Source organism: Ips typographus, linkage group LG2 (assembly GCF_016097725.1).
Source record: "Ips typographus isolate SLU linkage group LG2, UJ_Ityp_2.0, whole genome shotgun sequence".
NCBI lineage: Eukaryota > Metazoa > Arthropoda > Insecta > Coleoptera > Curculionidae > Ips > Ips typographus.
Window position 1 is genome coordinate 6096682 of NC_138423.1, and position 116750 is coordinate 6213431.

Here is a 116750-nt window from a genome sequence, read left to right on the forward strand (position 1 = left end):
TCGGATAGGAAAACTGATGAGGATTTCAAAAATATGCTTAAAACAATCATTTTCTTACTCAAAGTGGGTTTTACAGGCGATTTTGTTCCTGACTGTTCTTATAAACTGGGTTTCTGGCAATTTAAACTTTGACACCGCTTTTCTCCCTTACTATACTAAATTTTGTAGTGTTTTTTCAGGTTATCGGATAGGAAATTTGATGAGGATTTCAAAAATATGCTTAAAATAATCATTTTCTTACTCCAATTGCGTTTTACAGGCGATTTTGTTCCTGACTGCTCTTATAAACTGTGTTTATGGCAGTTTAAACTTTGACACCGCTTTTCTCCCTGACTGTACTAAATCTTGTAGTGTTTTTTCAGGTTATCGGATAGGAAATTTGATTAGGATTTCAAAAATATGCTTAAAACAGTCATTTTCTCACTCAAAGTGGGTTTTACAGGCGATTTTGTTCCTGACTGTTCTTATAAACTGGGTTTCTGGCAATTTAAACTTTGACACCGCTTTTCTCCCTTACTATACTAAATTTTGTAGTGTTTTTTCAGGTTATCGGATAGGAAATTTGATGAGGATTTCAAAACTATGCTTAAAATAATCATTTTCTTACTCCAATTGCGTTTTACAGGCGATTTTGTTCCTGACTGCTCTTATAAACTGTGTTTATGGCAGTTTAAACTTTGACACCGCTTTTCTCCTTGACTGTACTAAATCTTGTAGTGTTTTTTCAGGTTATCGGATAGGAAATTTGATTAGGATTTCAAAAATATGCTTAAAACAGTCATTTTCTCACTCAAAGTGGGTTTTACAGGCGATTTTGTTCCTGACTGTTCTTATAAACTGGGTTTCTGGCAATTTAAACTTTGACACCGCTTTTCTCCCTTACTATACTAAATTTTGTAGTGTTTTTTCAGGTTATCGGATAGGAAATTTGATGAGGATTTCAAAAATATGCTTAAAATAATCATTTTCTTACTCCAATTGCGTTTTACAGGCGATTTTGTTCCTGACTGCTCTTATAAACTGTGTTTATGGCAGTTTAAACTTTGACACCGCTTTTCTCCCTGACTGTACTAAATCTTGTAGTGTTTTTTCAGGTTATCGGATAGGAAATTTGATTAGGATTTCAAAAATATGCTTAAAACAGTCATTTTCTTACTCAAAGTGGGTTTTACAGGCGATTTTGTTCCTGACTGTTCTTATAAACTGGGTTTCTGGCAATTTAAACTTTAACACCGCTTTTCTCCCTGACTGTACTAAATCTTGTAGTGTTTTTTCAATCGGATAGGAACTTTGATGAGGATTTTAAAAACATGCTTAAAATAGTCATTTTCTTACTCAAAGTGGGTTTTACAGGCGATTTTATTCCTGATTGTTCTTATAAACTGTGTTTCTGTCAGTTTAAACTTTGACACCCCTTTTCTCCCTGACTGTACTAAATTACTAAATTTTGTAGTGTTTTTTCAGATTGTCGGATAGGAAATTTGATCAGGATTTCAAAAATATGCTTAAAACAATCATTTTCTTATTCCAAGTAGGTTTTACAGGTGATTTTGTCACTGACTGTCCTTTAAACTGTGTTCAAAATTCAGACCACAATTTCAACTGATTTAAATACCAGGTGTCCAAGAGCACCCTGGACATAGGAAATTAACATGGGAAAACGGTTTTGATTTTTTTGCGCCTGTACGGTTGATTTGATTGAAAAATCGTATTAATGAAAGTTGTAGTACCTATCACGGACTAGTTTTCTGTATTTTTTTCAGATCTCTAACTTGAGCGCTTTTGTCGTAAAACACGAACAAAAATGCGAAAATTTTAACTTTTTACCTGCACTGTATAAGCGGTTGTCGAGCAACCGTACCAGCAACAATGACCTGTGAACCCATTGCCTATACAGTGCAGGCCAAAAGTTTAAATTTTCTCCTTTTTGTTCGTGTTTTACGACGAAAGGGTTCAGGTTAGAGATCCGAAAAAAATACAGAAAACTAGTCCGTGATAGGTACTACAACTTTTATTATTACGATTTTTCAATCAAATCAACCGTACAGGCGCAAAAAAATCAAAACTGTTTTCCCATGTTAATCTCCTATGTCCAGGGTGCTCTTGGACACCTGGTATTTGTTGCACCAAACAAGTTTTTCTTAAATAACTCGAAAACGATGAAATATTCTTAAAGAACTGCTGAACTCATTCTTTGAAGTTTCACAGTCTGTCTGTTTCAAAGTGTATTGGTTCAGAATTATGACTTTTCAAATTAATGTCAGCCACGACAGGAAAATGATATTTTTGAAGCAAATTTCAATTAGACCCATATATTTATTGGTCAAATTGGAATTTACTGAAACTCAGAAACGTTAATTTCCGTAATATAGACACTAAATTAGTACATTCAAACGGAGGAGGCCGGAGGACACCGTTCAACTGACCGTCAAAAACCCAAACAAATCGTTCTTACAAAATGGCCTAATCAACAATCATTAAGCAAAAAGTCAAAACCGACCGAACGATTAGAAACATCCGAGCAAACGAAATAAGAAATGCATATTCCAACCCCAACACTTAGGCGTTGTGCAGGCCGAATAAAGTGGCGTGTGGACATAAATAACCCATTAAGGGGTGCAGAACAACCCCCGCGGGCATGACAAAGTGTCTTCCCGAGGGATCGGTCATGCAGAAACGGCCTCGCTACCCCGACGATATCTTTTTGTCAGTCAAGATCGTAAAATAGATTTGTATCAGCGCTTCTTGTTTTGATGAATTACGTCCAGGACTTCCTCCCCTTTTTTGCTTTTCAATTGTTGATGCTTTTGATTATTCAAACGATATTATTTGATAATTTATTCAATACCTCAGCATTAGCATTAGATAGCTCATGAACGAAAAAATTTATAAATTTTAACCAAGAAAACCAGTTTCTGGTATTTTGACTTAGTTGTGACAGCAAAATGTACCTTAATTTTAACGACCATATTTTCTTCTTGATATGAATTGTAATGCTGGAAAGAAATTTACAAAAGGATTTTAACCAAAAAATGCGAGTATTAACATCAATGGTGAACATTTCAGTAATCGTTTTGCAGACGACATCGCACTCTTCGCAAACAAGCTGGAAGACAGATCAAAGGGAGTAAAACAAAAATAATGTCAAATTCAGCCAATGCTACGATAGTCAATTTGGGTAACGACAGTGTGGAGCAGGTCAATGAATCTCGAACAGAAAATATCTTCGATAAGAACATACAGCTGGCAGAAATCAACAGAAGGATACAACTCGGATGGGCAGCATATGCAAAACTCAATAACGTATCTAAGAACAAATTTCCAAAATACCGCAAAACCTAAATCTTATTAATGAACACACTAAAAACTGCACAAAGGAAGATGGAACGAAATATGCTGGGAGTGAGACTGCGTGATAGAAACACCATCGAATGGATTCGCTAGAAAACAAAGGTAACCGACTTTGCTGAACACACAGCAAGATTAAAATGGAAATGGGCAAGACATCTCATAGAAACCCAGGAAGACCAAAGACTAGGTGTAAGAACGATATCCAGAAAGTAGCGGGAGTGCGATGAGCAGAGCAGCTAACAGAACCGGATGGAGACAGCTTGGAAAGGCGTAAGTTTAAAGATGAACCGAAACACGCTGAGAATGATGATGATGATGATGGTGATACTGAATGCAAAGTACAGATATCTCATAACTACTTAGGCTCCATCAATGCTGGTGACACCAGAGAGAAACCTTTTGGAGATCAAGACTTTTTAACGAATCCCTCAACGGAGTAGAAGAAGGTATCCTTTTAAAAGGAGTCAGGCTAAACAGCATTCGTCCTCGTCTTCCAGACACAACCGACATACCGGATCCTGTGACAGACCCAGAATGTGTCTTCTCATCTGACAGTGACCCGTGAGTTCTGTCACACATCTGAGGTCCTTTCTGGATAATTCCATCAGGGACTTCGACTTGTTTCTTGGAAAGACAGTCGCGACTGCCGCATGCTTCCGGCCTCCTCCCAAGCAATATCGGATCTTTGCCAGAAGATACGGTCCACAATAGCGGATCCGACCCCGCCGGTTAGTCCTACAATAGGTTCGGGCCCTACGGGTCTCTCTTTGGAGCCACGAAGGGTCAACCTGTCCGCCTCCTCGTTTCCCCTAACACAGGAGTGCCCCGGAACCCAAGTTAGACGTACCTTGGCAATCCGCGTGAGCGACAAGAGTGTTTACTTACACTCCAGCACCAGCGCAGACGTCGTTGAATCAGCTTTTAAGGCAGCAATTGCTGCCTTGCTGTCTGTACAGATAAAAATATCCTTCCGGCGTAGCATCGGATGATCCCGAAGATCTCGGCTTGGAAGATAGTACAGTGGCAGCCTAGAGGGAAGCTTAGCCTCTTCCCCGAAGTCGTACCATACACACCTGCCCCTGCCCCCGTCACGGTTTTGGATCCATCTGTAAACCAGATGTCAGATCAGCAGAATTTTGAACTATTTCGAGCTGCTACAAAGTCATCAAAGCTTCTAATAGGGCTGACAATAAACTAGGAAAAGAAAATCAACTCACGTGGGCTACTTTCGGTAAACTTAAACACATACTGACATCCCAATGAACCTGGCACGAGAGGTTTATGATAAATGCATTCTGCCTATGACAAAGTACTGATTGGAGACAACAACCCTGACTAGACAGAGTGCTGATCGCTTAAGTGTAGCTCAGAGAGCTATGGAAGAGATTTCCCTTAATTAAAAGAAGGACCAGAGTTACAGACGGAATATGACCTGTGGCTGAGTTAAAGTGGAGCTGGGTAGGATATGATGCACGACAGAACAGTGAAAAATGGACCATCAGGTTCGTATTTTGGCGGGAGAAACAACGAGAAGTAGAGGTAGGCCACAAAGGCGTTCGATAGATGATATCAAGGAAGAAGTAGGTGACAGACACGGAGAGGCCTATGTCCTAAAACAGATGGAAGAAGGCTGAAAAAGAAGACAAAGTGGTCATTGCCAATATGATTGCCAACATCCAAAACGGATAGATACGTAGAAGACGATTAGTAGTTTGTAGATTGCTAGAAATATTCCGCTGTCCAAGGAACTTTGCAGTTGAACTATATGTAAGATGTCAGGGAATGGAAAAGACATTTCTTTCTTTGTCTCACTTCTGTCTTGTTTAAATCTCTATCAGGTTACATAAGAGACCTTGCGGATAAATACGGTGCAGAGCAAACAGTGCTGATAAACCGTCAAGGTGACAAAGTTGTAGTCCACTGCATTTGATGGTATCCCTGCACTTCTATTCAGACTGTTACATAGTTGACATACACCCAAAAGTGTTTGAAGGTATGCAATATGCAATGTTCTATAAAAGTAAAACTCGGTCCACTTTTACTATTACATACACGTTATGATTGTAGGAACAAGAATCCCACACACTCATAATTTTTACTACTACTACTAACGCTACCATGCATAAAGCAGGTATCGAGGTATTTCAAGGTGACTTCATTCATCAGATCGTTCAGTGTGTGGTGTAGTGCACAGCTTCTTGACATTCCATCACCTTTTAAGGTATCGGAAGACGTGTTCCGTTATTAGAGGAGCAGCACTTTAGGACTATTCGAAATAAGCATTGCAAAAATTCCCTCAGCTCGTAGATTTCCAATATGGAAATCCTAAAGTCTACCCACTATTTATTTATCGGCTGTATTTCCACATAAACGTGACACGATTTCTAATTCAGCATTTGGAGTACAGGTGGTTTAAATTACATTAAAATTGGTGTCTATATAAGGTTGCTTACATGTGAAAGCTATGACTTATTCCGTTTAAGTTTATATTTAAGTACTAAAATTTGGCTTAAGTTAACCTAACTCATGTTACTGATTTGATACTGACAGTAGGAACAAACTTAAATCTTGCTTGTTTAACTGGGATTGGCGGTAAATCTCCTTAAAAAGAATTGCTGTCAAAGTGGACATTTTTAGATTAAACGGAGTTTTAAAATAAACCGCTAATCTACAACCGGATCTAAGAACTATTAGAAGCAAACGCAAAAAGTAACGAGTACGTAACGTAAAAGTAAAAAGTAACGTAACAAATGTCAAATATCTCAATTTTTTGATTTTTCTTATTGGCACAATGTGTCCATCATATCACATGTGTCCATCTGGATATGGAAATCTTGAAAACGGTAGAGATACAGATTTGGTTAAATGGGAGAAAATTTTTACAATACTAACTTAATAAAATGATATTTCGAAAAAGTAAACTTTTTTTTTGGTTTTTGAAATATATAGAAAAAAGTGAATTTTTTGATTTTTACATTTTATTTTTTTGTGACTTTAATATAAGACACAGACTTATTACAAACTAATTACATTTATCCATAGCAACTTTTAAAGCTTTTTAAAGCATTTTAACAGGTTTTTTATTCCGACATTTCGCCTTTGCAAAACCATCATTTTTTACCTTTATTTTACTCTGTCTTTTGACCTTATTAATAAAGAAATCCTCTTACGAATATGAAAACTTTTTTTTTAAATCAAACCGTCCATCCAAAGATATTTGCCTGGTCAAAGTGAAACAATTTTTTTTTAACGTTTTTTTTCTTTAAAAATTTGTCAAGAATGATGGATTAGAGAGGAAAAGTTAGAGAATTTAAGTTTTTATTTTTTTACAGCCAAACGGTGCATTTTATAAGAAAATTTTATACATGATAAAAGTTGCGTCCTGTCGACAGACATTTATGGTAAAAATGTTAAGTTGGTCAGTTGGATAGTTTTCGAGATATTTACAGAAAATTATAAAATTAAATGACCAACTTTGACGCCATCTTGCGGCTAAACGGAACAACTTAGCTGCCCCCGCTCAACGTCACGTGATAGCCCCATTCATTGGCTATCTACGGTCTTTTAAGGTGTTTATACTGAATGTTTCAAATAAACGAGTTATTAGCAATTTTATGGTAAAGTGCACCAAAATTGTGTCAAAACTACTGTTTTTGCAGTTTTAGATTAGGCTACCTTGTAAAGCACCATATTGGTACTAACTCAATGAAATTCTTATTATAGACTAATTTGGACCTCAGAAACTCAAATCCGGTGTCAAAATGACTCTAACTAGTACCATTTTTGAGATTACATTGATTTTTGTCATTTTTAGGTATTTTTCAGGGGGCCGCTCCCATATAAAGGCTGTAATCGCCTTTTGGCACCCTACGCCACTTTTTGACTATCAAATGCAAGTTACTGCTCAGTCAAAATTGATTTTAAAATTTAAATTTTTTTTTTTTGAAAATTTGCCGATACCCAATGAAAAATTAGAAAATTTCAGTTTTTATTTTTTTACACGGTGTATTTTATAACAAAATTGTATACATGATAAAAGTTGCGTTCTATCGAGGCACATTCATGGAAAAAGTTTTAAGTTTGTCAGTTGGACAGTTTTCGAGATATTTACAAAAAAGTATAAAATTAAATGACCAACTTTGACGCCATCTTGCGGCTAAACGGAACAACTTAGCTGACACCGCTCAACGTCACGTGATAGCCCCATTCATTGGCTATCTACGGTCTTTTAAGGTGTTTATACTGAATGTTTCAAATAAGCGAGTAATTTCCGATTAACTGAAACGATGTAGGAATAATGCCTAAAAATCGACCTGTCTAGACCAAAAAAAAAATGTTTTTCTCTAATACCAAAAATAAAAGAAGTTAAGTGTCATACATTGAATTGAATTGAACACAGATTGAATTCGGAATTAAAAGGGCTTTCAGAATCAAACATCAAGACCGTATTTAAGAAAATGAAGTTGATGATGGTTCAGCAAAAACGAAACGTCGAAATTAAAAATTGTACAACGGCCAGTTTAAAGAGAAAGTGGCTGTAGAGAAGTGTTCTTAAATTTGATTTAGGCCTAACATTAACGTCAGAAAAAAATAAATTGTAAAATCAACAAATTTTCAAAATATCTGAAAAACCGAAAAAGAAAATGATGGTTTCTAAAACTTCTCCTATTTAACCAAATTTGAATCTCTAATCGTTTTCAAGATCCCCATAGTGGATTCTTACTCCATTAGATTGTGATTTATGAAAATCTGGGACAAAACATTATCTAACGAACTGAAAGAACAGAACCCACTTATTTTAAAGGCAAGAAAAGAAGAATTTGTTAGACAAGAATTTTAAAATCAATAATTTCAAACAAAATATGTATTACCAAACGTCAAAGTTTCAATTGTCAGTCAACTGTCATTCACTGAATCCAATTTGAACGTCGTTGCAGGTGGCAGGTTGTCAAATTTACTTTAAAATACAGAATGTTTGTTTTTTAGTTTCAGTTTTTCTCCAGATTAAAAACCGAGAAGTATTTAAAGATATTTTTGCAGCATCTTTTTAGGTCTGCAATCGTTCATACTCCAACAGAACATACACAAATGAACAAAATTTAATTGATTGGTACAAGACATTATTAGACAAGTGTTAATAACTTTGGCAACAATGCACTTATACGGAATTGAAGAGTCTCTAATTACGTCACGGAATTAAGTACTTCTTACTAATTTATATTAATTTGGCAAACTGTAAAACAAAATTAAAAGTCAGTATACATCCTGTATTGTTTGTTCACTTGCAGTATATAACAAACAATCGTAGGTATGGCTTTATTTCTATACATCCAAATACTTATAAGTAGGTATATGCAAATAATATAATTAACATAAAGTCGATTTTTTAATAAACTCAATTCAATGTAAAATTAAACCTACATACCAAATAAAATCATAATTTCAACATTATTTGCTTAATATTTAGGCGAGACCCCCCACGTGCGCCGTCTATGGGATCTGAAAAATTTTAGTTGCAAACACCGGGCTAGATGACGCTGTGAGCGGAAAGCAACGTTGCCGCTACTTTTCTTTCTAAAGATACTAAGGTGTTTACACATTTTATAAGTAGAAAGATTGCGAATTAGAGAGGAACTCAACTTGTAGATTTCAAAATATAATTTATGATATAATGCGATTCTGGAAATTGGTTTGATTTGAACTACGTTACTTTGATTGATGTAGATTAAAGATTACACTTAAATTCCATTTTAATCACGTGACCCAAGTGCAGTTTTTTGAACTGTCAAAATTATGGACTTGCGCGATTTGAACTGGAAAAGTTATGTGTACATTTTGTTTTGTAGTAGTTTACGTAATTTTATAGTTATCGCATCAAATTCAAAATGATCACGTGATAACTGTCAAATTTCTGATTCCTAGTTGAGCGCAAAATCCATTTCAGCCACCATTGTGAACAACTTTAAATAATAAAATTGTTTTTGTATTGAAGCTCGACAAAAGTTAATAAATTCCAAAACTACGTGAGAGCTCAATGATAGACAGAACTATCCTAAAGCAATGGTCGCGACAAAGATGGAAAAAACTTCGTAAGTGACATATCCTACAGTTACTGGTCACATGATCACTTTATCAAAAAATCTAATTGATATCTTGTGACAAAAGATGTCACATCCGCTTCAACAGACTGACTGAAAGTTGTTTTCCTTTTGTTTTTTCTTTGTCGGAAGCATTGATTTCCAAAGGGTCATCTGTCACATTTTGTATTTGCTTCTCTCCGGTTTACGCAAATGCAACATTTGAGTAAAATCAATGAACTGCAAATTTACAAAACTGGAAAAGTTACTTGATTAAAGTAGCACTTTTAGTGGTATTCAATGAATTGAAACTGAATGCCACTAGAGACGTCTTCTCAGTTTTATTATTGTTAAATTAGTTGGATTATTAAAAACTTGATTTAAAAGCAATTCTCAGCACGTCCAAATCAATCGATAATAAACTCTTAGAATGGAACTAAAAAAATACAAAAAAAATTTAAAATTCCGAAAACTTTAGTTTTGCGCGTTTCTTGCCAGCAGAACTGATCATGTTGAGTGTTGTAATCATAAAACAGACAGACATTTGACAGTTTCAAATTTAATTTTTTCAGGTTCAGTAAAACCTGACTGTTTTACTTGAACTTCAACTTTGACACTTTGACATTGACTGACTGATTGACATTTGACGTTCCGCAACATTTTCCCGTTTAAAATTGTATTTATTAGAGTGACTGTTTTATTCATTTTTAAACAATTTCTTTATCAATTTGAACTTTGACAGATCCCAGAAAACTATCAATTTCAAAACTGTGTTCATTTGGGTCACGTGACTGTTTTGACTCTATTTTTTGAAACTAGAAACCTTTTCATTTTAAAGCTAGAGAGGAGAAAACACTGTGAATATGCACCCCGAATGTGTGTACGTGCATTCAAAATTCTATCGTTACGTCAGCTGTCATGACCAATGACACTAATGACATGTTAATGACAGAATGGTCAACTAGCCCTGTTCAAACAATAAATAAATAATCAAACTGATTCATTACGTTTCCTTATTTTTATTTTTGATGTTTTACGTTTACAAACCGAATTTTAATGCATTTATAATATCAAAATAAGTTGCAGATGACAGTTGTTTTTAAAGACACGTTTACTGACGTTTGACACCTGACAGGGCTCAACTCTGTCAAACTGTCAAAGTTCAAATTGCGTTTAAAAATCATTAAAATAGTCACGACTGAATAATGCAGTTTTGACCTTGAAAATTATATCAGACGTCGAATTTTATCTGTTAAAGTTCAAATTGAAAAAAGTTTGTATAAAAGATAGTCAAAACAGTCACGTGACCCCATTGAAAACAGTTTCAAAATTGAATATTCTCTGGAATATCAAATTAAATCTATCAACGTTGAAATTGATAAAGAAATTGAGTTTTCAGTTTAAAAGTGATTAAAATTAAAACTGTCACGTGACCCTGACGACAATGACAATTTTAACGTGAAAATTTTGCAAAACGTCAAATTTAGTTTATATTCAGTAAAACAGTCAGGTGACTTTGAATAAATGAAATTTGGAATTGTCAACGTTCAAATGTCAACCGGATGAAAAAATTGGCAATTAAACAATAAACTTGTCTGGGACGTCGAATTGAAGCTGTCAAAGCTAAAATTGGAAAAAACTGAGTTTTACATTTCATTAAAGCAGTCACGTAAGAAATGCACAGGTTTTGAACTTGAAAATAATGCGAAACGTCAAATCAAAACTGTCAAAATTCAAATTAAACAGTCACGTGACCCTAAAAAACTGTTAAAGTTCAAAATGTTAACAGGATTAAACAATTGATGTTAAGAAATAGGTAAACTAGTAGCTGTAAACAAATAATACTTTATTTTGTGGTAATCGGAAGTTTCAAGTTGAGTATTATGTCATGACATATCAATAGACAGAGATTTGTCATTTGTCAATAATATTTTTTCTTAACTGAAACAATTGAAATATTCAAGGAAATTTCCATGAAACTTTCATAAACCATAGAATTTTTGAAATTTCTTAGATTTCATTGTCTTTTTATTTAAATTTCAGATATTTCATAAAATTCAGTTACTCAGAATAAGAGTGACTGTTTTAAAAATAAAGTTCAGAAATGTCATGAAACTTGTTTCAATTTGAAATTTCCAAACTAACAATCCTAGAAGTGTTTTCACGAAACCATCCCTAGTCTGGGAGCTGACCATATCACATTACTATACGACCTGATCACGTGATACTGCTAGCTTCGCAAAAGTCAGCAGTCACGTGATAGTTGTTTACATATTTACATGTCAAATAAATTTTTTTATTGGCTTATATTTGCGCATTGTCACCGCCTACTTTACTAGAAAGCCTAGAAGGTGCTTGTCAAAATTCCAATATGGCGGGAATAGTGTTGACAGTTTGTATTGTGGAAATTGAGTTTTTCGAGGATTAGATCAATTTTTACGGTTTAAAATCAAGACTTGAGGTTATTTGCGTAAGTTATTTTTGTTTGCTGCCGTTCATAAGTTTTTCAAGCCACATTGTAACAGCAATTCAGAAAAAAGCCCAACCGTGTCAGTTTTTTACTTTACAAAAAACCGGATCTAACTCAACAGTAGTTGAACACTTTGAAGTGGGATGATTTTACTTCAACACTACAATCAATGGTAGGTACAAGTGCTTTCTAGTACAGTAGACATATTAGGTACTTGTTACATGCGCAGGTATGTGAGTTTAATTTTAAAGCATCCTTCATTATGAGAGCAACAAAAATAATTTTGAATGAATGTTCTTGGTAATAACATAAGAACCATTTACCAGTTTTGCTTACCTAGTTTCAAGGATTTACAGATTTTCTTGTATTGAACAGTGTTTAAACTAATTTGCGGTATGTTGTACTTTCCAGAACAAATGTTCTCACCAATTTATTTAGGCTGGACTTGATTGTGCATAAAAAGCTCTATCTAATACATATCTGGATCAGGAATGAACCTTTCTTTGATTTTTCACTCACAACTTGCAATCAACTATACAAAATAATAAAAAAAAACATATTTCTTACTACATCTGCATACGTTTATGTATAAAACGCCGCCATTAAAAGTGACATTTTAGGCTTTCTAGTATAGAGGGCGGTGGCATTGCTCATTGGTTCACTACATATTGAGTCACGTTTGATTAGATTACTTGACAATAAATCATATCACTAATTATCTGTAAATATTTACAAAAAGTGTATCGGTAATCCATTTAGTAAGTTAAGTTTTACTATTTTACTAACATTTTATAATTTTTTTCCTAAAGCTTGTAATCCCTACACTTAAGTACACAACTTGAGCTGTGGCAACGCAGCAATTGAAACTGACATACACTCCGATAATACCAGACCGACTACGGAGATCGAACTGGGCGTGAAAAGCCCAAAAAGTAGTGAAAAAGTGTGTTTTTTCTAGATATGTAACTCTTGGATAACTAATTAAGGTAATGTACCCTTTATCTTGTCACTTTACCGAACTCCCGTTTAAATTTCACTCCGCAATCGCGACGATTTCCTGTACAAACTCCCATTTATCGATCATCTGTTTTCGCTAGGGTTATTTTTAATTTCCTCTTAAGTTTTCTGTATTCGCCTAATATTACTCAGATTTCCTCATTCATTGCGAACAAGACTGTCTTTATTATGTTGTTAAACCGTTTTGTTCGGGGTAGAAAATCAAATTTTAGGGTAAAATGTCCTTTTAAAGCAAAAGGTTATAAATCGTAATCTAAACTTGCTCAGGCATTGATTACGGTTTGTTTATGTTTGGAAAATCGTTTATTTTTAGCGATTTTCCTCATTTACCCAGGCCGATTGATTATTTTTTAAGCCCCCCGAACCAGCCCTTCTTAGGCCGAATCGATAATTCTGACATTCTCTTTTATTTATATTCGCCACAACACATCAAGGGGTGATTTAGCCCAGCGGCGGGGTTACTGCACTTCCAACGCCTTTTAAACAGCTGTGAGGGGGCGTGGGACGTTTTACTTCTTATTTCCAAGAAATATTTTCATTTCTCTTGCTTTCACAGTGGCATTGCACTGTTTATGAGTTTGTGATTGTGAAATAACATACAGAAGAGATTATATTGACTGACATACAACAACAAAAGGTCTTATTGTGGTGATTGCTTTCATGTAGTTACTTAAACTAGTCTGAGGTTTTCTATGTACAGTAGCATGTTGTTAATATTGCTATCTATCTGTAAAACACATTGGGGATCCTGAAGAAATGATGTCTAGTGCTTTCGAATGTATTTTCTGAAGTTGCAAGATGTATAACCGAACTCAAAAGACTTAGTCATGGGTAAATTACAATTACCCCTAAGTTTGGGGCAGTTCAAGTTTTGACACTGCTTTCCGAAATAGGAAATTTAATGAGGATTGCAAAAATGTGCTTAAAACTGTCATTGTCTCACTCCAAGTGGGTTTTACAGGCAATTTTGTCTCTGACTGTCATTTCAAACTGTGTTTCTGGCAGTTCAAAGTTTGACACCACTTTTTTCCCTTACAGCTTGAGTCACCTGGTTTTGACACTGACTTTCGAGGGCAGCCATATTGCCGGGGGGGCAGACAACTGAATTTAGCTGTATTGATTTTCATTGTTATTTGCAACCTCCTGGTGTTTGATAAACTGTTTGAAAGGAGGCAGAGTACATTTGGTTGATATGTAGGGAGAGACACTGTTAAAAACTAAAAACATCATCTATGCTTTTGGAAAGCCAGTAAAATATAATGTTTTTGAATCATTAGCTTTAAATGACTTTAAATGATTTTAGTTTTTCTTGCAACCTATAGATTTTTTGATTTGCAAAATTGAGATCTTCTAATAGACAATTTATATGGTTCATATCTAAATTTGTTTGAACAACAGCATTTTGTTCACTTTTCAGTTGGCTATTGTCATCAATTTGTTGAAGTGGTTCCAAGTAAGATACAGATACTTTTGTAGATGGACCTGCAGTGGGTCTCACGTTCATGCTCATGCTCCTATATAAATGTGTTAAAGTATAACTTTTGTACAAAAACTTACTATTATGAGACATTTTGTTTGACGCTTATCATTCACGTCAGCTTAAACATGCTACACTTTGTAAATTTTGGGTTTTGGTTGTACCTAATATATCCCATATTTGCAGAAGGAACCCAGTCAGGATTGTCCGTACTTCAAATTTGGCTGGTTCGCCTTAAAAAAACCAAACAAAACTGACACAATACACAAAAATTAAAACAATATTTTATTTAACCATACTTTGTTATATGCTGTACTACTGATAAATAATAGATACCTGAGACAAAGTGTTTGCACAAATTCGTGCATTATTAAGGAAGGTATGTATGCCCCCCCGGCAATATGGCTGACGTTAATCACCTCGAAATGGTCTACTGTACCAATCTTTGTAGTGTCTTTTCAGGTTATTTGATAGGAAATTTAATGGGGATTTCAAAAATGTGCTTAAAACAGTCACTCTCTCACTCCAAGTGGATTTCACAGGCAATTTTGCCCATGACTACCCTTTCCAACTGTGTTTCTGGCAGTTCAAACTTAGACACTAGTTTTCTCTCTGACTGTACCAAATATTGTAATGTTTTTTCATGTTATTGAATAGGAAATTTAATGAAGATTCCAAAAATGTGCTTAAAACTGTCATTTTCTCACTCCAAGTGAGTTTGACAAGCAATTTTGTCCCTGACTGTCCTTTCAAACCATGTTTCTGTCAGTTCAAATGTTGGCACCGCTTTTCTCCCTGACTGTACCAAATTTTGTGATGTTTTTTCATGTTATTGTATAGAAAATTTAATGAGGATTCCAAAAATGTGCTTAAAACAGTAATTTTCTCACTCCAAATGAGTTTTACGTTCCCGACTATCCTTTCAAACTGTGTTTCTGTCAGTTCAAACTTTGACACCGCTTTTCTCCCAGACTGTACTAAATTTTGTAGTGTTTTTCAGGTTATTGGATAGGAAAATTAATGAGGATTCCAGAAATGTACTTAAAACTGTCATTTTCTCACTCCAAGTGGATTTCACAGTCAATTTTGTCCACAACTGTCCTTTTAAACTGTGTTTCTGGCAGTTCAAAATTTAACACTATTTTTCTTTCTGTACCAAATTTTGCAGTGCTTTTTCAGGTTATTTGAAAGGAAATTTAATGGGGATTTCAAAAATGTGTTTAAAACAGTAATTTTCTCACTTCAAGTTGGTTTTACATGCAATTTTGTTCATGACTGTTCTTCCAAACTGTGTTTTTAGCAGTTTAAAGTTTGACATCACTTTTTTCCCTTACTGTACCAATCTTTGTAGTGATTTTCAGGTTATTTGGTAAGAAATTTAATGGAAATTCCAAAAATGTGCTTAAAACAGTCACTCTCGCACTCTAAGTGGATTTCACAGGCAATTTTGTCTATGACTGTCCTTTCAAAGTGTGTTTCTGACAATTCAAACTTTGATACTATTTTTTATCCTGACTGTACCAAATATTTTGATGTTTTTTTATGTTATTGAATAGAAATTTAATGACTATTCCAAAAATGTGCTTAAAACGGTTATTTTCTCACTCCAAGTGGATTTCACAGTCAATTTTGTCCATGACTATCCTTTCAAACTGCGTTTCTGGCTGTTCAAACTTTAACACTATTTTCTCCCTAACTGTACCAAATTTTGTAGTGCTTTTTCAGGTTATTGGATAGGAAATTTATTGAGGATTCCAAAAAAGTGCTTAAAACTGTAATTTTCTCACTCCAAGTGGGCTTTATAGGCGATTTGGTCTCTGATTATCCTTCAAACTGTGTTTCTAGCAGTTCACCACTTTTTTCTGACTGTATCAAATTTTGTAGTGTCTTTTCAGGTTATTTGATAGGAAATTTAATGGGGATTTCAAAAATGTGCTTAAAACAGTCATTTTCTCACCTCAAGTGAGTTTGACAAGCTATTTTGTCCCTGACTGTCAAACTGTGCTCAAAAGTTGCAAAAATCAGGGTTTCTTGTGACAGATGTTGACAGTGGTCACGTGGTTGCAAAACTGCTATAGATTAATTTTCATCAGCTATTTAGAGGTGTATTCTGTGAAATGATAGGAACAAATAAAATTATGCGAAATACACTACTTGATAATTCAGATTAATTTTGCAAATTTTAAAATTTAAAATCAAATACAGGGTGCAACACTTTTAAATGTATAAGTTTTTATCTGTTTTGTAATAACCGAATGAATATATTGAATATAGGATGATACAATGGTTTCTAGTGCGCAAAAATAGTGTATGTTGATACAAATTTCTACAAAGTACTTACATATTAGCAAAATGAAAAACTTTGTATTTATAGTATAGTGTATCTCCTACAGTTTCTAAAATGAGATACCTTTCCTGTGGTTTTATTATTTGTGGTAATATTGTGTTAATTCTAGACACTATAATTTAGATGATGTGAACTTTAATTAGATGATTATTATCATTTCATTTATAAGCAAACTGGAATTATTTAGGTAGGTTATTCAAATATTTTATTGTAATACTGGAAATAATTCTGCTGATACTACTAAGTAAACAACTTAAATTTTCAGAAAGTAAAGAAGAAAAAGTTTTATGCTTGAGTTAAGAAGCATTCAAACTTAAAGAATAGTTCACAAACCCTTTTAGATAGCAGTTTATGTTGATTATTGATTTTGTAAATTGCTAACTCAGAACTGCATAAATAAATACGAGTTTGAAAAGATCGTGCTTTTAGTACATTACTGATGTTGTAATGCAATCAAAAGAATTTATCCAGCTGATTAGAATCACCAACCAAGCCTGTTTGATTTGTCAGCCCATAATTATTATTATTATTAGAAGTATGTAGCAGGAATTTTAATTGAAGTTGTGTATACAAGTGCTGGTGCAGTTGCAATGCAGATTATTAAACAGGTGCAAGGATGTAATAGTTCAACTCTTGATATCTAATAATCCTTAATATCTTAATTAGAGACGGTTTTACAGAGGATTTACATACATATCCTTATTTTTTATAAATTAATTAGTTTGTTAATTATTCTCTTACATTTGATTATCATGGTATGCTATAATGATGACAGCTTAATAGTTTTGTCATGTTGAACTTTGATGAGAGCTTAATTTTTACCATTGAGTTCCTATGCTAAAGTATTTAACTGGAATTGGTATAAATATCTCTGGTACAGACCGGATTATGTCTGATGGTGCTTTATATTTAAATATTCAATAGTATATGGCCAGTTGGCTTATACTTTGCTTTTAATCCTTCCATTAATAACTTCAATGCAAACGTATCCTTTATTGAATAATACAAAAGTCGCGGATGTGTACTTGAAAACCATGCAAAACGTTACATACTAATTTTTTTTGTATATAAGCCAGACTTGAAATGACTTAAAAATGAATAATACTCATAATAATAATAATAGTCTTTATTTAGCACGAGGCTATAAGGAAAAAAAAATACATCAGTCAAAGTAAACTTAAAACTACGGTACTAAAAATTAAACAGAATAAAATATCAGTCAGGTATAGTAAAACAGATTAAAATTTTAAAGACAATACATAATTACGAATTAATATTTTAAAAACATTCAAATCTTTACAGTCCTTAAGAGCAGTAGGCAGCATATTAAAATCGAGCAAGCCTCCATACAGTACAGAATTGTGCATGTGACTTCTATTAATGCAAAATTTGAGCAATGCCTTGTACTGTAGTTGTGAATATCCCTGAAAACCTTAATCCTGTCACAAATGTAAGAAAGCAACAGATTGTTTCTTAACTTAAAAGCAAATACATGAACGCTAAACACAATTTTTTGTTTGACTGATAAAAGGTTTAAAACATTGAGTATCGTTGCAGTAGGGGTATACTTATTGCGCTTTAAAATTGTTCGCATTGCTCGATTTTGCACAACCTGAATTTGATCAATTTTAAAAGATGACAAGTTGTACAACAGAGAAGAGCAGAATTCCAGATGTGAGGCAGCTATGCTATTATACAATAATAATCTGGTACCGAGTGATAATTCACCCCCCACTCTGACAATAAAGCTTTTTTCGCAAATTTGCATGTGACACAATATGCTTTTTTACCAAATACACAAAACCTTGACTTTGAAGCATTAACACAAAGCTTATTAATACATAACCACTTGAATAACCTGCCCAGTTCACAATTTATAGTGTTCTGCATAAAGTCCAGATTCTTTCCAGCCAAATAAAGCATGGTGTCATCGGCAAATAGTTCAATTTTACATTAATTTACACAACTAACAATATCATTGACATACAATAAAAATAATAGAGGACCCAATACGGTCCCCTGTGAGGAACACCATGCAGAACCTCCAGAGATCAGATCATCAAGTCTGGTCATGATGGTGACACTCTCTGTATACGTTTCTTAATCAAACTGTTTGTGGTTAGTCAACCCCAAGATTTCCGGTATAATTTACATCATTTTTGTTTAAACAATCTAGCATTACTCACGCATTACTATAAAATATTTTGTCATCACTTATTTCTCCTTTGTCATCAATGAAATAATGGTAGTTTTAATTTCCCCTAATAAATCCAAGTGTGGCCGTTGTATTTTCAAACGAGGATCAGTTTAAGTGTCCTTGTTATAATCCATTTATCCAATAAAGTGGCCGAAGACCTAATGGAAAAGGTTTGTTAGTGGATTTATTACGGGACATAAGACGCAACAATTAGCCTTCTGCATTTCGTCGGAACCGATTGCTCGGAAATGCACTCGTTACTTGAGAAGTGAGGGCCTTAAGAGCAGCTTGATTGTCCTGGAAAGTGCATTTTTTTAAAATGAGTGAAATTTAATCCCTTTGCGAAGGGTAAGGTGAATAAACATTACGATTTAATGCAGTTTTAATTGATTTTACCAGTCATGATTCAGCTATGCCTGTTTAATGAATTTTCTAAAATCACTAATTATGTATGGATAAGTCATTTAAAAGTTATTAGGAGCAATTTTGCCTTTAATCTGTATGTAAAATACTAATACAGTCAAATGATGGTCATTTACATGTCATACGAAAGTTTGTTATTTCCAAAACTAGCATGTAAGTGAAAAATTAAACAGAAACAAAGTGTAAATGCCTTGAATATGTCAAATAAAGAAACAAAGGTTACACGAATGATGTATGTATTTGTTTTTTATGTTTATTTAAAAGTATATTGTGCAATTTTACTAATGGTCACAGAGGGCGGCACTTACAACTAAATTTTCAATATCATCGTGGTTTTCCAAGATTATTGTGTGATTTGAAACCTAAAACAGTGTTGGTTTAGTTGCGTTATTTTAATATTTGTTTTCAAGAGTATTTATCAATTTTACCACTAAATTCCAATTTGACCAGTACATTTATGTCTAATTGAAATTGGCTTGAAAGATATCATTTTCCTATTATGGCTGTCATTCAATTTATTAAAGTCAATTTCGGTCAATATTGTCAAAATAAAATCCTGAAAAATAAATACTGAATAAAAGGCTTTTATTGTTATTTATTGTTTTAGAGATTTTGGTTTGTTAACAATAAAATAAATTAGTTAAAACTTTTTTTTTTTTTTTAAATTGCATTTTCAGCTTTTTGTCACTTTTCTTTATTATTATTGAAACAATTTATAATTTACCAGTAATCTACTGACAATTATTGTCAAAACAACTGTAATAAATATCAGAAAGATGTCTTGTTTTGAAAACTGTGTTAAACTGTAATTCTTGCAAATTTTGACATTAAGGACAGATACCACTTGGTTTTTGGAGGGTAATTTAGCTAGGCAGTAACGTGACTACTGTCAAAATAACTGTCATAAATCTCAGAAACGCGTTTTGTATTGAATGCTGAAAGAAAACTTTTCTAAACCCTGATTTTTGCAACTTTTGAGCACAGTTTGACAGTCAGAGACAAAATTGCCTGTCAAACCCACTTGGAGTGAGATAATGACTGTTTTAAGCACATTTTTGGAATCCTCATTAAATTTCCTATTCAATAACACGAAAAAACATCACAAAATTTGGAACAGTCAGGGAGAAAAGCGGTGTCAAAGTTTGAATTGACAGGATCTCCGTTTGAAAGGACAATCAGGGACAAAATTGCTTGTCAAACCCAGTTGGAGTGAGAAAATGAATGCTTTAAGCACATTTTTAAAATCCTCATTAAATTTCCTGTCCAATAACCTGAAAAACACTACAAAATTTGGTACAGTCAGGGAGAAAAGCGGTGTTAAAATTTGAACCGACAGAAACACAGTTTGAAAGGATTGTCGGGAAAAATCGATTGTAAAACTCATTTGGAGTGAGAAAATGACTGTTTTAAGCACAGTTTTCGAATTTTCATTGAATTTCCTATTCAATAACATGAAAAAACATTACAAAATTTGGTACAGTCAAAAAGAAAAGTGGTGTTAAAATTTGAACCGACAGAAACACAGTTTGAAAGGATTGTCGGGAAAAATCGATTGTAAAACTCATATGGAGTGAGAAAATGACTCTTTTAAGCACATTTTTGGGATCCTCATTAAATTTCCTATTCAATAACATGCAAAAAACATTACAAAATTTGGCACAGTCAGGGAGAAAACGGTGTCAAAGTTTGAACTCACAGAAACACAGTTTGAAAGGACACTCAGGGACAAATTTGTTTGTCAAACCCACTTGGAATGAGAAAATTACAGTTTTAAGGACATTTTTGGAATCCTCATTAAATTTCCTATTCAATAACATGGAAAAACATTACAAAATTTGGTGAAGTCAGGGAGAAAAGCGGTGTCAAAGTTTGAACTCACAGAAACACAGTTTGAAAGGACAGTCAGGGACAAATTTGCTTGTCAAACCCAGTTGGAATGAGAAAATGACAGTTTTAAGCACATTTTTGGAATCCTCATTAAATTTCCTATTCAATAACATGAAAAAACATTACAAAATTTGGTACAGTCAGGGAGAAAAGCGGTGTCAAAGTTTGAACTGACAGAATCACAGTTTGAAAGGACAGTCAGGGACAAATTTGCTTGTCAAACCCACTTGGAATGAGAAAATGACACTTTTAAGCACATTTTTGGAATCCTCATGAAATTTCCTATTCAATAACATGAAAAAACATCACAAAATTTGGTACAGTCAGGGAGAAAAGCGGTGTCAAAGTTCGAATTGCCAGAAACACAGTTTGAAGAGACAGTCAGGGACAAAAGACCGTGCCAGAAACACCGTATTTGTAATTTACCAGTAAATTACTAGTCAAATTTTGCTGGTAAAGTAAAATATTTTCTTTACTGGTAATTTACCCATAGTTAGTTATAACTAATTCCGAGTATAGAAACCACCAAAAAAATTAACATAAATTTAGGCAAGTCGCGCAATTTAATGTTGTTTATTAAATTCTCGGTTAGGGTTACAGAAAATTATTTTATTTGTTTTTTTTTTATTTTTAACATTATTTGATCCAAAACATTTGACATTTTTTAATCTGCTTTATAAGTGGTCAAATATTTTTTATAAAAACTAACCTTAATTGGTCTTTAGTTCATAGGAAGTTTTTGTTTGAATGAACATTACCTGACAACACTTGTCAAACGCTATTTTCGTACGTCACTTACTAAAGAACGTTAAACTTACTTATTTGACATATGTCAAAGTTTGTCAACCTGCATATTTGGTTTATCGGAAGCTAATTAGATATGAACTTAATTTAGTGACAAAAAATTAATAAAATATAAATAAATCGCAGACTTTGACTCTCTAATTGACTGGACTCACCCTGTAGGAAAGCAGCATCAAATCTCGATCAGATTATCCTTTCACATCTTCACTTTTTAAAACCAACAAATTTTTAAAACCAGTAAATTTTAGGAAAAGAAAAAATTTAAAAAGTACTTAAATTAAGATTATTAAATGCTTCTATTCTATGAAAAACAATTAGTTACAATTTTCAACCTTAGTTTGTCAGTACTTGTTTTGTTCTAAAAAAAAAAACGAAAATTTGTGGTTAGGTCAGGTTGGATTTTGGATTTAAATAGGATTTATTTGCTAATATTGATCCTCTGAAATTAAGATTTATTAAATTAAGACTACGTCCTATCCTATTTTAATGTGGATTAGATGAGCTACATAATCATAGTAAATGTTTTAAATAAATAGAAACTAAAAACACTGTGTATCACAAATATGTTTTTTATTTATTAATTTATTTTTTAGTAATTTGAATAATCTATAATTTATCTAAATATTCATGCTTTTATTAACTTATTCCAGATAATGAAGAGGAAAAGTGACTTTTATTCCTTTAAGGCATGTTTTGGGGTTGATGTGGTATGTTTCAAATTATCACACAGTCTGATGTTATTTTTGTCAAATAGTGTAGTAATCGGTTTGCAATTCACTAATTATTCTAATTCATTTCAGACATACGGTAAAAATCATATTTTTTTCTTCCTACTATAAGCGCTACCCTGTGGGATCTGGCTAGTGAAGTTAAGTCACAATTCATGAACCTAAAAATACTAAAGGCCAATATCAATCTAATTGAGTATACTTTCGAAATACTCCCAGTGATGATTCATAGAGGTCTAAAATAAACCGCCAGGTGACAAAAATAATGTCTATTCCAGAGCAGAGCAATCATTCTCCTGAGAGCCGTGAATCGCATTCAGGATTTCCTGTTGTTTGTTGTAAACGTCTGATTAATTTTTAATTTGTCCTCGTTTTGTCCTAACTAAATTGATTTATCTCAAACTGTATGATAAACTTATATGGTCAGTCACGTGCCAGCTGCATCATAAATATTCTTCATTCGTGTTCGTAGACCTTTCCCTCGGCTTACGCCCGGATTGTCCTGCATCTCCTGCAGGATCTCTTCTCGGATGGCGGCAGCCCAACCGCCCGTCTGTCGGGCGCCGAAACTTCCTGCCGCCCCCGCAGGCGGCCTCCTGAAGGATCGCTCTGATTATCCCGATGACGGCGACGTTTTCACCAGATTTAAATAAGACCATAAAGACGAGTTTTGAGGTAGAGCTGCATTGCAAGATGCAAATTGTGAGGAACGATTCTCCTGGACCGCCGAGTCTAAAAAAAAATACATGACCCGGGAATCATAAAATTATTCGACCCCTTTTTACTTGCATCCCTCGGGGGTGACATTTCCACCCATTTGACTTGTTTTGCACCGCGAAGGAATTTGAAGAGACGCGCCAAACTGGCGCCGACTTTTCCGGCCAATCGCAAACGCCGCTCTACCCCCACCACTTGGAGTTTTACGAGTTTTCGCGGCACGCCAATGGGGTCGGTTTTCCCTCCACGAGGGGATGAGAAAATTCGTTCACCCTGGCATGTGATCAAGTTTAGGTCATTTCCCAGTCAGGCTTTGTGGTGTTCGGTTACAGCGAGCTTTTCCAAGCGGTTATCGACAACCGTACGATCTGGCCCATCATGAGCTTGTAAGTTTTCCTTTGTACTTTATAGGGGTTTGTTTAAGCTTTACCTATTTCTTACAGTTAAATTTGCTGTTTGAGTTTTCTGTATGTTGTGTAGTGGTTTGTTTTCAGTTTTGTCCTAAAGTTCTGCCTGTAAAACAAGTGTTTTGTTAAAATTAACTTTTTTTCTTAATTCTCCTATTAATTACACTGAAACTTCATTTTATTAGTAATTCAGACCAGTTTCAACATGGTAAAATTTAATATTTTATAACTAACAGCTTCAATGATTTAAGTATTTTGGCAAAAAAATAAAATAACATAACAATGTAATTAAAAAAGCAACAACACATTTATCTTTTCATTACATACATGTTACGTTATCTCAGTTTACATGGATTTTCGACATATTTGAAAGCAATCCCTTTGATTTCCATAAAGTGAATGCATGTTTTTTTATGGTAGTTGTGGCAAAAACAAGTCAAAATGTCTCCCAAAGCCGGTTAAACTAACTAATGTGACGTCATTCAACAGTCTGATTAATTAAGGGATCAGCTGTCAAATTACGTCACATTTGCTCATTTCACAAATTTGTATTGGTTCATCTGTAAATTTGTTAAATAAGGTAGTGGAATTTTGAAGCATTATTTAGTATGGATACATCAAACTAGAAATAAATCTACTAAAACTCAACTCAGATAACATAAAATTTCAGTTTTTTTACCTTTTATTCTCTATATTTTCAAAAATACTATCAAAAAGAACTTTTTTATAAAATTGTACCATTCCAATAATTTCCAGTTTACTTTTGATTGAAATAGCAACTATCTTTAATTTTCTTCAGCTAGTTTTACACTATAAGTTAGATTTGACATTATTCGTCAATAATGCTGCTCAAAGTAGAAAAAAAACTTTCCTCTCTCATATCAAGCCTCGGCCCAAAATAACAATAAAACTATAAAGAAAGTGCCATTCAGCTTATTTATACTCATTTAGTTTTCATGCATGTTTTGTAGCTTTACAGTTCTATGAACGGGATTTTTGCCAGTTGCCATATTAATGACAGATCAAGTTGCGTCCAAAATTGATAGCTACATGTCACATCTGTCAAAACTCTCTGAAACTAAAAAGAAACTCTGATATTTGATTAACTTTATAGAAAGTTTATTAAAATCATTTTATAGGTTTATAGTTGTGATTCTGACATTCATTGTCAGAGTGACTTTTTATCTGTCATTACTTTAACAACTGTGAAAATTGTATCCACAAAGCTTATTGTTATATGTTTTTTAGCTTTATAGCTCTATTAATAGCATATTTGACAGTTACATGTCACATCGTCAAAATCCATCCCAAAATAACAATAAAACTATAAAGAAACCCTGAACGTTGATCAACCCTATAGAAAGTATATTAAAATCGTTTTATATGTTTATAGTTGCGATTCTGACAGTTCTGAAGTATGGAGGTTACTTTGACATTGCCGTTTGATTTGTCTCATTACCTTAACATCTGTCAAAATTGTTTTCATAAAGTTACAAACTGTCGTTCAGCTTGCCATATTAATGACAGATCAAGTTTGACAGAATCAGTTTTGACAGATCAAAACGCAGCCCAAAATGATAGTGAAACTATAAAAAAAGTTGCTATTTGCTTAACTCTATAAAGAGTAAATTGTAATCATTTTATCGGTTTATAGTTGTGATTTTGACAGTGACAAATGATTGTTAGTTTGACATTGTTATTTGATCTGCCATTTCCTTAAAAACTATCAAAATTGTACCCATAAAACTATAAAGTGTCATTCCGCTCATTTACACTGTTTTCAAGTATGCTTTATAGGTTTATGAATGAGAAATTTTGGTTTGTCTGACTTTCGAAAAATTATTATTTCAAAAATTAAATCAGTTATTTAGATAAGAATGATTAGATCAGTTTCATGTAGATAACAAAGTTGTTTGTTTTTCGTTTGGTAAACGTACTTTAGTTCCAAATTATACTCTACAATATAAATTGTAGTTAACTTTGTTAAAACTAGAATAAAGTAAGTTTTCAACTTTTTAGTTAAGGATGATTAGAAAATAGCTGAAATAGGGGCGATAACAACATTGATTACTGTCGGTATTTGCAATAAGATTACGTTTTATGTACTAAAATTTCCAAATTTAAGTGAAACTGTCCACAAAAATTGAATATTATTCAAATTTCAACCAAAACTAACACTTACTCCCGTTTTTACGAAACTTTACGTTTCCTGATTATGATTTACGTTGCTATTGTATGTAATTAACAATTTTTACCTTTTATTTTGACATAAGATGTTGACGTTTCAATGGGCTCTCTCTCATTTGAATAGAACGCAAATATGGGATACAAATTTTGTTTTTTTTTTAAGTTGAACATCATAAATTTAATAAAAAGATTCAAATTTTATAGTATCATTTAAACTTTTTTTCATAAAAACAGTAAAAATTATGAAATTTTCCCAACACTTCCAAGGTGGGTTAAGGTTTGAATGTGACAGACCAGGTCCAAATAACACAGTCTAAACGAAACTTATCCTAGCTGTCCTTAAACTCAGCTTAGCCAATTTTGGGGAAATGGACATTAGTGCTCTAATTTGACAGTAATACTGGTAAAATTCACTGTTTTGGTGTTCAAATTTGGCAGTAAAAATGATCAAATTTACAGTTTTACTGCTCAAGATGGACAGAGGAAATGATAAAGTTAACTGTTTCGGTGTTCAAATTTGCTAGTAAAAATGATGAAATTGGCATTTTTAGTAATCAAACTTGAGAAAAAGATTTATGAAATTGGCTGGTTGCTCAAGTTGGAGAGAAAAAATAAGAAAATTAACTGATTTAGTGCTTTAATTTGACAGTAAAAATGATGAAATTGATTGTTTTTCAAATTTGGGAGAAAGAATTATGAAAATAACGGTTTTAGTGCTTCAACTAGCCAGTCAAAATTATACAATGTTTATATCTGTTTTATTATTGAAATTTGTGAAAAAAAAGTAATGAAATTTACTGTTTTAGCTATTTGACAGTAATACTGGTAATATTCACTGTTTATGTTCAAATTTGGCAGTAAAAATGATCAAATTTATAGTTTTACTGCTCAAGTTGGACAGAAGAAATGATAAAATTGTCTGATTTAATGCTCAAATTTGACAGTATTTGTAAAATTAACTGTTTTGGGGTTCAAATTTGCTAGTAAAAATGATGAAATTGGCATTTTTAGTAATCAAACTTGAGAAAAAAAATTATAAAATTGACATTTTTGTACTGCTTAAGAAAATTAACTGATTTAGTGCTTTAAAATTTGACAGCAAAAATGATGAAATTGATTGTTTTTGAAATTTGGGAGAAAGAATTATGAAATTAACGGTTTTAGTGCTTCAATTAGCCAGTAAAAATTATACAATGTTTATATCTGTTTTATTATTGAAATTTGTGAAAAAAAAAGTAATGAAATTTACTGTTTTAGCTATTTGACAGTAATACCGGTAATATTTACTGTATTGGTGTTAAAATTTGCAAGTAAAAATGATGAAATTCGTATTTTTAGTAATCAAACTTAAGAAAAAGAATTATGAAATTGACCTTTTTACTGCTCAAGTTGGAGAGAAAAAATAAGAAAATTAACTGATTTAGTGCTTTAATTTGACAGCAAAAATGATGAAATTGATTGTTTTTGAAATTTGGGAGAAAGAATTATGAAATTAACGGTTTTAGTGCTTCAATTAGCCAGTAAAAATTATACAATGTTTATATCTGTTTTATTATTGAAATTTGTGAAAAAAAAAGTAATGAAATTTACTGTTTTAGCTATTTGACAGTAATACCGGTAATATTTACTGTATTGGTGTTAAAATTTGCAAGTAAAAATGATGAAATTCGTATTTTTAGTAATCAAACTTAAGAAAAAGAATTATGAAATTGACCTTTTTACTGCTCAAGTTGGAGAGAAAAAATAAGAAAATTAACTGATTTAGTGCTTTAATTTGACAGCAAAAATGATGAAATTGATTGTTTTTCAAATTTGGGAGAAAGCATTATGAAAATAACGGTTTTAGTGCTTCAACTAGCCAGTCAAAATTATACAATGTTTATATCTGTTTTATTATTGAAATTTGTGAAAAAAAAGTAATCAAATTTACTGTTTTAGCTATTTGACAGTAATACTGGTAATATTCACTGTTTTGGTGTTCAAATTTAGCAGTAAAAATGATCAAATTTACAGTTTTACTGCTCAAATTTGACAGTATTTGTAAAATTAACTGTTTTGGGGTTCAAATTTGCTAGTAAAAATGATGAAATTGGCATTTTTAGTAATCAAACTTGAGAAAAAAAATTATGAAATTGACATTTTTGTACTGCTTAAGAAAATTAACTGATTTAGTGCTTTAAAATTTGACAGCAAAAATGATGAAATTGATTGTTTTTCAAATTTGGGAGAAAGAATTATGAAAATAACGGTTTTAGTGCTTCAACTAGCCAGTCAAAATTATACAATGTTTATATCTGTTTTATTATTGAAATTTGTGAAAAAAAAGTAATGAAATTTACTGTTTTAGCTATTTGACAGTAATACTGGTAATATTCACTGTTTATGTTCAAATTTGGCAGTAAAAATGATCAAATTTATAGTTTTACTGCTCAAGTTGGACAGAAGAAATGATAAAATTGTCTGATTTAATGCTCAAATTTGACAGTATTTGTAAAATTAACTGTTTTGGGGTTCAAATTTGCTAGTAAAAATGATGAAATTGGCATTTTTAGTAATCAAACTTGAGAAAAAAAATTATGAAATTGACATTTTTGTACTGCTTAAGAAAATTAACTGATTTAGTGCTTTAAAATTTGACAGCAAAAATGATGAAATTGATTGTTTTTGAAATTTGGGAGAAAGAATTATGAAATTAACGGTTTTAGTGCTTCAATTAGCCAGTAAAAATTATACAATGTTTATATCGGTTTTATTATTGAAATTTGTGAAAAAAAAAGTAATGAAATTTACTGTTTTAGCTATTTGACAGTAATACCGGTAATATTTACTGTATTGGTGTTAAAATTTGCAAGTAAAAATGATGAAATTCGTATTTTTAGTAATCAAACTTAAGAAAAAGAATTATGAAATTGACCTTTTTACTGCTCAAGTTGGAGAGAAAAAATAAGAAAATTAACTGATTTAGTGCTTTAATTTGACAGCAAAAATGATGAAATTGATTGTTTTTGAAATTTGGGAGAAAGAATTATGAAATTAACGGTTTTAGTGCTTCAATTAGCCAGTAAAAATTATACAATGTTTATATCTGTTTTATTATTGAAATTTGTGAAAAAAAAGTAATGAAATTTACTGTTTTAGCTATTTGACAGTAATACTGGTAATATTCACTGTTTTGGTGTTCAAATTTAGCAGTAAAAATGATCAAATTTACAGTTTTACTGCTCAAATTTGACAGTATTTGTAAAATTAACTGTTTTGGTGTTCAAATTTGCTAGTAAAAATGATGAAATTGGCATTTTTAGTAATCAAACTTGAGAAAAAGAATTATGAAATTGACTGTTTTACTGCTCAAGTTGGAGAGAAAAAATAAGAAAATTAACTGATTTAGTGCTTTAATTTGACAGCAAAAATGATGAAATTGATTGTTTTAGTGGCCAAAGTTCAAGTCAAAACCAGTAAAAATTATATAATGTTTATATCTGTTTTATTATTGTTTTTTTTAATTAATTTACTGTTTTAGCTATTTGACAGTAATACTGGTAATATTCACTGTTTTGATGTTCAAATTTGGCAGTAAAAATGATCAAATTTACAGTTTTAGTGCTCAAATTTGACAGTATTGGTAAAATTAACTGTTTTGGTGTTCAAATTTGCTAGTAAAAATGATGAAATTGGCATTTTTAGTAATCAAACTTGAGAAAAAGAATTATGAAATTGACTGTTTTACTGCTCAAGTTGGAGAGAAAAAATAAGAAAATTAACTGATTTAGTGCTTTAATTTGACAGCAAAAATGATGAAATTGATTGTTTTAGTGGCCAAAGTTCAAGTCAAAACCAGTAAAAATTATATAATGTTTATATCTGTTTTATTATTGTTTTTTTTAATTAATTTACTGTTTTAGCTATTTGACAGTAATAAGGGTAAAAATTGACTGTTTTGGTGTTCAAATTTGACAACAAAAATGATAAAATTCACGGTTTTAGCGGTCAAACTTGAGAGAAAGAAAGATGAAATTGACTGTTTTACTGCTCAAATTGGGTAGCATAAATGATGAAATTTACAGTTTTTAGACATTATTTATTTTCATTTATGCATAACTAATTTTTTTATAAACCTTTATCGATTTTATCTCATTAATCTTGGAACTTACACGGTTTTAACCAAGCGACTGCACCAAAACAAAGTTTTTATAGTTTGAACTGAAATTTTGAAAGTTTACCACAAATTCAGTTTTTAGGTTAGAAGCTTCATTTTTTTTTCACAACATAGCCCAAAGTGTCTGGATTATTATGTAGAATAAGTTTTCCTCATTAATCTGGAAAGTTACAGTTACAGAGCTGTAACCAAGTGACTGCACCAAAAGTTTCTGAAGTGAAAAATTTAGTTTCTGAAGTGGAGCAATATGTAAACAAAGTTCAATTTATACCAAAAACTCCTATAACTTGATAACAACCGGTAAATATTAAATTCGACCATGGGAGTGACGAAATCTACGCTATTTATTAAAAAGATTAGTTTTGCATAACGTGTGGGCCTTCGGCGATATAAAAGTGTCACGAAACCTTGGCGCATCGATGATCATACACGATTACTCGGTAACACATCCTGCGTAATAAGCAAACCACAGATTGCTGAACATTCCGGTTTATTTTTGAACATAGATTATTGAACAAATGCAATAAGTGCATCAACGATCCAGATAAGATAAGAAATTAAAACCATTTAACCAGATAACGACCTTTCAGAATGTCCGCACATACTTTTTTGATTGATCCTGTTAAGATCTGCCGATAAATTTAATCCCTAAATTTAAAACGGGCAGACAGCAATTAACTGATGAAGTAATCGTATAATCGGTGTAGCGGCGCGAAAAATAACGGGGGGAAACCCAGCCGTGGGTTACGTTAATAATCGTTTCGAATGTCCCCCTCGTTCCCTTCCAATTTTTATCGTTTGACCATAAATATGGAAATGAAGGGTTTTCGGATCTGTTAAGTTGACTATGCTTCCCGAGAGGTTATAAAATTTACAAGCATACGGCCCGGGAATTTAATTTGAGGCATAATGTGAGCAGTTTGAGTGATAAAATGTTCACTATAACGTTGGGTTTAGTGCTAGAGTAGATTTGTATTAAATTTTTTTGCTGGGCTTTAATGGCTTATTTAAACGCAGTATAGGTGCACTTTTTGGTGTAAAATTCTGCTTCTTCTTTTTCTCAGCTCGTATTTATCCACTCCTGGATGTAGGCCTCTTCCAAATCCCTCCACGCCTTTCTATTTCTAGCAGTCCGAGTCCAATTTCTTCCTGCAACGTCTCTCTTGCGCGCCAAACTAGTATCCGATGTGCCCACCTGTGGTCGTCCTGCCTTACCACATGACCAGCCCATCTTCATTTCAGTTAAGCCACAAGAACATCTGCCAGATTAGTTCTTCTACGAATTTCCTCGTTGCGGATTCTATCCCTTAGAGTGATTCCTATCATAGCCCTCTCCATTGCTCGTTGGGTGGTTTGCAGTTTATTGGCAAATTTGCGGTTAATTGCCATTGTCTCTAGTCCATATGTGAGAACCGGCATCACGCAGGCATCAAACCAAAGGAAATTCACTAGATTTAAGGATAAATCCTAGTCTGCCAAAGGCTGCCCAGAAGAAGCCTATTCTTCTTGTGATTTCAGAAGATTGATTTTCTTTGCCAAGTTGAATTTTGTGGCCTAAGTAAACATATTCCGAGACAACCTTCAGGGGTTGGTCGTTAACGGTCACCTGGATGTCTTCTGTACTCATGATCTTTGTTTTGTTCAAGTCCAATTTGCAGCAATGCTCGATGAAGCTCCCGAAGCATGTTTTTCGGCTCTTCACCTGAGCTGGCAACGACCACAATATCGTCGGCAAATCGTAAATGGTTTAGACGCACTGCATCGATATTAATCCTGTTCTCTTGCCAGTTAAGCTTTTTGAAGACATCCTACAGGGCAAGGGTAAAAAGTTTTGGTGAGATAGTGTCTCCTTGCCTTACTCCTCTTTCGATTGGAATACTGTCGGTTTTTAACTCATCATCTATTTTTACATCAATGGAAGCGTTATTATAGATTTGTTTGATGAGGTTTGAGTATCTAGAGTCGATTCTTGCATTGTCTAGGGATTCTAGGAGTCCTACTATCTTATTCGTCAACCGGTTGGTTATTATTTTCGTAAATAGTTTGTATAAGTGCGATAACAAGCTGATAAGTCGATAACACTGGCCGACACAATTTTTGTAACACCAGTCAGACCATTAATTTCACAATGCTTATGCCTTTCTAGTAATAGAAAAAATTCCCATAAAGTCCTAGAACGTCCACTTTTTTCAATAGCTTTATTAAACCTTTTGATGTTGGCCAGTAATAGCCGTGTTTGAGTTGAAGCCCCGCATGAAGGAGCAGAGCAAATATGACGAACCCCCATTTGCACAGTCATACTTTAAGCCAAGATTAAGTTAAGGGTGGTTCACACTGTGACAATACAGGTGAAAAAATGACAGCCTGAATCAAACTTAACTTAGGCGCGGCTTAAAATACGACGGTAGGCGTGTTCGGCAGAGTCGGCACAACGCGTTCATCTAGAATTACAAAGTCGTAACTGCCAAAATGAAACTGTACAAAAGAATTGCTTTTTTGGGATTAACACAACGGATATTACTTATTTACCAAGAGGAAATATTCGTAAATTCATATGTAGTTACTGTTTTTTTTTTTAATATTTTTAGTATTATATACAAAAGAGCGTTCTTCCAAAAGGAGTTTATATGCATATACGACTTCTTTTGCCTCCTCTTCATATAAAACTCGGACTGATAAAAAACTTTGTGAAGGCTATGAATAAAGATGGTAAAGGATTTAAGTACCTGAGACAAGTGTTTCCTCAGTTAAGTGACGCCAAATTAAAAGAAGGTATTTTTATTGGACCGCAAACTAGAAAATTGATGGGAGATGTTCATTTCACGGAAAATCTCATCTTAGAAGAATTGAGAGCGTGAAACTCATTTGTAAGATTGGTGAAGGGATTTTTAGGTAACAATAAGGATCAAAATTATGAACAAATAGTTGAGGAACTTTTGGAATCTTACAATTTGCTTGGCTGTCGAATGTCTTTAAAAATTCACTTTCTTCATTCCCGTCTATCATTTTTTCCGGAGAATTTGGGCGCTGTTAGCGACGAGCAAGGTGAAAGGTTCCATCAGGACATCAGGACAATGTAAACAAGGTACTAAGGACGATGGGATGAAGCCATGATGGGTGACTATTGCTGGTTTTTGAAGAGAGAAGACGTCACCCCACACAAAAGAAAAAAATAGAACTATTTGGTGTGTTTCAAATAACTTTTTTGAATATTTGTATTGTTATTAGATTTCAACTTATTATTAAGTAGATACAGTCGCTATAGAGATTTAAATTACTTGTAAAATATGTTTTGTGATAAATAACATATGCATTATAATACCGTTCTACGCTTGTGGTTTGTTTAACGTAACAAGAAAACCTTACGTGCTACAAGTTTTTTTTTTGCTGTTTTCAATTCATATTGGTCCATTTTACCATTCTATGCTATTCAGCTTTTTGTTACAAAAAAAAATATTTTTTTTGTCGACCAGTGTAATTATCTATGTTGTTTCTGCCTCTTTCTTGTATAATAGGATGACTTCTGCATTTTGTCACTTAGTTGGGATTTTACCTTTTGTCAAACATTCATTCAGCAACAATCTTACATGCTCCATCAGTGTCTCACCTCTTATTTTAATCATTTCGTTCGTGATTTGATCTTCACCTGGACTCTTTCTGTTTTTCATTTGATGTAATCTCCTGGTCTCCGATAGTTATTTCAGGGACCTCTTCGGATCCCACATTTTATGGGTCCTGAACTGCAGAAACTATTTCACTACGATTGCCAACAACAATACCCTCCTTGTTTCTTACTTTAGTCATTCTTGACCTTCCATTTGATAATTTGGATCTTAGAACTTTCATGCTTCTATTGTCTTCTTAATTACTTCATTATTATGGTTTCTTAAATCTTTTCGGATGTTCCTATTTATTTCTTTGTTAAGATTCTTATATCCTTGGTCCTCTCGATCCATTTTTTTTGTGTGGGCTGATTTTGCTCAAATTTCCCTTTTGTTTAGAGCATATATGGTGTAAAATAACGGGTGCAAATTATGACTGTCACTGATAGAATGTTCAATAACGCATTGAGTTGGGCAATTACAAAAAACTGAAAATGTTTAGTTTTCTACTACATTTAATAACTGACTGTTCTTTAAGTACTTTTGACCAATTTTAGTAGTAGTGTGTCAAAGTTTCACGTTTTTTCTACACCCTATAACTTATAGAGTTTTTGAGATATTGAGCTTAAATTTGAAACACAATAAATTAATGTTAATTGTTAAGTTCTGGACACTCTGTCCAGCAATAAGAATAATGTTTGCACGAAAATATTAGTAGTATAAATTAGATTTTCCTTAAATATTTAAAAACACCAAATTTTACGTTAATATTTCTATCAATCTCTAAAATGCTGTGTTGCATATTTTCTAATTTTTTTTTTAGTAAAACGGGAAAAGTTAATTCAATTTGGAAACGAGGTATGAGTTTATCATGAAATTCCCTAAAACTTCTCATAGAAAATCTCCATATACATGCTTCACCAATTTGTCCCATCCTGTATTGTATGTGTACATTCTTGAATTTTATTTTTCTGATTACAAGGATGTCATTTGTTATTGTTGCATGCAAGTGTTTCTGGCAGTTCAAACTGTGACACTGCTTTTCTCCCTGATTATACCAAATTTTGTTGTGTTTTTTAGATTATTGGATAGGAAATTTAATGAGGATTCCAAAAATGTGCTTAAAACTGTAATTTTTGAATTCCAAGTTGGTTTTACAGGCGATTTTGTCCCTGACTGTCTTTTCAAACTGTGTTTCTGGCAATTCGAACTTTGACACCGCTTTTCTCCCTGACTATACCAAATTTTGTTGTGTATTTTATATTATTGGATAGGAAATTTAATGAGGATTCCAAAAATGTGCTTAAAACTGTAATTTTTGAATTCCAAGTTGGTTTTACAGGCGATTTTGTCCCTGACTGTCTTTTCAAACTGTGTTTCTGGCAATTAGAACTTTGACACCGCTTTTCTCCCTGACTGTACCAAATTTTCTGATGCTTTTCAGGTTCTTGGATAGGACATTTAATGAAGATTCCAAAAATGAGCTTAAAACAGTCATTTTCTCACTCCAAGTGGGTTTTACAGGCGATTTTGATCCTGACTGTCTTTTTAAACTGTGTTTCTGGCAGTTTTATCTTTGACACCGCTTTTTTCATTGACTGTACCAAATTTTGAAGTATTTTTTGAGGTTGTTGGATAGAAAATGTAATGAGGAGTCCAAAAATGAGCATAAAACAGTAATTTTCTTACGTCAAGTGGGTTTTACAGGCCATTTTGACCCTGACTGTCTTTTCAAACTGTGTTTCTGGCAGTTTTAACTTTGACACCGCTTTTTTCATTGACTGTACCAAATTTTGGAGTATTTTTTGAGATTATTGGATAGAAAATTTAATAAGGATTCCAAAAATGTGCTTAAAACAGTCATTTTCTCACTCCAAGTGGGTTTTACAAGCGATTTTGTCCCTGACTGTCTTTTCAAACTGTGTTTTTGGTAGATTAAACTTTGACACCGCTTTTCTTCCTGACTGTACCAAATTTGGTGGTGTTTTTCAGGTTATTGGGTAGGAAATTTAATGAGGATTCCAAAAAGTTGTTTAAAACAGTCATTTTATCACTGCTAGTGGGTTTTACAGGCAATTTTGTCCCTCTGTCCTTTCAAACTGCATTTTTGCAGTTTTAACTTTAATACTGCTTTTCTCATTGAATGTACCAAATTTTGTAGTATTTTTTGAGATTGTTGGATAGAAAATTTAATGAGGATTCCAAAAATGTGCTTAAAACAGTCATTTTCTCTCTCCGAGTGGGTTTTACAAGCGATTTTGCTGCTGACTGTCTTTTCAAACTGTGTTTCTGGCAGTTCAAACTTTGACACAGTTTTTCTCCCTGACTGTACCAAATTTTGTAGTGTTTTTCAGGTTACTGGACAGGAGATGTAATGAGAATTTCAAAAATTTACTTAGAGCAGTCATTTTCTCACTCCAACTAGGTTTTACAAGCGATTTTGTCCCTGACTATCTTTAGTAGTAGTTTAAACTCTGACATCGCTTTTCTTCCTGACTGTACCAAATTTTGGAGTATTTTTTGAGGTTGTTGGATAGAAAATTTAATGAAGATTCCAAAAATGAGCTTAAAACAGTCATTTTCTCACTCCAAGTGGGTTTGGCAGGCGATTTTGACCCTGACTGTCTTTTCAAACTGTGTTTCTGGCAGTTTAAACTTTGACACAGCTTTTCTCCCTGACTGTACCAAATTTTGTGGTGTTTTTCAGGTTATTGGATAGGAAATTTAATGAGGATTCTAAAAATGAGCTTAAAACAGTTATTTTCTCACTCCAAGTGGGTTTTACAGGAAAATTCGACAATTTTACCTATTCAAATGCTTACAGTGTTAATATGACAACTCAAGAGTCTTTAAGAATGCTTGCAGAGAGTACTTTTAATTATTCAAAGACTTAGAAATAACCAGAAGTCTTGGTAAATAAATTTTACAACAATTTTTACAATTAAAGTTTGTTTAAACTTACTGTAGAATTTTGACATTTGAATTTGGTTATTTTTGAAGTTATTAGTTAACAGATTTAGATTTACTAGAAATTAGTGGTAATGTTAATTAATAAGTGTCATCAGCAGAAGTAAAGACAATAAATGTCTTAAGGCAAATATCTAATCACAAATCAATTTTCCTTCTTAACTAAAACTACCACACCATTGTCTATGGTTTATAATCCCATATTGTTATAGAACACCGGAAGTGCTAAAGAAAATCGAGCAGGTGTTTTGTGAATCGAGCAACACTGGAACCGTATTGATCATTCCAAACTTTTTAGGTCACAGTCTGAATGAATTAGGTGAAATAAAAATAAAAAAATCTCATAAACAAAGCTGGAATTGTAAACGTGGGTCGGTTACTCCAATTTGACAAGCCCATTAAGAATTTCGTGCTCTCAATTCCGATCCAGCGCTGACCGATTTGATTGTGTGATCGTATTTCGCAGATGATTGATGCATCAAGAATCAGGAGTTAAAAATGGATGCAATAAGGCTTGTAGACATAGTTATCCTAAACGTAGTCGATAATACTTATTGAAAAATCTACGAATTCAGGTTATGACTCTACGTTCGTTTAGACTGCAAGTTATTTTTAATGTTGAATCATCGGCCTGAAAGAATAATATGATTGCCAATGTAAATATCAGTAGAATATAAACATCGATATTTTTTATTGCAACATGGGACTCCTTTTCAGTTTCTTGACTGGGAGGTTAGGGAAGGTTAATGACACTTGAAAATGTCACTACCAGAACCACCACATGTTAAAGTTTTTTTTGCAGTTGCAACAGGCACATATCGTCGCCTGCGTTTTTGCCACATCGATATAAATTTGGAGAAAGGCAATAAAAATTATGGCAACAATAAATCGGACAAATCAATTTGGACAAAGTACTCATGTAATATCGTAGGCTCGTAAAGCGACATAATCGGACAAAATAAACAGGACGCGATTACGGCACTTAGAAAAAGCGTATTTTGCCTTGCTCGCTATTTATACTAGTTTTACTACAGGTTTTACGACGACGTTTCCCTGTCTGGTCGATTACTTAAGATCTAAAATTATTTCAGTACATTGGTCTGCAGAACTTAGTTATTACAATGCGATGTGTTAAATATAAACAGGGACAGGTGAATTAGAAACAAACACAACCTGGAAATAGAACTTAATATAGTAACCAATTCTGAAAAAATTTAAAACACAAAACTATGGTACCCTCGTATAAGGATGAACGCATCGCGTGTCGTTTAATTAAAAAACATGTGTTGTTTTCGTTTTAAGACGACTTTTATGTAAAAATATGACGATTTAGCACGAAGCTTTAAATCGTTAATTGCTTTTCTGCTTTTTGTTGTAAATGACTTTATTGTTGAAATTTGGTCATCAGCTAGCTCCGTGATGTCAGTTTGTAAATGATAATGAAAGTACATGGACAATTGACAAATCACGTAAAAGAGGATTGCTGGTATTTACCGGTAAGGCAAAGTAAAATTGAAAAAATTCAGTGTGACAAGGAAATTTACTCAAATTTACTAAATTTGAGAGTCTAATTGAGATCTGCCTGAAAGTGAGTGAGTGAGTTTTGTCATATTAACACTGTAAGCATTCGAATAGGTAAAATTGTCAAATTGTGGCTAGAACGCTTTTGATTGAAGACAGGAAGGTTCTCACTGTCTTTCAGTAGTCAAGTGAAAGCCAGAAGACTTCTTTCTGTCTTTCTATAGTCAAAAGCACTGCTTGGAAGCCTTCGTAAAGCCTCTTGAGTTGTGATATTAACACTGTAAGCATTTGAATAGGTAAAATTGCCAAATTGTGGCTAGAAAGCTTTTGATTGAATACAGGAAGGTTCTCACTGTCTTTCAGTAGTCAAGTGAAAATTAGAAGACTTCTTTCTGTTTTTTAATAGTCAAAGGCACTGCCTGGAAGTCTCTTGAGTTGTCATATTAACACTGTAAGCTTTTGAATAGGTAAAATTGTGGCTAGAACGCTTTTGATTGAAGACAGGAAGGTTCTCACTGTCTTTCAGTAGTCAAGTGAAAGCCAGAAGACTTCTTTCTGTCTTTCAATAGTCAAAAGCACTGCTTTGAAGCCTTCGTAAAGCCTCTTGAGTTGTCATGTTAACACTGTAAGCATTTGAATAGGTAAAATTATCACATTGTGGCTAGAAAGCTTTTGATTGAAGACAGGAAAGTTCTGTCTTTCAGTAGTCAAGTGAAAACCAGAAGACTTCTTTCTGTCTTTCAATAGTCAAAAGCACTGCTTGGAAGCCTTCGTAAAGCCTCTTGAGTTGTCATATTAACACTGTAAGCATTTGAATAGGTAAAATTGTCAAATTGTGGATAGAACGCTTTTGATTGAAGATTGGAAGGTTCTCACTGTCTTTCAATACTCAAAAGCACTGCTTGGAAGCCTTCGTAAAGCCTCTTGAGTTGTCATATTAACACTGTAAGCATTTGAATAGGTAAAATTGTCAAATTGTAGCTAGAAAACCTTTGATTGAAGACAGAAATGTTCTCACTGTCTTTCAGCAGTCAAGTGAAAACCAAAAGACTTCTTTCTGTCTTTCAATAGTCAAAAGCACTGCTTGGAAGCCTTCGTAAAGCCTCTTGAGTTATGATATTAACACTGTAAGCATTTGAATAGGTAAAATTATCACATTGTGGCTAGAAAGCTTTTGATTGAAGACAGGAAAGTTCTGTCTTTCAGTAGTCAAGTGAAAACCAGAAGACTTCTTTCTATCTTTCGCTGCCTGAAAGACTTAAGATATCATATTAACCAAGTCAAGTTTCAGACTATTTATAAATGAAAGTACTACATTTTTGCACTAAATGCTACATTATTATCATTATTATACATATTTTTTAACAAGAATTAGTCCGAAAATTTAATCTGAATGTTTCCAATGTGTAATTGAATTCTAGACTTGTTTCAGTCCAGAAAATTGAGTTGTACACAATTAAGTCCTGAAAATAGACTTTTAGACTCTCTTCACTCATTTCTAACTTTAAAATTCAACTAGACTATTTTTAGTAGTAAAAAATTAGTTTTATGCGCAACAATCTTTGTCTTGATTTCCGGACTGTTTTTAGTGCATGAAATCCAATTTGAGACATTCGAACTTGCAATCCAACCCACAATTTTTCCGAAAAGTTTACATAATCTATAAATTACATAATCTACAAGCAAAAGCTTGAGACTTTTCTGAGGACAACATAGCCAAATATTTTAACAACTTCACTTGCTTAAAACTTAATCGAAGTTGTGAAGAGGATACAAAGAAGACTTGTGTTAATATTTAATTGGCAAGCTAATCAAAAGGAACCTTGCATGTGACACCTCACTCAATTGAAAGCCTAAAGAGGTGATGTATTGACAGAGGTGAAGCAATTAGTCTAGAGTTTGAATCTAAATAACCTAATAATAATAGCACCACTATATTGACAAATATTGAAGCTAATATCGAAGCAAACATATTTAACTGGCTTGTGGTATTCTAGAAAATTTCAGGCATTTCAGTTGACAACAAATTACAAACGGTAGTTTCTTCCATAAATGCATTTCGTAGAAGCGTTCACGTGCGTACTACGGGTATGGCATCTATTTTTGTCTTATACCTCTTTAGGATGTAAAGATCTGGTATTAAGGGGATCGGTAAAGACTTTGCGTTTTTCAATCGCGATGCTTGGCCTACGTGTAGAAAAATATATAAAAAACACTGTTCGTTCTTTGTTTCTGTCGATAAAACTACGGCAGTGTTAACGCAGATTATTACTGTTTAAGCAACAAGGCTCCTAGAGTGATATGGAACAAAGATGCAAGATTTCCGCTCCTTAATTCGAGCAATTTTTTAGTCTCTCCATCTTTTAACCCAAATTACGACTTTAATTTTTAACTTATTTGCGTGATTTTTTTTTTATTAAATAGCGAAAGGTTTGGGGAATGTGCGAAAGTTATTTTTGTCACCAAAAAAGTTTTGCAGGTAGGAAAAATAGTGACTTGAAAATTCTGGTAATTTTAGCATTTTGTTAAAATGCTTCTAAATATTTTGATTGACGTACTATTAAAATTATATTGACTTTCGCACATTCTAGCAAGTGTCTTCTTTAACATGCCGTTTAAAAAACAGCAATACCTAGCCTAGTTTTTTTTTAATTTGGGTTAAAAGATTCTCATAAAATGCATTGAATCTCCCATAAGAGGTTTTGCTTTACCGATGCCCTTAAGTGCACGCCGTAGTTGACAAACTAAGCATATAAATCATTGAAATAATACTCGGTAAGGAAAGTTAGGTAAAAGTGAGATTTTAGTTGGAAACAAGAAACGTTGTAGGGCTTCGCCCTAACAGGAAACCTTTTACTGCTCCAAACATAATAATAGGGCAAATGTGCAGGTTTATCGGTCGGTGAATGTCACTACGTGAGACCCAGTTTCAGTCACTTTTAAGAGTGCATGATCCGTGGACACGTTAAATCCGCACCAACACCCCCACACTGCTTTACATCCCCTTAAACCCCATTAATTTCATTTGGCATATCAAGGCAATTTCATGATTAATTTAAAAAAAAAGTTATAATGTGTAGAATGGCTCAAATAAACTACATTTTTCCTGACTGAACCTTAAATTGGTGTAATTAGGCCACGACCCTCACTCTCCACCACGTGTATTTCATAGTTCACCCTATTCCCTTTCGCTTCATGCAGTCTATCGATTGAGTTCGCGGGGCGTCGGGACGCCCGAGCGACAGAGAAACGGCGCCGAGACCGACGCCGGCTCGACCGACGACGCCACACGACGCGTTCCCTAGCAACGCAGCCTCCCTGCTTATTGTTCAGTGGCGTACCATGCTGCGTTGCTCCATTCCAGACTGTTTGTAATTAGTGTAATTGATTTAAGATTGTGTTCTAAATTACTGGTTTTTCAGTGTTCAAAACAAGTAAGTCTGCAAACCCTAGAAAAGTTTTATCAAAATTACTTTTCTTTTTCTGTGTGTGAGGAAGGGTATCTTGATTTGTCATTTGAAACCAAATTTGTCATACTTTGTATGTGCTACTCTGTACAGTATAGTCCGAGAACGTTAAAGTCAATTTTGTCCAACAAAATGCCAATAAATCAAGCTCCATCATTTTTCCATCCAATATAACGAGACTTTAAAAATGAACTAAAAAATTGTCCCTAATAAGCAGTTTATTAGTTTGAATCGGCCTGTAAAAAATAACAATAAATACTTACATTACCTATGGAAAGACAGAAAAAACGATATTCGGAAACTGTTTCACTTGGACTTTTTGAACTTTACATGTTCTTATTAACTAAAATTTATTAGGATGCACAAATTACCAAAATTATGACTGGTAGTATTAGTGCATGTAATTTTAAAACAGGTTCAAAACCAAGTGCTTTATTGAAGCAAGAATTATATGATGATGATATAATTTTTGCTCACTTTGTATATGTCTTAGGCATAAAACAATTTCAGTTATGTAGTCATATGACTAGAAATTTAGTAAATGATTTTTTTTATCAAATTTTGACATTAGTGACAGATATGACATGATTTTTGGAGGATCATTTAGCTAAGCAGTCACGTGACTACTGTCAAAATAACTTTCATAAATCTCAGAAACACGTTTTCTATTGAAGAATACCACCAGAAAACTTTTATAATCCCTGATTTTTGCAACTTTTGAGCATAGTTTGACATGAGACAGTCAGGGAGAAAATTGCTTGTTAAACCCACTTGAAATTAAGAAATTACAGTTTTAAGCACATTTTTGGAATCCTCATTAAATTTCCTATCCAATAACCTGAAGAACATCACAAAATTTGGTACAGTCAGGGAGAAAAGCGGTGTCAAAGTTTGAACTGACAGAAACACAGTTTGAAAGAACAGTCAGGTACAAAATCGCCAGTAAAATCCACTTGGAGTGAGAAAATGACAGTTTTAAGCCCATTTTTAGAATCCTCATTAGATTTCCTATCCCATAACCTGCAATACACCACTAAATTTGTTACAGTCAGGGAGAAAAGCGATGTCAAAGTTTGAATTGCCAGAAACATAGTTTGAAAGGACCGTTAGGTACAAAATCGTCTGTAAATTCCACTTGCAGTGAGAAAATGACAGTTTTAGGCTCATTTTTGGAACCCTTATTAAATTTCCTATCCAATAACCTAAAAAACCACAAAATTTGGTACAGTCAGGGAGAAAAGCGGTGTCAAAGTTTGAACTGCCAGAAACACAGTTTGAAAGAACAGTCAGGTACAAAATCGTCAGTAAAATCCACTTGGAGTGAGAAAATGACAGTTTTAAGCCCATTTTTAGAATCCTCATTAGATTTCCTATCCCATAACCTGCAATACATTACTAAATTTGTTACAGTCAGGGAGAAAAGCGATGTCAAAGTTTAAACTGTCAGAAACACAGTTTGAAAGGACAGTTAAGTACAAAATCGCCTGTAAATTCCACTTGGAGTGAGAAAATGACAGTTTTAGGCTCATTTTTGGAACCCTTATTAAATTTCCTATCCAATAACCTAAAAAACCTCAAAATTTGGTACAGTCAGGGAGAAAATGTGTGTCAAAGTTTGAACTGCCAAAAACACAGTTTGAAAGGACAGTCAGGTACAAAATCGCCTGTAAATTCCACTTGAAGTGAGAAAATTACAGTTTTAAACCCATTTTTGGAATCTTCATTAGATTTCCTATCCAATAACCTAAAAAACCACAAAATTTGGTACAGTCAGAGAGAAAAGCGGTGTCAAAGTTTGAATTGCCAGAAACGCAGTTTGAAAGAACAGTCAGGTACAAAATCGCCAGTAAAATCCACTTGGAGTGATAAAATGACAGTTTTAAGCCCATTTTTAGAATCCTCATTAGATTTCCTATCCCATAACCTGCAATACACCACGAAATTTGTTACAGTCAGGGAGAAAAGCGATGTCAAAGTTTAAACTGCCAGAAACATAGTTTGAAAGGACAGTTAGGTACAAAATCGTCTATAAATTCCACTTGTAGTGAGTGAAATGACAATAATATACTGACAATAATAGACTATAAATTCCACTTGTAGTGAGTGAATTGACAGTTTTAAGCCCATTTTTGGAATCTTCATTAGATTTCCTATCCAATAACCTGAAATACACCACTAAATTTGGTACAGTCAGGGAGAAAAGCGGTAGTTTGAACGACAGGTATATTCAGTCATACTTGCATTTACCTTTTCAGACACTTGTATAAATTAATAATTATTATTCATGATTTTCAAGCTTCTTGGTCGTAGCAAAGTGTAAAATATGTCAATACTTGTGACTTGTTTGCGAAGGTACTTTTACCTTGTTAGTTAGCTTGCTAGGTTAGTTTAACCTTGTTTCTCTAAAAACATCACTATAGTTTCCAATAGGAAAATTTTTCTTACCATAAAATGTATCTTTACAGGAAGAAACTACATAAATACCGACGATGTCTTTGTCATTACGAATCAACATTGTCGACAGCAATGTCACAAAAACTATCGTATTCAGTCCTTCCACCACCGTGCACGACGCTTGCAGAATCATCAGGGAAAAATGCACTGAAGCTATTGGACAACGTAAGTTTTGCTACTTAACCCAGTTCAAACTGCTACTTAACTATTTACACAGCAAAAGACTATGGCCTCTTCATGACCGACGAAGACAACTCCACCGGCGTATGGATGGAACCAGGCCGTAACCTAGAATACTACATCCTGAAGAATGGAGATACAATTGAGTACCGCAAAAAACTGCGGTATCTGAAAGTAAAAATGCTTGATGGTAAGTCACTGAATGAATGTTGAAAACGCCAGTTAATTGCATTTTTGATCAGGCGCGCTAAAAACTATGCTGGTGGACGACTCTCAAATTGTGGCTAACCTTATGGTAGTTATATGCTCCAAACTGGGCATAACAAACCACGACGAGTACTCGTTAGTACTGGAAGATTTGGAGCCCCAAGACACCAACACCTTGGATACCCGTAACTACGGTACTTTGACACTAAAACGAAAGAAGGAGGAACGCGGAAGGGAGAGGGACGCTAAAATGGAACAATTGAGAAAAAAGCTGCATACAGACGACGAAGTGAACTGGTTGGACCCTTCCAAAACGTTGCGCGAGCAAGGCATAGACGAGAACTCTACCGTGTTGTTGCGCAGAAAGTTCTTCTTTTCTGACCAGAATATTGACTCTAGAGATCCAGTTCAACTCAATCTGCTCTACGTGCAAGCGCGTGACGCTATTCTAAACGGCACCCACCCGATTACACAAGAAAAAGCTTGCGAGTTTGCGGGAATTCAGTGTCAAATCCAGTTCGGTGATTACAACGAGAGCAAGCACAAACCGGGATTTTTGGATTTGAAAGAATTTTTACCGCAATCCTACACGAAAATTAAAGGAATAGAAAAGAAGATATTCCAGGAGCACAAAGCCTGTCAGGGCTTGAGCGAATTGGACGCCAAAGTGAAGTACACCAAGGCTGCCAGGTCTTTACCCACTTACGGCGTAACATTCTTCTTGGTCAAGGAGAAGATGAAGGGAAAGAATAAGCTGGTGCCTCGCCTGCTCGGTGTCACCAAGGATTCGGTCATGAGATTGGACGAAAAGTCCAAAGTGATTATGAAGACTTGGCCTTTGACTACTGTGAGGCGGTGAGTTTTATTTCTATTGTTTTGCTTTTGCTGTATTCCAACTTAGTTTTCAAAATTCTAGTGAACTATTCCTTACTCCTTCAGTAAACGAACTGAATTCAATGGCAATTTAAAAATGGTACTTTTATCAACATTAAGAACTTTTACAGCATGTGATACACATTGTGTATGAATACATTACCTAAACTCTAAAGCAATATATTTACAAATAACTAATTTCTTTTGTTTATCTCTAATCTGTAATGGTCTTTTTTATTTTATGAGTTTATTATGCCCAGTGTTGCCAAGTCAAAATAATTAATAACGGTAGAACAATCTGTCAAAAAACGGTGGATAAAAGTACAAAAAAAAATAAACAATTTACATAAGGAAAACCAAATTTATTTTACATTATTATTCAGGTTCATGTTTTTTAAATAATTTCAAAATATAATGGTAATTTGTTGTATAAATCATACTTTAAAAATACAGATTTTTATTTTTTTAAACCAGAAATGGTTCTGGTTACAATGGCCACGAGTTTTGAAATTCGTGACAGATATCACGCGGTTTTATAAGATAATTTACCTAAGCAGTCACTTGACAACTGTCATAAATGTCAGAAAAACGTTTTATATCAAATACTACAAGAAAACTTTTCTGAACTTTGATTTTTTCACTTTTTAGCAGTTTCACAGTTTTGACGTTAGTAACAGTTGTCACCTGATTTTAGAACACTAGTTAGCTAAACGATCACGTGATAATTGTTAAAATAACTGTCATAAATCTCAGAAACGCGTCTCGTTTCGAAAACTGTGTTAAACTTTAATTTTTGCAGATTCTAGAATCTAGTCAAAGTTGGTTTTAGAGGATAGGTTAGCTAGGCAGTCACGTGACCCACTTAGAATAAGAAAATAACTATTTTAAGCACATTTTTGGAATTTTTATTAAATTTCCTATTCAATAACCTCAAAAATCACTACAAAATATGGTACAGTTAAGGAGAAAAGCGGTGTCAAAGTTTAAACTGTAAGAAACCCAGTTGGAAAAAACAGTCAGCGGCAAAATTGCCTGTAGAACCCACTTAGAATCAAAAAATGACTGTTTTAAGCACATTTTTGGAATTCTTATTAAATCTCCTATTCAATAACCTCAAAAAACACTACAAAATATGGTACAGTTATGGAGAAAAGCCGTGTTAAAGTTTGAAAGGACAGTCAGGGACAAAATTGCCTGTAAAACCCACTTGGAGTAAAAAATGACAGTTTTAAGAACATTTTTGGAATTCTCATTAAATTTCCTATTCAATAACCTAAAAAAACACCACAAAATTTGGTACAGTCAGGGAGAAAAGCGGTGTCAAAGTTTGAACCGAAAGAAACAGTTTGAAAGGACAGTCAAGGACAAAATTGCCTGTAGAACCCACTTGGAGTCAAAAAATGACTGTTTTAAACACATTTCTGGAATCCTTACTAAATTTCCTATTTAATAACCTCAAAAAACACTACAAAATTTGGTACAGTTAAAGAGAAAAGTGGTCTTAAAGTTTGAAAGGACAGTCAGGGACAAAATTGCCTGTAGAACCTACTTGAAGTTAAAAAATGACTGTTTTAAGCACATTTTTGGAATGATTATTGAATTTCCTTTTCGATAACTTGAAAAAACACCACAAAATTTGGAACAGTCAGGCAGAAAGCGGTGTCAAAGTTAGAACTGTCAGAAATCCAGTTTGAAAAAACAGTCATCGACAAAATTTCTTGTAGAACCCACTTGGAGACAAAAAAATTAGTGTCTTAAGCACGTTTTTGGAATCTCTATTAAATTTCCTATTCAATAACCTCAAAAAACACTACAAAATTTGGTACAGTTAAGGAGAAAAGTGGTGTTAAAGTTTGAAAGGACAGTCAGCGACAAAATTGCCTGTAGAACCCACTTGGAGTTACAAAATGATTGTTTTAAGTACATTTTTAGAATCTTTATTAAATTTCCTATTCAATAACTTGAAAAAACACCACAAAATTTGGTACAATCAGGGAGAAAAGCGGTGTCAAAGTTTGAACCGAAAGAAACACAGTTTGAAAGGACAGTCAAGGACAAAATTGCTTGTAGAACCCACTTGGAGACAAAAAAATGACTGTTTTAAGCACATTTTTGGACTGATTATTAAATTTCCTTTTCAATAACTTGAAAAAACACCACAAAATTTGGAACAGTCAGGCAGAAAGCGGTGTCAAAGTTTGAACTGTCAGAAACAGTTTGAAAAAACTGTCAGCGACAAAATTGCCTGTAGAACCCACTTGGAGTTACAAAATGATTGTTTTAAGTACATTTTTAGAATCTTTATTAAATTTCCTATTCAATAACTTGAAAAAACACCACAAAATTTGGAATAGTCAGGCAAAAAGCGGTGTCAAAGTTTGAACTGTCAGAAACCCAGTTTGAAAAAACAGTCATCGACAAAATTGCTTGTAGAACTCACTTGGAGACAAGAAATGAATGATGTTTTAAGCATATTTTTGGAATTTTCATTAAATTTACTATCAAATAAGCTGAACAGACACTGCAAAATACACACACAACCCACATAATGGCAATGTTATTAAAAAAGGGTAGATTACATACCAAATTAAAAACAGGAGAACGGTAGTAGAACCACAAAAACGGTAGATATACCGATCTAACGGTAGTCCTGGCAACATTGATTATGCGTTTGACAATCACTTTGTTGCCTTTGTCGGTTAAAGGTTAAATCACAGATTAACACAACTAGATAGGTCTTAATTTTAGTGTTTATAATGAGAAACAGTTCTTTAGAATCACAGGTGTCGCCACATGTCAACATTTGGTCGTCCAAGTTTACGTCCCTGCTGTCATGCACTACAAATTTTATGATTTTTGTTAAAAAAAAAGTAATTAAAACAACAAATTGGTGCAAGACCCCAGAGAAGTAAAATAAAAATAAATAATAACACACATATGAACACAACGTTCTGAGGGCCTATTGCACCGACCTATTTAAGAACACCCTAGGTTTTAATTTGACTGTGAACATTTTGCACGTGATCTGTCACAGTCAAATCACAAATTTGTCTAGGTGAACCCTTAATTACGTCAGTGCAATCCGTCATTAATGACCGTTCTCTGAGTCCTACCTTAGAGCTTCTTTGGCTTGTTTTGAAAACTTTAGAATCCATTATTTGGAGGATTACAAGTCCTCCCAGTTTCTACTACATTTCTAGACACATCTTAATTATACAGGGGTCTCAAACTATGGGGCTAACCAAATTTACTTATCTATTTTCACTCTGTTATTTCTGAGAAAAGTTATTATTTTTTTTATAGATGGGGAGCATCTCCAAACACTTTCACTCTAGACTTTGGCGATTACCATTCCCAATACTATTCGGTCCAAACCACCGAAGCTGAACAAATCCAACAAATTATAGCGGGATACATCGATATTATTCTGAAAAAGAAACAGGCTAAAGACCATTTTGGCATCGATGGAGACGAAGGTTCTACCATGTTTGAGGAAAGTGTCGCACCACACAAGTGAGTTATTTTGTCGATTTATTTTGATTTCTACTAAACTGATAATGTATTTAGGGCCTCTATTATCCAACACGAGAGCAGTAACGTTGGTAAATTAGATGTGCACTCAATCGCTAAACCGGCTGTATTGAGGGGCGGGGATTCTGGTATGTTGTAACTGTTTTGTTTCTATTCATTAGTGCTAGTTAGTAGTATTTTTTTTATTTGGAGGGTTTTCACCAGAAATATTATTTTTATTTGGTTTTGTAGTCAGTTTTTTTTTGTTTGGTTTTGATTAGGTGAAAGGCAAATTCATATGGGTGCTATGGAGAGCCCTAAGCTTTCCACTGTAAGTGGTCAAGCTAATTTGGCGCATACGCCACCGATTACGGTAAGCCTTTCAGTATTTTTTCTTTTTAATAACATCCATAACGTTCATTTGATTATTGGTACTTAATATCAGCTTTAACTCTACAACTAATAGTTCAACAGTAATTACGTTTAGATAAATCTTTTAATACACTAAAATCAACCACCAGGAACCATATTATATAGAAGCACCAAACGACACACCGTAACTAGCGGTTTCGGAACGTAGTCTCATTCAGAGCACTTCAATTGGTTAACAGTGTTAACAAAAACCCAGTTTTATCTTAAGATGTTGTTTTCTTTCTAGATCACTACCTGCAAGGAAGACTTCTATTTAAAAGAGATCATAATGGTATGGGAATAAAATTCTTCCGGAAAAATACGTGATTAAACGTTTACTTTTTAACTCTGGGGTGTAACTTGTGATTATAGGACTTTTATAACTGTTCTTAAAGTTAATCTTAACTGGATAAACTAAAACAGTTAACGTTAGGGTATGCGCATTTTATTATTCTATATCTAATATATTAATTGTCGAAAAATTAGACTTGAATCTTTATTCCATATTAATACAATTTCTAATTGATGGTTGAGAGTGTAACACAAATTTCCGACACAAAACTTACAGAAGTTGTAAATTTTCTAAAGCAAAGTTTGATGGTCTAAACATGTTTGTCGAAGCTGAAAATCTATTATGTTGTGCCAATTTTATTATACAGGGTGTCCAAATAAGAGTTTTATTAAACTGTTAATCGTAGGGCTTCGGGAAATCAACATTTCTCAATAAAAAGGGGCCCAAAGAATCGCTATAATATATTTTGTGTGAGTTTCTACAAATGTACACAGAAGAGCATATTAACAGCTCTAATTCAAAAAAAGTGCATATCGGTCAAACCCACTGTTCTAAATTAAAGCTGCTAGTCATAACTGTTAAAATTCCACTCATAAAGCTATAAAATAAGTTTGGTACTGCTTTGACTGGGTTTTAAGCGTATTTTGTGCTTTTACAGCTTTATGGAGAGGATTTTGACGGTTATAATTAAAAATGGACTTAAATTAAGTTAACAGACAACCAAATGTTATAAATGCCAAAAATGCACTGATGAAGGTATAAAATGCATTCAACCAAAGTCACACTGATTTGGTTACTTTTCAAATATATTTTGTTGTTTTTTACTTCAATGGGATTGAATTTGACAGTTTTTAAGTTTAGAACAGAACAAAAGACAGATCTGTAACCTGTAACTGATGGCAAAAAGTCATAACTGTCAAAATTCCACTCATTAAGTTATAAAGTAGGTTTGGTACTGCTTATAATAATTTTACTGGACTTTAAGAGTGTTTTGTGGTTTTACAGTTTTATGGAGAAGATTTTGACGGTTGTCATATTTAAAAATCAACTAAAATTAAGTCAGAAACAACCAACCAAATGTTAGAAATGAAAAAAATGCACTAGTGAAGGTATAAAATGCATTCAACCAAAGTCACACTAATTTGGTTACTTTTTAAATAAATTTTGTTGTTTTTTACTTCAATGGGATTGAATTTGACAGTTTTTAAGATTAGAACAGAACAAAAGACAGATCTGTAACCTGTAACTGATGGCAAAAAGTCATAACCGTCAAAATTCCACTCATTAAGTTATAAAGTATGTTTGGTACTGCTTATAATAATTTTACTGAATTTTAAGAGTGTTTTGTGGTTTTACAGTTTTATCGAGAGGATTTTGACGGTTGTCATAATTAAAAATCGACTAAAATTAAGTCAGAAACCACCAACCAAATGTTACAAATGCAAAAATTGCACTGGTGAAGGTATAAAATGCATTCAACCAAAGTCACACTGATTTTGTTACTTTTCAAGTATGTTTTGTACCTCTATGGGGTTGAATTTGACAGTTTCCAGGTTTAGAACAGAACAAAGGACAGAGCTGTAATTGAAAACCAAATAGTATCTGTCAAAATATGACGTAATAATGTAATAGAAAGAAAAATCTAAATATTTTAAATTTGACAAATAAAGAAGCAAGCAAAAACATTTATGTCTGTATTAACTGTTACGTCACTCAGAAAAAAAACAGTTTTCTCCATTTCTTTTAAAATAGAGTAGTAAAGGTAATTCAAAAGTTGCTTAATAAAATAAACTTCTTCTTACAAATGGCTACAATTTTACCAAAAAAATCAAATCAAAATAGATTGGTTATTGTCATTTTGACTTTTATTGAGCTATATAATATAAATTGTCACATATGTAAATAACTGGTCAAAAAATTGTTATATTAAGCTTTGCGCACTTGGAAGATGAAGATTAATCATTAAAAATAGCTTTCTTTGTAAATAACTTGAAATAGAAGAAAGCTTGAAAGTAGCATTTTTTGCTCCCTGATGTAGTATTCAGTTTTTTCATTTTGATATTAAAATTCTATTTGAATTTTGGCGTCTTGCACTTTTTTTATTAAAGTTTTTAGTACGCCCTCTTGGAGACATTTTTGGGACCCTTTTTATAACATTTCTTAACTGTTTAGTCAAAAAAGCACTATTATTTGGACACTTTCTACAAATTACTATTTTGGACATCAACTACTTACAATTTGTATAGTTTTGACGTTTTGTCAGTACTAATGGCTTAGGTTTTGGACTTGCGTGGTCTTTGCAACAAATACCCAGCCTTGTTATACTGTAATGTTAAGTAATTGTGGTTAATTTTAGTGTATTAAAAGAGCGGCGTGATTCAGAATGTAAGCATATTTAAAAATCGTGACATTTGTTACATGTCTGTCCAGGACGAGGTGACAGAGTAGGTACATATAGCTTTTTTGCTCTTTAACGTAGGATTTTAGTGAATAAACTGCATGATGATTGGCCACAAATAACCACACTCATAGTTTGTACAAACACAGGTGTGTCATTTTGTTTTTTTTTTCTCTCACTATACCGGTTTGTGTCTATAAAAACCGTCTTGCCGTAATTACCAGCCTGTAAAAAGCTGGCTAGCCATTAACCGAATTATAAATCGCATAGTCTTATCGCGAAACGAAAATTCACTCGTTGCTCTCCGAGCCGCAACGCGCCCTCGTGTCCACTATCGAGTCTACTCAGATCAAGATCAAAGAGTCCGAGCTTGACTTGGATACTCGAGCGCAATATCCGGAGATTGGATCGGATGCCGCGTCTAAGAAATGGAAGGAAATGACGCTGGACACTAGCAAACAGAATGTGGGCAGTCAGATTGCCGCAATGAACGCTGCCACTGCTCAAGTGAGTGTTTTTTTAGTTGAATTTCAGGGTGGGTAACACAAACTTTTAGGTGGTGACGCTCACTATGGCTCCGGACGAAGTGGACCATCACGCTGTAGGAGCCGCCATTACCACTATAGGAAGCAACTTACCGGAAATGACTAAAGAAGTGAAGAAAATTATCGCTTTTAGTGACGATAAACCTTTGGGAGACAAACTACTGGATGCTACCAGGACTTTGTGCAAGGCGTTCAGCGATTTACTGAAAGCGGCAGAGCCCGAATCCAAGGAGGTTTGTTTTTTAATGTGATTCACCCAGAAAATTGTTATACAAACAATATCACCGTAATAGCCAAGGCAGAGTTTGATCAACGCAGCGTCTAGAGTTGGAGAGGCCAGCACCCAAGTTTTGGCCACAATTGGGGAAGACACAGCTGAAAACAAAGAGCTGCAAGACTTGCTAATGTCATTAGCAAAAGCAGTGGCTAACACAACGGCCGCGTTAGTTCTAAAAGCTAAGAACGTAGCAGCTTCTTGCGAAGATCAACATATGCAGAACAGAGTGATTGGTGCAGCTACGCAATGTGCTTTGGCAACGTCTCAATTGGTGGCATGCGCTAAAGTCGTGTCGCCCACTATTCACTCTCCGGCTTGTCAGGAACAGTTGACAGCGGCAGTGAGGGAAGTTGCCAAAGCTGTGGAGAATTTGGTGTCCATTTGTAACGAAGCAACACCCGATGAAGACTTGAATAGTAAATTACGTGAAGCTGCTGCTGACGTCACTAGGTTTGTGTTGATATTTATAATAATAATAATAATAATCTTTATTGTGCAAAATATATCTATATCTTACACAAAAGGCTGCCATTCGCAATAGCGTTCTTCCATGGAGCCCGCAAGTAGCATTACAATAACAATTCATATACAGAAAAAAAAAAAAAAAAACAAATCCCAAACCACTACATATAATCTGACTTAATGATTACAGTTTTGTAAGTACAATCAAACATTGCGCATTTCTTCAAGAAATATGTTTTTTAATCTATTTCTAAGTACCGTTCTGGAATAATTTATTAGTGGCTGATAGAGTGCTGAGTTCAATATTTGAATGGACACATACTCAAAGCTATTCTCAAATTTAGCATTCCTATGGTATGGGATATCATATTTAACAATACCTCTCATGTTTCGTTCACACCTGACAGATCTAAGAACAAACATGTCATACAAATATTTTGGGATGGCGGTAATAATAACTTTTTGAACAAATAATATAAAATGCAGTCTAACTCTCAAGTTAACTTTCAAAACATCTTTTTGAATGTATAAAGGAGTTATATGATCGAATCTATTATAATTATATGCAAACCGCATACACATATTCTGTATTTTTTGAATTTTATTTTTCAGTTCTACAGTTAGGTAATTATAATAAACTGCGTCGCAATAATCAAACTGTGACATAACAAGCGTGTTAATTAGTTTAAACTTGACATTCTGCGGAAGTATGAATTTAAATTCATACAACCTTTTCAGAATAACAAAAGCAGATGACACTTTTTTGTTCACGTGATATTCAAATGACATGCTGCTGTCAAAGACCACTCCCAAATTCCTAGCGCTCTCTACCATCGGTAGTACAACATTATTTACATTAATAACGCTAAAATTATAGAAATTAAACCAATCTCTAACCGTTTTAGACCCCATGATCATGTATAAGCATTTACTCACATTCAGCACCAAACCATTCTTATTTGACCATTCATATATTATTGGGAGTAGCGGCGTGATAATTTTTAAATTCCTTACAGATCATTAAACGAGTTGCTAAATCATATTAAACTGGGTCCAAGGGAAAAAGCTAGGGAATCGGTGCAAGAACAAAGCGTGGAGGAAATTTACACCGCGACCGACAAAATTTCGGCGGCTACAGGAGACGCCAACGAAATGGTGCGACAAGCGAGGAGATTGGGCAACGCCACCGCTCAGTTGATTCAAAGTATTAAAGGAGAAGCGGAGAAGTTGTCCAACAACACAGATATTCATAAAAGATTGCTGGCTGCCGCGAAAACTTTAGCTGATGCCACGGCTAGAATGGTAGCATTTCCGGTCTTTCTTGCACAGCTAGAGAGGTAATAAGATTGATTGTTTCAGGTCGAAGCTGCTAGACAATGCACCGAATATCCCCATGACATTCAGTATCAAGACCAATTGAGGAAAACCGCAGAAGATCTAAGAGACGTTACGGTAGTCGCAGCCACAACTCCTGCTCTTCGAGCCAAACTGATTGATAGAGTACAAGTAAGTAGTTAAAAAGTTATTATTTTTTTTGGTAGTTAAAAGGATTTTCTGCAGTATACACGGAGATTTTTAGTGAAGGGATCTCGGAAACTACACCATTTACACATGTAGTTTAGAAAGCATCAGTTGAATTTTAGAAACCATAAGATGGATTTAAAAAATATCACTTGCATTTCAGAAAAGGTACTTTCAATTTTAGAATATTAACTTTGATTTTCGAAATTGCAATTTGTATTTCAGATTAGTCACTTGTATTATAGAAAAGAGCAGTTGGATTTTAGACATGGTCATTTGTAATTTGGAAAATTAAAGTTGAGCAAAAAAAGTAAATAAGTAAAAAAAGTAAATAGTTTAAGGAATATTTTTAATAACATTGTGGTGTAAGCAGTTCAATAAAAAATCGATTTATCTCGAAAACCGTTTATTTTATCGAAATAAAGAAAGAGTACAATTTTTCGATAAAAATGTCAAAAGTATCCATTAATGGCGTTTGCAGCTGAAAATAATGAGAGCTGTCAAAGTTTAAGCAAATTGTGTCTTAAGGTCCGTTTTCACGCTCATCTCAGAAAAATCCAAGAAGACCGCAGAAATCTTGGATTGAAAAGAGGGCCACTTACTCTCATACTAATTTAATTAAGGAATTAATTAATGAACCAGATGATTTTCGTAATTATTTGCGAATGGACGAAGCAACTTATAAAAATTTATTAGATTTAGTTTCACCATTAATAAAAAGAGGTGATACTGTAATGAAACGTTCTACTACACCACATGAACGACTATCCGCAACTTTGAGATTTTTGGCAACAGGGAGAAACTATGAAGATCTTAAGTTTTCTACATGTATTTCCAAATCTGCCCTCAGTAATATGATTCCTGAAACGTGTGTTGCCATCTACAGTGTATTAAAACAGGAATATTTAAAAGTAAGTATAATAAATACCACTATATAATATTACAATTAATATTACAACTAGTCTATAGTTCTAAATACCAGGTGTCCAAGAGCACCCTGGACATAGGAGATTAACATGGGAAAACGGTTTTGATTTTTTTGCGCCTGTACGGCTGATTTGATTGAAAAATCGTATTAATAAAAGTTGTAGTACCTATCACGGACTAGTTTTCTGTATTTTTTTCGGATTTCTAACTTGAGCCCTTTCGTCGTAAAACACGAACAAAAATGCGAAAATTTTAACTTTTTACCTGCACTGTATAAGCGGTTGTCGAGCAACCGTACCCGCAACAATGATCTGTTTACCCGTTGCCCGACAACCGCCTATACAGTGCAGGCCAAAAGTTTAAATTTTCTCATTTTTGTTCGTGTTTTACGACGAATGGGCTCAAGTTAGAGATCCGAAAAAAATACAGAAAACTAGTCCGTGATAGGTACTACAACTTTCATTATTACGATTTTTCAATCAAATCAACCGTACAGGCACAAAAAAATCAAAACCGTTTTCCCATGTTAATTTCTTATGTCCAGGGTGCTCTTGGACACCTGGTATATATCAAAAGCTAGAAATCGATATTAGTGAAAATCAGTTTGGATTCCGAAATGGAATGGGTACACGTGAAGCCTTATTCGCAGTGAATGTAATAATACAAAAATGTTTGGATATGAATAAGGAAATATATATGGGATTTATCGACTACGAGAAAGCGTTCGACAGGGTGAGACACGAGAGGCTAATTAATCTTTTACGAGAAAGCCAACTTGATGAGCAGGATGTTAGAATAATAAAGAATCTCTATTGGAATCAAGTTGCTGTGATCAGCTCCGAAGGAACGACATCAGAAGACATCAAAATACAACGACGAGTGAGACAGGGATGTGTTTTGTCGCCACTTCTGTTTAACTACTATTCGGAGGCCATTTTCAAGGAGGCTCTTGGGAACAGAAAAGAGGGCATAATTATAAATGGAAAGACCATTAACAACGTGCGCTACGCTGACGACACCCTGATCATAACTGACAGCATGCATGACCTTCAAATAATACTTCAAGAAATCGACCGGGTCAGCAGGGAGTACGGTTTAAAAATGAACTATAAGAAAACAAAATATATGGTCATAAGTAAAAATCAATCATGCCATACTAATACCAACATCAAAGTCAATTCATTGTTGATCGAAAGAGTTGAGCAGTACCAGTATCTTGGCACGTGGATCAACGACAAACATGATCAGACTATGGAGATTGAAGTTAGAATTGAGAAGGCGAGAAATGTTTTCTTCAAAATGAAACAACTATTCACTAATCCCCACTTAAATCTCCAACTCAGACTGAGAATGATTAGATGCTACGTAATCCCAGTGCTTCTGTATGGACTGGAATCATGGACAATCAACAAAATCGCAATGAGAAAGCTCCAGTCTTTTGAAATGTGGATATTCCGGCGGGTACTCAGAATATCATGGACAAAAAAGATTACCAATGAGGAAGTTCTACGCAGAGTAAAAAGAGAAAGAGAACTGGCGAACGTGATTAAAGCCAGAAAATTAGAATATCTCGGTCATATTATGCGTGGAGAGAGATACGGTATACTACGACTGATAATGGAGGGAAAGATCGCAGGAAAGAGATCGATAGGCAGAAGACGTATGTCCTGGCTAAGAAACCTCAGAGAATGGTTTGGATGCACATCCCTCCAACTCTTCAGAGCCGCGGCATCCAAAGTAAAAATAGCTGTAATGATAGCCAACCTCCATAAAAAGATGGCACCATAAGAAGAAGATAGTTCTAAAGTTGGATAAATATTCTGAGGCTGATGTCGAATCAGAAAATTCGTCTTCTTCCGATTGATTAAGAGGTAATTGAGTATTTCTTAACTGGGATGATTGTTTTTGTTGTGATTCAGTATGTTGTGAATATTGTCGAGTTTGTTGATTATAAGATCTTGTTTGTGAAAGAGGCATTTGAGGCTTGTAGGATGGTACTGATTGTAAAAAAGGCTGATTACAATATGATGGTCCGGGTTGTATTTGGTGATGTAATGATTGTGGTGTTTGCTTATATATTTGTTGTGGTTGTATTTGTAAGGAACAATAACGATTCAGGGTTCCTAATTGTGCCTCATAGAAAACATCATTTATAATTTTCTCAGCATGAATAAATTGTTCTTGACGAAGTTCCCGCAACTTTGAGGCCCATGCCTTTCCGATAAGTGAAAACTTATCATCAACATTTGATGGTATTGCTAGTCGTTTCTGAAATCCAAGAACTTCGTCACATTTGTCGTTGCGCCTCTTTGCTCCTCGAGATGATGCTTGTGATAATGGGCGAGGTGTATTTGGTTCAGATATAATTGATTGTCGTTTGCACTAATGGTCGAATATCTGACGGAGGCGTCATTGAAAACACCAAATTTATGAAAAGTTTGGTAGCAAATAAACTAAATTTACCAGCACCAGAAGTAGTTGTACAAGGTGAACCTCCATTAAATTATGTATTTGTGGGAGACGAAGCTTTTGCAATGAGACACGACTTTTTAAAGCCATATAATCAAAGAGAGCTCAACTATCAGAAAAGAATATTTAACTATCGTTTGTGTAGAGCTACACGCATAATAGAAAATACTTTTGGAATTTTGGCTAACCGTTTTAGAGTACTTCATACATGAATTAATTTAAAATTTGATAATATTTACAAAGTGGTTTTCGCATGTTGTGCGCTTCATAATTTTTTAAGGAGAAATTCGGCAAATTCATATACTTCTAATGATGTGTTTGACTTTGAAGATATATCAACTGGTGTAACCAGCCCAGGGCTTCGAACACGGTCTGGAGATTTATTAGATCTTGCAGACAGTCACAATCGTCATCACAGTACCCAAGCACAAAATGTGAGGAAAGACTGAGAACTATTTTAATAATTCTGGTAGTGTGCCATGGCAACATAAAATGATTTCTAATGAAAATGATACCAAAAAATAATTAAAAATAGTAAAACTACATCCAACCAACTAAAGTACTTTGTAACGGCAACAATAAAATATTAATGTTTTTTTATAGGTACAATAAAACTTAAAGTTATAAGAGAATATAAATATTTATTTTACCTGCGATTCATTTTCTTCGTAGTCCATATTTGACACACAGCCTCTAGGAGTTTCCTGGTCCCGTAGAAAACTCAGCAATTCATAATACCACAAATGTGGAACGTATATATCGTCAGCACCGGCACCAGATCTCTCAGAATCAAGAACTTTTTTTTATTCTTTTCTATATGTGGTTCTCATAGAATTTATTTTTTTTACCACAGTTTTTCTATGTGCACTTTCTCAGCAAGAATATCATAAGCCTGTGATTTTGCATTTCTATCGCTATATTCTTTGGATTTAATTTTCCAAAGGCAAGGAAAAGATTTATATAGTTCAATAAATTCTGTAATGAATTCTTTTTCTTTTTCTGACATTGTTTAGTAACCAACAAACAACACAGACAAAGTAAATTACAGCATTAGTTACAGGCAACGGAAATACACAAGTCACGTGCAAGGTGCAGGTCAGAACAAGTCAAAACAAAGAATACGCTGCTACTGAGCATGCGTCGAGTTGGAGTGTCGTTTACACGTTCATGCATTTGTGCCAACCGCATGCAAATTATCTGGCAGAACAGATTTTATTCAAGCCAAACTTTTTCGACTGCGCAAGCATCATGCTTCCATTCACACGCAACAATTTACTTGTGCAAATTTGCATGCACAAGCCAATTGGCGCAAATTGCATGAGCGTGAAAACGGACCTTTAGGTCCATTTAGTTCCTGCCTTTCGAAGACGAGATACCTGGTTTTCATGTCAAATAGAAGGTCTCTTTCGATAAAACATTAAACCCAATAATAATTACAATATACAAAGTGTTTCAAAAGTTACGGCCAAAAACGTTAATTGGAAGGCAGTTCTTTGGGGCTCGATATTTCCCTTAAGAGTGACTTTAAAAAAAGATTATATGAACAAATCGTATTATTTTGACCTCCCCTGCATGCCCCCGAGAGATTGTCATATAGTTATGGGACACCCTGTATATTTTATTTAAATTAATACTCCCGATGGCCGGGTTTTTTTGCTTAAAGATTAAAAAAAAAACAATGAACTAATAACCACATAGAAACACAAAAAATCTGAAATTGAAATAACGCGTTCAAAAATACAAGTGACCTTTTCTGAAATACAAGTGACAAATCTGAAATACAACTTACGTTTTCTAAAACCAAATTTACGATAATGAAATACAAGTTATAGATTCTGAAATCCAACTTATATTTTTAAAATCCAAGTTATATTTTCTAAACTACATGTGTAAATGGTGTAGAAGAAGTTGGTTAAATAGGAAACGAATTCCAGTTTTACAAGAATTCAAAATTGTTTTTCTTTTTTTGAAAAAGTTCATGTGTCAGTAGATTTTATTGATTTCTTTTATTCCATCTAACCAATTGCTTGTAGAAAAGTGATGTTCAGATAAAAGTTGTAGACATTTGTGAAAGTGATATGTGATTTGTGAGCCGAACAAGATAAGCTACTCAGATTATTTATTGTCACTTGGCATCTTGCGTCGACATTTCAGTTAATCAAAATGTTGATTTGTAGCTTGAATTGCATTTAAACTACTCCGGATGTCGCATTCGACCATATTCCGCTTCTCCAATTCATTTTCAACAACTTTTTTCAATAAATTATCTAAACTCACCACCTCAACCGGGACAGTGACTTTTTTGGGTTATTTTTAAAACCTTGCCATTTCGAAACGAATCAACGGAATTTAATGCGATTTGGACTATCATTGAGCTTGGTTTATTGGCTTTTGGTTAATGGAAAAAACATTGACTTTAGGGCACTGAAGCTGTACTATACAGGGTGAAATAGAAGCGTGTGCAAAAAAGTTAAATTTTCGAGTAATTGCTAATTAACCAATAATTTTATTTTATTTTAAGATAAAGAAGTGTTGTTTAGGTCCATATTTCGGGACGTTTTTAGCCGATTTCCGTTTTAACGTCCTGTGTCTCAAGAAATATCGATTTTTCTAAAAATCTTGTAGCTCTGAGGTGTCATTCTATGTCAGGTGTAGGTTTCATATTATGTGTTACATCATTTTAAGTCAACTCCCTTGAAACGCCCGAAAACGTCCCGAGATATTGACTTAAGCAACACTTCCTTATATTAAAACAAAACCAAAAAAAATTATTAGTCAATTGGGGACTACTTGAAAATTTCAGTTTTATTGCACACGTTTCTTTTGCATCCTGTATAGGGTAGTTACAGTGCATTACGGTAAAAGTTTTTCACGTCAGCAAAAAGCCAATAATTCAAGCCTAATGACAGTTCAAACCGCATTAAAATCCGTTGATTTGTTTCGAAATGGGGAAGGTTTTAAAAATAACCCAAAATTAAAATTCATTCAAGGAGAATCATGAAATTTACAGCTTTTAGCGTTTTTTTTTTTAAATTTCTAATAGCAATTTTAATGGAAAACATTAATATAAATAATATCAACTGTCAGTGTGAATTGATTAACCAAGATTGCGATTGTATTGTGTTTACTGCCATCGCCTTCATGATTTATTTGCGCGATATTTTATGAGCGCTTTTTTGCTATTAATTTTATAGTTGTGTTAATTAGCAATTGCATCTAAAAGTAAAATACTCATATGAAGAAATTTCAAATAACGCGCCAGAGGCCTCTACAAACTTCTCATTAATTTTTTAACTCTCAGAGGCTTTTACAATTATTTTGAATTGCCAAGAGCTCTTAGAATGGGCCTATCCCACATATCATAAATTTTTGTTTTAATGACTGAAATCGAAAGAATAGGATCAAAAAACTAATTTTTCATATTCTTGAAGAAAAAAATATGGTCGTAAATGTTCCTACATTAGTTTGAACTTGTCCATTAAATTTAAAAGATCTGTTTTGGCGCGCATGTGACGTACGTAATTCTGGGCGATTTTATTGGCTGTTGCACGCCAACTGTTTCACTTCTTGTCGCTGATTGGTTGATAGTGTAGTACGTCACCGGCGGCGGGCGTTTTAAACATGAGATTAATGTAGTTTTTATCATCATTTTTTTTCTATTTAGACTTAATATTTTTGAAAACAAAAAAATACGGGTATAATATTTTCAATCCGTCTTTGTAGTTATGAAATAAAAAAAAATTGTGGGACAGGCCCATTATCTTGAATCTGCTAGAAGGCTTTAAATAATACCGAAAACCTTACAAAAATTGCCAGAAGCATCTACAATCATCCTAAACCTTTTAAGATTTTTTTAAAATTGCCAGGAGCTTCTAAAATTGTTTTGAGATTGCTAGAGGGTAACTGCCAGTGGCCTCTACAATAATTATCCTTGTCAGAAATTTAAAAATTCTAGAGAGAAGCCTTTAAATGTTACCAAATTACCTTCAAAGATGTTTTTAAAATTGTCTCTAAATCATCTCAAAATAAAAAAATAAAAATAACATCTCTAATAGAAAAAATCCGGTATGTTTCCTTGGTTTTTGATCAACTTTTCGGGCTAATTCAATAATGAAACAGCATCCAATAAGTCAACACATTTTTGAACACACAACACATGTGAAAGTTTCCTTCTTCTATTAAGCACAAAATTATTTTGTACGTTTTCGTACACGTTTTCTAAAAATTGTCCTTAACTTGCTTATTTGACAGTTGACGACCAAAAGTGATTGAAATTAAAAAATAACTCAGATCGTAAGCTTTCCAAAAATATACCTATTTAAGTTAATCGGTGGCACCGTTTGGCAGCTGGAGGGCGTCAAAGTCAAGCTCCACAAATCTTCAAAGTGATTTAACCACTTTTGCTTTAACCTAAAATAATTCAATTATTTTAATAGTTACGACAAAATCACTGAAGGTAAAATATAGTCCAAAGACGCTATATTCAAACTGGTGTTCAGTCACTGGTGTGATAGTTTAACCCCTAGAGGGCGTCAAATTCAAGCTTTTTGACAATTTTGCTTCTAACACAGCTTTTGAGATAATTCCCGGAAACTAAAAATTGTTTTTCACTTTTTTGAGACACCCTGTACTCAGCCGCTAATCTGAGACATCCTGTATTACTCTGACAACCATTGTGCCCCAACTGTCACGGTTTTGAGGATGACCTGGAAATGATGTAAATTTTGACGGTTTTCGGTGCGTGGCACCCTTAAATAATTACATTTTTACAAATGACAATGATACTGAGGGAATTTAGGCAGTGAAAGTTTATTTTAAAAATCTTTAAATAAATTCAAAGGTCAATAATAAATATTTTTACAAATTTTGTTTTTAATTTTTCAATGACAAACAGTTCCTGGTACCAAAAAAGCGCTTAGAAGGTAAAAGTGGCATCCCCCTCGAGGTGCGTTTGTGGTAAACATTTCAGACTACAGACTCAACGTCAAACACGTACAATAACAGCAAGTTACTGCTTGTTTTACACTAAATAGAATAGTAATTTCCATTAATTACAGAAAACAAGAAAGCTGTTTTCGTTTCTCAACGTCAAGTTGAACTTTGTTGTTTGGAAGCATATTTTTCATCACATTTAAATGCTCTAGTTTGGAGTGATATTAAGTGAACTGTAAATCCATATGATGCCATTTTTTTAGCACGTTTTTATTGTGTTTTATAGGCGTGTGCTCGTAAAGCTATCTCGTCGGCCACCCAATGCATTACAGCAGCCCAAGCCAGCCATGAGTACAACTCAAACGCTGCCACTCGCGAGGCTCTTATGCAAGACACCCGCGAACTATCCAATCAAATCCCACCATTGGTCGACGCTATTAAAATGAACGGTGCTAGCCCGGACGATACGAACGCTCAGAGCGAACTGATGTATGTGGCCGAAGTGTTTTTACACGTAAGTTCTTTATTGCTGGCGATGTGAAACCAAAGAATAGCTATTTAACAAGAAGAGACAGTTGAAAAGACAAGGCAAATTAGAGAAAAATGGTCTCATCCTACCAAAGTTAAAAGACAATCGACTGATATCGGCTTTGATCGTTGAATATCAGGAGTTTCAATTGGTTGGTCATTCAGGTTGTTGAAGAAGAAGAATATCCAATATTTGTTTTAAAAAATGTGAGGCCAACTTAATACACTTTGACTCAAAAGAAGTAAACAATGATTATAGAAATTAGTTTATATTTTACTCTGAAAATTGGATGTCATTTCGGCAGTCCCTTCTTGTTAAATAGCTATTCTTTGGTAAAACTATGGACGTTTATATTTTGGTCACTCTTACAGCCCGCTACACATTTCGTTCAAACTGCACGAACTGTACTTCCGACTTTAACGGACCAATCAATTACCGAACAACTGGCGTTCACCAGTCACCAATTTAACTCAGATTTGAACGATTTGAGAAGCGCCGTAAATAGAGCCAAGCCAGCGTGTCAAGGACTTGGCCTTGACGCACCTTCTCAACTGATTGAAGATCTGCAGGAAGAGCTGAAAGAGTTTGAGAAAGCCGTGGAAGCGGCTCGTTTACGTCCCCTCCCTGGAGATTCTGCTGAGAAGGGTGCTCGGCAGTTGATTTCAAGCAGCAAAATGATCAACCAAGGGGTAGGAAGTCTTTTTCAACTTAAAACGAATGTTTGCAGCTGCTAATTTTCATTTCAGGTGGCGCAGTTGTTAAGCGCCACATCACAAGGAAACGAAATGTACAACTCTCAAGCGGCTAGAGATACAGCTCACAGTTTGAGGAACTTTACGGGGGCCGTGAGATGTATCGCCGCCACGACCAACAGCCCTGATTTACAGAGAAAAATTATTCATTCTGGTGAGTTTTTTGCGCTTTATTTGAACTATTTTTCTACTGTTAGTGTTTCGCCGCAGGACAAGACGTGCTTACGCATTCGGCCAAACTTTTGGAGGAATCTTACAGGAGCCTACACACTGTTGATGTTACTCCAACTCTACAGAAAGCAGCGAAAAATGTCAATGCTGCCTTACAACGGACGATTGGGTGTTTGCCTGGACAGAAAGATGTTGATAATGCCATCACTAACATTATTGGTAAGTTTTGCTTCATTATTTTCTTTATATAATATTTTTATTATGTTGCCTACTATAAAAAAAAAATTTACTACACACTTAAATTAGTAAAATTAATAATGGAAATTATACTTATGACAATCATTAGTTTAAATGAATCCCCACAACAATAACAAAATTGATGATTGTCAAAAATAACAAATGTTTATTTAATCCCTGTACTTATCTATAATCTGAGATGAATTAAGTTTTATTTTTCCCATAGTTTTCACGTTTATAACCTTATACAGTTTTTGACATTTAAGTAGGGGTTTTTGGAATTTGCATCCGATAAATCGGATGATTAAAATCACAAAGCATTTGAAAAATAATCCGAAACTTGATTAGAAACGTTTGAAAAGTGATAACGTTTGATCGGATGCTGTGATCTTGCTATCCCTGTCTCAGAAATGGATCAGCTGATAAGACGGTCCAACGAAATGGCAAAAACAGCTGAACGATAATGCCTGTTAAAAACTCTACATTAAATTCATATAGGTGTATCACATATTTCTATATCAGGAATACTTTAAAAGTATTATCTTTTTTTTATATTAAACTAACGATAAGATATACTTTATTTAATATTTCCGAGAAATATTGCATCGTTTTAATTGGGTCGTTTTTGTAAAACTGTGCATTCAGTTCAAGTTGAAAAACCAGTTTGTGTTTTTCGGACATGTATAGTATTTGGTTTAAAATATTTGATAGGGTTATGGCAAGAAGAATGGTGTATTTTGTTGCCGGTATGTTTGTTTATTTAATTTTGCTCCAAACATATTTGTGAACGAATTATTAGACCATAAGGCTTTGTTGGTTGTGTTTGTTAAAAAAGTACAGTTTTAACAGATTGTCTTTCGCGTTTTCTGAGATTTAGTTTTACATGAAATATAACATATTCCGGGTAATTGTTGCCAAATTCTGTGTATGTTACTTTGTTAGGTTATGGTAGTTGTTATTTAGAAGTTCGTTGTTCCAGTTAGATATTCTAGAAGAAAGCAATTGGATAGCAAATCTACTTAGGAATCCAAAAATGTGCTTAAAACAGCCGTTTTCTCACTCCAAGTGGGTTTTTAACTGTGTTTCTGGCAGTTCAAATTTTGATACCGGCTTTTCTCTATTACGGAACTAAATTTTGAGGGGTTTTTTATGTTGCTGGATAGGAAATTTAATGGGGATTTCAAAAATGTGCTTAAAACAGTAATTTTCTCACTCCATTTCGTTTTACAGACGATTTTGTCGTTAACTGTCTTTTCAAATTATGTTTCTGGCAGTTCAAACTTTGACACCGCTTTTCTATCTGTCTGTACCAAATATTGTAGTGTTTTTTCAGGTTATTGGATAGGAAATTTAATGAGGATTCCAAAAATGTACTTGAAACAGTCAATTTCGTACTACAAGTGGGTTTTACAGGCGATTTTGTCCCTGACTGTCCTGTCAAACTAGGTTTCTGGCAGTTCAAACTTTGTCACCGCTTTTCTCCCTGACTGTACCAAATATTGTAGTGTTTTTTCAGGTTATTGAATAGGAAATTTAATGAGGATTCCAAAAATGTACTTAAAACAGTCAATTTCGTACTACAAGTTGGTTTTACAGGTGATTTTGTCCCTGACTGTCCTGTCAAACTAGGTTTCTGGCAGTTCAAATTTTGATGCCGGCTTTTCTCTATTATGGAACCAAATTTTGTAGGGTTTTTTATGTTGCTGGATAGGAAATTTAATGGGGATTTCAAAAATGTGCTTAAAACAGTCATTTTCTCACTCCAAGTTCGTTTTACAGACGATTTTGTCCTTAACTGTCTTTTCAAATTGTGTTTCTGGCAGTTCAAACTTTGACACCGCTTTTCTATCTGTCTGTACCAAATATTGTAGTGTTTTTTCAGGTTATTGGATAGGAAATTTAATGAGGATTCCAAAAATGTACTTGAAACAGTCAATTTCGTACTACAAGTGGGTTTTACAGGCGATTTTGTCCCTGACTGTCCTGTCAAACTAGGTTTCTGGCAGTTCAAACTTTGACACCGCTTTTCTATCTGTCTGTACCAAATATTGTAGTGTTTTTTCAGGTTATTGGATAGGAAATTTAATGAGGATTCCAAAAATGTACTTGAAACAGTCAATTTCGTACTACAAGTGGGTTTTACAGGCGATTTTGTCCCTGACTGTCCTGTCAAACTAGGTTTCTGGCAGTTCAAACTTTGACACCGCTTTTCTCCCTGACTGTACCAAATATTGTAGTGTTTTTTCAGGTTATTGAATAGGAAATTTAATGAGGATTCCAAAAATGTACTTAAAACAGTCAATTTCGTACTACAAGTTGGTTTTACAGGTGATTTTGTCCCTGACTGTCCTGTCAAACTAGGTTTCTGGCAGTTCAAATTTTGATACCGGCTTTTCTCTATTATGGAACCAAATTTTGTAGGGTTTTTTATGTTGCTGGATAGAAAATTTAATGGGGATTTCAAAAATGTGCTTAAAACAGTCATTTTCTCACTCCAAGTTCGTTTTACAGACGATTTTGTCCTTAACTGTCTTTTCAAATTGTGTTTCTGGCAGTTCAAACTTTGACACCGCTTTTCTATCTGTCTGTACCAAATATTGTAGTGTTTTTTCAGGTTTTTGGATAGGAAATTTAATGAGGATTCCAAAAATGTGTTTAAAACAGTCATTTTCTCACTACAAGTGGGTTTGACAAGCAATTTTGTCTTTGACTGTCAAACCGTGCTCAAAAGTTGCAAAAATCAGGGTTTAGAAAAGTTTTCTTGCAGTATTCGATACAAAACGTATTTCTGAGTTTTATGACAGGTATTTTGGCAGTGGTCACGTGACTGTCTAGCTAAATTATTTTTTTAAAACCACGTGGTTTCTGTCTGTCAATGTTAGCCTAGAATTTGCAAGAGTTTTCTAAACAAGACGTGTTTCTGAGATTTAAGTTTTCATTAGATGCTTGTTGAATAATATACCTACTATTTTACAACACATTTCTGTTTAAATATGATAAGTTTACATTATTAGTAATACCAGTGAGTTTGTATTAATTTTCTGTATTTACTAGACAAAAACAAATCTTTTTATAATTCAGTATTTGGTTTTCTCTTATTGTTTGATGAATTTGGAACCACAAGCGGTTAATTTCCATTGTCAACTAAAACAAATTCACATACCATGGAATGCTGTTTTGGATCAGTTTTTTTCGTCACGGCTCAGTCTAGATTTTCAATTAAATTACTATTTTAACGCAGTTATCCTTGTATATAATGTGCTCACTGAAAACTACTGGAAATTATGTATAACCAGATATAATAGAAGTGTATTTATCTTTGTTATCAAAGAGTGTACAGTTAATTAATGATTGTTTTTTTATTATCCTTTACCGGATGATTCTTTGGTCTCATATTTTTTATTCATGAACACTTAAGTTTGAGTAGGGCTGATATGATTCATATTCTTTCATTAATTACATGGTATTTGCATTTGATGCAGTCAGGTGATATTTTAGAGTAAGCATTAGAACAAATTAAATTACAGAATGGACATCCACTTTGGACTCTGGCAAATTCCCCCCTACAAACAAATCCTATGGTGAGCTTCAACAAGAACTTACCACGGCCGCTGCCAATCTAGACCAAGCTACATCTGGAGTGGTTCATTCTGTAGATAGTCCTGTAAGTACTTCAACGTCAAACCGCTGCTTTTGCTTATCTACTTTGCTCTGTACAGGTGCAGTTAGCCTCTTCCTCCAAAGACTTCTCTTCAGCTTTTCGTGATTTACTAGAAGTGTCCATGGAAATGGCGGGAGAAACTAATGAACCCCAAGTGCGCGGCGAAATGGTTCATTCTCTAAAAAGCGTATCGACTTCTTCTAGCGCTCTATTAACGACCGCCAAGTCGCTTTCCGTCGATCCGAATCTACCGAATGGTAAAAACCAGTTGGCTGCTGCAGCCAGGTAAAAGTCCCATCTTACTTAAACATTTTGTACCACAACCGAGTAATTTCAGAGCCGTCACCGACAGTATCAACCACTTAGTGAATGTGTGCACGTCCGCTGCACCTGGTCAAACCGAATGTGACAACGCCATCAGAAAAATCCAGGCCATGCGATACTTGCTGGAGAAACCCAGCGAACCCATCAATGATTGCTCTTATTTCGAGTCGTTGGACTGTATTATTGACAAGAGCAAAGCGTTGGGCGAAGCCTTAACTGGGATGACCACCACCGCTAGATTATCCGAGCACGAGAGATTTGCGGAGCACATTAAGAGTTTCAGTAGCGTCATTTGTTCTCTGATTGAAACTTCAGCCCAGGCTGCTTATTTGGTAAGTTTGATGATTTGTAATTAGAGTCCGGATTAAAAAGCACTAAAATCGTGAAAAAAAATCACTTAAAAAGCACAGTTATTTTCGGGAGTAATTTTTCCGGAAAAATTCGGAAAAACGAGTTTCTAAGTAATTTGTTAAAACAAATTACTTAGAAACGAGTATTCCAATTTTTCCACAGGAAAAATTAGATGCACGAGGGATATTTGGTAAGATTATTTCCTGAGTTAAATAAACATTTTATTTTAATTAAAACAATAAGAACAATAATTAATAAGAACAATAACTTTCAAGCTAGAACGGGTAACACTATTCTTTATGTTGCTGTGAGGAGTGTGAAATTTTTTAGAATTTTTTTCCGGAAAAACTGCTGACAGCTAAGTTGACAGTTGTTAAGTGATTTTTCCACTTAAAATTTACATTTGTTATACTAATTCTTGATAGCGATTGGTCAAAATTGATAGGAAGGCAATATTCATAGGTTATATCCCGAGACGTTCAAGTTTTATCGGGTAAACTGTGCATAGGTTGATTTTTTTTGCAAAATTTTGCTTGGAAAATGATTGAGACTAAATAATTCGACGATTTCCAAAGAATTATTTAGTCGAAACCATTTGCCTAAAAGAAAAATTTTGCAAAAAACCTACCAATGCACATTTTACGTGATAAAACGTGAACGCCGAAGGGTATATGTCAAGATTATTTCCTGAAAACTCACATTTTAGTTTATTAACAAGAAAACACCTTAGTTAGAACACAAATACTAAACTAAACGTGATGAAATTAATGATAATATTGAACTCACCCCAGCAGACGACAGATTTTCGTTCAGCCATGTATATTTTTGTTTACATTTCAGATTGACAATCAGACGTCATAATATTTTAATTTATGTAATTTTTTAATGGAAACTACGTTATAGTGATTTATTAATTGTTAATATTGAAGAAAATAGCTTAAATTTTATATGTGTATCCCGTCTCGTTTAATATCAAATGTTCTTCAAAAAAACGTATTCGAAAAAGGTAGGAGGTGTTTATTCAGTGTAAAATTTTAGCAACTAGGGATTTATTCAGTATATAACGGCTCTCATTAGTCGAACTAGAAAGGTTCATTGAATTTTATTGGCTGCTAGTACAATGAGGGAAATAATCCTTAAAAAACCACAAAACTCTTTCAGAGATGCAAAACTTTTTACTTTTTTTGAGACATTTTTTGAACTACTTGAGCGTTTGGAAGGTTTTTGGATAGTTCAAAGAGCATATTGAAGGTTCTGGAATGCTTTAGAGGCATTTGGATATTCTTAGACGGTTCTAGAATTTTTTGGAAGCTCCTAGACTGGTTTGATATCCTTTGGAAGCTTCTAGACTAGTTGAAGGACATTTGAAATCTTTTAGACTGTTCTAAACGCTTTTGGAAGCTTCTAGATGGTTTTTAAAGGCTTCCGACTGCTTTAGAAGCATCTTGGTGTTTCTGTAGTGTTTTGGAATCTTTTTAGACTACTTTTTGGTTCTGGACTGCTTTTAAACTGCTCTAAAAGCATACAGAAGCTTATAGACTGTCTTGAAATATTTTAGAGCTTCTAGATTGTTCTAAAAGCTTTTAGAAGGCTTTCGACTGCTTTAGAAGCATTTTAGAGTTTCTATAGCAATTTGAAATCTTTCTAGACTACTTTAGGAGCATCTGCAAGGATTTTGGAGAGTTTAAAAAGAATTGGAGGTTTTGGACTGCTTTTGAAGATTTTGAAAGCTTGTGAACAGCTTGAGTGTTCTAGAAACTCATAGAAGCTTTTAAACTGCTTCAGAAGTATACGAAAGCTTTTAGACTGTCTTGAAATATTTTGAGAGCTTCTATAGATAAGTTGAAAAGCATTTAGAAGCTTTTAGACTGTTCTAAAAGCTTTTGGAAGCTCCTAGGCTGTTTCGTAAGCTTTTACAAAGCATTTTGGAGCTTCTATAGTGTTGTGGGAATGTTTTTACATATTTTTCGACTACTTAAAGAGCATCTGAAAATTATTTGGTCAGTTTAAATTTGTAAATTAATACTTACCCATTTTGGAACAGATATATGGTATGTTTTTGTCTCTCAGAAGCCTTCAATATCTCAATATAGCTACTGCAATTGTAAATTAGTCTACACAAAATAAAACCATACAAAAAACTCTAATGTTGTTTGTATGATTATTAATATTATTATTTTATATTACATTTTATTATTTTTTATAGTTTTGAGGAACATTTTAAGTAAACTAATAAGGCCGGTCCTTTCTTATGATAATCATTTAAGTAAAATTGTCACTATTTCTGTCAAATTTTTTATGGAAGCTGGAGCACGGCACATTAACGAATTTTTGCAACTAATTAATTGCGTTCCATATGCTGTTCTTTATTTCTAATTTTCTTTTTTAACTGGGTTCCACTCTTTACGCATATTGTTAATATATTTTTATCGGTTAATATATTTTCAGAAATATTTGGATTCAGGGACATTCCATGAAATATAAGTGATAAGATTTTATATGCTATCTGCCGACTGTGATTGCACTCTGCTTTCTTCATTCTCATTTTCGTCATTTTTGTATTTGTTTTTTAAATTATTTTTTTTATCTAGTGTCTGACCTGTGCAAAACAACCTTGTTGTTAATGCATCAATAAAAATATCTATCTATCTAACACATCATTCAATAAGTCCCGGGACTAACCCACAGGTGGCACTACAAATCGCATTTTTATATTTTTCCCTTGAAGTACCATCTTTCAAACGACAGCTGTCAAATCCTGAGCTCATTCCCTCCAATATTTTGTTTGTGAGAATTTTTTAAAGTGAACAACTTTTGAGTTTTTTTAAAACATGGAAAAAAGTGATTTTCGTGTGCTGATTAAACACTGTTTCCTGATGGGAAAAAACACCGTCCAAACAGAACAATGGCTTGAAAATGTTACGGGGACTCTTCTCCATCGAAAACAACGATTTGTAGGTGGTTTGCTGATTTTAAACGCGGTCGTACAGACCCAAATGACGCTGAACGGTCTGGACGCCCAAATTCGGCTGTTGTTCCAGAAAACATCAAAAAAATCCACAAAATGATATTGTCTGATCGTGAGTGAGATAGCTGAGGCCTCAAAGATATCAGAAGGTAGTGTGTTAACAATTTAGCATGAACATTTGGGTATGCGAAAGTTGCTTTCGAAATGGGTGCCGCGAGTGCTCACTATTGACCAAAAACAACAATGAATTGATGATTCAGAGCTGTTTAACCGTAATAAAAAGGATTTTTTGCGTCGATATGTGACCATGGAAGAAACCTGGATCCACCACTACACACCTGAATCAAAACGGCAGTCATCTGAGTGGACTGGACCCGGCGAAAGCCGTCCAAAGCGACCAAAAACGCAACAATCGGCTGGCAAGGTTATGGCCTCTGTATTCTGGGATACACACGGTATATTGTTCATTGACTATTTGGAAAAGGGAAAAACAATCAACAGCGACTATTATTGTGCATTATTGGACCGATTGAAGGATGAAATCGCACTAAAACGGCCCCATATGAAGAAGAAAAAGATTCTCTTTCATCAAGACAATGCACCGTGTCACAAGTCCATAAAAACGAAGGTCAAATTCAACGAATTGGGTTTCGAATTGCTTCCCCACCCACCGTATAGTCCAGACCTGGCCCCCAGCAACTACTGGCTGTTTTCAGACCTCAAAAAAATGCTCCAGGGAAAGAAATATCAATCAAATGAGGAAGTCATCGCTGAAACTGAAGCGTATTTTGAGGCCAAGGAAAAATCGTTCTATAAACATGGTATAGAAAAGTTGGAAAATCGTTGGAATGATTGTATCACTTTAGAAGGGAACTATATTGATGAATAAAGACGAATTTCATGAAAAATAATTGTTTTTCTTAGTTGGTCCCGGGACTTATTGAATGAAGTGTTAATATACAACTTGTTCACATAATATTCTTTTATAGGTCGGCGTTTCTGACAGTACTTCAATAGCCGGTAGGCCAGGTTTAGTAGATCAAGCGCAATTCGCTCGAGCGTCCCAAGCAATTAAGAAAGGCTGCGAAGCTTTGACTACCGGATCTAGTCCTCAGAAACAAGTGTTGGACGCCGCCACCATAATCGCCAAACATACTAGTGCCCTATGCAACTCTTGCAGGTTAATTGGCTTTTTGGAACTAGTAAAACTGATTTGACAATTATGCTTGTTTCAGAGTTGCCAGTTCCAAAACTACAAACCCGGTGGCCAAACGGCAATTCGTGCAGAGCGCAAAAGCGGTAGCAAACTCCACTTCGGCTTTGGTTAAAGAAATCAAGGCTTTGGACGCTGACTATAGCGAGGAGAATAGGAGACGTTGTGCTCAGGCTACTAGACCGTTATTAGGTAAGTTAATGTTATTGTTCAAAAAAGTTTAAATCAAACCTTATTGGATTTTCTGAGAAAACTTTTAAGTGATATTTACAGTTTAAACCAATATATTTTAGACAATTTGGGTTGCTGTTCGTAGTTTGTTGGCTGCAGTAATGTTTTTCACTAAATAATTTAAAGAATGTTGTCAGAGACTTTTCTGTAAGGTTTTAAGAACTCTCATTATATTACAATTGTTACTTTTCTTCAGTTTTCCTTGTGATTCTAAAATATTTTGGATTACAATTTGGGTACTTATGGAACCATTGCTTTCTACTTAGACCTACCTTCAAAGAGAATCTTTTAAAAAGTGTCAGAGGCCTCTACAAATGTTTCAAAACTTCCCAGAATTGTTTTAAGTTCCCAGAGGCTTCTAGGATTATTTTGAAAGTGCCAGAGACCTCTAAATGCTTCTAAGAACCTTCTAGAAGGTGTCAGAGGCTTCTACAAGTGTTTTAAACCTTCCCAGAATTGTTTTAAATCACTAGAGGCCTCTAGAGTCAGTTTGAATCTGTAAGAAACGTCTGAATGCCACTGAGAACTTTCTAAAAGGTGTCAGAAACCTGTTCAAGAGTCTTAAACTTTCCCAGAGTTGCTTTAAATTATCAAACGCTTCTAGGACCATTTTGAAAGTGTCAGAAACCTTTAAATCCTTGTGAAAATCTTCTAAAGGGTGTCGGAGGCCTCTACAAGTATTTTAAACATTCCCAGAATTGTTTTAAATTCCCAGAGGCTTCTAGGACCATTTTGAAAGTGCCAGAGACCTCTAAATGCTCCTGATAACCTTATAGAAGGTGTCAGAGGCTTCTACAACTATTTTAAACCTTCCCAAAGTTGTTTTAAATCACTAGAGGCCTCTAGGGTCAGTTTGAATTATGTAAGAAACCTCTGAATCCACTGAGAACTTTCTTAAAAGTGTCAGAAACCTGTTCAAGAGTCTTAAACTTTCCCAGAGTTGTTTTAAATTATCAAACGCTTCTAGGACCATTTTGAAAGTGTCAAAGACCTCTAAATGCTCCTGAGAACCTTCTAAGAGGTGTCAGAGGCCTGTACAAGTGTTTTGAACGTTCCTAGAATTGTTTATATTTCCCAGAGGCTTCTAGGACCATTTTGAAAGTGCCAGAGACCTCTAAACGCTCCTGAGAACCTTCTAAGGTGTCAGAGGCCTCTACAAGTGTTTTGAACGTTCCCACAATTGTTTTAAATTACCAGAGGCCCCTATGGCCAGTTTGAATCTGGAAGAAACCGCTAAATGCCACTTAGAACCTTCTAAAAAGTGTCAGAGACCTCTAAATGCTCCTGAGAATCTTCTAAAAAGTGTCAGAGGCCTCTACAAATGTTTGAAAGTGCCAGAGACCTCTAAATGCTCCTGAGAACCTTCTAGGAGGTGTCAGAGGCCTCTACAAGTATTCTAAACCTTCCCAGAATTGTTTATAATTCCCAGAGGCTTCTAGGACCATTTTGAAAGTCCTAGAGACCTCTAAATGCTCCTGAGAACCTTCTAAAATGTGTCAGAGGCCTCTACAAGTGTTTTAAATCTTCCCAGAATAGTTTTAAATTCCCAGAGACTTCTAGAATTATTTTGAAAGTGCCAGAGACATCTAAATGCACCTGAGAACCTTCTAAAATGTCAGAGGCCTCTACAAGTGTTCTGAACGTTCTCATAATTGTTTTAAATGACCAGAGGCCTCTAGGGCCAGTTTGAATCTGCAGGAAACCGTTAAATGCCACGTAGAACCTTCTAAAAAGGGTCAGAGACCTCTAAATGTTCCTGAGAATCTTCTAAAAAGTGTCAGAGGCCTCTATAAGTGTTTTAAATCTTCCCAGAATTGTTTTAAATTATCAGAGGCTTCTAGGACGAGTTTGAAGTGCCAGAGATCTCTAAATGCTGCAGAGAATCTAATAAAAAGTATCAGAGGCATCTCGAGCCAGTTTGAATCAGCAAGAAACCGCTAAATGTCACTGAGAATCTTCTAAAAAGTGTCAGAGAGTCTTTCCAGAATTTGTTTTCTTCTTCTTCGTCTCTAAATGCCAGTGATAACACTGCTTAACAAAATTTGGGTCGTGTTTGGCCTCATCGACAGTGTTGCCGCGGATTTCTTGGTTCCTAAATAGTCAGAAACAGCCATTGGAAGCTCTCGGAAAATTAGAATTATCTCAGGGAAATCGGGACATTGCATTTTTTGAGTTTATGACAAAATTTGACCTATATTTTAGCCAACAAAAAAAAAGCCAACCCATAATTTTGATTCGATTACCTAACTTATAACCTAACTAAATTAGGTCAATTTTGGTCAATTGCAATACATTTACCGCTCTCTGTATACTTTTCAGCTTGTTTTGTTATTCGTTTCTGATTTGGTTTCTATTTAAAATTCTATACACTTTCAAAGGAATCAACATAATTTGTAAGTTAAAATGATACGTCAGAAGTGTCACCGAACTTACTAGCCATTTGTTTTGTTGTTGTTTTAAATGTCTTCCAAGATGAATTTATATAAATTGTGTTATTTTTTTTCCCAAAAATTTTCTTGGACGATCCGTTTATATTGTTTGGATAAAATTTCTTGGGATTTTCGTCCTTTTTAATTAAAAATCAAACACAGAAGGCGGTGTTTAGCCTCATAACATTGTTAATTTATTTAAACCAACGTTTCGGCAGTCACTGCATGCCTTTTTCAAGGTTTTATATAACTGTAAAAAAGGAGAAAAAGTTTGGCGTTAAAACTTCTATCCGCACAAGCTTGATAACAAAAGTGTACCAGTCAGTCAAGTTAATTTTAAAATATACACCAAAACACTATAATTTGCTTAAAAAGGGGGTAACAGTGCTTACGTTTAGTAACAATGAAAGACACTTTAAAACAGTACACATCACGAATATAAAAACAGCCAGATGGCACAAATACAAAAACAGTGAAATAAAAATTGTTTAACCATCCCGCACAAAAATGCCAAAGTTATCTGCTAGCATAGCTTAGTAGATGTGATTTGTCACACGAAACACAGATTAATATGATTGCAAATTGAAAATAATGCCTGAGTTTTGTCAAAATTGTGTTATTAACAAATTATCCTGAAATATTAAGAATCTTTTAGCTTTAGTTCCATTTTTCTCATTGCTCTTTGTACTGTACAGGGTGCTGCATTTTCGATGGTTTTACGGGGTACAGAGAAAACGGTAATAGATAGAAAAAAAATAGCATACGTGTTCTGATCTCTTTTTCTGAGCTGAGATGACTGGCGAAGAGTGGGCTGCGCAATCTTCTTTTGCTTCAAAGATACGGGGGGTTTTTGAAAATTGGTCATTTTGGAACCTCCTCTGTATTTCATTTGCTATTAAAGTTATCAAAAAAGGAAAAACGGTTTCCGGTAGAAGTTTTGACGTAGAATCCAATGGCGTAGTCAGTCTTTTTCTATTACGTTCAGTTTCTGACATATGACAGTAAGTTATATTTTTTTAAATGGAACACCCTATATATTTTTAGTTCATTTAATTCTGTTGATTTTTCCTTTTTCAACGGTGTATTAAAACATATAAGTTTGAAAATGTTAATCTTGGTAATTAGAAAAAAAGTGTTTCCTTAACAAAAAAGTGCTAAATAATATGTATAAAAATACCCACAGTCGAAACAAAATTTGGCCATGTTCATATTAACATGTTACATGTCGTTTATAAACAGTTTTTTTAACTTCTACCTTAAAAATAGTAGAAAATAGAAATGGCCACTTTTCTTATTAAAGTGACGGTAGAACTGTTTGTAACTTATATTTTTAATAAGATTTATTAAAAATATTTAATTTTCTGATGTGTTAGTTTATATGATTTCCGATTTTGTTTAGTATTTTAGATATTGGCCTTTTTTAGCTTAACAAAGGTCTTTTTTTTTAAATAACAGGATTAACCTCTACAAACCTATATGTTGTAATACACCGTTGAAAAGGTAAAAATCAACAGAAATAAATGACGTAAAAATATATAGGATGTTCCATTTAAAAAAATGTAACTTACTGTCATATTGGTTGAAAATGGTGAGGTTTTGTTTTTTGCTTATCAATCCCAATCCTCTGACCGGTTTCGCCGTATTACGGCTCATCAGAGAGGCTATAGGGCTTGATAACCAAAGAACAAAACCTTCTTTCCTTCTAGAGTTGAGTACAGATGTCACCAGATGTTGCACACAACTATCATTTCTGGCATCCAGTTGACTATACTGGAACGAAGGTTTTGTTCTTTGGTTATCAAGCCCTATAGCCTCTCTGATGAGCCGTAATACGGCGAAACCGGTCAGAGGATTGGGATTGATAAGCAAAAAACAAAACCTCACCATTTTCAACCAATCAGATCGGTGTTTACCGAATGATGCGGCATTAATGGTGCTGTTCCTAGATTTTGGAACGCCATCTGTACTTTCTAACTCATAGAGTTGAGTACAGATGTCACCAGATGTTGCACACAACTATCATTACTGTCATATGTCAGAAACTAAACGGAATAGAAAAAAACTGACTACGCCATTGGATTCTACATGAAAACTACTACCGGGAACCGTTCTTCCTTTTTTGATAACTTTAAGAGCAACTGAAATACAGAAGAGGTTCAAAAATTACCAATTTTCGAAAACCCTCCGTATCTTTGAAACAAAAGAAGTTTGCGCCGCCCACTTTTCGCCAGTCATCTCAGCTCAGAAAAAGAGATCAGAACACGTATGCTACTTTTTTTCTATCTATTACCGTTTTCTCTGTACCCCGTAAAACCATCGAAAATGCAGCACCCTGTACTTTGTGTTTGAGTCCGTTGAAATATTTAATTTATAGATGCAGTCGAAGATTTGTGCGTGTACGCCAGCTCGAGCGAATTTGTCACCATCCCAGCGAAAATATCGGGTCAAGCGCGAGAAGCTCAAAAACCGATAATCAGCGTGGGCAATCGTCTAATCGACAGTTCCTGTTCGGTGATTTCAGCAGCTAAAAACTTGATTGTCATGCCCAAAGATCCCTCAACCTGGCAACAATTTGCCAAGTGCTCCAAAGACGTTTCTGACTCCATGAAACAGCTGGTAGTCGACATCAGGTTGGTTCTATTGAGGTGTGAATAGAACATTTCGGTAAAACAAATTGTAGAGTTTTAGCTCCTGGAGGCAACGAATGTGAGCGAGCGGCACAAATCTTAAGCGACCATCTTACAACGTTAAGTGCCGCGTATATGGACGCTGTATCTCAATCTTTGCAACCCAGAAGGCATGCCACTTTACCTATTTTCAGTCAGCAATTGGAACGGTACGCTCCACGTTTAGTATGTTAGAACAACTGATGTAGACGAAGGGTTTTCAGAGCTGCCGCTGGTGTGAATGACACTATAGAACCTTTAAGGAACGCGGCCAAATTCGAAGCTGAAAACATCGGACATACGGTGAATCAAATGATTCAATATTTCGATCCATTAGTTCAGAACACAATTGGCGCTGCCTCAAACATGACCAACTCCAAACAGCAGGAACAGTTGCTCACCCAAGCCAAATCGGTCACCGAGAGCGCGTTACAGTTTGTCTATGCCACTAAAGATTGCGGTGGAAATTCACAGGTATTTTCATTTACACGATCTTAGGTTAGCGATATCGAAAATAATAATTACAGGCCAAAAAACTGCACCAAGAAGTGGACGAAATGGCCGACTCAACCAAACAAGCCTTACAAGAGTTGGTGGAATCACTGGAAATTATTTCCACTCAAAGTGGGATCGTATCTGGAGTGGTGGATAATTTGACGAGAGCTATTACACGCCTGTCGGATCATCGAGCTTCGCTGATTATATCGGACAGTGACAATTACGTGGACTATCAGACTAGAATGGTGGAGTGTGCTAAGGATATTGCCAAAATTTCAGGTAAGTACCCAACTCAGAATCATAGTTTTCTCTCATCTATATTTTATGAAATTATAGTCTGTTCAGTGACTTCTTGTTGCGTCATAAAAGAATATGACGCAACAAAAATGTGTGTTTTATAACATCGTACTACCAGTGAGTTTGATGGTTCAATTAATGTCAAATTGTTTTGACTATTTTCGTTTTGTATAGAGTAGTTTATAGACCATTTCCAGAAGTGAAAAGTGGCTTGAATAACATTAGTTTTTACTGTAAGTTTTTGTTTAATAACGTTATTTGTGTTTGCTACTGATGTCACATTTTAAAGAGTGTTTTAGATGCTTTAAGCGTTTCGAAATCTAACCTACAAAGTCTAAGCCTAAACAGTGTGGATAAAGCTAAAAGTTTTAAATTCGCACTAGCAAAATGGGTTTTCCAACGGTATACATAGAAACTTTGATTTAAATTACCATAAATCTTTTGAAGCCATTTTGAAATCGCCATGAAAGCTCCATAGATTTCTAAATGCTATTGAGAATCTTCTAAAATGTGCCAGAGGTCTTTACAAGTGTATTAAACCTTCCCAGACTTGTTTTAAATTGTCAGAGGCCTCTAGGACCGTTTTGAGTGTGTGAAAGACCTCTAAATGCTACTGAGAAAAGTTCCAGAGCCTTCTACAACTGTCTTAAACTTCCCTAGAAGTGTTTTAAATTATCAGAGGCCTCTAGGGCTATTTTGAAAGTTCTATATACCCCTAAATGTTATTGTGAGCCTTCGGAATTGTGCCAAAGCTCTCTTCAAGTGTCTTAACTTTCCCCAGACTTGTTTAAAATTATCTGAAGCTTCTAGGACCGTTTTGAGTGTGCCAAATACGTCTAAATACTACTCAGAAATTTGTGAAAAGTTCCAGAGCCCTCTACAACTGTTTTAAACTTTCCTAGAACTGTTTTAAATTGTCAGAGGCCTCTAGGACCGTTTTGAGGGTGTCAAAGACCTCTAAATGCTACTGAGAAAAGTTAGAGAGTCCTCTACAACTGTCTTAAACTTTCCCAGAAGTGGTTTAAATTACTAAAGGCCTCTAGGGCTATTTTGAAAGTTCTAGAGACCTCTAAATGTTATTGTGAGCCTTCTGAAATGTGCCAAAGCTCTCTTCAAGTGTCTTAACCTTTCCCAGACTTGTTTAAAATTGTCTTAAACCTCTAGGACCGTTTTGAGTGTGCCAAACACCTCTAAATACTACTCAGAAATTTGTGAAAAGTTCCAGAGCCCTCTACAACTGTTTTAAACTTTCCCAGAACTGTTTTAAATTACTAAAGGCCTCTACGGCTATTTTTCAAGTTTCATAGACCTCTAAATGCTATTGAAAGTCTTCTAAAATATGCCAGAAGTGTCTTAAACCTTCCCAGACTGGTTTTAAATTGTCAGAGGTTTCTATAGAACCGTTTTGAGTGTGCCATAGACTTCTAAATCCTACTGAAAACTTTCTGAAAAGCTCCAGAGCCCTCTACAGCTATCTTGAACTTTTCCAAAACTATTTTAAATTACCAGAGGCCTCTAGGACCATTTTGAAAGTTCCATAGACCTCTAAATGCTATTGAAAACCTTCTAAAATGTGCCAGAGTATTCTACAAGTGTCTTAAACCTTTCCAGACTGGTTTTAAATTGTCAGAGGTTTCTATAGAACCGTTTTGAGTGTGCCATAGACTTCTAAATCCCACTGAGAACTTTCTGAAAAGCTTCAGAGCCCTCTACAGCTGTCTTGAACTTTTCCAAAACTATTTTAAATCACCAGAGGCCTCTAGGACCATTTTGAAAGTTCCATAGACCTCTAAATGCTATTGAAAACCTTCTAAAATGTGCCAGAGTATTCTACAAGTGTCTTAAACCTTTCCAGACTGGTTTTAAATTGTCAGAGGTTTCTATAGAACCGTTTTGAGTGTGCCAAACACCTCTAAATGCTATTCAGAAATTTGTGAAAAGTTCCAGAGCCCTCTACAACTGTCTTAAATTTTTCCAGAACTATTTTAAATTGCCAGAAGCCTCCAGGACCATTTTGAAAGTTTCATAGACCTCTAAATGCTATTGAAAACCTTGTAAAATGTGCCAGAGTATTCTACAAGTGTCTTAACCTTCCCCAGACTTATTTAAAATTGTCTCTAGGACCGTTTTGAGTGTGCCAAACACCTCTAAATACTACTCAGAAATTTGTGAAAAGTTTCAAAGCCTTCTACAATTGTTTTAAACTTTTCCAGAACTATTTTAAATTGCCAGAAGACTCTAGGATCATTTTGAAAGTTTCATAGACTTCTAAATGCTATTGAGAACCTTCTAAAATGTGCCAGAGGGTTCTACAAGTGTCTTAAACCTTCCTAGACTGGTTTTAAATTGTCAGAGGTTTCTACACCATTTACACAGGTAGTTTAGAAAATATCACTTGGATTTTAGAAAATATATGTTGCAATAAATTTGATTTTAGAAAGCGTGAGTTGGATTTCAGATTAGTCGCTTGTATTTCAGAAACGGTCTGTTGGATATTAGAATAGTTATTTTAATTTCAGAATTTGTCACGTGTATTTTGAAAAAAGTAATTTCAATTTCAGAATTTTATTATGTTTCTATGTGTTTATTAGTCCATTTTTTTAATTTAATATCAGCGAATTGTTCTGTATGTAGTAACAATTACGAGTTACAAAAGGCCAACAAGAATAACTTTGTCAATGAATACAAAATTTACATCCAAACTGGCATATCTTCATTTGCTAAAACTTTTAATAACTTTGTAACAATGACAGCACAATTACCTAATTTACCAAATGTTAGTGTGAAGATTTCTGATATACAACTTTAATTTTCCAAATTACAAATAACCGTGTCAAAAATCTGACTGATCTTTTCTGAAATTCAAGAAACTGTTCTAAAATACAATTTGCAATTTCTAAAATCAAAGTTATTATTCTAATACTGAATGTACCGTTTCCGAAATACAAGTGATATTTCTAAAATCCATCACATGGTTTCTAAAATTCAACTGATGCTTTCTAAATTACATATATAAATGGTGTAGATAACCGTTTTGAGTGTGCTAAAGACCTCTAAATCCTACTGAGACCTTTCTGAAAACTTCCAAAGCCCTCTACAACTGTCTTAAACTTTCCCAGAACTATTTTAAATTGCTAGAAGCCTCTAGGATCATTTTGAAAGTTTCATAGACCTCTAAATGCTATTGAAAACCTTCTAAAATGTCCCAGAGTATTCTACAAGTGTCTTAACCTTCCCCAGACTTGTTTAAAATTGTCTGAGGCCTCCAGGATCGTTTTGAGTGTGTCAAAGACCTCTAAATCCTACTGAGAACTTTCTGAAAAGCTCCAGAGCCCTCTACAATTGTCTTAAACTTTCCCAGAACTATTTAAATTCACATTTAATCACCGATATACGCTTCTTGCTGTGGTGATTGAGAACGCAACAGTCAAAAGTCGGTGAACAGACAGGGTTTTCCTGTAATGAGGAATTTTGAAATTAACAATTAACTACGTTTATAAAATGGAACTGAAATGAGTTTTAATTTTTCATTTTAGGTGAAATGGCAACAAAAGCAGCCACCGACAGTCAACAGTTGGCAAGCCTGAGTGCTCAACTTTCTCATAAGTTTACCCAATTATCCAACGATAGCATTGGCGCGGCTGCTGCCGCCACTAATGGGGAAGTCGGCCTGAAATTAAAAGAGGTAAACGGCATTTTTATCGTATGACATGTATTATCAACTGAATAATGAAATAATACAAGACAGCAACTTGATAATCCGGCTTACTAAATGCAGTAAAATGTTTTCTTTTGGAGTTTTTTTCCGGAAAATAATATTTGGATACATAGTAGTCTTAGTAAAGATGATTATGTGATTATCAACAGGTGGTTCAAGAACTAGGTGGCGCCTGCGTAGACCTAGTACAAGCGGGCGGCCAATGTTTGATTTCCAGAGACGACATTAACCTGAGAGAAGTGGGCGACTGCTCGAGAATTGTGGCCGAAAAGGTCGCCACCGTTCTGGCAACATTGCAGAGCGGATCCAGAGGCACTCAGGCCTGTATCAACGCCGCCTCCACCGTTTCGGGCATCATAGGAGACCTGGAAACCACCATAATGTTCGCCACGGCCGGAAACTTGAATCCGGAGAACGAAAACGAATCGTTTGCCGATCATCGCGAGAACATTTTGAAGACGGCCAAAGCGCTGGTAGAAGACACGAAAACTCTAGTGGCCGGTGCTGCCAGTTCTCAAGAACAGTTGGCTGTCGCTGCCCAGAACTCTGTTGCTACGATCGGTATGTTCATTTTTTGTTCATTATAAAAAACTTAACTCACTTTATCCAACTTTGTAACAGTGGCGGCTCGTAGTAAATTTGAAAGGTAGTGCACAAAACTAGGGGCAATTAGTGAAAAAATTTTTGATTTGATTGATTTTGCTCATTTTTTAGTTTTTAAATCAATTTTCATGATTTTGCTCATTTTTTAGTTTTTGGACCAATTTTCGTGATTTTGATCAATTTTCATGATTTTGCTCATTTTTTAGTTTATAAACCAATTTTCGTGATTTTCAATTTTTTTTTGAAAAGGGAAAAATTTTAAAGTGCTTTTTTGTGCTTATTCCACTTAATTTAAGGTTCTTTTGCATAAATATGCCCTTTGCTGTGCATTGGAACCCTTATAAAGCAAAATAAAAATTTGCCAAAATTGCACTTTTGACAAAAATTTAATCTTTTTACTTTTTGAAAAATCGTAGCTCTTTTGTTTAAATTCGTAGGAAATTCGTTCCTACGCCATTCGAAAAAGCATAAAAAATACTACAAGGACGAAACTGACAGTTGCAATGGATTCCCTGATCCCGAATTAGTGGAAAAATGCGGAAATTGCAAATGACCTCCACAAGCGTCATTTTGACATTTTCGTAAAAAATCAAGTTTGTACTCGTTTTTTACTAAATCGAGGATGAGGAATTCAGTGATGACGTTCGTTTTTACGTAACTCTCCCCCAAACCCAGATTTTTACGAAAAGTTAAGTTTCTCGCACCGAGTAACATATACGGACACACTGACTGCAGAAATGGATTCCTTGACCCCAAATTAGTCGAAAACGAGTACCATCAACCCTATGCTATTCGATCCAAAATGGCGGAAATTGCAAATGGCCTCCACAAGCGTAATTTTGACATTTTCGTAAAATATCAAGTTTGTACTCGTTTTCTACTATATCGAGGATGAGGAATTCAGTGGTGACGTTAATTTTTTCACAATTTGTATTTAAACCCATTTTTTTAATAAAAAGACAATCTTTTTAAACTGAGTGACAGATACAGACTGACTGACTGCAGAAATGGATTCCTTGACCCCAAATTAGTCGAAAACGAGTACCATCAACCCTATGCTATTTCGATCCAAAATGGCGGAAATTGCAAATGGCCTGCACAAGCCTCATTTTGACATTTTCGTAAAAAATCAAGTTTGTACTCGTTTTTTACTAAATCAAGGATGAGGAATTCAGTGATGACGTTCATTTTTGCGTAACTCTCCCTCAAACCCAGATTTTTACGAAAAGTTAAGTTTCTCGAACCGAGTAACATATACGGACACACTGACTGCAGAAATGGATTCCTTGACCCCAAATTAGTCGAAAACGAGTACCATCAACCCTAACCTAGATCAATCCAAAATGGCGGCCATTTTGATTTTTTCCTTATAATGTAATTTCCGGCGTAGGTTTGATCGAATTATTGGACGTAAACGAGAAAAAAAAATTTTGAGACCACACCCAAACTTCCTACAATTTTAAAATATGTAATTGTTTTCAAATATATACAAACCACACTGGGGAATAAACAATTATTTTTCAGTGCAACTGGCTGAAGTAGTTAAACTCGGAGCGGCCAGTTTAGGTTCGGATAATCCAGACTCCCAGGTGATGCTAATAAACGCGGTTAGGGATGTGGCGAGCGCACTTGGAGACCTGATTCACGCCACGAAAGCAGCCAGCGGAAAGCCGATTAACGATCCGGCAATGGCCCATTTAAAAGACAGCGCAAAGGTAAAAAAATCCTATCTAAATCTTCTTATTACATCCTCTGAGTATGCTAAAACTGGACAAATAACGCATGAGGTCAATGCTTGTTTGTTTTAATATCTCTCGTAGTTGAGCATTGATTTTTATGTTTCAAATGCACGTAGTGAAAGAAAACATCGTTTACTATGGAAATAACAAGTTTCTATCGCTATTTCCTACTGAAAATATTGGGACTTACAGTTGAAATAGTTATTTTTAGGAAAAGTAGTCTGCACTCTTGCTGTCAAAGATTAATTTATTTCAATCAAAACTTTGTTCATTCACTTGATTCTTCACTGGAAAAGAAGTTTGAAAACCAATGTAGTTAATTTATATTTTCGAAAAAAATAATTGTCTGCTGAAATGCCAAACATGACTTGCTTCTTATAAGAACCTTAAATTAACAACATAAATTATGAAATTAATAATTTAGTTTGTCAAATGTGAACCTAATATATTTACAATGTCCAGTACAGTCAACATTAGTCAAATATCAGATCTTATTAATCACATGTAATTTTCTTTAACAATATAATCTTTCATTAACCATCAAACTGTATTTTAACCAACACTATCAAACTTGCAAATAAATATTCTAGTGTTAAAGCAGGTTTTACACCGCACTTTAATTTATTTATAAAGCAAATTCTAGGACGAATTTTATCAGTGTAAAACGTAATTTTAGCTGTGGTTTTACCAACATAGGACACGCTATTTCCATTCAACTTATTTGATCAAAATTTCCATGTTGCCAACACTCAAAAACAAAAAGGAAAGTTAAGTCATTATTTTTTGTGTGCTATATTATAGTTCACTTGTGAGTTGCGGATAAGATGTATAAGTGCTTATTCATAGATCATTATTTATTTAAAAATACTTTTAGTCTCTAAATGCTACTGAAAAGTTGCAGAGCCCTCTACAACTGTATTAAACTTTCCCGAAACTGTTTTGAATTGCCACAGGTCTCTAGGACCATTTTGAAAGTTACATAGAGCTCTAAATGCGATTGAGAACCTTCTAAAAAGTGCTCGGACGTTCTACAAGTATCTTAAACCTTTCTAGAGTTATTTCAAATTGTCAGTTGCCTCAACTGGACTAACTGGCACCGTTTTCAATGTGCCAAAGACCTTTAAAAGCTGCTGGGAACTTTCTGAAAAGTACCAGAGCCCTCTATGACTGTGTGAAATTTTCCCAAAAAATTTGAAAAATTGAAGAAATTGCCAGAGGTCTCTAGGACCATTTTGAAAAAAATGCTCAATGCAACTGACAACCTAAATACTTCTGAAAAGTTCCAGAGCCCTCTACAACTGTCTTAAACTTTCCAAAACTGTTTTAAATTGTCAAATGCCTCTAGGACCGTTTTGAAAGTTCCATAAACCTCTCAATGCAACAGACAACCTTCTAAAAAGTGCCAGAAGCTTCCACAAGTGTTTTAAACCTTTCTGGAGTTGCTTTAAATTATCAGAGGCCTCTAGGACCGTTTTGAATGTGCCTAAGACCTCTAAATACTTCTGAAAAGTTCCAGAGCCCTCTACAACTGCCTTAAATTTTCCAAAAACTGTTTTAAATTGTCAAAGGCATCTAGGACCATTTTGAAAGTTTCATAGACCTCTCAATGCAACTGATAACCTTCTAAAAACTGCCAGAGGCTTTCACAAGTGTCTTAAACCTTTCTGGAGTTGCTTTAAATTGTCAGAGGCCTCTACGACGATTTTGAATGTGCCCAAGGCCTCTAAATACTTCTGAAAAGTTCCAGAGCCCTTTACAATTGTCTTAAATTTTTCCAGAACTGTTGTAAATTGCCAAAGGTCTCTAGGACCATTTTGAAAGTTCCATAGACCTCTCAATGCAACTGACAACCTTCTAAAAACTGCCAGAAGCTTCCACAAGTGTCTTAAACCTTTCTGGAGTTGCCTTAAATTATCAGAGACCTCTAGGACCGTTTTGAATGTACCCAAGGCCTTTAAATACTCCTAAAAACTTTCTGAAATGTTCCAGAGCCCTCTACAACTGTCTTAAACTTTCCCAGAACTATTTTAAATTGCCAAAAGCCTCTAGGACCATTTTGAAAGTTTCATAGATCTCTCAATGCAACTGACAACCTTCTAAAAAGTGCCAGATGCTTCTACAAGTATCTTAAACCGTTCTGGAGTTGTTTTACATAGTCAGAGGCCTCTAGGACCGTTTTGAATGTGCCTAAGACCTCTAAATACTTCTGAAAAGTTCCAGAGCCCTCTACAACTGTCCTAAACTTTCCCAAAACTGTTTTAAATTGTCAGAGGCCTCTAGGATCCGTTTGCATCTACCAGAGACCTCTTAGTGCTACTGGCAACTTTCTAAAAAGTGTCAGAGGTCTCTGAAAGTGCCTTAAACTTTCCAAGAATTGTTTTAAGTTATCAGGTGTCCCTAGGGCCATTTTAGCTCCCTAAATTATACTGCAAATTTTCTAGAAATTGCCAGAGGCTTCTACAAAACTGTCTTAAACCTTCCAAGAATTGTTTTAAATTGTCAAAAGCTTCTAGATCTATTAAGAAAGTGACAATGACCCTTAAATGCTACAACCTTCTAAGACGTGTCAGAGGGTTCTACAAGTGTTCTCTAAAGGTCATTTGCACCGACATATTTAAAAGCACCCTAGGCCAAGGAAACACAAATCTGACGTCCATTTTGCTCCAACTGGCACCGTTTCGGAGAAATGACGTTGAAATTATGTCAATTTAGTAGGGCGTGGCAACCATGCAAATAGGCATTTTGACAAATGAAGCTTTACGTCATTTTTGTACTATTATTAACATTTCTGAAATTCATTTTCTGAATTTCAAGCTACTAGGGCCAACTTTAACGCTCTCTAGTGGCCATACGGGGCAACTTATCCGTATCCGTTCAACGTCACGTGATAGTTCATTACCTTTATTTTGTCATACAGAATGTTTCAAACAAGAAAATTAGACTCGAAGTAATTGGTTTGTTACTCAAATTTGGGACACTCTGTGTACTTATGGATTATCTAGGATTAAAGTAGACACATATCTCCAACTTCCATATTTGGTAATTTTTTGATAAAATAAAAAATAAAGGGGTGTTTTAAATTTACTAAATCACCCTGTACAAAGACGTCTTATTTTACTAGAATAATATAGATGGATATTTTATTTGATTGTAAGTAGTCTCTGTTTAGTGATTTGTGAATTGATTTAAATTATGAGAAACCTCTAAGGCCATTTTAAAAGTGCCAGAGGCCTCTAAACTAAACTCTAAAAGTGTCTTAAAGTTTCCCAGACTTGTTTTAAATTATCAGAGTCCTCTAGGACCTTTTTGGTATTCTAGGACATCCTTCTAAAAAGTGTCAGAGACCAAAATGAGTGTCTTAAACCATTGAAGAATCGTTTTAAATTGTCAAATCCAATAACAAAGTGCCAGTGGCCTCTAAACTATTGACGACCTCTTAAAAAGTGCCAGAGTCCTATAGAGAAACACCCTAGGCTAAGTTTTCATTTGACTGTGACATTTTGCACATGACCTGTCACAGTCAAAGCATAACATAGGTGCAACCCGCCAGAAACGTTCTAGAAATTGTTTCAAATTGCCAGAGCCTTCTAAATACGATTGAAACCCTCTAAAGCTATATAATTTTTCTATCCTCTGCTTCAAGTTATAACCTGAAAATAGGTAATATAAGTCACTGAATAGACTATACCCAAACACTAAATTCTCTAGGTTGCAAGCAAGCAAGTTTGGTAGGTGCACAAAATGAAATCACATTCTGGTCCAAGAAGTTCATGAATTTGTGACAAAAACATTGGTAAAACACAAATGTGCAATTACTTTTGGTGTAAAACTTGCTTAAAATCTTAACAAATCAGTGTCGCACCTATTAATCAGTCGCCATTAACAACACTGTCTTGTCACCGTAACTGTCGATTTAACAATCACATTGTGGTGGACTTTAAGTAACAATAATCATCCGCAAATTACAATCCGACACCGAAGTAACTCCGCAAAATAACCTCGACTGGCCCCCCCCTCGTATCAATCAAAACATGTGACCGGTTGTTATTTAAAGTCCACCGAGGTGAAGTTGACACACACATGTACACTTTCACTGGTGTCGGGCTAACGCACATGTTTTGATTGGTTGATTAGGTAATCGACTCGGACACCGATTGGTGGGTGTCGGATCAGGAGGAGGAGCTGCTGCGGTTGCTGAGCGACAGCAAAGAAAACGTCAACTCCGAGAGTTGCACGGATGCGGAGAACATCCAATCCGATATTGTGCAATGTCTCGTTACTATCACTTAATTTTTTGTTATTTGTGTGTGTTTTTTTTTGTTTTGATTGGTTTAGTGTATGTTTTGACCATTAATTAATCCCAAAGTCTCGTTGTTTCTACAGCATGATTTGGTTGTTTATGTTGTTCAGTTATGACGTTAAATCACAGTAAATGTTGATAACATTTCTCAACGGTTACAAGTAGATTAAAGTTTTATTGGTTAGCTTTACAATATCCAGAAACACTTTTTCATAAATATACTTTAGTGTAAGAAATCAACAAATTGCGTTGCTCTTGGTTCAATGTTGATACTTCAAATGCTACTTAATACTGCTACTTCATCCATATTTGCAAAAAGACACAACTCTTATAATAATTGATGAGTTAAAGACTCCAAAAGGTCAAAACATGTACTACCATATCTCAAAACATTATATCTAGTCATTTGAAAGCTTTTACACTCGAAACTGAGCAATTTTTCTATTTTTTTACTTTTGGAAATGATAACCATACGAAATTTGCTAGGGACAGTTTGTCTACTACTAATATTCGTTTGTAGTAACTCCTTTGAGGATTTCAATAAATCATACTTATAAAACTATTTTACAAGTTTTAGTTAATTTAAAGTTTCTTCAAGAAAGCGTTATCCACACGGTATGTATTGTAAGGTAGTTTTTGCATAAAAAGTGAGTGTTACCTAGTTTTTCATTGGTTCAACATCCAGAACAATCTCCTGATTGTTCCTGTATGTAAATAATCTATTTATTCTATTTCTGTTAGAATTCCAGACGTTTCTATGTATTGTGTTTCCCCTAAAAACTAACTAAAGCGGACGTCAATTTAAAAACTGTCGTCTGAGAGAGTGTCATCCTTGCTAAAAAAGCATGTCCAATGATTGATGTTGATGTTAAGCGCTGTTGCATTTAATTTCAATGAAACGTCTTAATTGCAGATAATGGTAACCAACGTGACATCGTTGCTTAAAACCGTGAAAGCAGTGGAGGACGAACACACTAGAGGCACCAGAGCTTTAGAGTCTACGGTGGAAGCCATCGGTCAGGAAATGAGGGTAAGTTAAGTTAAGTTAAGTTAAACATTTTTTTTTTCAACAAAACCAAATATGAATTTTATAGATACCAGCGTCTACTTTATTTCTAGACTGATTTCTAGAATCAAATTTGAGTAACAAACAAACTTTTTTAAAAATTTTAATTCAATTTTTGGATTCTAAGTGGAATTTCGTGAATCGAAACGAACAGAAAATCGTGAATAGCTGGCTTATTTGAAACATCCTGAAAATGCACGTCATATAACAAAAGAAAGCTAATATGAATGAGGCAGCTAAGTTGGCCCGTTTGACCGTTAGAGGGCGTCAAATTTGGGCTCTGGTTTTTTTTTTGTTTTTGCTCAATATCTCAGGAATCCTTCAAGTTAGACGTCCGAATTTTTACCACAAACACACTTTGATGGTACGTGACTTTTATCATCTTAACACTTTTTCTGTAATATGCACCGTGTGACCTTAAAAAATTAAAAACTAGAATTCTAAAAAATTTTATTGGTTGGTGTACCTTTTGATTTTTTGTAAAAAAATTTTAATTTTGACAATTAACTTCCATTGTCTAAATATCTTACCTACTAATAGTACAAAAAGGACGTAAAGTACCATTTGTCAAATGAAAATTTACTTAATTACAAGGTTAAAAATGTCATTTTGATTGAGCAAAATCCAATATGGACGCGGTTAGTATAGTAGGCCAAAAAATTTCTAATTTAGGCTAAATGTTGGAGATTTTTATACTATTAATCTGAAGGTATTTAGGCAGTTAAAGTTAATTTGCAAAAACTTTTTTCAAAAAAATCAGGAGATACAAACCCATAAAATTCCTAACTAAACCTAAAACCTCTAACTTGAAACGATCCTGAGATATTGAGGAATAACTGCAAAAAACGAGAGTCAACTTTGACGTCGACCCTCTAGCGGCTAAACGGGGCAACTTAGCCGTGCCCGCTCAACGTCACGTGATAGCCCCATTCATTAGCTTTCTTTTGTTGTACGTTGGTTTTATACAGGGTGTTTCAAATAAGCGAGTTATGAACGGTTTCCTGGAAAAGTGCACGGAAATTTAGTCTAAATTAGAGATTCTTTGAGTCTACTATACTAATGGAAGAACTATACTACATTTTGGATTTTGCTCTATCAAAGTGACTTTTTTAACCTTGTAATTAAGTAAATTTTCATTTGACAAATGGTACTTTACGTCCTTTTTGTAGTATTAGTAGGTAAGATAACTAATTTCAACCTGGGGAACACAAATCTGACGTCCATTTTGCTCAAACTGGCACCGTTTCGGAAAGATGACGTTGAAATTATGTCAATTTTGACACTTTAGTAGGGCGTGGCAACCATGCAAATAGACATTTTGACAAATGAAGATTTACGTCATTTTTGTACTATTATTAACATTTCTGAAATTCATTTTCTGAATTTCAAGAAAAACTAGAGCCAACTTTAACGCTCTCTAGTGGCCATACGGGGCAACTTATCCGTATCCGTTCAACGTCACGTGATAGTTCATTACCTTTATTTTGTCATACAGAATGTTTCAAACAAGCAAATTAGACTCGAAGTAATTGGTTTGTTACTCAAATTTGGGACACTCTGTGTACTTATGGATTATCTAGGATTAAAGTAGACACATATCTCCAAGTTCCATATTTGGTAATTTTTTGATTAAATAAAAAATAAAGGGGTGTTTTAAACTTACTAAATCACCCTGTACAAAGATGTCTTATTTTACTAGAATAATATAGATTTAAATTACGAGAAACCTCTAAGGCCATTTTAAAAGTTCCAGAGGCCTCTAAACTAAACTCTAAAAGTGTCTTAAACTTTCCCAGACTTGTTTTAAATTATCAGAGTCCTCTAGGACCATTTTGAATCTGCCAAAGACTTCTAAGTGCTACTGACAACCTTCTAAAAAGTGTCAGAGACCAAAATAAGTGTCTTAAACCTTTGAAGAATCGTTTTAAATTGTCAAATCCAATAACAAAGTGCCAGTGGCCTCTAAACTATTGACGACCTCTTAATGGCCCTCATTTGACTGTGACATTTTGCACATGACCTATCTCAGTCAAAGCATAATTTAGCTTAAGTGGGATCTAGGACGCCTTTAAATACATCGGTGCAACCAGAGCTAGGCAAAATACTCAGCAAAAGTATTTGAATTATTTGAATTAACGATTATTAAATACCGCTCAAAGTATTTCAATCTTCAAAAACCAAATACTCTATAAACTTAAAAAAGTATTTCAAATCTAAAGGACTCAGAAAAAGGATTTGAATATTTGAGCAATTACTGGTATTTGAAATATTGCCAGATAGTTGCAATACTTATGCTTCTGCTGCTGAATTTTAAATTGTTGGATTTCTTAAAAGACTAACCATTTTGGTCTAGTTTGTTGTTTTAACATTTCGAAAATCTTTCTATCAGCAATATCAATTTCAATTTTTATGGGCTGTTCCACAGGAAAGAAAAGCAGAAACGAATAAAGATGATAATCTGGCAGCATTGGTTTTATATCAGACATCATACTCAATGTCAGTTTATTCTGTCAGTCAAGTAAACTCTCTGATAATACATAAAAATCTATCTGCCTGAAATCATTAAGTAGAAACACTCCTCCCCCGTTATAACCCTTATGTCTGAGGCAAAAGCGTCACTTTCTTGCAATTTAATTTTTGGTTTACAAAATCTCCACCAAACAGGCTTGGTTTATTTTTTATCTTTGATCAAATTACCTACTTTAATTATATAATAACAACAACAATTGGCGTTTCAAGTTCAAGATCGCAGCGCCAGTTGAACTAAAATCGGGCCACCCGTTCCTAACCTAACATTATAAATAATATGACACTGTCACTTCATGTTTGCTAAATTCCTAACCAAAATCAACGTAAACAAACAGAGAAATGACAGCTGGGATGCCCGCAACTGTTTTCAAAACTGATCACCAGATTAATTTAATTTTAATTTACTGATTTTTTTTTTGGTGTGACGTTTTTAATAAGATATTAAATTGAAACAACCCATTAAGGTGTTTATTGACACATGAAAACTATAAAAATACGAACCCACAAATCAAAAATAACAAAAACCAAAAAAAGTAGTTCAAATAAACATTCAAATATTTGAAATTCCAAAAAACACGGAAAAACGGAACTTAAAAGGGCTTGAAATACTAAAAGTATTTGAATTACTTTTATTTGAAATACTGCCCAACTCTGGGTGCAACTTACCAGAATTGTTTCAAATTGCCAGAGGCTCCCAAATACAATTGAAAACCTTCTAAAAATTGCCAGAAGCCTCTGAAAGTATTCTAAATCTTCTAAGAATTGTTTAATTGCTGGTATATAAACTTTGATTGGTCATAATACACTATATAATTTATTGTAGCCCCTGTCTTAAGTTATAACCTAAAACTATAATCATTTTGACAATCAATCAATATCACATTTAATCACCGATATACGTTTTTTGTTGATTGTGACTCAACAGTCAGAAGTCACTGAACAGACTATATCTTTATCCTTACCGTCGACTTTGTAAGAATAACAATGTTTAACTTGTAATTGCTGTAGACTATTTACTCGAATGAGATGTGCAAACCAAATGTGACTGCAGAAGACTTGATTAGATGTACCAAAGCGATTACCACAGCTACAGCAAAATCCGTAGCAGCAGGAATAAGCAACAAACAAGATGACATCATTGGTAAAGCTTCTTACACCTTGCAAAAAAAAACCATCAAACTCTAACAATTCTTTGCAGCGGCCGCAAACCTATCAAGAAAAGCCATCTCCGACATGTTGATAACATGCAAAAGCGCTGCATTTAAATTAGCGGAAACGCCCGAACTGCGAAAGGACACACTGGACGCAGGACACGAGTGCGCTAAAGACTTCAGACAGTTGCTGATCACCATCCTAGAAGGCAACGGATCTGCCGATATGAAGCAAACTTTACCAATTATTTCGCGAAAAATTGCCCAATCCGTAACCGAACTTGTGAGCTTGGCAAAAAGGCTGAAAGGCTCTGATTGGGTGGATCCTAACGACCTCAAGGTGATTGCTGAAAACGAACTTCTGGGCGCTGCCGCATCTATCGAAGCTGCTGCCAAGAAATTGGCTAATCTGAGGCCCAGACAAAATGTTCGGGTAAGTGTTAACTTCAAGAGTTTTATATTTGAAATAGTCAAATGTTGTACGGTGTTTACAAGATTCACTGCACTGCTATGAGATATGTTTGATATTCTTGGTTGTCGCTTTGCAAACACCCAGGAGTCAAACATATTATTATAGAGGTGTGGCATATCGTCAGTTCCAAGGACAAGGTAAATTCTGGATGCTTAATTTAAGAATGGGTAAAATATGACAAAACTCCGGTATACAGGGTATATTATATAATTCACAAATCGATAGCCCATCAAAAAATAAGTTGACAAGCATTTATGTCATTTTCCTGAAGAACGCTTCCTAAGGAAGACACAGACCTCCAAAATTCAATTTTATAAATCGTTTTTTTTTGTTACAACTGTCAAACCGTTGGACCAATTTTGATCAAATTTGGAACAAGTACACCGAAAATAGTCAATAACAGGATTTTTTGACTAATGTTTAGTTATAATTTATCAACTGCTCATTCAATTCAAACTTTATTTTTTTTTATTCAATTGAACACCGGTAACAGTCCGAATTATCGGACTAATTTTAATCTAAAAATTAGAGTTGAAGACTATTATCGTAGCATTTAATGCAAAAATTGTTTACTTTCATCAATGAAGAGTCTGAAACTTAACTTTTACTATAAAAAATAGTTTAAAATTCGATTTTTCAGTCTTAAAGCACAGTGAAGCGTCTAGAAGTCAATTTAATAATAGCTATTTATGTAACCAGTTACGAAAAGTTCGATTTTGTGTAACGAATGAATGTTTGTAGGGCGAGCGCAGCGAGGTCCTACAATTTGAATGAGTTACACCATAAGACATTTTCGAAACGTGTTGCATACATAATTTTTTCTAATTTTGACCAAAAAGCTGTGAATACCATCTTTTAAAGTGATTTAACACAAATATTCACTTTCATAGCACCTTGTATAAACTGTGACAACGACATGTTATGATGGATGTTGCCCATATGTTTCTACGGAAATGCATAAAAACAGGGAGTGATAAAATTAACTTTTCATAACTAGTTACGAAAAGTAAAACGTTTTGCCACTTTAATCAGTTTTGAAAAGTGTCACTTTATATGCCAAAATTAGAAAAAAAATAATTTTTTAAGTCTGCTATGTCAAAAACTTGGTGAAGGTAAACCTCCATTTTCCAAGTTGAAAGCAGTGTTAAAGCCCTAAAAATAGTCCAGAGTTCTAAGAAAATGCAAAGCAAAGTAAAAAAACCTGAAAAGTTAGTCTTCAAGACAATTTCAATATTCTGTATTTAAGAACTAAAATATTGAAATGTATTTTCAAATTATGAAAACTTACTCCAAATGCAAAATTTAAGCTTTTGATGTGACTTTTCATTGGTTCAGAGTCACTTTTGGTATCCAAGTCAATTTTCAGGTTGAAATGTGTGAATTTGTTGTCACAAATTTTAGATAAAGTAGTTTTCATGGCTACAAGTCAATTTTCACTACTAAAGTTTTTCAACTTCTCTGAAAACTATAACGACTGACTACAAAGAGAGTTTTTAAGCCTCTCAAGTCAATTTTCACAGTTTCAAAGTAAATTTAGTGGTTTCTAAGTCAATTTTCAAAACTAAAGTCTTTCAATTGGTCTGTAAACTATGAAAACTGGCTACAAAGACTTTTTTAAGCTTCTTAAGTCAATTTTCACCGTTTTAAGACAGTTTTTATGGTTGGGTTGTTGCTTGTAAACAAAGTTTCAAATGATAATTTTCTAAGAGATACTTATTTTGTCAAATTAAACAAGTAAAGTAAAAATAAAATTGAAATTTTTGAAAAATATCCAGTGACGTACAGAATAAGGCAGAAAAATTAAAACCATCTTTCTGTATTCACACCCCTGGAGACAGGAGACAGTTTCGACAAACACACACACATAATGGATATTAATTGTTCTAAATTTGGTTAAAATTGCTCCAGTAGTCTGACAGTTATGACAAGAAACTGATTTTTTAAACTGAACATTTATGGACTGTATTTTCCTTGGGAAGCATTTTTCAGGAAAATGACATAATGTATGTGAACTTATTTTTTGATGGGCTATCGAATGGTGAATTATTGACATTTAAAACTGGACCACCCTGTACAATAATTCTCGTGAGAATAGAATAAGTTGAACGAATTTTTGGCGCCCAAGATGGGTCGGCCAGAATTAGAATGATCTGATTATTTTTCGGAAGTAATCAACTTTACTCTATGTTAAACATTGATGGTTTAAGGACTAATTAAATTTTCAGGCACAAGACGCAAACTTAGATTCGATGAACTTCGACGAAATCATCTTGGAAGCAGCCAAATCAATTACAACGGCCACTTCCGCATTGATCAAAGCGGCCAGCGCCGCCCAAAGAGAACTAATCGATAGCGGCAAGATGTCTAGGTTAGACTTTGGCTAATTATCACCATTTTTCCCCTGAACTAGTAAATAATTGTAGGTATCCAACATCTTCCTCTGACGATGGACAATGGTCAGAAGGTTTAATATCAGCTGCGCGACTGGTAGCCGCAGCCACTCACAGTTTAGTCGAAAGTGCCAATGCTTTGGTACAAGGTAAAACATTGTCTCATAGTTTTTGTCTTCGATTGTGATGTTAGTGTGTTATCAGGACTGGGAAGCGAAGATAAACTGATAGCGGCTGCAAAACAAGTAGCCAGTTCAACCGCCCATTTGTTGGTGGCTTGCAAGGTAAAAGCGGAAGGTGATACGGAAGCAACGCGGCGTCTTCACGCAGCTGGCAATGCGGTTATTCGTTCTACGGATAGTTTGGTACGGGCCGCCCAACAAGCCAAACAGGTGGAAGAGGAAAGGTTGGCGTTTCCATTTTAACAGAGTTCATTGCGTAACAGTGCATTTTTCTTTCAAGGTACTTAATTATTAATCGTCGGATGGTAGGTGGTATCGCACAAGAAATTGACGCCCAAACCGAAGTCTGCAGGATAGAACGAGAGTTAGAAGAAGCTAAAAATAAATTGGTTGCCATAAGGAAAGCCAAATATAAGTTGAGAGGTTTGTTTTGCCAGTGGTTGAGTTAAGACATCTGATTTAATCGTAATAACAATTTTCAGGTTACGAAACGTCCGGTGACGAGACTGACGGTTACACGAGTTCGGTCCCCGAACAGGATTCACGGTGAGTCAAAAGGTGTGTCGTTCTTCCCTGTGTTGCTATGTACCGTTTCTGAGTAGCATATACTATACAGGGTGTAATGACAATTATTCACCAATCGATAGCCCATCAAAAAATAAGTTTGTCAATTTCCTGAAGAACGCTTCCTAAGGAAGACACAGACCTCCAAAGTTCAGTTTAAAAAATCGTTTTTTTGCTTTTAACTGTCAGACCTGTTGGACCAATTTTGGAACAAGTAATTATGAAATGAGTACTCGTTATGTGATGTGAATGACATTCTTCAAAACTGTTTAGATGCGTCGATATTGGGGGATAGTCTTTATTTTCTACGCTCACTGGATATTATTCAAAATTGACAAAAATGTCTACTTGGGTTATTGTATTTTTTACTTTAAAATTCAAAAGGATTCAAATCTGGTCATTTGTGAGGTTTGCGAGTTAATTTTTGACACTAAAAATCATAGACTTATAATACAAGTATAGACCCCGCAAGTCATTCATAAATCGTCTTATTGTTTACGGACAACATCTACTTAGAAAGAAGCGGGCGCGCGGCGTGAGAGACGTAAAAATATGGCCGCCAGAGACAGTACATGTGTCTGTTTGTTGCTAAGTGGGGGCAATCTAGAAACAGTAATGAATGGAGGAATAGTTGAGTTGTAAGACGAGCATTACGCGATGTTGCCAACTCAACGCTTTCTATACATATTAGTAATGTTTAAAGACATTTATTTGGCGAATTTTACTGTATTCAATAGCAACAATAATTGTTACAATACTTTTTTGATTTAAATATCGATTTAAACGTAATTGAAACATACACCCACGCATAAACTTTGATACTGGCTGTATACAACTGACAACACCGCATTTTGGCTTTGTTTATCTTGCCAATAACCAAACTTGTAAATAAAGGACTCTATACTTTGTTTTATACTCTATGCTAAAAATAGTCAAAAAAACAGGATTTTTGGACTAATGTTTACTGGCGTTCAATTTTTTAGACTAGAATTTCTAGAACGTCTTGGAACATTCCAGAAGCTTTTAAAAATTTCTACAACGATTTAGAAGTTTCTGGAAGGTGGTAGAAGCAATTGGAAGCTTTCATAAATTTCTAGAACGTTGTAAAAACATTTGGAAGTGTCTAGAACATCTTTGAAGTATTTAGTACATTCCAGAAGCTTTTAACAATTTCTACAAAATTTTAGAAGCTTTTGGAAGCTTTTAACCATTTCCATAAAGATTTAGAAGCTTTTGAAAGTTTTAAGAAGTTTCTGGAAGATGGTAGAAGCAATTGGAAGCTTCAAGAACGTATTATAGAAGCTTTTTGAACATTCAAGAAGTTTTTGGAAGCTTTCAGAAATTTCTAGAACGTTGTAAAAATATTTGGAAGTGTCTAGAACATCTTCGAAGTATTTAGTACATTCCAGAAGATTTTAACATTTTCTACAAAATTTTAGAAGCTTTTGGAAGCTTTTAGCAAATTTCCATAAAGATTTAGAAGCTTTTGAAAGTTTTAAAAAGTTTCTGGGAGGTGGTAGAAGCAATTGGAAGCTTCAAGAACGTCTTAGAAGCTTTTTGAACATTCGAAAAGTTTTTGGAAGCTTTCAGAAATTTCTAGAACGTTGTAAAAACATTTGGAAGTGTCTAGAACGTCTTCGAAGTATTTAGTACATTCCAGAAGCTTTTAACAATTTCTACAAAGTTTTAGAAGATTTTGGAAGCTTTTAACAATTTCCATAAAGATTTAGAAGCTTTTGAAAGTTTTAAAAAGTTTCTGGGAGGTGGTAGAAGCAATTGGAAGCTTCAAGAACGTCTTAGAAGCTCTTTGAACATTCGAGAAGTTTTTGGAAGCTTTCAGAAATTTCTAGAACGTTGTAAAAACATTTGGAAGTGTCTAGAACATCTTTGAAGTATTTAGTACATTCCAAAAGCTTTTAACAATTTCTACAAAGTTTTACAAGATTTTGGAAGCTTTTAACAATTTCCATAAAGATTTAGAAGCTTTTGAAAGTTTTAAAAAGTTTCTGGGAGGTGGTAGAAGCAATTGGAAGCTTCAAGAACGTCTTAAAAGCTCTTTGAACATTCGAGAATTTTTTGGAAGCTTTCAGAAATTCGAGAACGTTGTAAAAATATTTGGAAGTGTCTAGAACATCTTTGAAGTATTTAGTACATTCCAGAAGCTTTTAACAATCTCTACAAAGTTTCAGAAGCTTTTAACAATTTTCATAAAGATTTAGAAGCTTTTGAAAGTTTTAAGAAGTTTCTGGGAGGTGGTAGAAGCAATTGGAAGCTTCAAGAACGTCTTAGAAGCTCTTTGAACATTCGAGAAGTTTTTGGAAGCTTTCAGAAATTTCGAGAACGTTGTAAAAGCATTTGGAAGTGTCTAGAACGTCTAGAAGCCTTTGGAAAATTTCAGAAGTTTTTGAAAGTTTAAAGTAGTTCTGGAACGTTGTAGAAGCAATTGGAAAGTTATTGAAGCTTTTTAAAGTTTCTAGAACGTATTCTAAAAATTTGAAACATTCCAGACGCTTCTAACAATTTATAGAACGTTTAGAAGCCTTTGAAACATTTTAGAAGCTTTTGGAAGTTTAAAGTAGTTTCTGGAACGTCGTAAAAGCATTTGAAAGCTTCAAGAACGTCTTAGAAGCTTTTTGAAGTTTTTGGAAGCGTTTAGTAGTTTCTAGAACGTCTTCGAAGCACTTGGAACATTCCAGAAGCTTTTAATAATTTCTAGAACGTTTTATAAGCTTTTGGAAATTTTAAAAAGTGCCTAAAACATCTGGAAGTTTTGCTACATTCCAGAAGATTTTGGAAGTTTGAAGTAGTTTCTGGAACGTCGTAGAAGCAATTGGAAGTTACTAGAACAATCATTCAATTTAAACTTTTTTTTTAATTCAATCAAACACTGGTAACAGTCCGAATTTAGGGTTCAAGACTAATATCGTAGCATTTAATGCTAAAATTGTTTACTAAGAAATGAAAAGCAAAGTAAACTTGGAAAAGCTAGTCTTCAAGTCGATTTTCATGAATCTAATGTCAATATCCTGTATTTAAGAGTATTTTCAAGACTAAAATATTGAAATGTATTTTCAAATTATGAAAACTTACTTCAAATGCAAATTTTAAGCTTTTGAAGTCACTTTTCATTGGTTCAGAGTCACTTTTTGGTGCCAAGTCAATTTTCACCGTTTCAAAGTAAATTTACAGGTTTCTAAGTCTTTCAATTTATCTGAAAACTGGCTACAAAAACATTTTTAAGCTTCTTAATTTTCACCGTTTTCAAGACAATTTTTAAGTTGGGTTGGGTTGGTTTTGGGTCTTTGAACGTAATAACTCAATTATCTCGTAAACGAAGTTTCAAATTAGAATTTTATGAGAGATACTTAATTTGTCAAATTGGACAAGTAAAATAAAAAAAAATGAAATTTTTGAAAAATATCCTGTGACGTAGAGTATAAGGCAGAAAAATGACAACGTCATTAACATCACATAATGAGTATTAATTTCATATGTATTTGTTCTAAATTTAATTAAAATTGCTCCAGCGGTCTGACAGTTATGACAAGAAACCGATTTTTTAAACTGAACTTTTATGGAATGTATTTTCCTTGGGAAGCATTTTTCAGGAAAATGTTAATTTATTTTTTGGTGGGCCATCGAATAGTGAATTATTGACATTTAAAACTGGACCACCCTCTACAGTTTTCGCGGAGCCTGTTTACCCGTGCGTTATTCCTGATAAGGAAGCGCACATGCAATATTCATTTCTTCCTTGTCTATCGTTAACTTTCAGAAAGTGTAAATATCTAATGCCTGTTTGCACAAGCGAGTTTTAGGGATCCCTACGCCTTAGGTTAAGAATTAAGTTAGATAGGGCTCTATTTCTGTTACACCATTTGATATTTTGTCTCTAACTAACTTTAGGTTTTACCTATTTTAGGTGGTCGTTTCTGAGCCTCTATTCCCCAAAAATAACTGTGAATAGAGAGACAGAAATTTCAGTTTGTTGAGAAATTATTTCTTGAATTAACAGTAAAACTAGTATTTTACTATTTTTGAAGTATAATGGATGGGTTTGACGATGATTTAGAAATATTCAAGTTCTTTGAAAACAGTTTTCCAAAGAAAGTGCATGAAATGATGAGTTTGATAGTCAAAATAAAACAGGAACTCAGTAACCACTTTATTTAACAAGAAAATACAACTGAATTTTCACTTGACAACTAGCCACCCTTTTACCTCGCTGATACCTTTAGTCGACCTGGACCCAACATGAAAGGTCCAACTATTTTTGGTCGTTTTGGACTCACTAAATCGACAATTCTTCAAATATTAGATACATTTGAAGAACAAATGTTTTGCATATAATTTTTAAAAAGTCAGGTGTTTTTTGAAAAATTGCTCGGACCCGTCGATTTTTGTTTTTAGTTGCGCATTTTGGAAAACAATTTTTATTTACGCAGGGTGACCCAATAAAAAGTTATGACATCAAGGCCAACTTTTTTTACGTAGTAACCCCTCTTTATTGTAATTTTATTTAGTTCTCAACAAAATTCTAAACATTTTTATTCGATTCCATAACGACATGTTGTGACGGATATTCAGTCAAATTCAACACTGGTTCAAACTTAGCACAAGCAGGTGTCCGAATTCAGATTAGTATGGAGTACGATTTTATACGCACTTTTAAGGAAAAAATGTTGTTACGTCAGAAACGTTTGAAGTTAGGTATAGGAAGAGTATACATAGAATTGTTCTAAATTTAATGTTCTTTTATTACAAACCATAATACATTGGTGGTTGCATTTAAAAAAACGAACTTCTGGCAGTTTTTCTATCTATCCGACTTAAAGGTAAATATTGACCACCCTGTCTTTTCATTTTCAATCTTTGAACTTTTCAAACCATGTGGTATTGTCTAACTGAGAACAAAAGGTCACATAAGCAAACCTTTCAGAACTTGGGAATTTAGACTACTGTTGCTGACAAATTCACCATTTTTATGAAATATCTAAGAAACGGGGCAAGATAGGTATAGGGAAGTATCAACACTAATTACTGGCCTTCTTGCGAGGAATTCAAAAATGAGATTAGAAACAGGGTGTTCCATTTGAAAGTCAAAAGTTGTTGTTCTTTCCGACTGATCTGGCAACACCGCAAACTTCAAAATATTTTAGATAGAAAGTTTGGACCCAACCTAGGCTACACCATTTTTAACGAAAAATATTGAGTCGTTCTCTAGATACTTCTAATATACCATCAGCGTGAATCACCCTGTATGAATGTAAAAGGTTTTTCGACAAAATTTTGATTTGATTCATATCGTTATATTGACGTCAGCATTGATGATGCACGGGTAAACTGGCTCCGCGAGAAGGGCAGTTGAAATGTTACCTTTTGAGAATGACATCTTTTTACAACTTTCAATTCAAGACATGCGTGGTTTTTCACCTGATTGATGTCATTTTAGATGGGTAAAATTTTGACTATTATCTTCCTCTGGTCGGTGGCTTTAAAATCGCTTTCTGATTTAGCATTTTGGGTGATGGTTATGCGCTTTCGCTTCTTCGAGTGTTCAATTGTTGATTTTTTTTATTAGTTTAATTACTAACCGTAGTTTTTTTTTCTAAATTGCATGCGCAGAGTGAAGGTGTTTTATTAAAACAATTGGTGGAAGTTAAACTGCCAGGTGAGTTTTCGCTCTTTACTTATAACCATAACTTTTTCAAGCTTGAAATTAGAAACAGTAAAACCCTAAATACAGGGTGTCCCACGACGAAAGAAATCGATTGATATTGGAAAAAGTATAAATAGGAGAGTTTTGAAAATTTAGCAGGACACTGATGTGGGCATGCCCAATCTAACTAAAATATTTTCAAGATGGTTGCACTTCCGTTTATACCGGAAGTCGATCACAACTTTCTTATTTTAAATAGAACACCCTATATATTATTACATATTTGAATTCCTCACAAAATTCTGACCAACTTTTGTGTACAATGCCCTATGTCTATCTTTAGCCGTTTTCGAAATATTGGATGTTTTTCCAAAAAAAATGACAGTTGCAACGCTCAACATATTTTTGTACTCTGTCAAAACCGTATTTCATTTTGCAATGAAACTTTGGGTTATTGTAAATAAAGGATCGTTTTATTAAACTGAGGGTGCGTAATGACGCATTTGTATACAGGGTCGTCAAAAAAAAATCATAAACTTGCCACTAAAAAAAATTAAAAATTTCAAGTTTTTTAAATAGAAACCCACATTTTTTATGGCGGAATCATTTTGAGCATTAAAAATTACTATACGTTTCAATTTACTTGCCTATACCTAAATCCAACCCATTTCGTTTTATTTGAGAATAAACATTTTTTATTATTAAAACTCCAGATTTCTTGAAAATTTCCCTCTCTAATTATGTGTGGATTTATGTCACACCAATAGTGTGAATTATGTCTATTGAACATTACATTTTTAGTGAATTTGGCCTCGTCGCTCTAAATAATGTTATTCAAAAACAATTCTTCTTGATAGTAACTAATCAGCAAAAACTCACTAAAAACTACTCTCTTCGGAAAGTCAACCTCTTTTAAGTGTTGCACTAATTTAAATGAAAAAGGGTGAAATTTATGTTTCTTCAGGATCCTTTGAATTGAGCTTATGGATATGCCTGATTCTACAGAAACTTGTCTTATTGACGAAGTTGGATTTGCAACAAAATAGCCCAAAATTGCAATTTCTACATTTGTATTATTAAGGATTGGTTTTGTTTTAATAGCTTTTCTCTTCACAGATACCGTATTCTTAAAATTTTCAATTATTTGCTTCACAGCTTTTGGTGATGGCTTTGGTTTTTCTGGATAACGAGCGGCAAATACCTCACATGTTCTACTCACAACTTTATCACATTCTCCGTAAATAATAAACAGATTTAAGTAATCTTGGTTTGAATAACGTAACCGCCACGGCGTATTTGCAGTTGTCAAAACACTCAAAACTAGTGTTATTAACATGCCCTGCAGGTCTCCAATATCACCGTGTGTCAAAAGCATGACCAACTAGAATACCAGATAATCCCAACCGTGCTGCATAATAAAAAAATGTTTATTCTCAAATAAAACGAAATGGGTTGGATTTAGGTATAGGCAAGTAAATTGAAACGTATAGTAATTTTTAATGCTAAAAATGATTCCGTCATAAAAAATGTGGGTTTCTATTTAAAAAACTTGAAATTTTTCATTTTTTTTAATGGCAAGTTTATGATTTTTTGTTGTATACAAATGAGTCATTACGTACCTTCAGTTTATTTTAGTTAGATTGGGCATGCCCACATAAGTATCCTGCCAAATTTTCAAAACTCTCCTATTTATACTTTTTCCAATATCAATCGATGTCTTTCGTCGTGGGACACCCTGTATAGTCTGGGGATGTTTTATGAGTGAAAACGGATCGGATTATTTCTGCTAAATAAATTGAACATCATACATAACATAACAATCATACATGAACATAAGACTCATGGTTTGATGAAACAACCACGTCCATTTGCCTTTGGCAAGTGCTAAGTTCTTCAGTGACTGGGTTCAAAAATTACCAGAACTTTTTATTTCGTCGTTAAAATTATTTTTTTTATTATTTAATCTGATGTATTGGACCTTTTTCAAGGCTTTACTACTCTTGGTAAAATCTTCTAGCAGTCATAGTTCTTCCGCAAAAAAGTTTTTTGTGCCCCCCTGCTATTTATCATTTCGCACATTTTTATTGCAAATAACGTAGCCACCAGTTAATTTGATAACTACAAAAACTAACTATCAAAGTTTTGATGCTGGTAAAAAAAATAAAACTTAATTTTCTATTGAAACTACGAGCCAGATCTCAAAAGCAGAAGATTCTCAAAAAATAGAAATTACAACAAATGTTCGATATGCCCGCCATTTTCTCGGATGCATAGCTGGATCCTTCGAATGAAACCTTCCTCAACATTTCTGCATCATCCCGAGAATTACGGTCGCCTCATTCTGCACCTTACGTATCAACTCTTCCTCGGATTCCACAGGAGTAGCCTGTGCATCCCATAAAAAAATCTAATGGTGTTAAGTTGGGGGACCTAGGGAGCCATTCGACAGAAACATCTCTCCTTCCGATCCAATTGTGTGGGAAAATGTTGTATAAATGTGCAGTTACATTTCTATTAATGTGTGGAAGAGCACCATCGTGCATGAATCACATCTGAGCACGCACATTGAGACGGACATCCTCCATTAGAACAGACAAAGTATTCAAGATAATTTTCACCATTCAAGCGATGGGGCAGGATATAAGGACCCAGAAGAATGTCTCCGATGATACCTCCCCACACATTTATGCGGAATTCCTCCTTCTTCTTCTGCGTAATGATGGAAATTATGTGAATTCTAGTAAATCCAGCTTCATCAGTGAATAAAATGTTGCTGGTAAAATTTGGGCGAACACTCTCACATAAGTTGTCTTCGCAAAACCCTAAGACTTTGATCATGCCAGTCATTTCTTCATTTGAAAATGCCATTAGCTTTGTTTGAAACAATTTTTTTTAAACTGTCACCAACGTCAAAACTTTGATAGTTAGTTTGTAGTTATCAAATTAACTGCTGGCTACGTTAATTGCAATAAAAATGGTAAATAGCAGGGGGACACAAAAAACATTTTTTGCGGAAGAACTATGAATGCTAGAAGATTTTACCAAGAGTAGTAAAGCTTTGAAAAAGGACCAATACATCAGATTAAATAATAAAAATAGTAGTTTTCCTATTCAGTGTGCAAAGTTATGTTTTCCCACACGCGAAAGCAGTTAGACGAACGACGCGAAGCGGAGTTCGGATAAGCTTCAACCCCCCAAGCGTTTTATGTCAGTGATTCCTTCTCCAGAATCGGCCAGGAACGTTGCCGATGATCGACGATAACTGTGCCCTGTGTAGAGTTCTGGATTTGGCAACTTCAAAAAAATAGCTATTTCAGAAGGCATTTTTCCAAAACTGTTTACTCTAACACTTTGCGAAAAACATTTACCCTTTTTGTAAACTAGGAAAAAACGATTGTTTGACTTTTTTGGACGTAGGCCGGTGTATCTTCTGTACAGTTGCAGGTAGGTTCCGTTATGAACTTCTTCTGATATTATAAAGTTTCTTGCTGTATGATTTTTGGAATCCCTAATTTTAACAATTATGAGGTTTCCTTTGTCTTCAATATCTGTAGTGGTTATCTCTTCCCTTCGATATGCACCAGCAAGTCCGAATATAGTGGCAACTTTAATTAACAGGTAAATTTCATCTGGTGCGGAGTTCATAAAACTGAATATTTCTTCTTTTGTAAAAATTTTCGCCTTTTTAGGTTTAAAACCAACATTCTGCTTTTTCAGAAATGCAGTGAGCTTATAAAATTCACCGATATCGATGTCTCTTTTTATTTTTATTACATTTTTGAGCATTGAATACTTTGACCACATTGTGTTAGGTTTGAATTCTTTGCTTAAAGTAACAAAATACGCTAAAAGTACCTCTTCCTTTAAGGTTTTTATCCCCTTTTGTTCGCACCATTGGGTAAACAACTCGTACTGTTTCTCGTATTTTTCTCGCGATTTGAGAGGCAGCAATTGCAAACTAGCCATGTTGGCGGCATTTAGAACATCTTCCGGAAGTTCATCTTCAGTGATATCCATTATTAAAATAGTTTTTTTAACTTAAATAAGTAAGAATAAACACTGTTGTAGACTTTAAATTGCATATAAATGCGTTGTTTGACAATTAGCTTTGGTTTCTAAGGAAACAAGCCTCATTTTCAAAGACAGAGACAAGGTGGTTTATTTACCTAAACTGTACGGAAGAATAATGTGAAAAAAGTCGTGTTTTTTATATGAAACCCCTGAATATTATTACATTTTTGAATTCTACGCAAAATTCTAAGCAGATTTTATGTATAATAGTCGCAAGGTATAATGAGCATTTTAAAAAGTGTAGTATAGTGTGCGGGAAAGTGCCACTTTGCACACACTTTTACGTATGCAAAGTAGCTTATTTGCAAACATTCGTAGAAAAAATAATTTTAACGACAAAATTAAAAGTTCTGGTAATTTTTGAACCCAGTCACTGAAAAACTTAGCACTTGCCAAAGGCATATGGACGTGGTTGTTTCATCAAACCATATGAGCCTTACTTAGAGACAAGTCCACAGCAAGTTTCATTAAAATCCATCGAAATATTCTCCAAATATTTCCGCATTAGAACCATACACTTTGTTCTAATGACAATTACGTCAAATAGTCACCTTTCGATCTAAAGATTGTCACAATACCTACCCTTTTAATCCTGTGCTTACTGGTATGTTGTAATACACCGTTGAAAAGGTAAAAATCCACAGAATTAAATGACGTAAAAATATATAGAATGTTCCATTTAAAAAAATATAACTTACTGTCACATGTCAGAAACTAAACGTAACAGGAAAACACTGACTACGCCATTGGACAGGGTGTCCGCCGAGAAGGTATACTACTTTGTTTGTTTATAATTTTTGATTAAATGAAAGAGAATGGATCTTATATTGATAAATGTTTTATTTAATGTCGGCAATTATGTATGGAATACAATATCAGATAAATATCCGCCTCTGTTAGCCTCAAAAATGCGAGCCCTTTTGAGCACATTTTTCATTACATTCTCACACATTTCACGCGGTATTTCATTAATTTTATCACGAATATTTTGTTTGAGTTGCTCAAGCGTATAAGCCTTGCTTTTTAGATATCCCCACAAAATAAAGTCCGGAGCAGTTAAATCAGGCGACCGTGGAGGCCAATCAACATCACCATTTTTTGAAATAACTTGTTGTGGAAAGAGGTCTCGCAGTAATTCCATTGTAATCCTGGCTGTATGCGATGTCGCACCGTCTTGTTGATATCACTTGTTAATCAAGCCCAAAGTATGCAGTTGTGGCGTTAAAAAGTTTTCAATCATATCACGATATCGCTCCCCATTCACAGTTACCGTTACGCCGTTTTGATTTTCTAAGAAGTAAGGTCCATGATTCCTCCTGACCAAATTGCACACCAGACTGTCACTTTTAATGGATGTAAAGGTGACTGATGAATAATTTGAGGGTTTTGCATTGCCCAGAACCGACTATTCTGTTTGTTCACATATCCATTTACATGAAAATGTGCCTCGTCACTCATTATGATTTTTTCATGAAAATCGGGGTTGTCATGGGCGAGCTGTAACATCCTATTGGCATACGTACGATGGCGTAAATGGTCTTGTGGAAGAAGCTCTTGTGTCAACTGAATCTTAAATGGAAACAAATGCAAATCCTTGTGCAAAATTGTGGCCAAACTTGTTCTTTGAAGACCAAGCTCCTGAGCACGGCGTCGAATTGAGGTTGATGGATTGTTTTGAACACTTTCTTGAGCAGCAATAATGTTTTCAGCCGATCTTGCAGTACGTTGTGGCCTATGCTTGGGCTTATCACTTACAGACCCACTTTCTTCGAAATCATTCACTACACGATAAATAGTGCGTTTTGTTGGCACGTTGTTTCTCCCAAAAATTTCACGTAACTTTCTCATCGTCACAGTAATCGATAATTGATTTTGATAAAATGTTTTAACGATTAAAACACGTTGGTTTATCGAATATTTTTCCATAATAAATTTGCCACGTATATACTTCACGACTGCCAAATATGAACTGTCAAGACTAACATTTACCACAATGGCGGCAAAACAAAGTAGTATACCTTCCCGGCGGACACCCTGTACATGAAAACTTCTACCGGGAACCGTTCTTCCTTTTTTGATAACTTTAATAGCAAATGAAATAATGAGGAGGTTCAAAAATGACCAATTTTCGAAAACTCCCCCGTATCTTTGAAACAAAAGAAGTTCGATCATTTCAGCTCGGAAAAAGAGATCAGAACACGTACAGGGTGCTACATTTTCGATGGTTTTACGGGGTACAGAGAAAATGGTAATAGAGAGAAAAAAAGTAGCATGTGTGTTCTGATCTTTTCTGAGCTGAGTGGGCTGCGCAAACTTCTTTTGTTTCAAAGATACGGGGGGTTTTTGAAAAATGGTAATTTTGAAACCTCCTTTGTATTTCATTTGCTATTAAAGTTATCAAAAAAGGAAAAACGGTTTCCGGTAGAAGTTTTGACGTAGAATCCAATGGCGTAGACAGTTTTTTCCTATTACGTTTAGTTTCTGACGTATGACAGTAAGTTATATTTTTTTAAATGGAACACCGTATGTTTTAGTTCATTTAATTCTGTTGATTTTTACTTTTTCAACGGTGTATTAAAACATATAAGTATGTAAACGTTAATCTTGGTAATTAGAAAAAAACCGTTTCCTTAACAAAAAAGTGCTAAATAATATGTATAACAATTCCCACAGTCGAAACAAAATTTGGCTATGTTCATATTAACATGTTACATGTCGGTTATAAACAGTTTTTTCAATTTCCACCTTAAAAATAGTAGAAAATAGAAATAGCCACTTTTCTTATTAAAGTGACGGTAGAACTGTTTGTAACTTAGATTTTTAATAAGATTTATTTAAAATATTTAATTTTCTGATGTGTTAGTTTATATGATTTCCGATTTTGTTTGGTATTTTAGATATTAGCCTTTTTTTAGCTTAGCAAAGGTCTTTTTTAAAAATAACAGGATTAACCTCTACAAACTTATATGTTGTAATACACCGTTGAAAAGGTAAAAATCAACAGAATTAAATGGCGGAAAAATATATATGAAGTTCCATTTAAAAAAATGTAACTTACTGTCATATGTCAGAAATTATACGGAATAGAAAAAAACTGACTACGCCATTGGATTCTACATGAAAACTACTACCGGGAACCGTTCTTCATTTTTTGATAACTTTAAGAGCAACTGAAATACTGAAGAGGTTCAAAAATTACCAATTTTCGAAAACCCCCCGTATCTTTGAAACAAAAGAAGTTTGCGCCGCCCACTTTTCTCCAGTCATCTCAGCTCAGAAAAAGAGATCAGAACACGTATGCTACTTTTTTTCTATCTATTACCGTTTTCTCTGTACCCCGTAAAACCATCGAAAATGCAGCACCCTGTACATTCGATAAAATTAATAATATTTGGATAATCATTTACATAAAAACAACATTTACTTTAAAAACATTTTAAAAGTACCTATTACACATTAAAATGACATCAAATTAAACAAATCAAATATGAGTTTCTATATGTTACTATTATTTTCCTTAACAGGTATACGCACAGTTATGACCGCTCACGTTCCCCGTATCAACCACATTCAACTAACCAGTACTACCAAGAACCGACTTACAGCCACTTGGAAAGCCCCGACAAAATCAACTCTTTGGAACGCCAGACTAAACCTCTGCTAAGCGCTGTCAATGAATTAAACCAGGCCGTATACGGAAGCACCAACAGTTACGGTCAAAATTCCTCACAGTACGGCACCACACCTTATAATCAAGACTACGGTCAAAAACCCGTTTCGCCAATATATAAAACGCCAAGTTTCGGCGCGAGTAGCAGTTTCCAGCCTTCTGGAACCAGCACCCCGAGCCACTACGCGACTTTGAACGCTCCTTCAAAGATTTATGGGACTACGACGAATGTTTCAGCGAAGCCTTTTAATGGAGCTTCGTCTCCTCCGCCTCCACCTCCACCACCTACCTATCTACAAAGCGATTACAAACCTTCACCTCCAAGTTTTCAAAGTGACACTTATGCAAAAATTGAACAACCTAAACCACCTGGAGGTTACGACAGTCGTACCAGTACTCTTGGTAGTGAAACCACGTCCCATAGCTTCAAACCAGTTAGTTTTACCTCCAGATTCGAGAAAGTTGGTATTGACCAACCAAAACAAACCACTTCCGACACAACCATTCATACTTTTAAACCTTTGACATCTAGTTTTGATAAAGGTGGCTCTGACGGATACACCAGTTCGGAATACTCCACAAACACTTACAAAACACCAGAAGGTTATCGCACTGACACTTACAAATACGAATATTACAAGTCGGAACCGAAAACTACTTACTCATCCACAACAGAAAAATACTACACCACAAGTGGCAAAGATGTGGATAAAGGCACTAACATTTTAAGACCACCAGCACTAGGACTGTCAGGTCCAAAAAGTGCTTTTGAAAGCTTCAAAAACGGAGGTGACGGAGGAGAATCGCAATACCAGTCGTCATACTCCTCCAACGTGGAGTACATCACTGAACCTCCAGTGATTAAAGACGACTCGATAGAACAGAAAACTGTTAAAAAGTCTATAAACGAGCAGGTGTTTGAGAAGAAAACTTCAACTACCAGCAGGACGACCAAACAGGAATCGCAAATGAAAACGTTCAGGTTTCAATAAGGCCTGGTGATTAGAGATAATATAGCTAAAGCTGCCTTAATATTGTGTGTATATTTGTTTTTAGTTTAGTCAGAGTAGTTTAGGGTTTAAAGTGTCCTTTCAAGTGGTGCTACTAATATGGACTAATCTCATCTGAGTCTCCCAAGAAACCCGGTATTGTAGTATTATGTGCTTATAACTTTTTACAAACAATTATAGTTAATATCGATTTTATCTCTCTATTTCTTCTTATGACCAAAATTCATCTTTATGTATATTATTTTATTGTAAAGTCTTTATTTTGTGCCAATAATAATTATTACTGTTTTATTAAGCTTTTATTGAGTTAAAAAGGTTACATAACTTCCACAAGTGCCTGAGATGCTTACGCTGCGGCATTGAAATTCATTATTGTGCCTAAAATATAATATTTGTAATTGTAATTAGCTGTTTACACTACTTAACGCTGCAACGCGATTTTTACTGTATGTTTTTGTCCCAGTCATGATTTTGTGGCTAAATTAGGAATGTTCTTCCACTTAACTTTAAATGTTGTATGTCGTACATTTAACGTGTTGGAAAATAAAATATTTTTAACGAAAATTAGCTGTATTATTTCTTCTTTAGGTAATAATAGTATATTATTCAACAGCATGTAATGCTAGGTATTCTCGGTTCACTGTCTTCTGACTGTTGCGTCATATCTCTTAACGCATTTCATTAGAGGAAGATCGAATAAAAATGTGTCTTTGATAGTTGTCAGTTTGACAATTCAATTAATGTCGAAGTTATTTTGACGTTTCGATCACGCGTCTACGATCATTTTGAAAGTACCATAGACCTCTATATGCTATTGAAAGCCTTCTAAAAAGTACCAGAATTCTCTATAAGACACTTAAACCTTCCCATAGCTGTCTTAAAATGATAGAGGCCTTTATGTCCATTTTAAAAATTCTTTAGACTTCTAAATGCTATTGAAAACCTTCCAAAAAGTACTGCATAGAGCGCTCTACGTGTCTTAAACCTTTCCAGAATTGTTTTAATTTGCCAGAAGCCTCTATGACCAGTTTGAAAGTTCCATAAACCTCTAAATGCTATTAAAAACTTTCTTAAAAGTTCGAGAGGCCTCTACAAGTGCCTTAAACCTTCCCATAACTGTTTTAAATTGCCAGGGGCCTCTATGACCATTTTGAAAGTTTTATAGACCTCTAAACGTTACTGAGAACCTTCTTAATTAAAATTGTCAGAGCCCTCTACAAGTATCTTAAACCTTCTCATAACTGTTTTAAATTGCCAGAGGCCTCTACGACCACTTTGAAAGTTAGACCTCTAAATGCCATTAAAAACCTTCTTAAAAGTTTCAAAGGCCTGTACAAGTGTCTTAAACCTTTCCAAAACTGTTTTAAATTGGCAGAGGACTCTAAGACCATTTTGAAAGTTCCATAGACCGCTAAATGCTATTGAAAACTTTCTAAAAAGTACCAGAATCCTCTATAAGACACTTAAACCTTCCCATAGCTGTTTTAAAATGATAAAGGCCTCTATGTCCATTTTGAAAATTCCATAGACTTCTAAATGCTATTCAAAGCGTTCTAAAAAGTACTACGTGTCTTAAACCTTTACAGAATTATTTTAATTTGCCAGAGCCTTCAATAAGTGCCTTAAAAAAAGAAACACGTGATTTATACCTGTTTATTCACTCGAATTGCTCTTTTCGTGAATAGTGAGTTTGGGGTATAAAAAGGTAAGTTTTCACCAAATTTCGTGAAAAAAAATATATTATTTTGTAATAAACATAAAAAACTAAAAAGAAGAGATATTTGAATTTTTCGCCTTAAATTTGTGTTATCTGAAAAATGTGTAAATACAAAAGTTGTTGATCTTTTTATTACCTACAAATCTTTGCTAAACAGGGTGATGATCAACTCAATATTTTTCACTGCAATTTGAAAGAATAAACCCCAAGTTTTGATTTTCAAATGGAACACCCTGTTTTTAATCTCATTTTTGAATTCCTCGCAAGAAGGCTAGCTAATTAATGTTAATACTTCCCTATACCTATCTTGCACCGTTTCTTAAATATTTTATAAAAATGGTGAATTTGTCAGCAAAACGTTGGTCTAAACTTTAATTAAATTCTCAAGTCCTGAAAGGTTTGCTGAGGTGACCTGTTGTCCTCAGTTAGGCAATACTGCATGGTTGAAAAGCACTGAGACAGAAAATGAAAAAAACCTACAGAGTGGTCAATATTTACCTTAGAGTCGGAAAGATAAAAAACTGCAAAAAGTCCGTTTTTTTAAATGGATCCATTGGTGTTTTATGATTTGTAACAAAAGAACATGTATACATTTCCTATACCTAACTTCAACCGTTTCTGACTTATTAACAGTTTTTTTCTTAAAGGGCGCATTCAATCGTAATCCATACTAATCTGAATACGGACACCTGCTTGGTTGTCGATTCCATAACTACAACATGTTATGACAGATATTTGTCAAATTCAACACTGGTTCAGACTTAGCACAAGCAGGTGTCCCTATTCAGATTAATATAAACTAAAAAAAAAAAAAAAAAAAAAAAACGCCCCTTATTCGCCAAACTGGCGAAAACGTCTAGAGATATGAATTGGATTATTAAACAAATAGTGTGCTTCTCTATCCAATATCATTATTTTCCATTAAAATGACTGAACTTGCTAAGATTTATGATAAAAGATATGATTTTCTTTTCAAATTTTTTTTTGGGTCACCCTGTATCTCGCAGTGTATGTTTTTTACTTAAATTGGGTAGTTTTAAGTGTAAACTTGCTAATCCCGCTCTTCTTCCACAAAAGATCTAAAGAAATTGTTTAATTTTAAACAAGAGAATCAAAAGTAACCACATTTTAAAAATTTTGCAATAAATTTTGTAAACGGCCTTTAATCGCCAAACTGGCGAAAACGTTTAGAGATATTGACCGCTAGACTCGATTAAGGCTATTGTAAAACGTAAAAAAATTTTTTGCGAAAAATGGCGTTATACCAAATTTTTCATTTTTTGACTACACCTCAGTCACACCCTGTATACTCGGATCCGTGGCACCTTTCAAAAAGATCATTTAGGTCAAAAGAAAGAGGAAGAAAATACCTTTTAATCCTCAAAAAACATATTAGAATCAAGTAAATCAATTTGAAGAAGCAGCCGCTTAAAAAAGAGCAAAAATTTTGCTGTCCCATTCTTTTTGACGAGCAGTTTATACAAAGATCTAAGGGCTTCTTTCTAAATACTTTATTGAAGAGACCCAGCGAGCAAGCCCCCCAAAAACAAATGCCATATCGCAAGTGTGATGATTCCACCAGCGAAAAGTATACGGTTCTGGCAATTGACACACCGAGACGCCCGTGTGTTGTGACGCACAGCAAAACATGCAGTTTACTAAATAAACCCACGATATGTTTGTCAAACTTTAGCCTTTCATCCATCTCAAGTCCCAAATATGTAGAAGATGTCGTATTACTAATTACGTTAGATCCTAAATTTACGTCAAATTTGCACTTAAAATTTAAAATGTTTATTTTAGCGAAGTTAAAACAAAGATAGTTCGAATAGCGAGAAAGCTTTTGGTGGCGTTTCCCTCGTCATGTCTAGTCGAAAAAAGTTTTAGTGTCGTTACAAACCTTTTAACAAAAAAAGAAGCAGACTGAATATCACAGAACGGGGGGATTTGCGGTTATTCCTAACAAAACTGAAGCCAGAACATTAATAATTTGGAGATATGTTCTATATGTTTGTTGAGACGAGTTACTCATTTTTTCTTTGTTTATTGGGTCTTCTGTCTCACACAAAAAAAGGTTTGTTGGGAAAATGGAATTTCGCACTATTTTCAACTAAGTTGAAAATAACATTAACCTAGTTGTCCCAACACAAGACCACTGACTTAGGCTCGGTCTTGTTACCTAAAAAAGCTGACGTTTCGGTGGAAAATCTACCACCGTCTTCAGAGAGTCTAAAAAAGAAAGAACACAACGGCAGAACACAGAAAACAACAACTTAATAAATATTAAACCTGATAATGTTCAATTTGGAACTCTGAGAAGGG

At 34.4% G+C, this 116750-nt stretch overlaps 1 protein-coding gene across 2 annotated transcripts; it reads left to right on the forward strand.

The window, feature by feature from the left end:
- The first annotated feature begins 12724 nt into the window (after positions 1–12724).
- On the forward strand, positions 12725–113275 carry rhea (Talin_middle and talin-RS domain-containing protein rhea). Of its 2 annotated transcripts, XM_081973114.1 has the most exons (37): positions 12725–12884; positions 44268–44421; positions 44474–44626; positions 44679–45498; positions 48820–49029; positions 49084–49175; positions 49308–49399; positions 52398–52634; positions 52684–52905; positions 52966–53399; positions 54428–54713; positions 54771–54917; positions 63547–63774; positions 64161–64478; positions 64536–64695; positions 64752–64931; positions 68477–68613; positions 68669–68895; positions 68948–69266; positions 73243–73433; positions 73489–73658; positions 78501–78756; positions 78807–78962; positions 79017–79266; positions 79320–79569; positions 83124–83272; positions 83455–83866; positions 85433–85623; positions 90861–90977; positions 94551–94683; positions 94741–95126; positions 97391–97533; positions 97589–97704; positions 97760–97961; positions 98018–98160; positions 98220–98283; positions 111556–113275. In XM_081973114.1, the coding sequence occupies exons 2-37, from the start codon at positions 44292–44294 to the stop codon at positions 112691–112693; spliced, it is 8859 nt and encodes a 2952-aa protein (XP_081829240.1). In that variant the 5' UTR covers positions 12725–12884; positions 44268–44291; the 3' UTR covers positions 112694–113275. The 2 variants fall into 2 exon arrangements, with proteins under 2 accessions (XP_081829240.1, XP_081829241.1); XM_081973115.1 differs by lacking the exons at positions 90861–90977; positions 94551–94683; positions 94741–95126; ... (4 more) ...; positions 98220–98283; positions 111556–113275 and adding an exon at positions 89782–90509.
- Positions 113276–116750: the final 3475 nt, after the last annotated feature.

Excerpts from the sequence above, each read along its gene's own strand:
- rhea (XM_081973114.1), top strand. The coding sequence starts at position 44,292 with ATGTCTTTGTCATTACGAATCAACATTGTCGACAGCAATGTCACAAAA. Across the intron at positions 45,499-48,819 it reads CCTTTGACTACTGTGAGGCG|ATGGGGAGCATCTCCAAACA; the intron begins GTGAGTTTTATT and ends TTTTTTTTATAG. Across the intron at positions 78,757-78,806 it reads CAGCTGGTAGTCGACATCAG|AGTTTTAGCTCCTGGAGGCA; the intron begins GTTGGTTCTATT and ends AACAAATTGTAG.